At 34.1% G+C, this 144,179-nt stretch overlaps 4 protein-coding genes across 8 annotated transcripts in view; 1 reads left to right on the forward strand and 3 right to left on the reverse strand.

Moving 5' to 3' along the window:
• Window positions 1–7,076: 7,076 nt before the first annotated feature.
• LOC148949421 (putative ATP-dependent RNA helicase DDX10) lies at window positions 7,077–50,192 on the reverse strand. Of its 2 annotated transcripts, none has more exons than XM_089093447.1 (12): window positions 50,064–50,192; window positions 42,673–42,794; window positions 36,893–37,084; window positions 34,879–35,151; window positions 32,686–32,807; window positions 22,574–22,775; window positions 20,336–20,498; window positions 19,338–19,524; window positions 18,244–18,420; window positions 14,844–15,207; window positions 12,057–12,232; window positions 7,077–7,459 (listed from the first exon to the last, which is right to left on the reverse strand). In XM_089093447.1, the coding sequence occupies exons 2-12, from the start codon at window positions 42,781–42,783 to the stop codon at window positions 7,117–7,119; spliced, it is 2,310 nt and encodes a 769-aa protein (XP_088949573.1). In that variant the 5' UTR covers window positions 42,784–42,794; window positions 50,064–50,192; the 3' UTR covers window positions 7,077–7,116. The 2 variants fall into 2 exon arrangements, with proteins under 2 accessions (XP_088949573.1, XP_088949574.1); XM_089093448.1 differs by lacking the exon at window positions 50,064–50,192 and adding an exon at window positions 44,450–44,929.
• A 7,474-nt stretch (window positions 50,193–57,666) lies between these two features.
• On the reverse strand, window positions 57,667–66,171 carry LOC148949422 (mitochondrial inner membrane protein Mpv17-like). The gene is made up of 4 exons (XM_089092970.1): window positions 66,044–66,171; window positions 61,479–61,594; window positions 59,911–60,132; window positions 57,667–58,172 (listed from the first exon to the last, which is right to left on the reverse strand). Exons 1-4 carry the CDS (start codon window positions 66,147–66,149, stop codon window positions 57,888–57,890), a joined length of 729 nt encoding a protein of 242 aa, XP_088949096.1. The 5' UTR covers window positions 66,150–66,171; the 3' UTR covers window positions 57,667–57,887.
• Window positions 66,172–96,379: 30,208 nt separating this feature from the next.
• On the forward strand, window positions 96,380–109,826 carry LOC148949423 (mitochondrial inner membrane protein Mpv17-like). The gene is made up of 4 exons (XM_089093449.1): window positions 96,380–96,535; window positions 102,463–102,578; window positions 105,196–105,417; window positions 109,379–109,826. The coding sequence occupies exons 1-4, from the start codon at window positions 96,412–96,414 to the stop codon at window positions 109,670–109,672; spliced, it is 756 nt and encodes a 251-aa protein (XP_088949575.1). The 5' UTR covers window positions 96,380–96,411; the 3' UTR covers window positions 109,673–109,826.
• A 13,519-nt stretch (window positions 109,827–123,345) lies between these two features.
• The window catches only part of LOC148949424 (leucine-rich repeat flightless-interacting protein 2), an 80,816-nt gene continuing 59,982 nt past the window's right edge, over window positions 123,346–144,179 (reverse strand). For 2 of the 4 annotated variants that reach the window (XM_089093452.1, XM_089093453.1), the window contains 2 exons: window positions 130,848–130,952; window positions 123,352–123,689 (listed from right to left, as the gene is read on the reverse strand). In XM_089093452.1, the coding sequence (XP_088949578.1) occupies window positions 123,579–123,689; window positions 130,848–130,952 (216 nt within the window). In that variant the 3' untranslated portion in view covers window positions 123,352–123,578. Of the gene's footprint in view, window positions 123,690–127,057; window positions 127,151–130,847; window positions 130,953–144,179 lie in introns of all 4 variants that reach the window. The other 2 variants (XM_089093451.1, XM_089093450.1) reach the window with 2 other exon arrangements.

The following is a 144,179-nucleotide window of genomic DNA, read 5'->3' on the forward strand; positions in this document are numbered from 1 at the left end:
ACATCCCCCCCCCCCCCCGAGCGCGGGGGGATTATGGGTTGTAAGTTGTGCTCCGGTGTATATGAGGTTTTATGGAAGAGGTGGTCGGATACACTTCGGAGGGGAATCAAATGATTAGAAATTCAAAGTTCTTGGTCGCTTTTTTAGAGTCAAAAGTGATCCAATGACAACTAGCCCCCCCCCCCCCCTACCAACCCTCTTTTCCCCAAATGTGTCCGATCAATCTATTTATATAGCCATTTCGTTCAAAATTGACCAAAAAATCATATAATAAAAACTTCAGGGATAAAACGCAGCCCCCTCCCAGAACCCGGTGGAAAGTGTATATGCCCCCGGTACATATAAGGTCTTTATGGAAAGGATGGTAGTATAAACTTCAGAGGGCGCTTATTTGATTGTAAATTGGAATTTCTAGTGCCCTTTTTAAGAATCAAAAGTGATCGGGGGGCTATGTACCCCCCCCCCCCCAAGGCCCTTTTTCCCCAAATGCATCGGATACAAGATTTTGAGATAGTCATTTTGCTCAAAATAGTTTAAAGATAAAATAATATATAATGTTGTAATAGATTTTTTAATAATTACAAAAGAAAATATTTGTAGCATAATTCGTTTTCAGTAAAGCGCCAATGATACAGTAGTTTTAGTCTTTTACAGTGAGAAAAGGAGGCAAAACCCAAACTCTTGTTTGTAGTGATTTTTGTTCGTTTCAAGCTTGATTTGCATATTCAATTTAAGTTACACTCGTTTTCAGATGTATTTTCTCATTTTTATTAGTACCTATTGTAGTTTTGTTTGCTATGATTGTTTGTTTAATTTCTATTCGTCGTGGGTTTCATTTATACTTCAATAGTATAATATTTTTTTTCTTTTTAAGCTTGATTTGCATATTCAACTTAAGCTTTACTCGTTTTAAGATTTTTTTATTCATTTATATTACTACCTATTGTATGTTTTTTGCCATGGTTTGTTTAATTTTTGTTCGTGTTGGGTTTCGTTTATACTTAAATAGCAAAATATTTTTGCTATTGTTATTGAGGTTTCTATTTCTTCTGATCTTAACTTTAATATGGCCTTTACTTTTCTTTAGAAACTTCTTTTTCGGATAGTTTTTTTAAATTAATTCTTTAGAAACAGGTAATAAAGTAGTAACAGGTCTATAATTACTTGGATTATCTTCATCATCGATTATTATCTCAATCATGGCCCAACCATGACCAGGATTTTATCTTATACGGGGAGACAAAGGAGAGTTTCTAATTTTATGTTGTTATAGGAATCACGGCTGAAGCAGTAGCTACAACCTAGTAAAGAGTACAGCATTATTTAAAAAAAAGTGAATTCTAAAGATACTTTTTAGTGACAGATATTGTCTTAATCCTTATGTTCACTCTTCTGAAAATATAAAATCTGAATTTAGATAAAACTGAACAGCAATTGGTAATTGTGAAAAATTTGTTTTTGTGAATTTTGAAAAAGAGCCTGAAAACCCTCAAACAGGCGTTTATAGTCCCCCACCTTGAACAACAAGGAAAGTCAGATGTTGGCATCGGTAGCATTGATGTAACACCGCTATGCCTCCTTTTTTTCTTCCTCAGGGGGTGAGCGTATGGAACAAGTGGATGTAGTGAATGGGGAGATACTCATTCTTAACTGAATGTTTATTATCCACTATCTTGAAAACCTAGGAAAGTCGCATCTTAGCATGGGTTAACACGGCCGTTTTATCTCAAGTGGATTTAGAAGAGCTCTATAGAAACGTAATCCTGAAGCAGCCGATAATCAAAGAGGATCTGTTGCAGGTGGATCCAACCCAAAGGATCAAAAAAGAGCCAATAGCAAAAGAAATAAGGATTGATGACATCATAGAAAAGGGTGAATAACATACGTTATTATCACGATTGCAGTGCTATATAGTAAGTAATTAAGTATGATGGCGCTGGACCCTCAAGGTCCAAACCAGCGGCGCTGATCTCCATTTCGTGGCCATTCAGCCAAGAAGTACAATGGGGGGTTGGGGACCAGCCATCCTATGCTTTTGCAAACCCTTCCTGCTTACCTTCCCCAGATTTCTCCAGGTACACATTTAGAGTTGGGTCGACTCCGGCTGAGCATACAGAGTCACACCACTGAACCCTGTCCCAAACTAAATAACTGGCCACGCCAGGAATCGAACCCGTGCCCCTCGGACAAAGGATTCCCAACCCAGTAATATATAGCAAAGAAAAGAAATATAAATATAAATGTCACAGCTTGAGAAAAGCCCTTTGTTTGTTCCAATTGTTAAATTAAGTAAAGTTTTAAATTTGGCATATCAGACTATGCTAGTTTCATATTCATGTTTAACCTAAAGGATGATTTTTCTGGAGCCCAATGATGTTTGAATAGAAAACATTTTGAGTTCTTAACGAGAGTCAACTTTAAATTTAAGGATTCTAGGCAATTTCAAAGTAAAAGAAAGATGAAAATGGACGTAATTCAACCACTCGCAACGACCATCAATCGCTCCTGTTTTTACAGACGTAAACAATAAAGCTGTAAAAATGAATCGACATTTTACGGAGATACAAAATCAGCTCCGGTCTCAATTCATCCACACGTATAGCTACTTGCATTCTTAGATTATACCAGATGAAACCAAACGGATCTGTTTTCTCTAGAATCAGAATAAGTCCACGTAAACTCAGCTTTTGGTCGAAATGCAAATCTTCATAAACATAAATTTACACTCTTTTTACTTTTCAGCTCTGTCATGAATATACTAGCCTATCAATTTTACTTAAGAGAAAATTAAATAAAAAAAAAACAAGTTTTTTAAACTGAAAGTAAGGAGCGACATTAGAACTTAAAACGAACATAAATTATTCCGTATATGAAAGGGGCTGTCCGCTCCTCAACGCCTCGCTCTTTACGCTAAAGTTTTTTATTGTTTTAAAAAATAAAGTTGTGAGACAGAGTCAAACTTTAGCGTAAAGAGCGAGGCGTTGAGGAGGGGACAGCCCCTTTCATATACGGAATAATTTCTGTTCGTTTTAAGTTTTAATGTCGCTCCTTACTTTCAGTTTAACAAACTTGTTTTTTTTTATTTAATTTCTGATCGTTTTTTAGTTGCAGCTTTTATTTTAGCTCGCCGTCATAGAATAAGTAAACAAAATTTGCATAAAAATTTTAATTTTATTTTGCTAAATGGTTGTCTCTAAATTTGGTTCTGACATAATTTACAAATTAACTTACGTAACGAATTTCTATATTCGTATATTTTTCTTCTGGCAAAAAATACAAAGTTGCAGATTTTTGCAGATATGAGTTTAAAACCTATGTTATAGGGTTTTCTGATACGCTGAATCTGACGGTGTGATTTTCATTAAAAATTTTCCACTTTTAGGGGATGTATCCCCCCTCTTTAAAAAATCAGGTGAGTTTTCTGAGGCTCGTAGCCTTTGATGAGTAATACTAAACTTAATAAAATTTATATATTTAGAATCAGCATTATAAGCCCATTCTTTTGATACATTTATTAACATCAAAGTTCCGTTTTTAAAAGTTTCACTAACTGTTGAGCCGTATCGCTTGTTTTTTTTTATTGTTTTTTTTTATTACGTATATGATGGGGTTCTCCCCTTAGTCAATATCAGACTCTTTAAGTTAGAATTTAAACAAAATTTTAATTCAAAAACACCTGAATAACAAAGGCCGTTTAATTAGAATAGATAGCTCTTTTGAAAGCACTAAAAAAAACTGTAGCGTAAAGAGCGAAGTATAAACTTGGGGGAGACCCCCCTCATATACGTAATTATTTCTGTTCATTTTAAGTTCTAATGTTGCTTCTTACTTTCAGTTGAAAGTACTTGTTTTTTTTTTATTTAATTTTTAATCGTTTTTTAAATAATGATTGGAAATCCGGCACCCCCTTCATAGAAATATCCCTTACCCCAAAGAAACATCCTCCACGGAAATATTCTCCCGAGTAACCCCCTCCCCCACCACCAGAAAAAAAATCTTCCTGAAAACGTCTGTATACTTCCCAATAACCAATACAATATGTAAGCAATGGGCAAAGTTCATAACTTGCAGCCCTTCCCTTGGGAACTGTGGGGGACTAAGTCATTGTAAAAGACATATTTATTAGATTTTCGACTATGCTAAACACAATGGCTATCTCAAAATTTTAATTGGGTGATTTTGAGAAAAAAATGAGAGTGGGAGGGGGCCTAGTTGCCCTCCATTTTTTTTGGTCACTTAAAAAGGGCACTAAAACTTTTAGTTTCTATTCAAATGAGCCGTTCTATGATTTTCTAACATCATTGTTTAAATATGACCACCCCTGGAAAACAAACAACAAATAACCCTTCACCCGAGATCTTTTATATGGCAAAAAATGCAAAGTTCCGTATTGTTGTAAATATGAGATTGAAACCTCTGATGTTTGATTCTCTGATAAGCTGAATCTGATGGTGTGATTTCCATTGAAATTCAATAAATTTTAGGGGGTCTTTTTCCCTTTTTTCGAAAATCAGCCAAATTTTCTCAGGCGCGTAACTTTTGATGGGTCAAACTAAACTTGATGAAACTTATATTTTTGAAATCAGAATTAAAATCTTATTCTTTTGATGTACCTATTGGTACCAAAATTCCGTTTTTTAGAGTTTCAGTTACCATTGAGCCGGGTCGCTCCTTACTTACAGTTCGTTACCACGAACTGTTTGATGTATTCTATTTTTAAAACAGCCACCAAAGCAAGGCCGTACCCAGGGGGGTTTGACCCCCTCCCCCCGAAATGTTTATCTGACTCGTAAAAATGTAACAAAAATGGATATAAACAAATTTTGCATGCTTTTTTTTTTTAATTTTTTTGTGTAACCCCCTTCCCCCCCCCCCCAAAAAAAAAAATATTTGAGTACCCCCTCCCCCTCCGAAAAAAAGTCCTGGGTACGGCCTTGCACCAATGTAATAACTAGCTCGTATATTAAGATCCCCAAAGCGATATTATGGTACGAAATAACTTAAAAGATATTAACATAGGCACCGTAAGGATTTTCAAGTTTTTCGACTAATTTTGTTTCCAAAACTGGAATATTGATATCTGTACTTAAAACAGTGTTGATGATACCGCTGTAATGTCGCACCCTATTTCATATATGTCAACAGAAATGGTTTATGGTTCATTTAAACATTGGGGAAATCCGTCCGCATCTTTTCGAACGATGGCCCAGAAAACGCTACGTTTTAAGACAAAATTTTCAAATAAATGCATCAGCGTAACCCTCCTCTGAAAGCTGTTGAGCAATAGAGAGCCAAATAACACAATTTTTCTTGGTTTTCTTATAGCCTGGGTGAGCAGTATCATACAATCTGGGCTAGACTTGAACCACTGTTATAAGATCAGGAAATTTTTGATGATCCATAGTCATGGTTTTGTTCATTTAAAAACCTTGCCAAGAATCCGTCCTGATTTGACCAAATCGGCGCAGAAAGCTAGAGTTTTTCAAAAACAAAAACGGACGGAATCCCTGCACGGATTGCTAAATCTGGAAGGATTTCCGCAAACTACGCTTAAGAATGGTGTTCTCGGCTTTGTGATGTAAAGATTATGAATATTCTTTATTACCAACGCAGATACATAGAAGTAGATTCTTCATTTCCCCTTGGGGCAAGGGGGCAACCCTGCTGCCAAAACAATAGTGTCTCTTCCACTCAGTCTCTTCAAAATAGCAATGACTAAAGCTGGTTTTACGAGGGGACCTTACCGTTCACTTTTTAAGAAAAAAGGGTTCATTGCAGATACAATGTCAAGACTCGACAATAACCCTAATTATGCTTATCGGAAGCCAAAATTTACACATTTTTTCCGTTTACAAGGAAGAAAATATGTCTTTTTGCAGGGTTAGATAAGAAAGGGGATATAATCAGTTTCTATGAATGAAAATACAAGTAATGGTAATAAACTGAACATTTTAGAGCCGAAGCCTAACTTTCTAAGGGGGAGGGAGTTCACCTCTTAATTTGTTTTGCCAAGGAGGGGTCTTGCCCTCCCCCGTACTGTAATCCAATGGTAAGACATAAGCAAAAATTGATTGGAATAAAGAGCAACTGCCCTACTCACGCTTTCCTAGGATCTTTAGCCAATGATTTGTCTTTAGGTGGGAGGCGGGCACCCATCACAACGGGTTGCCACATTTTTAAGAAAATGTGGTGGACAGAGAGCTGATTTGAATATTGTGGCTTTTTGGGCCAGAATACGATTTATCCTCTGTAGGGGGTGGGAGTTCCAGTTTTTTCTTTTCGTCGGGACTTCAACCAGGAGATGCTGTTGAATCTCAAACCAACTCTACGGGAGGTAACAAACAGTGTTCTTTTTCGGGGGGTCTAGGACCAACCTGAACTATGGGTGAAGAGGTACCAATTTTTTACTTCTCAACGTATCAAACAAAAGATTGTGTCTGCTTTGAACCAAACTTAGAAGTAACAGTTAATGTCCTAGTTATGCCTTTTCAGGCCACAGAATCGATCCAGCCACTCTGGGAAGGAGGAAGGGAGGGTTTTCTCTAAATTTCAGGCGTAAGCACATTATCAGAAGGGGACGTCAGGTACCCAAAAAACCTGTCGGGAAGTAAGAGCCAGGCTCATAGTTATTCCTTTCGACCTCTGTGGAGGGGGGCGTCAAAACTCCTATTTATCTTTCTACGTTTGACAGGCTGGTGATATTTATTTAACAAAACTTAGCATACGACTATAGATATTATATTGGGTTTCCGTGTTTGATCGGACCTCTGTAAAGGAATGGCTACATCTTACGTTCCACATCTATAAGAGTGGTCTATGGGATCTGAATTGAATTTGGTATGAATTAACAACTTGTAAATTGGTTGTGCCTTTAGAGGGGGAAAATGGGAATCTTAGAGAATTTAGATAATATATGAATTCCTATCTGAAACTGATTTTCCTTTAAAATACGTTTGGCACATTGGTCAAGATTAAATTTCTGATACAATACTCTTGTCTGAGATAACACTGAAACTTAACTTCTGTCACTCTAACTCGACGTTCGTTGCTTGGGTGTGCTGGTTGATAAAAAAAAAAAGGTAAAACATTGACTTTATTTCAAATGAAATAAAACTGTCAGGATTCTAAGAGTTTCAATGCCAATTCTTCGTAATTTACCAACGAAATGTCCCCATTCTTTTTCTTTAATTTTTTACTGTCTTTCTTTTTCTGGTGTCCCATCAATTCATCGTCACTATCACTTGCTCGCCTTTTATTTATTTTTTTACTTTGAGACACATTCTCTTCATTGTCACTTTCTGACTCCGAATTTCTTCCATAAATTTTATCTGGGTCAGGTAAGGAATCGATAATTTCCGATGTGTAAATATCATCACTCTCTTCTTCGACCTCAGAGCTTTCATTTTTCTTAGCTCTGGCAATTCTTCTACGTTCTTCCTTGTCTTTTAACCGTTGTTCCCTAGAAACAAAACTATTATAAATACAACCAAAACTGAATATCTACCGGAGTATAAGGCTCAAACATACTCCAGGGGGATTGGGTTCGAGCACCCCATGACAAACAAAATAGAATGAAAATATACAAAAGAAAAAGCTCATTTGCAAACATACTAAAGGCATATTATTAGGCTACTAGAATTCTTTAATTATTCTTGTATCTACTTGGCAAGATTTGCTGTTCTGCAATCCAAAATGCACACTAAAAATTACTTGCATCTTTCTTTCTTTCTTTTTTACAGAAAAGTTGCTCAATCAGGAGATATTTTTCCACGCCTTCAAGACATGACAAACTAATTTTGTTGTCAAAATCCCCCTTCCCGGATACTTTTACAAGCAGAAGTATAAGATAAAAATATTTGAAAAGGCCAGTTAGTATCTTGAAAACCGAACGAGCTGCTGGAAAAAAGTTTCGACCGAATGTTCGACCCATGGTTAATTTAAAGCGTATTGGATATAGGGTACAAATGAAATCAAAATGTCACACAGCGTCTTTTATTAAAATATCACAGCGATTTGTAGATCGTATTTAAATTATTAAAAGTTGAACAAATTACCAATGATCGAGATAAAAGATGATTCAGTATATTTTGCTCACAGCCTACAAGACGAAATTCTATAAACGAGTACTCCCTGCCAGACAGGGGCGTATATACAGTATTTTTATTGCGGAGGGAGGGGGAGAGAGGGAGTGCTATTCGAGCGGTAGTGAACAAAAGTAATTATTTAACAAACACGCTACTTGGTGAATTTAAAAACATTACGCAATACATTATAAACAACGAACACACATTAGACAATCATAAATATAAGTGCTGGTGCTTGGCTTTTACTAAAATTGTCAGCAATGTGATGCTGCCGACGACAGTAGCATAGCGTAAACAAGCATTCGGGTGAGCGAAGGTAAATGTCACATGCACTCAGCTTTTGTCGCCCAGATTCACCATTAATGCTGCAGTTCATATTGCCAGGGGTGCCAATTGGAAGGAAAATTGAATCCTAGAGTTTGAAAATTGCCTTCCCCATTTGTATCTTTGTTAAAAAAACAATTCTATAAAAATTACGCAAAGGTTTTTCTTTTGTAAATCAGGAGATGGGGGTATACATTTCCAGAGGTGGGTTACACTGAGTATCATTTTTATATCAATAATTCTCTTTAAAAGCAAAGTTCGGTCTCTTAGTGCTGCATGTTAAAACTGATAACAATAGAAAAAGAGAATGGGTTGGTACCACTTATACGTACAGACAAAATTTCTAAATTGTGAGAAAAACACACAAAGCGAAAATAGCGAGAAGTCAGAATAGTATTGTACATAGAGGCAGTCCTACATTTGTAATTAGTATGTGAATCCAAAACGTAAGGAATAGGACGTTATCAGCACTTATTAGGCATTTCAATGACATATAAGAGAATTGGAGTTTCAATTAAATACTGGAAATAAAAATTAAAACAATTAAATGATTACTGGAGCGGATCCCCCTCTACCAAATGCCATGACCAAAACTAAAACCGATTTGACTTATTTAGTTATAGTACGAATATCATTATAAAAAGCACTAAGTCTCATTTTCTTTTTTAGAGATTTCTTTTTCATTCAGGAAATCACATTCACTGTATATCTACATTGTTATTCTTCAATGATTCCAATTCTGTCTTATTTGCAGATGTAGAGGGTGTATTTAATTCCATTGTTGAAAGTTTTAAAACAAGAGAATCTAATTCTGAACTGATAGATCTTAGGAAGTAAAAGCACCTTAAATATCAGGAAAAAATTGACAGGGGCAATTGTGGCGAAACGGGAAGCATAGAATATTTTTCAACTTTGCAATTAACTAGGCTCAGATTTTTACTTGAGGATAAGGTTTCAAAGGCAATATATTTGGAAAAATATTAATGTGGAACAAATTATGAAGTGCATTGGACCCCTATTTTTCTCATTTTACTTATGTTAAAAACGAGCAAGGATTAATTAAAAATTAAAAGGATTATTTGCCTCTAAGTATATAGTAAATTTGATACTTAAAACGAGTAACAGTTTTAAAGATACGTAAAAAATTATTAGTTTTTTTTCCAAATCATTGGGGGGGGGCAACTGTACCCCCTCCCCCTTGTCCCCCTTCAACAACGCCACTGCTGCCAGATGAAGCCATATTATTCATCTAAAAGTCAAGTTTTTTTTATTAAATGTAGAAAAGAACTATTCGCGCAAACAGCTTCACATAGCTTATTGCTGCTCTTTTGTGTACTTTTGGAAAATACCAAATATACCCATTTACACCCAGCACAACGTTTCTTGAAGACTCAGTAGGCTGTAACCGAACTACTGCACTTAGCACAAATGCTAACAACAAAACTTTCATTCGACTATTTTTGTCATCTTTTATCGATTCAGATGTCACATTTTGCTATCTAATAAAAAAGGCAATCCATTGACGATTCGAAATGAGTAAAAACTACCGGTATGATTAAATAAACAAAATTAGTTTCGAAAGTGGTAATCACCTAGCTCTACTAAGAAAGATAACTGGGTTAAATGAACAAGGGTATTCCAAAGTATGCTGTACGAACGGTGTCCGATTATTCATTTAAAATGAAAACGTTTGTCAACTTAAATTTGTAACTCAAAACAACGCTCAAATTTAAAACACTTCTAAAGATATTTATACATGTGCTATTTTAAAACAAAATCAACCAAAGACCCTCCTCCTCAAAATTAAGCTCCAGTCTTTTCAATCTGCCAATTGTATTTTGCCAAAAATCCCAAAGTTCAAAATCACATTCAACTATAAAATGGCTAAATTAAATAAATCTAGTTTTCTCTCCCTGGATATATCGAATAAGCACGAGAAATTAAAGTTTTATGGTACATATAAAAAAATTGTCTGCGATAAGAGGGGCGCTATAACCCCGCATGCACCTATTTCACAGGTGTAGTCCAAAAATTTTTCCCATGAATCAAGAGGAAATGTAGGTTAATTGATTGTACAGATTGATTTCTACCCTGTCCTCCTGCTTATCCCCCCCCCTCGCCCAACTCCTTCTATATTTTTCTAAAGCCTCACAAGGTAACAAAAAAATTGAACACAAAACACACTTTTCAAGTCTTTAAGCACACTCTCCCTGCACACAAAAAGATCCACCGACCCTCCTCCACAATAGCTGACGCGCAATTATACACCACTGTATACACTTTTGTCAAGCCTCAAGTGAATCAACTTAATCAAATGAACCTTTGAAATAAATACCTATATTAACCGTTTATTTAGTATGGACTAAGTGCGTCTTTAGGAATGAATGTGTATCCGTGCGTTATTGCTGCCTCTGGAAACGTAAAGCTCTTTTTATAGTTTTGGATAATTTTAAATCGATTGTCTATCTCAGAATTTTCATTTGACGGCAGCCTTTGGCCAAAATGGCCGTTTTGCACCACAAAATGACACAATACGCTACTTTGCTGCGGGGTAATCTTCTTTGTTACTTAATTAAAAAGCACTAGAAGTTTATAATGAGCCTTTCTAATGTTCTAGGACAATTAGTTCGCCACAACCATTCCTGGGGAAAAAAAATTTAGAAAAACATGCATCCGTGACCACTCTTTTCGGAAAAAAAAAAAAATCTCACATTTTGCAGATCCAGGCTATAAACCTCAACAATAGGGTTCTGTGATATACCTAATTTGATGCTGTAGTCTTCATCAAGATCACTCGCCGATTCTGGGGTGTACCCCTCTTTTTTAAAGAATAAGGAAAATTTTCTGAGGCTCATAATTTTTAGGAGGTAACTTTGAACTTAATAAAACATTAAACACTAATTCTTCTGAGATGCTTTTTAGAGATTCCGGTACTATTAGCACGACTCGATCGTCAGTAGAGTTTGCTGCCACGAAACAGTCCGAATAATCGAACAGTTCGTTGCTTCTGACTGTTTGATGAAGGGATGCAGCCACTTTACTAAGCACTTATGAACATTTTCTCTAACGTTCTCTTCACTTTCCTATAGAGCGTTCACCTCACTTGCGTATATTTTTCTAAAAATATATTTTTTCTCCAAAAAATTCACATCGTACGCTGGAAAAAGCCTTCATCTTCTTAGCTGTAACCAAGTAAAGAGCGAACTACTATTTTAATGCTGTCACTTTTTACCAGCATTTATCATAATAACATAATTTCATATAGATAACAATAATAAAGAAAAAACACCAAAAAACGTGGTTTTCATGAAAAATTGTATTTTACATACAAACAAATCTGCCGTTACAATGCAATTGGATTACAGCTATAAGACAACAATCTCAGAAGAAGGTGGAATCTGAAATGGGACTTTTTTTGCCTTCAAAACAGGGAAAAACAATTTTGACAAGGAAAGCTTCATTGTCAAACAATTTCTTCAAAAGCAAGAAGAGTTGTACCTAATTTTGGGAAAAGATAAAATGTAATCCACATCTTCAGACAGAGAAAAGTGGATTGTACTAACCGACTTTGGTTCATTTTGGGAGAGCGGAGAGATTAGAAATCCGGGTTTAAACAAGATCTGTCAAAGATGGAAGGGATTACATTACCTATGCCGAGCTTTGATCTTTTCTTTGAACATTTGTTTGTCCACTTTGTCTTCTTCAAGAAGCACTTGTCTTGCTTTTTCAATGTTAATGCCACCCGGTGTATCTGCAGCCAGTGCAGATTCTTCATACTCGCGAGCAGCATCTGTCATTTTTTGGCGAGTGGCATCGAATTTCGCCTATAAAAATCATAATATAGTCGTAAGTGTAAAAGCATAACTGGGCCTAGAGTACATACACAACATATTCCATTAAGCCTATAACTTTAAAAAGAATAATAAGAAATACATGGAAAATCGATTTTGAAAAATGCACCATCGATAGGACTCAAACCAGAATATCTGGTATATTGCTAGGTGTCAAAAAGCATAACATTTAGCCAAGCAATTAGAACCAACACCCTGCAGAGTCAGACTAAGCCAACACCCCACTGAGACAGAACAATCATAACAATTTATTTCTTTTTGGCTTTATGATATCACGAAAGGATGTTAATAGACTAAATATTTGAGCGACAAAGAAAATTTTACATCGGGAGTTCGGCACTGTATCTCGATTTTAAAAAAAAAAAAAGAAAAAAAAAAGATTAAACCGACTTATTTTGACTTGTGTCAATGTCTGTTTCACTAATGAAGCAAGGGCATCCTATGTGTTAGATGTATATTTACACACTTCAAAACACGTGTTGTATATGACGTAAAATATGTAAAAAGGGCTTTTTACATGGTAGCTAGAATTTTGTATCATCTGTTAGTTTTGGGGAGTTAATGCCCGACTACATATTGTACTCGTCTAGTTCCATTAAAATAAACCATGCTTAGGGTATATAATGAAATAACACACATAGAATAAGTGTTTTTTTTTTTTAATTGGATTAACGACTTTTAGGAAACTAGAAAAAGAAACAGTAATTCCAATAGAGTAGTAACCGTTTAGTTTTTCAAATCAATTTTTTTTCCGTTCTGGGAAATTGAAATGCCAATCCATCCTAGGTACTCCTTTTCAAGACAAAAGTTTGGTTGGTTCATTAGAAATACACCTTCTTCTAACTATCCTTGCAAAGTTTTCCAAATTTACAACACTCATCCAGCCCACGTGCCGAATGTCTCATTATCATTCAAACTCAAAGGGATTCAGTAGGGTTGTGTCCAAACGACCTTTTAGACATAGGGTAACATATCATACTTGGTACCTTATACATCAGATATTATTTATTCCGGTGGATATTAGAGCTGCATGCATTACTGTACAATACATTCTCAGAACATTTATTCATAAAAAAAGCGTTTTGTATGCTGTTTGTAGGGAGATTAAGTGATATGTTAATTATTCACAGAGCTTTCAGGGTTAACCAAAACAGAATTAAAGAAACAAATGTTCTTTACAAGATACAACAACTGAGACATAATTGCAGCACCAAGACATCAGACGCCATCAAAGCTCATGCACGCTCATCCTCTACCCAAATCGGTTCCAAGCTTCGCTCTTAATTTCCTCCTCCTGCCAATGAACTCCCTCCTTCCTTTTGATCCTTTCCGGATCTCCTTCCCACCGGTTCGAGGATGTCCTACTTTTTGCTTTGCCCCCGATGGATTGTCGAAAAACACGACCTAAACTACCCTAAGGTTTCTTTCGTTACAGCTCTAGAAAATGAGGCCAATCTACATTGTTTGTACAGCTTATTGTTTGATATATTAGCTTTCACATTAAAAGGATAGGATTCTTACGCTCACGACTTTAGATGGCTCAGCTTCCACATAAAACTACTTTCCCTTCAGAACAACCTGAGAAAATCTCCGTAGAAATTCTTTTCTTCTTGTTAAAAATACTACTTTCATCATTTGGCAGTTAATTCAAAATTTTAAACATGAAAAATTGAGATATTTTTGTTATTGCGGAGTTATTGCAGCAGCACTACTTGCTTTCTAGGGGTCTGATGATGACGGTGGTGCTAAGAAACGGAAAAAAGGAACAGTGGGTCCATCCACATTGGAAAGTGATAGAGAAGAAAAAGATACTTAGAGCTACGTAAAAGTATACTTCTCTAAGAGTTGATTTACTTATTTTCTTGGTAATGTGAAAGTAAAGAAAATACCACTCCTATTTCAAATGCCTTATTTCAGAATATAACACCCCACATCAAGAAACGAAATGCCAAATATTTATTATCTCGAAAATGGAGTATTACTTGTCAGAGAGAACAAGCGCTACCATGTTCCTTCAAGAGCAGCCACCAACTGGTGTAAACCTAACAATGTAACACCGTAAATCATACTGCCACAAAAAAATTTTTCCATATGCATAATAAACAGTGAAGGGCAAAAAAAAGAAAACAAGTGCAAGCAAATAGAATTAATAATCTAAAAAGTTCTTGCTAAAAAGAACTTTGTCCTGGAATTCCCATGCATTTTAGATTTACTTATATTTTTGTTGTTAGCCTGATCCTTTACTCTTTTCCCGTAAATACACACGTTCTCTTGGATAAATTGAAAGATTTTTTCTTGAATTTTCTTCATTTTTTATGTTTAGATTGCAGTAAAGTTGAACCAATTTCAACTCCTTTTATTTATAATTTTCTTGCGTTACGGAAGGCTACGTTCAAACTTAAGCTCCGTATTAATCCATAAGATTGCTAGCAGGAAGGGAAAATGTTGGTTCTGTTAAACCTAGAACTGGACCTATATTTTCAGCCTAGAATCGGAAAAGGTCCCCATATTAAAAAAAAAAAAAAAAAAAAAAAAAAAAAAACGTATCTAGAAAAGTTAAGAAACCAAATATTGAGTTAATTACATTGCCCTCGTCATCAAACGTCATTTTTACATTTGTCCTCAAATTCTTTTTCAGAATCTTTTTAGCGGCTGATTCTTTCGTTATAATCTTGTTCTTCTTTTTCTTTTCCAGATCTACTGGAATCTCTGGTACGTCCATTAGATCATGATTTCTTCTTTTTACAACCATTATATCATCAATCTCATCATCAGTATCGCCAACTCCAAAATCAAAAGTCTTCTTTGGTGCTTCAAAACTTGTTTTAATGGCGTAAACTGATTCAGCTATTGGTTGACCAACAGGTGTAGTAGCAGCAGGAAGACGAGACAGTAATTCTTTCCGTTTCAAAAATCGCACTCGAGGAGCCACAGCAAGTCCCATAGATCTAAATAAAAAATAGCATATATTAAGAACAATGAAAAAAAAAACAACGAAATACTATAAGAATAATTATTGTAATTTGATAGAATAATTTTTTCTTACTCCCAAATTCGAGTGACAAACATAATTCCAACAAGCCACTCAAGCAAACCCAAAACTTTTGGAACAGACACATTACAACCTATACTTGTAGAGTAAACATAAATTATAAAAAGAAAATAGATGTAAGAAAAATGTAAAAAATGAAACAGGTAAGGTAGAAATGTGAAATAGAACAATTTTGAAATTAGCTTAAGATTAGAAAAGTCATGAAGAATAAGGCGAGTCAGTAAATTTACCATAAATATGTTTCTAGATTCAATGTAAAAAGAAATGGCATTATTTTTTGACGTGTTATGTTCCAAATAAGAAAAGTCATCATAGAAAATGATGAAAATGAATTTCAACCTAGACGCGATTTTATGTCAAAGATTCCGGCGAACGATGACGCTATCGATATATGGTAATTTCTTTTCTTTAAGAGCTATTGCCGCATGGGTACGCTCAATTCTAGGAGGTTGTCCTAAATTTATCATATAAGTGGGCTATCTATAATACTTTTAGAGAACAGTTATCACTTCCAGATTTGAGTTGAAGTTGTTGTTTATGGTGTCGTTACAAGTGACATAGTCAAATATACATGAAGAATCCTCTGTCAGTTATTTTATCTTTTCAATTTGAAACAGAAAATTATAAACGCGGCTCGAGAACTCCTTGAACTTCATAAACATAAATGCAGGATTCATATGTATTTGAAGTTGTAAAGTCTTTACTCTTTAAACTAGCAGTTTTGCTTTTATTTGAAGAGTGATTACTCGAAACAAAATTTTTAAAGGGCCCCCGGGACTTATATAATAATAGGTATTTATCTTTGTAATCAATTTAAAGAATTTCAATTTAAAATTGCTATTAAATATTCTAATAAATAAGTTATTTTACATGAAGGTAAATAGCGGCGTTGAAATTCAAAACGATATAGATTCGCCCTCAATATATGAAAAGCTGCTATTCCGCTAAAGTACTCTCTTTTTAAGCTAGCTAGTACTTTGCCACAATGTGTTTGTTTTTTTTCTTTTCGAAAAAACTATGGGCAGTAACAGGTGAATAGTTCCTAGAGATCAGCAAACAGAACAAGAACAACACAGAATAAGAACAGAACAGAAACAGAATAAGAAAAGCAAAAAGAAAAGAAAGACAACACAAAATTGACTAACGAAGAAAACTAGAAAATTGACCCGATATGGGAGTGAAATTTTTATATTTGCGAACGAAATTGTTCCCCTGGAAAACTTGAAGCCTTATTTTGCCTCTTCCATAACAACATGAAAAAGTGGGATTACCATTGAGTTTAAGAAGGAAGATGTCGTCGCTACAATGTCCCATCAGTCCCATTCAGCGACCTGCTGTTGCAACTTTAGAGGTCTTACATACTGTTTACCCATTCAAAATGTCAATTTTACAATTCAAACTATAGTTATTTTATAAGATACAAGTACTTAAAAAATTGAAGTTGTCACGAAAATCGTAAAAAAAGGATACTAGAAGCATGTGATAATTTGAAATTTTGCAGGGGCTAAATTATCTCTACCTATTCCGTTGATACCAAATTTACAGAGAGAGCATGACGTCCAGCTCTTGGCAGCTTATGGCCAATGTAACTCTTTGAACCTTGAAATGTTAAGACCTAACCTATTCAAAGTTACTGACAGTAAATTTAAGAGGATTTGATACTTTAAACATCATTTTGTGAGCCTCAGCGTCAGCTGACTCTCTCAAAGGCAAAGGGCCCATTAGCGAATTCTCCCATGGGACTTCTTGTATCATTGAAAACAACTGAGAATTTTTGATTTGATAATGACATTTGATCGAAAAAAAAAAACAATGGAATTCTGTCGGCAAAATTTTAAATCAAAGTGAGTAGCACCACAGAAAATTTGAAGAGCTGTCAAACTGATCAAATGATATTTATTTTGAGGTGATTTTGGACATTTTCCTAGTAGGTATACTGGAACGTTTTTAGGGACAACCCTTTCCTGAATTTTAAAAAGAAAATCCTGCTCCGTTTGATCTAAAAAAACAAAATTTACACTTTCTAATGATATAAGTTTCTCTAAACTAAATATACCTTTCTCCAGCACAAAACAAGAGAAGTTACAAAGTTTTTCTAAGATTTCAGGGAAAGTAGATGTCGGCATTTAGTTTTCTGTCGTTTATTCGGATCGCTTATCCAAGCTCTACAAGTTATGGCAAGACCGCCCAATCAATTCTAAATAGTTTGGCCACACAAACTAAAAAGTTTATAATGGACGAGATATGCTGACTCTTAATGGTATCGAATCCCCTTAAGAGGCACAATGTCCAACGAATTAGACGTTTAATGTTTCCAAGCTTTCCTAAAACTGATTAAATTATTCCACAAATTTAGCTCAAAAACCTTAATGCATAGAAGACAGCCCCCAATTTCCGTTCGAAAGCATCTCATCTCAAAGGAAATAGAGAGTGGATTCTAAGAAAACTTAAGTACAATTTATAGATCTAGTTATTAGGTATTTGCTTTAGGTCTCTTGTAACAACCATGTTTAAGATAAAGGACAAAATAAAGAAAAAGCCACAAATAAAATAAAATACTTTGCAAAGGTCTTCAGATCCATTTTGTTAACATGAAATACTTCTTCGCCTTTAATAAGGAAACAAAAATAAAGACAAACTCAGCTAAAATGAAACTTACGAATTGGATAGAGAAAAAAAAATCTGTAAGCACGTAAAAGATAGCGGACAAAATAAGAAAACAATATAGACCAAAAAAAATTCTTTTCAAAGGCCTTCAGGTCTAGCTTGTCTGCGTTATGTACTTCTTTGTCTTTCATACGAAAAAAAAACGATCCGCAAGTAATTAAAACTAAGTTAACATGAAAATCACAAACAAGACAGGGAAAATCATTATCTTATTTTAGATAGAGGAGAAAATAATGGAAAAGAAGCCACAAATGGAACAATATACCTTGCAAAGGCCTCCAGGTCTATTTTATTCACATCAAATACTTCTTTGTCTTTCATAAGGTAAACTGATTTAATGTAAGTAACAAACGCACGCTGTGCCATCTGTTTCATCTCAACATCTTTGGCCAAAATGGCTTCTAGTTTGCGCTGCACAGACGTCAACTTTTTTGGATTCACCCTGTAGAAGTAGTAGAGCATTATAAACTAGATGGCACTTTAAATGACGGTTGTGACAGAAACAAAACCAAAGGTTTCCATTCTTTTCTGACTTGTCACCTCATTCGTGGCAAGTTAAGGGGCTCAGAGACATTTTTTGGGATGCATATAGCCTAACGTCGCCTGTTTCTTCTTTTTTTTGGGGGGGGGGAGAGAGGGAGGGTGATTTGGTAAATGGCAGAAATGTTTGTCACAACAATAATAAATTGGCGAAAAAACTGGGACATTTCGTGAGGGAGAGGGGCTAGACCAGATACCTAACTCCATATTTTCCTACTTTAAAGAGTATATCTTAAACGTGAAAAGTATATTCTTGGGGATATGTGTAAAACATGCTGACTTCCCAAAAATCGGAGGACGTAACTCAGGTTCTCAAATTAAAAATGATATATTTTAGCTGAACTTTCATTTCGATGTTTATTATGATTCGAATAAGAAGACATCGATGAATTGCGTAGTATAACTAAATAATTTTGTTTCATTAAGGTATATAGTACATAAACAGATACATGCATGTTTGATCCAGGGGATGTGGTCTATCAAAGACTTTTTATAGTAGGTTGGGGGGTGAGGAGACTTAAAATGTGCATTTAAGCCACAATCTTCCATTTTGTCAGGGAGTCTTGAGAGGGCGTGGACCCCTCCACAGTCTTCAGGTATGTAGTGTATATCAGCCAATTTTCCTTAGACTCCTATGAAGCTAGATGCCTTACAACTCCAAAAAGGCCTTTGCGAATATGACCAAGAGATATTGGCCCACTAGAGAACTTTCAGAAGCCCCATAGTTCTTTTCAAAAAAGTACAAAACAAGCCCTTTGTTTTGGATAACCCTATCAAATCCATATCTTAAGAACAAAATACTAGGGAAAATAGACTTGCTCGATTTTACTGATAGGAATCTTTTTATCCTCAAGTCTTTTCATCATGCCTTCTTCTTCTTCTGGAGTAATAATCAATAATGATTCTCCTGACTGAGTGTATCTAGCAGTACGTCCAGCACGATGTATGTACGCATTTGCATCTTCTGGACAATCCAGTTGTACTACCCAGTCAACAGCAGGGAAATCTAGAACAAAAGATGGTAAGAAAAATCAGCAACATATTCATTTGATAATCACACTTGTATGTGGGGGGCGGGGAGGATCTTCGGCGAGACAAAGCTTTACTTAATTCTTAACAAAAATAAAATTCTAATTACCTGAATTTCAAACTTGAACTTTCTATGATGTCTTTCCAGTTTAAAAATTCAAGCTTACTTTACAAAGTAACATTTGATTCTCAATCATTTGTTTTGACTTTGAAACTACTTTTTTCAGCAAAAAAAGCAATCGTACGCTGCTCCTATCTAGTAAGAGACATATTCCCAACAATAAATTAAGAACATTTTTAAACTTTCTTTCCAGGCTTTGTTTAATAAGTTTGACATAGGGTTACGGATTCAAGGAATTGCAGAATAGCGAATAAAGCTGATATAGCTGCAGAAAATATATTGAGCGATTTTTATTATTTTGACTTTTCAAGTTAGCAATAAATTAGCAGCTCTAGTTAAACATTTACGGTTACTGAAACGAACAAACTCCTTTCTTTTATTTCATATTTTTCTTTCCTTTCCTCTTTAATTCTGGAGAAGATTCACTTTTCGAATGTCTACACTGCATGAAACCTCAACCGTTCATGGGCCCACTCAAAGCTTGGGTCAGGGCGTTGGTACCGAGAGGGATGATATAACCTATTTTATGCCCTTTAAAAAAAAAAAATCACTTTGTTGAAACGACCCTTCAGTTTAAAAAATATGAAAGCTGTCCCAACTTCTGGCTAGACTTTTCAAGCGATCAGTTTTAGAAGTAAAGGATAAAATAAAATGAGTTTTAACTGACCTAGGCCTCTAGCAGCTACATCTGTTGCAAAGAGGACAGCATGCTCTTTCCTACAGTATTCGTCGTAGGCACTCATTCTTTTCAGTTGATGCATTCCACCATGCAGCTGCATTAAACTATTTCCTGGTCTCATCCGACAAAATATTGAATATACAAAACGAACCTATAAAGAGGAAAACGAATTTAGTAAGTTTATGGCATAAGAAGCATTCCAATGGGACTAAATATATATTCCAAATGGGTGAAAACCTATAATGGCCATGGCGATACTTCTTTCCTTTTCAATTTTCTCTTGAATAATGATCAAAGTCAGAAAGACTAAACTGGTATCTGAAGTGTTCATTTTTGCATGTGTATTTTTAAAGCGAAGAGCAGACCAATAAATAAAGAAGAAGGAAAAATAGCTGAAATCGTTTTCAAACGAGTATTACATTCAGCCTAGAGAATATAGCTCAGTCCACCATAACGAAAATTATTCACGTAACATCATTAATGTAAAAAAAAAATAGTTGTCCAATTTGAGTTTCAAATTTGAAAAATAACTCCAATTGTTAATCAAACGATCATAATTTTATAGGTTTCAGTTATTACGACTACCCAAGACGTGAGTAGCATCTCCACCAACGACAAAATATCTATCCAGAAGCCGATTTGCCAATAGAGCAGCAGCAGGGAAAATTCAAAAAGAAGACCGTTTTCTTATTTTGACTGTAATTTACAGACCATTAAATAGAAAAAAATGTCTAGAATTCATGTTATTTTCCAATTTTCCTGAACATGGAGATGGCAATGTTTTTGGGCTACAATGTTAGACCTTACGAACGTGTTAGCAGTTTATTAAAATTAATAATTAGTCGTTTGAATTTTCCTCGTCAAAAGGCTTGGGCACTAAATTATGAAAAGTATATCATCATAAAAAGGGCCTATGCCTGTCTTATAGCAGGGATTCTTAACGCCTTTGCTGAAATTATTACTAAATTTTATTCCAAGCCAAGAAAAATATAAATTCTTTCAGAACCACACACTTTATTCAGCAAATTGTTATCTTAAAAGTCTCTGACAGAGGACAAAACCAATCTTATGTCGCCCCTTACGGCATAAAGACACACTTTTGTCTAGAGCCTTAGAGCGTTATTTCAAAACAACTTATTTCTATAAGAAACATGCAACGTATTTTTTTTAAACTAAAACCTTTTATAATTCTTGTGTATGTTTCATATTTTTAGGGTACTGTAGTCCTCAGTCACCCCCTAACAGGCCCATGACATTGAAAGGCCGTATTGGCTTTGCAGACACCACTGACTATGTTGAACCACTGCAAAAAATCTCTTATCTGTTGTCTATCATTAATGCAACGGTTGAGATGATGTACAATAAAATAAACTATTTTCATCAGATAGATATTTAACGAAAAGTTAAGGTGCAAGCTTTGCTAACTGTAGTTTTTGTTTTTTGAAGAATACAATTGGTCAAATTCGACTCAGAAATATATTTGGTCTTTGATAACAAACTAATTTTGGTCTTCTTTTTATAAATCAATTGTTTTTTTCATAAAATTTTTTAGACTGTTATCTCAGAGTAACACTCACATGTTGATTGACTCTTATCTCATCTATAAATTCAAGGGTCGATGAACTGATTTGCCGCTAAAACACCAAACATTTAAAAATAGGACTTGCCAGAATAGTTTCTCAAAATCCAACTAATGCATCGTCCACACGATTTTTTTGGATTTACAAATTTTGGAGATTCTGTTTCGGAACGTAAAAAGCTCAAATAAAAGTACAAACGTTACTTAGCTGTCCTAGGAGGGAGTCAATCAAGAGCCTTTTCCCCGCAGAATGCGGGGAAAAGGCTCCCGCAGAATGCGAATGATTGGACTAGACATGCAGTTTTTGTGTTTTGACACCCTCCACCCTTAAAGGTGGAACCTGTGTATACCAACGATATAATAAGTGCCAATAGCGTTTACATAATTTCAACTATGCAAACGTAGGCGAACTATTATGTCTGGAAAATCAAATTATAGTTAACTTTCAGGTTTAAAATTAAGAATATATTGGTGCCCTCCCCCCAATAGCTACTGCTTCCCTCGCCTCAAATAATAAAGAATAGGGGCGTTCATTTTTTCTATTTTGCAACATTCTTATGAAAACGAATTTCCCGATCATTAACCATTTCTTTCAAATAATGTAAATAGAAAGTATTAAGGAATGAGAAAAATAAGAAGAAACATACCTGTTTACATGATGTGAGGAAGACAAGCACTTTGCTTTTTTTATGAGTTGTGACAAAGGACCAAAGCACATCTAATTTGTGATGCAGCTCGCAAATTATATAGCTTTGCTTCAGAGTTTCCGGTGTGCTATATTTGGCATTCTCATGAACCGATACGTACACTGGATCCTTAAGACTCAACCGGGCTAAATCTTTGACAGACCTAAAAGGAATATATCCATTATATTCAGCCTCGTAAATTAAAAGATTTGAAATTAAAAGTTTCATGAGGAGAAGGATATGATGAAATGTAGAAAAGTAGTATTTTTTTGGATGCAACAGCATCTTTGATTTTGACACAAATTATATTGGTCACTTTTAAATAGTCCCAAGATAAGCTTTTCTCGTTAACACTTATCCCCCTGAACGAGTATACTAAAAAGAATGTTCATTTCTATCGCTTTTTCTCTGTTTTTCAACACAATAAAACAAAATCTATTAAAAGAAAAAGGAAGTTCTATCTGCAGGGGACGTGGGAAAGAACAGCAGACTATACCAGAGAGGCTATATCCAATAAGTAAAAAGAGCAAATTTGAGATAAAAGAAAAATGTACATTTGAAGACGAATACCTTGAATCAGCATGGTTTGAGATATCGATTATGATCAGTAAAATGTTTAAGTGAAAAGACGAGAAAAATATTTCAATATATCCACACATTGGAAGAATCAAGAATCACATGAATTATCCTTAGAATCAAAGCCCCAGAAAACTTTGTCAAAATAAAATTTTAGAATAGTTAGACTCAGCGGTTTCTTATGAATAATGCTTGCGTTTTATAGTCATGAGACGTAGCCTATAAGTGAATTATAAATGAGAATATAAGCAAGTGAAAAGAGAATAACATAAGAAGAAAGCGAATAAGCGGGTTCTCGTGAGTCTTACAAGGGACTTGGGCAAATACGCAGTCACAGCCACAGCTGCAACTATGCAAACGACAGATTCCGTTCAGACGAGTTTCAGTTCCAGGCAGAGCAAAAGCTAAACTTCGATGATCTCGCTAACAGCAAAGACTGAGAAACTACCACATAGCTTTTTTGTAAAGACAGTTTATACCCTCTTCTCCGTGTTCTATCCCTAATTAATCAAGAAAGGTAAAGAAAATTTCAGCTAGTAAAATAAAACAAAAAGGAAATTTAAAAGTTCAACAAATTTTACAAAATTGAATACAGTTTTGTGGGTCATTATGCACTATGGAAGTATGCTTAAATTCAGTTTAATATAGGCTTATAGGCAGAAGGTAGGTATTTGTCTTTTTGATATAGAAAACTTAGCATCCATTCAATGAAAAAGTTACACCAATCGTTCCAGCTGCAATGTTGATTCCTGGCTTCACCCGAAATTACTTTGGTCTTGTTGAAAGGCGCTATCTAAGTTACGAGAACAAGAAATTTCCAGAATAAATATTATTATGTCGTACGTTATTGTAGCCCTAAGTCATTTTTCTGTCAATTCTTATAACCAGGGTCGCAAAAGAGAAGTTAAAAACATGCATATGTGACAAAAAATTACCTGACAGGTGTCTTTTAAAAACACTAGTTTGTTCTTTACTGATGTTTCCCATATAATGAACTTTGTATCGTATTTGTATATTTTGTTCATCAAATTTAACGTTTCTTTTTTACTAGGATGAGAGGTTATCATCAAAGTTGAGAAAGAAAGAAAAATAAATTGTCTTTGTAAAAAGTAGCAAAATCTTCTATTGTATCACTCAAAACATACTGGAGACTATTGTCTTCATTTTCGTCCACTTTAAATGGTTTCCTCGATAACGCTATAATATCACTAGTAAATCAATTAAACATAGCAGGCGGGGCATTAAAGTCCAAGTAGCACGTACTCTGCCAATTCAGCCAAAGTGGAATAGTCGCAACAAGGTCTAAGTCTTTTCAGCTGTATACAATTTTGAATTTTGTGATTGACAACATTCATTACCGAAAGTATCTCTTTCGACGAAGCTGACTGATCAGCAAACATGGAATTCAAAGAGCTGCTTGAGGAAGGTCAAACAAAAGCCTATGATTTGGCCTGTCTTTGTAATTGTTAACACTAAATCAGAATACTTTTGCAATGGAAGCACGCCTGGAAGCAAATTTTGCTGCTGAATTTCCAATGCGCTCTGGTCATGTTACTTCAGAAAGAAATATTGTATCTCTTGGAAGCATGGCCTCATAGATACATTCAGGCAAATTTGAGAAGAGCCGACATTGGTCTTCTTTACGAGCGTAAGATTTGGAGGCAGGTTTTTGAGCCCCTCAGAAGCCAATAACTTCAGAAAGCTATGGCAACGTCAAAGAACTTCCTTTCTCTCCTAGCTCAACTTTGATGTGTTGCGAAAGGCAGATTTCATACCCAAAGTCCACTTCAGTAATAGACAGAATCAAGATCAGCTTCGAGACTGGTATCAATTTAGACTACAATTTTCCTAAGAATTCGCTTCAATCAGATAAAGGATAAAATATTTGAAATCTAGTAGCAGATGAAAATGGTCAGCAAAAGCTTTTTTTTGAAAAAGAAGCTTGGTTTTCCAGAACTCACCCAAAATCGTCTTCAAAACAGCAAGAAAAACTTATTTACTTTGTGTTTTTACATCTCGATGTTTACTATTGGCTCCTAACATCGTTCAGTGACAACTGCTCGATTAAATGTGAAGATAATTATAGATAAGAATCTGGCATAGCTTCTACCATTCTAGATCATAAAAACCAACAAGTAGAGGCAACCTTTGCCGCAATCAGATCCTTCATTTTGTCACTTGGGGGAGTGGTATAACTTTCATAGTAAGTAGTTCGGCACATACACATCACAGAAAACCACGGGGAAATTTTGATACAGATGGCAGTAGCTCAAGCCAAGTGTTTAATGTGCAAAGATGAAGAGAATGGCATATACATTCGAATAGGCTAATGTATGGGTTTCTCAATTTCCATTTGTCGGGTTTACAGAGAATTATGAAGAGAGCGAGATAGTTTTGTAAATTAACGTTTCAAAATAATGTTGTTTGAACAAGAGTGAAGCATCGTTGTCAGGTAACTAGGACATTGACGGAGTAAATAACTTCACCTACCTAGGTTTTTTTATTTAGCAATTGGTTGGAATTACATTTAGTGTGCATAAATAACTACGTGTCAGTAGTGGGTTTGGAAATTTGTTGTAGATCAAGTCTGCAGGAATCCTCTCTAGTTAATAAAGGATAATAGCATAGTTTCTACTTTATGGAGCTGTACTGTACATGTTAGTGTAGACCTAGTAAGGGGTGACCCATGTTCTACGTTAAGCCAAATCTTAAAATCAAGTATTGAGAAAAAGTGTATTATCAGGTATATTGTAACTTTTAGGGTGATAAGAATATGTAACTTTCGTCAAGGTTAGGGTTCAACCTTCCAAAATTAAGTTGCACAAGAAAATCTGTTTGATATTTTGCTTTTTAAAGCAGGTTGTTCCTTGAACGCATGAACAGATTTTGGGAAAACCACATCAGTGAGTGATAAAACAACAAATAGTACTTAAATTGAACCACTGGAAGATTTAATGTTATTAATTAAAAAAACTCTTTTTAACAATTAATTAAAAAAAACTTTCCTAAAAATAAGTTTTTCAAAGAAAAGTAAAGGCCATTTTAAACTTAAGCTCAGGAGATACAAATACCTGTTAAAATTCAAACTCAAAACGACCAGAAATTACTATTAAAGAATAAATGAAACCCAAAACGAACAGAAATTAAATAAACAATCATAGCAAAAAACATACAACAATTAATAATACAAATGAATAAATAGATCTTAAAGCGAGTTATTCTTTGACTGCATATGAAAATCAAGCTTAAAACGGAAACAAATATTTTGCTATTAAAGTATAAATGAAGCTTATAACGAACATATATTAAATAAACAATAAATCCGAAAAAACATACAATATATATTAAAGTGAATGAACAAATAAATCTTAAGATGAGTGAAACTGAAATTAAATGTGCAAATCAAGTTTGAATCGAATTAAAATAATTACAAACAAGAGTTTGGGTATCGTCTCACTGCAGAAGCCTAAAACCTACTGCGTCATTGGCGCTTTACTGAAAACAATTCTTTGAAATATTTTCACTTTTCTAACATTAAGAAATCAAAAATTAATTAAGATTTTAGGGAATAAATATCAGCATATGTATATTAAATTGACAATGCGCATTATTTGTCAGTAAACTCATTTGAATTTTTTTTCAGTAAAATACAAATTATATCCTGGCTTTTAGAAAGCATAGGGGTTTTGAAACCTACTCACATTAATTTATGCTCGTTTCGAGTTTGACTCTAATATTTATTTTAATTTTTGTTCCTTTTGGGTTTCATTTATTTATTGATACTGATTTGGGGTATTTGCATGCTTGGTAGATTATATGATAGTCCAGACGCCAGGTGTTGAAAATGTGAACCATAGCACGACGGAATGGGACTGCTACGAGAATTAGTCTACCCTCCACCCCCTATACTGACCATGCGGATTCAAAAATACCAATGGCACTTGCTTGCGAGTGGTGGAACACTCCGAAACTTGACATTTTATTATATTTTGGTGTTTCATGCAAGAAAATGCATGCTCCACAAAGTTTGAGGTGTAGTTTTTCGCTCAAATAGAAATGCCTAGAAGCCAAAGAATGTTTCCATAACAAACCAACACGATTAGTTACAAAAAATGGTAGAGTTAAAAAAAATGGCAAAACAATACGAGTTTTGAACAGACTTGAATAGTTAGAAGCAATTCAAATTGAATATTAGATATATGATAATATGAATCGTTGAAAGATCCATCAGTTCAAGATTTTTTTTCAATGTAATTTTTATTTTTATTGTCAATACTGTAAGAACTGGAAAATAATAAATTTGTAATATACGAGTAATTCGTTTTCAGTGAAGCACCAATGACGCAGAAGGCTTTAGGTCTTTACAGTTAAAGAAGGGGGCAGTATCCAAATTCTGCTTGTAGTGAAACTATATTTGTCTTGCCCAATCTTGAAAAGAACTAATAAATTAAACTGAATATTTGATGCATAATGATATTAATTGCTAAAAGCTCATTAGTTCAAAATTTTACTGTAATTTTAATATTTATTTTCAATATTAAGTACAAAAAAAAATATTTGTAATATAATTCATTTTCAGTAAAGCGCCAATGACGCAGTAGGTTTTAGGCTTCTACAGTGAGACGATACCCAAACTCTTGTTTGTAGTTATTTTTATTCAATTCAAACTTGATTCGCATATTAAATTTACATATTAATAGTTTTAAGATTTATTTATTCGTTTACATTGATATATATTGTATGTTCGTTCGTAATGATTGTTATTTAATTTCTGTTCCTTTTATGTTTTGTTTATACTTAAATAAGAAACTATTTTTTTTCGTTTTAAGATTGATTTTCATATTCAATCCAAGAAATACTCGCTTTAAGATCTATTTATTCATTTATATTATTACTTGTTGTATGTTTTTTGCTATGATTGTTTATTTAATTTCTGTTCGTTTTGGGTTTCATTCATTCTTTAATAGTAATTTCTGGTTGTTTTGAGTTTGACTTTTAACAAGTATTTGTATCTGCTGAACTTAAGTTTAAAACGGCCTTTACTTTTCTTTGAAAAACTTATTCTTCGGAAAGTATTTTTTAATTAATTGTTGTTTGTTCTTGATTGAAAAAAGTTTCAAGTTTTTATGGCATGGGGGGGGGGGGGGTGCTTAATGACCGATTATTCTTGAATTAAAATAATGGATATAGAACTTTAAATTTAAATCGAATGAGGCTTTATTCAAAGTCTACGATTACCTCTTTCATAAAAACCTTATGTATGAACAATAGACAGCTTGCATAACTTATGGACAGCGATTGGCAACAATGAATGGATTGACAAAATAGCTCCAATAAGGGGGTTTAGACCATTTCACTTGCTGACATAAAGGGATCACGACTGTTTGGAATTGACCTCAATAGGAATTTGTGTGCCAAAGCAATTTTGCATCTATCACAGAGTATGTATTTTAACCTTATAATTGGATAATTATTATAGATTTCCTATGTGTTCTTCCCATACAAGCCCCTTCCCATAAGTTATAAACCCCCCTTAATAAGTTATGCCCCTGGGCATTACTTACAACGCCTACCCCTGGGCCCTGGTGGGCCGTGTCGACACCGGAGTTTTTTGTTATCAGAACTTTGAACTATTTTAACAAAATGTCCATCTCAAAAGTTTTATCTGATGCATTTAGGGCGTGGAAGACGGAGGGGGCCTAGCTCTCCAATCTTTTTTGACTCTTAAATCGTTAACAAGAACATTCAGTTTACAATCAAATGAGTCCTCTCTGAAGTTTATACCAGCATCCCTTCCATACGAAATAATATAAAGGATTCGGAGAATCCTTAAATTACAAACCTTGCCCTGAGGGCTTTGGGGGAGTTGTAATCCTCAAAGACCTAATTTCCAGAACTTAAAACTACGTTTACTAAAATGGCTGTCTTAAAATTTTGATTGGATGTGTTTGGGGAAAAGTTGGGCGTGAGAGGGGGGTTAGTTGCCCTCAAATCACTTTCGACTATTAAAAAGGAAACTAGCCCTCCGAAATTCCAATCTAATGAGCCTTTTTTGAAGTTTCTACGACACTGCCTTCTATAAAAACCTTATATGCCCCCAGGGCTTAGTTTAAAACCCTTTCCTTAAGGGTTGTGGGGAATTGTTCTCCTCAAAAATATATTTTCTATCTGGAAATGAACTAAACTAAACAAAATGGCTATCTCAAAAGTTTGATTGGATGTGTTTGAGGAAATGAGGGGGGTGGGGGGTGGGGCTAGTTGTCCTCCAATCCCTTTCGACTATTAAAAAGGGCACCAGCTCTTTAATTTTCCAGCGATTGCGCCTGTTTTGAAATTTCTACGACAACGCCTTCTATAAAAAACCTTATATGCCCCCAGGGCATAACTTAAAAGCTTTGCCCTGACAGTTGTGGGGGAGTGTCCTCCTCAAAAATATATTTTCAATCTGAAAATCAACTACGCTGAACGAAAATGGCTATCTCGAAATTTTGATTGGATGTGTTTGGGGGAGTGATGGGCGTAGGGGGGGGGCTAGTTGCCCTCCAATCACTTTTGACTATTAAAAAGGGCACTATCCCTTTGAAATTCCAATCGAATGAGCTTGAAGTTTCTACGACAAAGCCTTCTATAAAAACCTAATATGCCCAGAGGGCATAACTTAAAGCCCTTGCACTGAGGGTTGTGAGGGAGTATCCTCGTCAAAAACATATTTTCTATTGGGAAATCAAATATACTGAACAAAATGGCTATCTCAAAATTTGGCGGGGCGGGGTGGGATAGACTGCTGGATGTGGGGGGGGCTAGTTGCCCTCCAATCATTTTCTACTGTTAAAAAGGGCACTAGCCCTTTGAATTTCCAATCGAATGAGCCTGTTTTGAAGTTTCCGTGAAAACTGCTTCTATAAAAACATGATATGCCCCCAGGGCATAACTTAAAACCCTTGCCCTGAGGGTTGCGAGGGAGTGTCCTCCTCAAAAATATATTTTCTACTTAGAAATTAACTACGCTGAACAAAATGGCTATCTGAAAATTTTGATTGGATGTGTTTGGGGAAATGATGGGCGTGGGGGTGGGGGGCTAGTTACACTCCAATCACTGTCGACTATTAAAAAGGGCACTAGCTCTTTAATTTCCAATAGAATGAGCCAGTTTTGAAGTTTCTACGACAACTCCTTCTATAAAAACCTTATATGCCACCAGGGCAGAACTTATAACCCTTGCCCTGAGGGTTGTGGAGGAATATCCTCCTCAAAAACATATTTGCTGTAAGGAAATCAACTACACTGAACAAAATGGCTATCTCAAAATTTTGATTGGATGTGTGTGGGTAACTGATGGGAGGGGGGAGGGGGGGGCTAGTTGCAATACAAAAAATTTCGAATATGAAAAAGGGCAAAAGGCCTTTAATTTTCAATAGAATTACCCTGTTTTTAATTTTATGTAAGAGCGCCTTCGATAATAGCCCTTAATACCCCACGAGCATAACTTAAATCTCTTACCCTGAGGGTTGTGGGGGAGTGTTCTCGTCAAAAACGTATTTTTTGTTTGGAAATCAACTACGCTGGATAAAATGTCTATCTCAAAATTCTTATTGGTTGTTTTTGGGGGAATCCTGGGCGTGGGGGGGAGGGGGCTAGATGCCCTACAATCACTTTCGACTATTAAATAGGGCACTAGCTCTTTGAAATTTCAATTAAATCAGCTTTTTTTAAAGTTTCTACGGCTACGCCTTCTTTAAATACCTTATATCCCCCCAGGACATAACCTAAAACCCTTGCCCTGAGGGTTGTCGAGGAGTGTCCTCCTCGAAAATATATTTTCTATCACGAAATCAACTACGCTGAACAAAATGGTTATCTCAAAATTTTTATTGGATGTTTTTAGGGGAATGATGGGCATAGGGGGGGGGGGGCTAGTTGCCCTCCAATCATTTTCGACTATTAAAAAGGGCACTAGAACTCTCGATTTCCAATCGAATGAGCCCCTTTGAAGTTTCTACGGCGACCCCTTCCGTATGAAGTGCCTCTGGGAAAAAAAAATAATCAGAGGCAACGCTGTAGCGTTGCCTATAGTAAAGGCCATACGGCTCCAATATTTTATTATCTATTATTTTTTTTTTTTCCCAGAGGTAATGGAAAATAATAAATTTGTAATATACGAGTAATTCGTTTTCAGTGAAGCACCAATGACGCAGAAGGCTTTAGGATTTTACAGTTAAAGAAGGGGGCAGTATTCCAAATTTTGTTGTAGTGAAACTATATTTGTCTTGACCAATCTTGAAAAGAACTATCAAATTAAACTGAATATTTGATGCATAATGATATTAATTACTAAAAGCTCATCAGTTCAAAATTTTACTGTAATTTTAATATTTATATTCAATATTAAGTACCACAGAAAACATTTGTAATATAATTCGTTTTCAGTAAAGCGGCAATGACGCAGCAGGTTTTAGGCTTCAGCAGTGAGGCGATACCCAAACTCTTGTTTCTATTTACTTTTATTCGATTCAAACTTGATTTGCATATTCTTTTTAAGTTCCGCTCGTTTTAAGATTTATTTATTCATTTACATTAATATATATTTTATGTTTGTTCGCATTGATTGTATATTTAATTTCTGTTCGTTTTAAGTTTCATTTATACTTTAATAGCAAAACATTTGTTTTCATTTTAAGCTTGATTTTCATATTCAATCTAAGCACTACTCGTTTTAAGGTTTATTTATTCATTAATATTAGTACCTGTTGTATTTTTTTTGCTATGATTGTTTATTTTATTTTTGTCCATTTTGGGTTTCATATATTCTTTAATTGTAATTTCTGGGCGTTTTGAGTTTGAATTTTAACAGGTATTCGTATCAACTGAGGTTAAGTTTAAAATGGCCTTTACTTTTATTTGAAAAACTTATTTTTCGGAGTTTTTTTTTAATTAATAATAATAAAACATTGGAGCCGTATGGCCTTTACTATAGGCAACGCTACAGCGCTGCCTCTGATAAATGGGTGATTCGATAATTGTGGATATGTGGAATTTCAACCCTAGGTTTAAATAACCAACCCAACACATTGTCGATTTTTCGAATTCTTAAGCGGCGTTCACATGCATATCTAGCTAGAATCCCATGTCCAGACACATGTCTAGCCAGACTTCAATATCTAGGCAACGACCGTTCACAAGTAAAATTCGGTGCTTAGCTAGACAAGCTAGACAAGGTGCTTGGCTAGACTTTGAGTTCTAGACTTTAGTTACTGCCTGTAATAGGATTTCAGCCGGTGTCTTTTATGGTCAACAAGCAAACAATCTACAACGAGTTGTACCTTTTATTTGGTAAATTGTGTTTTACCTAGAAACATTTATTTACATATTAATGATAATCAAAGTTTTTGCAGAGTATTGGGATGCAAAAACTTGTATTGAATAAACTATGAAGAAAGATTTACTAGACAAAGTTTTACATGGTATAAAAAAAGAATAAACTAAAAAAGAATACTAACTTTGTTTGCGTAGCAGAAAATAGAAGTGTTTGTCTTTTTGGTGGCAGATTTTCAATAATACCATTCATAGTTTTTTGAAAACCAAGGTCCAAACATCTGTCTGCTTCGTCTATAACAAGGATCTAAAAAAAAAAGAGAAAGAGTACTTTTCATATGTAAGAGAAAACTTATGTTAAGAGAAAAAAAGAAAGGAAGAAAGAAATTTAAATTGATATTGCCAAGAAAGAAAACAAGAAACCTAACAAATGAAGATAATACAAAATTTCAAAGCATACCTTTATCCCAAATAATATCATTCAAACTTACCGAAAAAATTTTCAAGAGCCAAATCAACTCCAGTAAACTTCTTAAAAGTACAAATACAATTTTTTCATAGGGAACTGTAATATTTCGTATTTTTTTTTTTTTAACTACAGGGAACTTCTAATTTCGTACAAGTTGAGCATGTTTCATTTTTCCAATAAGCTTAACGCAAAACGTTATAGGAGTTTAGTTTATTAAGCTGATTTACAAAAGACAGAAATAATACTACTGTTTTAGTGGCAGAGCCACTTTTCTTACTCTTTCCCTTTATTTACAATGTCTTTGTTTTGCTCGCGCATTAAGGCCAGAGTTGTCAGCTGATTTTTTCTGCCAGATTAAGCCCTAGATTTTTCACGCAAGTGCACTGGATATTAGTTTTTAAAACCTTAAACGAGGATGTTCCAACTAAGAAAAATACTATCTTGCCATAAGTACACACGTTGAGAAAATAATTATGACTGTCTAATTAAAACTCACGATATTGCGATAAGGACCACCGTGTGAGTTTAATCTCCATTGACAAAATAAATATCTTTTTTTTTATTCCCGCTGGATGTTACGTAGGCAGCTTTAAAAACTGCAGCGTCCAATATAACTCGGTTTTGGAATAACAACAAGCAGTTCAAAATAATAATACAAAAAACTGACCAGAAAAAGAAAAACAGTTGTGATGAAGCAAAGTACTGAGGGTCGACGGAGGTAAAGATAATTTTTAATAAGGAATTGTTAAACTGAGACACTTGTCAAGATTAGTTTCATTAAGACAGGGTATGGGGAATACTTAAAATTATATTTTAATTATTTACGTTGCTCCGGTGAACATAAATCTGCTACTACAATCTGGGGCATGTCAGGACATTTACTAAATAACTGGAAACATACTTTAAACAAATAAGGGAGTACATTTTCCAAGGGCTAAAAATAAATCAAATTTCTTTTTGCGAAACCCCTATTTTGGCTGGCAAACAAAGAAAAAAAAAAAAAAAAAAAAGCTAAGCGCGCTCCTCCTCCATCCCAATCTATTGAAAAATTCCCTCTTTACACCCTCTCAGGCGTTCCATTTCCCTTAAATCTTTCCTTATGACCTCCTCCCACCTCTATTCGGGAACGACGTGCTTTTCGTTTTGGCCCTAGATGACAAAAATTATTTTTGGGAATCTGTCATGTCATCCTTCATTCTTTTATTAAGTACCCTCGTATATCCAAAAAGGAATTTGTTCTTCTTGGTTGAGCTGTGCAGAAAGAGGAACCAAACAAAAGGAGTAATTCAAAGTAAAATTGATCGTTTTTTTTTTAAGGAAAGCCATTATTTTTTTAGAAGAAGTAAAACAAATTAAGTAAAGTCGAATTGAGTAAAGTTGAAGTAAAGTCAACTAGCTGACAAAGATCCAACGAGAAGAATCTTTCTAATTTTTTAGCTCACTTCGGGGAAAATCTTCAGATTTTCATTTTTCATTTTGAGCACGACAACCTGACTTCTGTGACACGGGTGAATTTGAGAGTTTTATATAACAAGACATGACAGATTTATTGGCCTCAATTGGTTATAATGAAGGCTTTATCCAGAAAATTATCAGTTTCCCCAACCCTTACGAAATAGATACGTCTCTGCAAATGGAGCCAGTGAATATAGACTTACCTAAAAAATATTTCCCAAGTTATAAATTTCTTTTACAAAAAAGTTTAGATAGCCCCTTTAGTTTTTAGTCACAAAAATATCTTAAGAAAGAACTTTCCTAGAGACAAAGGGTCCTTGAAAATTATTTGGTAGGATGAGAACGAGGTCGCGTGCAAGAAATCAACTCGATCTATATTGCTTTTAAAAATTCCAATAAACAAAAAAGTGACAAGAGTAATAAAAAAAAACCATAAAAACTATAATAAAATAACCTGAAGGTTTGTTGTGTCCATCAACGGGTTTTCATTCATATGCTGTAGAAGTCTTCCAGGAGTACATACCATAACATTGCATCCCTGTAACCTTTTCTGTTCAAACTTTAAATCTTTACCCCCTATGATGAGGCCAGCTGAAAATCCGTGATGTCTCCCAACATTTCGTAAAGTATCGAAAATTTGATAAGCTAACTCTCGAGTTGGAGTTATAATTAATGCTCCCAAGCCATCCATTGGGTTCCAACGTTCGGTAAACAGTATTTCTAATACCTGGATGAAAAATATAAAATTAGCAAAAAAAGTCTGAGTGGTAGAACTAAAGTGTGAATTAAGGAGGTGTTTTTCCAAGGCCATGGAAAAAATTGTCGAGGGTCGGGAAGATCTAGACAGATGACACAATAGTAAAATATTGAATTGATATCTTGAGAAATTCACACAGAAAGTAGTCAGTCTGGTCTTCACCCAGTTAAAGATAAGAACGGTGCCTCAATTAGTGGTAGGTATAGTACACAGTTTATATAATTATCCAGTATGATCATTCCCTATCTCACCCATTATAAAAACCCGGACCAAAGTTTTAAGAATGTCTTAAACCGTGTAAAAGTTGTAACAGATGATATAGAAAAGAATGAATAAAATTCAGCAATTTGAAAATGAAGGAAGATTTGTTTTGTGAGGATTTAGAGAGAGAACTAAAAGGACAAAAACAATCATGAAGCCTCGAGGGTCGATAGTGCGGTTCGTGAGCTTTCGAAATATGGTGGTTATAGGAAAAACACTGAAGAATAGGAATGAAATTTTGGGAGAAGGGGAAGTACTTAGACATATTAGAAAAAAATCAATTAAACCTTTTTGTAAGAAAGGTGACAAGAGTGAGTATGCGTATTACAAGGGCATTGGTTTGATTTCAGTAAGAAGCAGACTACTCAGCATGATGATCTACTTTGCATGTAAGACTTTCGAAAAGCAAGAACTAAAACATCCAAAGCATAGATAAGCTAAAAAATACAGCTTAGAAACTGAAAAAAAAACAACTTTAGTTTTTTTATAATAGTTAAAATTATCAAAGCACAGTACATTATTTACTTTACAAAGGACGTTTAAAAAGGGTAATAAACTCTTAAACTCCAAGATTTGAAGACTTTTTTCTCTCTTTTTTACGCTTTAGAGATTCTATTAAAATCAATTGCTCCTTTTCAAAAATAGTAAAATTTAAGATTTACTTTTAATACAATCTTAAGCGTCATTCAAATCAGAAAATCGGTGATTTCTTCGGCATTCAGCTTGACAAAAAAAAAGCCAAAATAGAAAATTAAACTTATAAATAACAAACGTTGTCTATTATCTAGGATACATTCTTTCCGTGATGATGATTCAATCAAAGTGCAACAGAGTCAATGCCTTTTTATGGTTCTTCGTTTATATAACCTAAACATTTAAGGCATGTCTTCCGTCAAGTGCATTTTAGATGAGAACTCAACCCGTTCTCTTTGCCATGTCTTCCCTTGTATGTTCTTTTCTTTTCCATTTTCTAGATAATTTTCTTTTAGCGACAAAAATCTACCAACAACGAGTATAAACATTACCAAAACATGAGGTAACGTTTTTCAGACGATTATTAAACTTTTTCTACCTTATTTCCGAAAGTAGATTTTATAAAACTAATGCATCAGCTGGCATAAAATCAGATCACAACGGTACAACTGCAGCAATAAGAATGCAACTTTAGAGTAAAAAGAGACTAGTGTCATATCTCCATTAACTTTTCAAGAAATAAAATAATTAGCTTGCGATAATCCTACTTACACGTTCACTAATAGATCTGAAATTCTTTGACACTAATTTCATTGAAGGACTCCATTCAGAAATCGAGTTGAGAACAAGATTTTTAAGAAAACCACTCTTTTTATGTAGGAGCCTAGGCCATAAAAAAAAAAAAAAAAAAAAAAAAAAAAAAAAACCTGTTATTCAAAATTCGGCTTGACATTTTCTAATAACTAATATATCATACCGGAACAAGAAAAGCGATGGTTTTTCCACTTCCAGTCTTAGCAGCTCCAAGTATATCCAGTCTTTTCAATGCCAAACCAATGGACTCCTTCTGAATTTCCGTTGGCATTGAGTAGCCGCTTTCATCAAGACCAGATAAGGTTTTCTTACTTAACGGAAAATCTTTAAATGTTTTAATTGTAGTTGTATCAATCTAAAGAAAATAATGTGTTAATGATAATAAATAGGAAACTTCAAAAAAATATGATCTTCAGAGAGATAAATAGAGTATGCCGCTTTTAGCAATTTATTCTTATTCTTAAGAATTGTATTTGCTCCAAAATGATATTTCAGCCTCAGTTTCTTTTTTCTTCCTATCGAAATTTGGGTATTTAGAGCAGTATTAAAGGCCTTAAAAGAGAAGTATAAGTTCGTGAGTGGAAAGCATTATCTTTGAAATCATTCATAAATAATAAGAATAAAACCTTTCGAAGAGCTAAATATCACTCTGATTTTCTTTTACCCTAAAGACTAAATGCAGAAGCAATTTTAATAAATTTAGGTGTTTTGGTAGATTTTTTCCGCAATCTTAGTGATTTTTGAACGCTTTTCATGAGGAGATTTTCTCTGGCCAGTGGCAATTCTAGTTCTCAGAACACGATTCTTATTATCATAGTCACTACTACTTTGCTTATTACTTCTAAGCAGACCACCTCATTAAGCTCTTTAGATTATTGTTAGGAAGAACAGCTAATTTTTAAAATCCAAATATACCTATTTAATTATTTAAAACGCTTCATTTTAACAATAGTTTAGAATTAGTGGTGGGGCGATGCCAAAATTTATCCCGTTCTCGGTTCTAATCTCGATTCCACCAAATGTCTCGGATTCCAAGACTTCTCCCAATTTCAGGAATACTTACCATTCTTATGGTATCTATAGCAAAAATAAGGCTTTAGATTAGCAACATCGCCCAACCAACCGTTACCAATAATAAAGGCGTAGACCAGAAATATTTCCGGAAATCAAAAGGGATCAGATATCAATTTCAATCTTTCCCCCTCTCCTTCCCTATCAAATTTTATCAAGCTTAATGCTAAACATCAAAAGCTATGAACCCAAGAAAATTTGCCTGATTTTCAAAAAAAGGAGAAACAGTATAAAAAAAAACTCAAGCAATCTTAATGAAAATCATACCGTCAGATTCAGCATATCATAGAGCCCTACTGTAGAGGTTTCAATGTCCTATCCACAAAAACGTGGACTTTTCTATTTTTTGCCAGAAAAAAGATCCTAGATGCGTGTTTTATTTGTTGTTGTTTTGTCATGGGTGATCGTACAGAATCAATATTCCTAGAACATCGGGAGAGGGCTCGTTCAAACGGAAAATAAAAGTTCTTGTGTCCTTTTCAAGTAAACAAAAAGATCGGGGGGCAACTAGTCTTTTTTCCCCTAAGACAGCGGATCAAAATTTTGAGATAGCCATTTTGTTTAAAATGGTTGTAAGATCCAATTATGTCTATGTGAATGACACGAACCCCCCCCCCCTCCCCGACAGCTCCTTGGGAAAGAGTTGTAAGGTATGCAGTAGCAAATATACGGAAATTTTTCTGGAAGTGGGATATTCCACAGGATAATTTTGCGAGGGGAGGAAATTTTCTAGGGAGAATTTTTCAAGAAGAGGGGGTTTATGAATTCTACCTGTTTTAAGCGTTCTAAAATAGTCATGGAAAAACTTGCATATCTTTCTGGTCAGCAAAAAGACTAAGTTTTGAGCTATACAGTAAGTGACAATCAGAACATACGACACTCCTGAAACACAAATACTACTACAACTACTAATAACTAACTGCAGCAACAAGCCATTTGAGGCCAGGTGAGCCGGACGTGCTGCTCCACCATCCCAACCTGTTCAAAGCTTTCCTCATCACATCCTTCCAAGAAGTTCTGATTTCCTTTAAATCCTTTTCTATGACTTCTTGTCACCCCATTCGGAGGCGACCTACGTTTCGTTTGGCCCTATGGGTACTCAAACCTAAGCATAGACATATAACATATCGTCTTCCGTTTTCCCAAGCGCCCATGTTCTAGAACCGTACTTAACCACTGTCATCACTGCAACTTCCAATATTCTAATCTTGGTCCACAAACTTATCTTCCTATTCCACCCAATTTTTTTCAAAAGTGAAACAATTCCCTGGGCCTTGCCTATTCTACTTTTTACATCTCCACTGAAACACTTCACACTTGCATCTTGAAACATTGAGCCCAGTGTATCTTCATGGGGGACTTGGGTTTGCACCAGCGAAATGAATCACGTCTTTACTTTTAAAGATTATATGCATATTTATATGCAGAGAAAACGATCAAACCGCTTGATAAACCGTGGATGACCGACGAAATCTGAGATCACAAAGGGATGAACTATTCGAAACAAACCGTCTAGACAAAGCAACACGCTTATGAAACTTAGTAGTCAAAAGATTTCGTGATGCCCGCAAAGCCCACGGGTCAAAAACAGTGGAGAAGTTCATGAAAAGCGATCCCAAGCGTTTTCACAGCATTGTGCAAAAATTGTGGGTCGAAAAAAATAATCCTGAAATCTTGGACGAAAGTTTGAACAAACTTTGACAACAACCAAGTAAACTCCTTTCTTGCAAGCATCTGTAGCAAACACCACCCTCTCAAAGAACTCCCACCCAAAGAAGAAGAAATATCTAAGATCCCAGTCATTACGCTGGAAGAAGTTGAAAAAAACTAGCCAAACTTGATCCCCGTAAGGCGGCCTGTCCGAAAGAGGTACCCCCAGCTGTACTGGTCCATTGCGCCAAGGAACTCTGTGTACCCCTTGCGGCAATTTATAACCAGTGATTAGTTGAGGGTGCCTTCCCCAACTGCTTCAAAAAAGCGTATATAGTGCCAATCCCAAAGATAGCTGACGCGACTGAAATTAAAGACCTCCACCCAATATCAAAGACCTCTATATTTTCAAAAATTTTCGAGCGATTCATCTTGAACTGACTATACGAGGATATAAAGGAGTCCATAGATCCCCAGACAGTTCGGCTTCCAGCCCAAACGAAGCATCATACACTATCTAGTCACCCTACTGGATGGAATGCTTCGTCACCTAGAGTGCCCAGACTCCTTTGTGGACCTTTTGATTGCCGATATGGTGAAGGCATTTGATTATCTGGACCACCCACTTGTTGTCAGTGGAGCCAACAACATGGGAGCAAGACAATTCATTGTAAGGCTATTTGCTAGCTTCCTGAGTGGCAGACTTCAGTGTGTTCAACTCTCCCTTGATATCTTTTCTGAGTTCCTCAGGATTACCTGCGGTGCCCCACAGGGTACTATCCTGGGTCAGATTGCTTTCGTCATAGCAGTCAATAAGCTACTAAAGAAAAATCCGAACAGGGCCAAGTTTGCTGATGACCTCTCCTTGCCTCTCTTGCGTCAATTAGCCACAGCCAAAGACGAGCTTAAGCTAGCCTTTGATGAACTGACAATGGAGGCTCAGGAGGCTAGGATGGAAATCAGAAAGGAAAAGTGTTGTCTTGAGAGTGAACTTCCTCAAGAAACACACAGGCAACATTGAAACAGAAGTTGAGCTCAAATCAGTGGAACTGTTATTGACAAAAACCTGAAATGGGATTCCCAAGTTAACAAGATTGTAAGCAAAGTAGCAGGACTACTAAGATCGTTCGCGAACCTGAAACGCTTTGGTTTTACCACCCTGGCCTTTACAAACATCCTAAAAACATACATCTCACCCGCCCTGGAATACGGTTGTCAAGTCTGGCATCTTGACTTAACAAAAGAACAGGACAAGCGAATAGAGAATATGCAGAAACGGGTTTGCCGTATCATCCTCGGCCAAGCCAACAGTTCATACGAGGAGAGTTTCCAGAGGCTCGGTCTCAAAACCCTATTCCAACACAAACACAAAGCAGTCATGAGGTTCGGCCACCAATGCCTTCTTCCACAACGGCATAGAAGCATCTTACCGGATTTCTTAGAGCCAAGAATTGACGGTCCTGCGACAAGGAGCAAAGCTGCTCTTAAAGTTGTCCTGAAACAACCAGCACCGAATTCAAGTCCGCGCTACTTTCTTCATTTATACCATATTTTGTCGGATCATCTAATAATTGTACATAGTTAATTATTTTTAGTGCTTTAATTTGATGTTGATAATGTTGACAATGCTACTGTCATTTTTATAATATTACGGCGCAGTAAATGAATTGATTGATTGATTGATATTCTGACCTGCACAGGACCTTCTCTATGGGTAGGCATAGGAACGCAAAGTGCAGAAAACCCTATGAACGTAACTTTCTGTACAGGTAAGCATATGAATGTATAATCATTTCCAGGTGAGTGGATATCTCTCAAGCTAAAGGTTTTTCTGAAAAGCCTCTCTTGAAAATGAAAATGTGAAATTCATTACCCTAAATTCACTTTTAACGTTCCCCCCCCCCTAAAAAAATAAAAAGAAGAAATAGGCATATATATATATATATATATATATATATATATATATATATATATATATATATATATATATATATATATATATATATATAAGGTGTGCAGTTTTTAAGGGATAATTATCATTCTTAAAGTCTAGCTATACAAAAATTAAGACTGAATGAAAAGGTAGAGACTGAGAGGGGAACGTAATCACGTTCCCTTCACGTTAATGAGAGTTCCAAATATGATATTGAAAAACAAACAGAAACTAAATTTTTAAAAAGCAGTTTTCCCAAATAAAGAAACAACAAACAGACATGATCATACATATATGAGAAGGGGTGCCCACTCCCTTAAACTCCCCCATTCTTAGTGCTGAAGCGTGACCAATGTTTTCCTTAAAGCATGTTAGAATGTGAAAAATATAGTCAGTTGAAATTACAAGTATATCATCTGTCAATTGCATTCTACAACATTTTGACTAAAAATCTGATTGTCAGAAGCAAATACAACTAAATGACTTTCTTTCTCAAAACATTGTGATAAAAAGAAAATTAGAATTTTATTATACTGTTCTTGCTTTAGTCCTGCATTTTGTAGCATTGAGATGCAAGAATCAAACTTTTGCATCAAGATTACGGAAGTCCAGGGGGGTAGCCCCACTTATTTATAGGATAATGTTTGAAGCTAAAATGTTGTCCCTAAATTTCATTATAACCACTATAGTTTAGGATTTTTCAATTGGTGTAAATGGTGATGCTTGCAGAAACAGCTCCTTATTAATATATGCGTAATAGCTTTACCTTTTAACCTAGTTCTGCCTAACAAGATTCTACAAATTGCTACTACACAAAGACACTTCAACTTCAAGCATCAAAATTTCTATAAAAGATTTTTGAAGCACTCTACAGGATAAGATTTTACAGGAATCAATGTATGGCTTTGTAGGTTCAGTATTAAAGTAAACTAAAGTGAGAAGATTAGCAGAGACCAATTTCAATGAGAAGCATAAGTTTCTAACAATGATGGTAACTAAGAACCCAAACAACAACCTGGATTTTATTCATTGTTGTCTTGAAAAAAAAAAAATTTTTGTTCTACTACAGCAATTGCTACAATATCATGGCCAATGCATGAATTAAAATCTAGTACAATGTACTAACAATAATTTTTAGTACAAATATACTAAAAATGAATAATTTTAGCTATGTTGGGTATCATCACTCTGAAAAAGACAAGAGTTTACCTGATTGATTTAACATGAATTCCTCTGCATAGCCTACTAGTTCCACCATAAAAAAAAAAATTTCCTTGAAAAATCCTTACGTTTTCATATTGAGAGGTAAGTCTTGCAATTTCTGATGTTTCAATCTGTCCTACTTTGATTCTCTGCTTATATATCTTTATTTTCTTCTTTCCTGTCTTCTGTCCCTCCATTAGATAGATATCTGAAAAAAAAAAATACACACAAGTTAATATTCCAAAAATACACAGAATCCTCTTTCAAGCAAAAAGAGTATGAGGTATTCTTATAAGCGCATTTGGATATTTCTCAACACTAAAACATTTATTAAATATGCAATCATTCGTACCCTATTCATATAATTTTAGTACACTTTATTTTTATAAAACTCTATTATGTTAAATCACCATCTTTCCCCTTGTTTGCTTTTGAAAGAATAGATGTGTTAAAATTTCGATTTTTTTTTTGTTTTTAGTAAACAACCTATCTACTGCAAGATGCAATAAGACTTTTATCTGTGACTGTCCACTCTTTATTTTAGGTCATTTCTGTGCAATTTTCAGTTTGAATCTTACCCTTTACTTCAGCAATGAAAGTTACACCATCAAATTCAGCATATCTTAGATTGCATAGAGCAGAGATTTCAAGATGGTCAACAATGAATGTTGTGCAATTGCAACACTAAAATCAATTGTAAGAGTAGCAATTATTATGTTTGGAAAGACTGTTGAATGGGAACCAAATGGTATATTGATATATTGGGTGGCAAATGCATCACATCTCTGAGAAAGCTGCTGAAATCGTGAGCAACAGAAATCTTCCAAATGCTACAGAGCAAGAATTTTGATATTAATGTTGAGTTCAGAATAGGACCTAAACTGTATTATCACCCACACATCTTTCAAAACTATAGTTGGGGTTGTTGTTTGCTTCCACAAAACCCTAATAGAATATACTAGCACAACAACAGTTAGCCTTTCCTCTGAAGCCACGGGGCCTATTGTAGATTTTTACTGACCTATATTGTCTGAGAAGCAATTATTTACCCTAGAGAAGGAGTGGAGGCACAGGGTTGGACAGTGGCATACAAAAGGTGTTCTAATACTCAGGCGGAATTTAAACTTGCCCCCCCCCCCCCTATTTTTTCGATTTTTTACAAACTGTTAAAGATACAGTTAAAAAAACTAATTTGAAGTACAAACAAAATAAAACATTTTAAACTTAATAGTCCTATTAACATTAATGTTATAATAATTGAGATTATTATACATGGCAAAGTGTATAATCAGTTATTAAACAGTGTGTATTAGAAAGAAACAGCTAATTCAAGATACTACCACTGCAATCCATGTTAAAACAAATAGGAGATGGTAATGAAACTATTTTGAAAGCAACGTTTTGTAAAGATCAAATTTTGTCATTCCCTACCAGGATGGCACTCAAGGCAGTCCCCCCTCCTACATCACTGGGGATGGAAACGCTTTTCCAGATCTAGATTCGGGTTAAGTTATAGCACTATTTCTGAAGGATTTATTTTTCAAGAAAAAAAAAATCTGAATCAATTAAATCTTTTGACTTGAAGGGGAGGAGAGGATGTAGGTTAAACTTTAAATATCAGTAAATTTAGGGAAGTTGCAATTAATATGCTAGCTAATAGATAAGCATTACACTTGATATACCTTTCAATACTCTTTATAAATATACTGATCAATAGCATTATAAACTCCCTTTTGAGTCCTAAAATAGGCTTTTATTCCTTTTTTTCAACTTTTTTTTTATTTATTAGTTATATCCAATTTTGTCACAGTAAATTTAAGTCACAAGACAGAATCAGATAAAAAAAAAGAAACTAAGGCATACCTTTGGCCAACTGGGTCTCTGTCTACCAGGCACAATCTTATCAGCAACAAAGAAGAGGAAAATAGGTAATCCAATTAGCTGATCATTTGGCATTTTGCCCATAAAATGCCAAAGAGAAACAAGGCTAAATGAAAAAGTTCCACATGACTGCAAAAACGTTTGCACATAAAACTAGTTCTCATAAAGTCTACACATTAGACTTTGACTCTTTTCTAAAGAGTAAGGTAATGTATTACTGGCTGACCAAATCACTTTCTCTCCAGCACTATCTTATCAGCATTCTGCATATCCAAGCATCTTTTTCTTCCATTTTTCCAACTTATAAATGAGCTTTAATTGCATGTTTTTTTCTTTAATGTTAGGATTAAACAATCTTCTTTTATAGAATGATGTCAGTGCTGAATACTATTCATTACTAAACAAATAATGAAATGCAAGCTGACAGAAGTCCAAAAGCTGCTACAATGATGACACTTACTTTGGGAAAATTAAAAATCAAATTATGGTATTTTGAAAGTGAGTCATAAATTTTCAAGTTCCTTGATTGATTATTTTCATATAAAAGGTTTTTAAATTATCTAAAATACACGAAGCTTGCTTTAATCTAGTTTAGAAATCATTGATCAGCAGTCCAAATTTGATATCAATTTGTTGAAATTAAAGCAAAGTCAAATGGTTTCCCTCCATGGTTCAATGTTAAGTTTTTGTTCCTTTTTTAGGAACCCATAATTCTACTGAATTGAAAACCTCTATGTTAAAGCAATTAGAAACTACATGAAGAAATTTCAAATGAGAAATTTGTCAAGTTTAAAATGCCCCAATATCTGAACTTTAAAATTGTATATAGTGCCTGTAGGGGCATAATACATAAATCTTTTTTTTGGCAATATTAGGCCCAGTTTTAGATCCCAGCTGCCACAGGTCCAAGCACTCAATTTCTATCTGTTAAAAATTAACAATGACTCCCAATTTCTAAGACTCTATTCTCACAACCGCCCTACAGGTGAAAACAAAATTGGAATATAAACATTTGTAGGTAATTATCTTTTCCCCAAATTAATTAATATCCCCAACCTGTCAAATTATTATGGAATCGTTTGGGTAGGTATAAAACCTAAAGTTTTACCACATCTTTTTAATTTGACTGTGTTTTGCTGCTGTTATTATTCCCCAAACCAAACACTACACAGATACAGCAATTCTACCAGCAATTACACAGTAGTGCTTACTTTGTCCTCTGCAAATCCCCAAATGCTGGTATTTTTCTAGCAGTTGATGCTAACATCCTGAAGTTAAACCCCTTTTGTAATTCTCTTAATTTGAAATAGATAATAGAAATACTAACTACCAAATTCTACCCTTGATTGGATTTGCACAAATTTGTGTACTTCCTGTAGTCCATGAGTCAGTTTTCCTCTTTAGGCGGAATCTAACATTTTTGTTTATTAATGAAACCTCTATCCAGTTTTAACTTACTTTTTCTATTCCTGAATCCTCTAGCCAGTCAGTTTCTAGTGATGGCATTTTTTACTTTGGATCTGATTACAAATGAAAACCAGCTGGCTATCATTGAGAACAATGAATATAATGATAAAATCCACCAACTTTCAAGAACTGATCAAAACAAAACATATTGACTGCTTCCTTGATAAAAATTTTAAACTTTTTGCAATGACAAACTATTCATCACCAGTGAATTGAAAAAATTAATTAGAATTAAAATAAATCTACTTTAGCATGGCAAAATGTACAAAGCTAAATTGGCTCCATAAACATACAAAAAAAAAAGAAATACATAAGTCTGCTTCTTCATATTACAAGTATAAGTCAAGAATTTATATTCTACTAAGTCAAAACAATGGTATAGTAGAATAAAAAAATATTTGTGGGAAAAACAAAACAATATTGATTTCTATCTTGAAAAAAAAATCTTACATTCAGAAAACAATATGAACAAATTCCATTCCTCCATAGCATAATGCCTCCCTCCATTCTCTAGACAATCCTTACTATTTGATTTTTACCAACTTTCTATTCTTTTACTCTTAGACATAGAGATCTTCTATATAAGGGACTTGTGCATCCCAAGCTTTAATTTGGAATGTCTCTAGCCTTCCCTTATTTTAAAAGGACACAAAAGTTCTTGAAGATGTGCAGAGACATGCCACCAAATTAACATTTGGCATGCAGGAGCTTTCTAGACTATCAAAGCTGAATCTCCCTACACTTGTTTACAGGAGAAATAGAGGGGATGCTATTTTAGCCTTTAAATTAATGAGGGCTAATACTCTCCCAGTATTATTCCCTACTGTTGGTCCCAATTCAAGAACTAGAGGTCATCACATGAAACTTGTTAAGCAGCCTACCATATCCACAAAAATTGTCAACAGTCGGAGCAAACTATCTGAAGAAACAGTTACTGTTGTCTCTGTTGATGTTTTCAAACAAGGGCTGGAAGCTGAGTGGTCCTCCAGAGAGTGTAAACTCGACTGGGATGCTACTGATCATCCAACTGCACCTGGTCACTAATAAACTTTGAAAACAACCCATATCATCAGTCTGGAGCACTACAAGGAGAAATCCTTAGATTGCTCCAAGTTGCAATTTAAGGTAGTTTAATTAGACTAACTACAGTACCTCTTCCCTATCTAATACAACAAAAGTTGTCAAATACCTAAACAGATGTTCTAATCCTTTCCAATTTACAATGGTGCAACCCAGGGAAATCTGTTAGGCCCAATTTTATTCCTTGCCATGCTAAACAACATTGATGTTAATTTCTTGGATTGATGGAAATTTGTTGACCATCTAACTGTCTTACACATGTTACAAAAAATATCCTGGAACAGATATTAGATGAAAATGCTGACAATCAATCCTTTAAAGTCAATAATTAAAACTTTATGATCTTTCATTTATCATATTTCCCTCTGATGTCAGTTAGTAATAAGAAATTACTGGGTGTTGCTATCTCAAGCAATACAAAATGGGGCTAAAATATTGATGATATTATAAAACACACAAAGTACCACATTTTCCCTCAATAAACTCTTCAAAATAATTTACAGTCTAAAATTGTATTGTTTCAGAATGTCCCTCTTATTGGTACACTTCATTCTTGTGGGACACCTATTCTGTCATCTGTAAGAAACTATTGGACAGAATAAAGGCACATGGGCATAGGCAGCATATTGTCTAGGGGGGGGGGAGGGGGCAGTCAATAGTGTGATGGAGTTTTATCAACTGCTTTTTCAGCCATATCAAATGTAAATTTGAAGGTCTAGGGGGGGGGCAGCTGCCCCCCTCTCTATCTTGTCAAAAAGGGTGCTTGTTATCAGTAATGAAGTCAAAACTTCTCAATGGCATAACACCATTAACCACATCACAATGGTTATCCCTATTGATGTTAGAAAAGCTTATTAATGATGCAACACTGTTAAATACATCCCAATGGTCATTGGTAATGATGTAAAACAAAACATCTTAACCATGTTGATCAATCATTGCATTCATAATTTACCAAAGTTATCTTGTTGGCATTGCTATTCTCAATGACTTTCATGGCATCGTTGAATTCCTCCCTGAATACTCACATTCCATGGGGTCAAAGCTTGATCTGTACAATTTTCATATCATAAAAACATTTATCTTTAAGGAGGGTGAAGCTTTAATTGGCTCCCTTCTTTGGAGAGCCAATTTAGTCACCCTAAAGGAACAGAACAAAAAGTTAATTGAATTTTGCTGATACTCTCCTTCATAGCCCCTGAACAAATTCACTTCTCTACTGTCAATTGTCTTCCCCCCCCCCTTCCAATTCATGTTCCTTGTCCTGCTTCTACAAATATCTCTATTTTACCCTATTATAATTTTCTACAGGAAGATATAAGAGAACTTTTTCATGTATCTAGTTGGTATGTTACATAAATGAATCTATTATATTACCATTGATAATCCCAATGATCATCAGTAATGAGGTAAAAAAAAACCATCTTAACTGCATTGATCAATTGTCATGTTCATAATTTACCAAAGTTATCTCGTTGTCTATGCTATTCTCAATGACTATCAAAGGATTGTTGACTTCCTCTCTGAATACTCACATTCCTTGAGGTCAAAGGTTGATCTGTACAATTTTCATAATTGTACAGTTCATTTTGTGAAATCTCACAAAACAGGTTTTCTGCTTAAATAAAATACAAGAAAACTGGGTAAATATTTACCAAATCATATTATTGAGTAATGACTAATTTGAATATAGCCTACCACTTGATGCCTTTTTTTTATGCTCTTTCCACATATAGGCTAATAATAAATTTTTTCGGAAATGAATTCCAGTCCCAATCCCTATATGTACCAATTCTGGGTGTATATTTGCACTTTAGGGGGTGAGGGTAAAGTTTAAACTTACCTCCCATTTACATCAAAAATAAATTTGTCCTCCCCCCTAATGTGCAAATATATACCCTGAATTGGTATATATAGGGTGGGGGCTAAAATTTTTAAAGGTCATCAAAGGTCACTACCCTCTAGAGGAAGGAGTGGAGGTATGTAGACTGCTTCAGAATACTTTCCCAGGACATACTTTAGGCCTAGTTTGTAGACCAATCCCTGAAAGTTTCATTTTCCTAACCTAACCCCTTTCCAAGATATTGAAAAGTTTAAGTTTAAAGATATCAAAGAGTTTAGAAGAATAGGAAGACAGGCCTAAGTGTGCAAACCAAAATTAAGATAGCCTACTGGAAGCTACAATAGTCAAGTATAGTTCTAAAGCATGAGCACTCCAACACCAAAGGAGAATTTGCTACATGTTTTCAAGAGAAATTGCCCACAGGTTGTTTTGGGTACCTGACTTACGGGATACCACCAGGTGGCTACTTTGATAGTGTATATATATATATACAAATCTTTAAATTAGCCAACTGGCCAACCAGAATTTTGAAGCCTAGGAGTCCAGCTGGACATAAGGAAACATATTAAGAAAACAATTTTTAGTCCATAATATGCAGAATGATCCTAGTTAACACATTTTGCAAGGGGAGAACCTTTATCTTCACTTCTTTCCTTGTTTTTCCAATTTTTCTAAGAAATTCATGAATTTCTTAGGACCTATATATTCACAGAATATATACCCCCACCCCCCTAATGTGCAAATATATACCTAGAATTGCATCCTCAATCTATATATAACACCCATTTGCATCACAAATGAACTTTACTCTGATATTAGCCATATGGTGGATGTCCCCTGACTGACTAGGCTAACTAGCCTATCTTAAACAGTAAACTTCTCAAAAAATGTGATTTAATCCTGCTTTCTAGGGATATAATTAGAGAAAGGATGAGATGACTATGACATGTCTTGTGAATAAAGGATGAAAGATTGTCCTCATTGGCCAACCACCAAGGGTCAAACAAAAAGCAGGTCATCCACAAATGGGGGAGAGGATATCATAAGGAAAGATTGAAGGGCAGTTAAAACTTCTTTGGAAGGTATAAAAAGGAAGGCTTTGAACAGGTTCAGATGTAAGGGGAGCATGCTTAGCTTTGTGGGCCTCTGTGGCCTGGTGCTGCAGCAAGTTATTACTAGGCTAGTTAAAAAGTGTAACAAATTTACCTTAAATTGCAGCTAGGATCAATCTAAAAATTTACAGATCAGTTTAAGACCTTACAAATTTGTTACACACCATTCTGTGGATTTGAAATTACGACATGGTGAGGTCAACATCGCAGTTATAGGGTTCCCGCCAGACCAAAAAAGGTCGAACCGTCCAACTCTTAAAAACGTAACTTTTTCGTAGCTTTTGATAGGAAGGTCTCTCTTCAAGGCAGGGTGCCTTAATTTTGCTATCAAGAGCGGTACTAAAAGAGGGGAGGGGACATTTGTTGCCTCTATAATTTCAGAAATTTATTTTTACGTAATCTCATTAAAAATCCAACTTTTAAAAGGTGCCTAAAAAGTATACAATAGTTATAATTCATGCTTCTTCATCTTCAGGAAATTCCTATTTATTCATCTGTAAGTACTGCTTCTAGTTTACCTGCACAACAGAAAGAATTTTACCCTAAAGCTGTTTTGATGGGTCTCACAAGTCCAGGCACGTACAAAGAATTTTTAGGGGAGGAGGTAGAACAGTAAAAAAAAAAAAAAAATTAAACTCATTTTCAAAATGAACCAAAAAGTAGATAATAAATTTTTTTCTCTAGAATATATGAATATAATCGGACATGAGGGGCACAAAAAGCATTGGGTTTTATATAATATAAACACCAATTTATCTAGGTTTTAAATGCATAAACGGAAAAAGTCGATGAGTTGAGGAAAACAAATAAAAAAGATCAAATTATGTAAAAACGAATCGATTTTTTTCCCCAAATTTTCAGTTATATCTAATATTTTTAAATTTTTAATTTTTAAATTAAAAAAAAATATAATGTCTGATCCAAGATTACAACCTAAGTTAACACCTGCCTCGGGATGTGCTCTTACCGTTGCGCTATTCTGAAAAAAGTGGGAAGTAACTGAGCATTCGGAAGTGGTTGAAAAATAGTTCACAAATTAAAACAAAAATTGTGTGACAAAGAAATAAAAGGAATATGGAATACAAAGATCAGTGAGTTAATAAACATGAACTGGAAATGATTTAATTGAAACAATTAAGGGGGATAATAAAAAACCTATAATTTAATAAAGAAATGCTGAGAAATTTACGTTTTCAGGGGGTTCGGACCCCATTCTAGCCCGCGTGGTCCCTATGAATCATCTTTTAAGTAAACTGTAAGCCAGCCCTATACAGATACAAGAATGTTTATCTTCTTCGTAAAATTGGGCATTAGTCTAGTTGTCGTTTTCTAAAGCCAAATATTTGGTGATTGTCCTTTTCTGAAGAAAACATGCTAAACATACAAGCAGTACTATTAAATTAATTATTGTATACTATTTCCAAATATCATGGCCCCTTTTCTGAAAACATAACCCCCCACCCCCCCTAATGGTCCGGGATGTAGCCCTAGGAAAATATTAAAAAAAATCAACCAATAAAATTCTTACTTTGCTATATGAAATAACACGAAAGAATATAATAATAAAGAGTATCATCACAAGATTCGACACAACGATGAAATGTGTTTATGCGGTTATATATGGGACCGCAGATGGGGAGGGGGGTATAATATCAAAAAAGTGACCATAATATTTGGAAAAATTTTAGTATAAAATCGAAAATTCAGGCTCAGCTAACCCACCCTCCTCCTCAATGCTTAGATATAGCGAAAAAATGGCTCATTTTTACAGTTTCATATATTTTGTCAATACCAGCTGTTCATAATCCCGTATAAAAAGAACAACTTTTGTATATAACCTGATATTATGTCAAACCAATCAGAAGGGGGGTGGAGTTGTTGCGGAAAGAATAATACATATATCATCGGTACTTGTCAATTAGCTGATATACACGCAAGATAGATGCTAAAGGAAACTAGGCAAACGGGTATCAGTCAGTAGAGAACTGGATTGCAAAGCGTGGTTTGTCATTGCGTTTACAACATTTAAACTATTGTTTTTTGGAGTTTAGGGGGAAAATAGTACCTAGATTAGGTTACGTATTTAATATATACTATACTTTAAACCCCCCCCCCTACCCTAATGTGCAAATATATAGCCCAAATTTTGCTCTAAACTTTTATATTTTCATCATATTTTGTTTATTTCATTAGCATTAACTAATGAAACTAGCTCCTTCTCCATATAATTTTAGCATGACTGTTGACGGAACAAGATTCAAAGTCAACTGATAAAATTAAAAGTAGGTGAGGTGACTAACTGACTATTGTTACTTGTCGCTAACAAATGATAATCGTATGCTCATGAGAGAGAATGTTACCGTAACTTACTATGCGAGTAAGGGAAGTGGGTATTTTCTCATCCTAATAACTGAGTGATTGTTTGATGAGATTAAATGACCGCGATGTGAAAAAATGTCGATACTCATGTCAGTGTAATTAAAATTGGAACAGCGGATTTTGTTTCATTGGGGAAAAAAATAGATGACTCAGAACAAGCCCCTAGTAAGGCGGCTTTACCCTAGGCAACGCCAGTGACACTAAATAAAACATCGGCAAAAAAATTAAAAAAATGTATAAAATACCATAAAAAATTACAGAGTTCTATACAACTTAAACACCATGGGCATCCATACCCTTAGGTGGCAACGCTGTGCAGTGGCATTGTGGCAATGCGGATTGTCAAAGATCCACTAAAACCATAAGTTTCACCAATAGAATCCGCAGTCAAGCAAAGAAAAATTTCTGCTATTTTTTCACCATCAATTCCAAACTATTCTATAGTTATAACAAAACAAATGGAGGTCCCATGGCAATGATTACATTTGATCACCTTTGGCAATTGAAGAATTTAAATTAGAATCCGACGAATGAATGATTTTCGAAAAATGAAATTTCAGTTGCCGAGATTCCAGGAATTGAAGTCATTATACATTGAAAATGTAGTTAATCTTTATTATTTCTCTCCAGTTATATTACTTATAATTTTATTTGATATTATAGTTTGTGTTGGTATTTTGAAAAACTAAACTACAATGTTCAAAATGCATACAGTTTTCAATGAAGCGCATACCACGTATGGTTTTTAGAAGGTCTAGGGGCAGTAAGGAGTGCAATAGCCCTAGTCCCGTTTTTAGTAAGTTCTGTTCAATTTAAGCTTTAATGATTATTCATTTTAATTTCGACTTATTTAAGGATTTATTTATTCATCTATATCAGGATCTGATATTTTTATGTTTGATGCTATTATTTATTTTAGTTTCAGTTATTTTCGGGTTTGGCTCAAGGGGTCATCGACTTCTAGCAAGCTGAAACAAGTTCGATTTTATTTAGGGTTTAGAAGGAGAGGAGCTTACTGAATAAGCAGCTATTATACTAAACTGAACAAAATAAGAAATGAATGCTCTTTGAGCCTTAAGTTTATCGGAACAAGCAATTCATGAGCCACCAAACCGCAAGGAAAACAAGAACACGGAGAAAAAGGCTTAAGGGTAGAATTAATCACTTGCAAATTTTCCAGATTTCAAAAACTCTTGAAAGTAATAAAAGAATATAGTCTTCAGGATCAAAGAATTAGAAAATTTCTATAGATTTTTAAACACTGTAGGTGAGCAGCAGCAGCTGCAAACAATGATGACTTTGTTGACTTGTAAGTCCAAAAGTTACAAAGAAGGTCTGGGATCATTAATGAATAAATCTATCAAGACATAGAGCCACAAGTGAATATAGTAAGTACACCGACAATAGAATTTTTTAACAGAGTCTTGAAAAAATTAAACTGAGAGAGAACATTCGTATTTCTCTTAAAGATATCCCACGAAGTCATTGATAAGTCGGATTTAAGAGAGCTTTACCAATTGTAACCAAATTTCAGAAGTTTGTCTTCTGACTCATCATCATTTTAAAATTGAATTCAGGAAAGACAGGGAAATGGTCTAAGAGATCATCTGGTAGTACAGAATTCTGCATCAAATTAAAAGGAGAAATTATTGTCGAACAAGGACGCCATAGTCGCTGGAAAATTTTGATTACGTTTATTCTACCACCCATCAATGGAGCAGAAATATCTGAAACCAAAGCTAGAAAATGTAGGATACCATCCCCAATGGTGAATTGAATTTTCCCAAAACTTACCCAAGATTGTGTAGCGATAAACTTTTTATGGCTGTACTAATTGTGGTAATAAGATTGACCGCGTCAAATATAATACTATGCTTTAAGGGTGTGAACTTACACCTTATAAGCTCTCCGATAGCGCCGCTTATAGCACTAAGGACTGTGCCATATGTAATATTATGATTTAAAGCGGTATACCTATCGCGCCACTCGCTGAAAGCGAGAAAATAAAATGCAGAATTGTGGTAGGTTAGAAATCCTCCAACTATCAATCCGGGAGCGTGACCTCGCTTCATAGAGTTATCTTCTCGTCAATTACCTGTTATATTATATAGAAATTAGATCCCTGGGAATGCTACCTTGGAGGCATGCGAACTAATTATCTGTTATGCAACTAGGTACAGACATATAAAATAAGGTGAACAAAAGTCGAAAAATAATAGTTTTATTATGACTTACATATTTAGGTGTAAAGCAATGATTAACTTCGAACGATAACGACAATGCCAAGGTTAAATTGGCTCTCAAAGGTAACGTTTATGGCAACAGAGACAATCCGTTATTGAAACGAAAAACAGTTTTTTTCACTATATCACATAAATAAAACTCCTGCGCATTACAGGCTTTTTTCACGATTGACCCAAATCCTGTGGAGGGGGCCGCTACTTAGTAATTATGTTCACAAACTCACTACATTATGCGGGCTGTTCGTCCAATAATTTATTTTAAAATTTATCATATTCCAACGTTCCCACTCTCTAATAGGTTAGGTTTCCTGGGAAGCGTTCTATCTATCATCTCTTTTATTGCCAAAGCTCTCACCAAAATTCAAAACCGTCTAGCGTCATTGTTTCACTGAAGTTTAATTGCAATTTCTCTTTTTGCTGATTAAGAGTTTCGACTCTTGGAAACGGTATTTGAACTCAATTAGGGGAAGTTTAATTTCTGTCGGAATTATCTTTAGAAAAAAGGAATTTTATTTTTTGTATTTTAAATATATCACATTTTACTCACGGTACAATTGGCATCGTTGAAAAAAAAATACCAGATGAATAGCGATTTTGCCTTGCCCTAGCAGCAGCCTTTAAATTAAAATTATTAACAGTAAAAGAAAACTGCAAATTATTAACAGATCATCATCAAACATTTAAACGAGTTATATTTTGCTGATTAACTGGACACTTCGTATTGTCGCAACTGTGGCCTACTTTTTCACACATTATACAAAATATGTTCGCTCTCCTATTTCACTATTTTTAGACGTGGTCAGATGCTTTTCAACTGAAGCAGCAAGTAAAGTTGGGCTACTGGGCATCTAAATAAGCTTCGGTGTGGTACGAGTAATAACAACAGAGGAAGAATCAAAATTTCTCTGTAGAAAGTTTTACGTAATAGACATTCATAGAGCTATTAACAAACTCGTTCAGTTCCGATTGACATTTGAAAAATACTTCGAAAATATGAGAACTGTAAATTTTTCAGAAATCTTGGCATTGGGGATTAGCATAGTTAATTCTTCTTGTTTCACCGTCCTGACGATGCTAGGGTGCTATGAGGCCTCAGAAATCTGTGGATTTTCGGTCTTGATCAATTCAAAGCTTCAGCTCCGCCTTTAGATTGCACTAAAAGTTTCGATTCTGATTTACCTCTTCGTAATTCATGTATTTTACTAGTGTCCAGCCAAGCCTAATGTTTTGGAGAATAGCACTGTTTAGCCTATTTTAGGGTTTCCAAAATCAACAGAAGCAATTTTTTGCCCTATTTTAATTGTCACAAAACAATAATAATGTTTTCCCCCGCACATGTTATCTTCATTGAAGCTGCCTTGTCTCTGTCTTGTTATTGTCTAAGTTTGTCTGAGAAAAAAAAACTATTCGCCATTTTCCGATGTCACATATTGATACAACCAACCTTCAAAATACTTTGTCTACAGACAATAGAGGCCTATGTAACCCTGGGTTTATGTCCTTTTATTTACAAGCCTCTAAGGGAAGAAAAAAAGAAAGCCCAAATTGGGCCACGAAGAACTTGTAGGAAAAAAATTAGTCTCAAATTTGTTTTCAGCAGAGACGTATACCTGGCGAGGAAAGTTATGAATTTTATTTTCAAGTTTATTAGAAAGAAAAGATTTACTACCCCGCTTTTCTTTGTTTCAAAAAGTTTTGTCTTTTGGTCTCATACAAAACATCCTAAGTCACAAGACCAAAAAGCATTAGACGTCCTTACTGATAGAAAAAATAACGTTTAGGGCAATTTTCGGGCAAAATAAACCTTTTTAATTCCTTAGCCCCCTTGACTCAATAGCTTGTGAATAAAGTTTTGAAGCTCTTTGGAAAAAAGTTTTCGGTCAGTTTTTCAGACGGAATCAATATTTGGGAGTAAAAATGACATGGCACTCTTATCCATTTCCCTGAACGTAGAAATTGATGCTCTCTTGCCCTCAACAAGCACTCCCTGGAAGTTTTAACCTGACTGGCCCCAGTAATTCCCGAGCTATTATAGATAATATTTCAATAGCCTTGGTGAATATACTCTCTTTGATTTATCTCACTACTTCACGATGAATAGATTCAGAGTTCCACAGGAGCCAAAGAATCAAACACATTTAAGGGAACCAGATACACACATTTGGTAGCCCACACCCTCCTCTCCTCTAAAAATAGAATATAAATTCCCCACGTCTCCCCCCTCCTAAAACTCCGAAAGCTTCAACTCGACCTGCACAAATTAATCCTGAGACTTTGCGGATATGCCATTTTGGAATGATATAGAAATTCATTAAATAATTTAGAAAAGAATTGACAATTCTTTATGACAATTCGACTTTATGACAATTTGGAAGTGAAGGAAAGTTTATTTCGCGAGGAAGATATAGAGACTGTACTTAAATGATTAAAGAATAATAACGCATCGAGTGCTGATAGTATGGACTAATAAAGGTTGCATAAAAAAAATAAAAAAAAATCTTAGAACAAATAAAATTGTGACTTTTAGCTCAGTTTTACTGAAGTAAAAATAAACTTTAATTTTGCCAATGCGTTTTCTTTTTATTGAAATTTCCTTCAAAAGAATAGAAATTGACACCTATACAAAACTTTTAAGAAAGTTTTGGTAATCTTTGAACAATCTTTTTTTTAGTTCGTGGAAGCAATATTTTGATTGGCGAATCAATAAACGATTCACTAATTTATTTTCTATGAATTTGAAAGGAATTCCTGTTCTTCTCATTTTACATTTTAATATTGCTCTTTACTGTCTTTGAGAAAATAGTTTTTGCGAAAAAGATCTTTTCAATTAACTTAATATAAAAAACGAACCTCCGGAAAACTCAATACACGAAATTTTGCTAAGCCAAATTAAATCTGTCCAAAATTCATCGGCACAAAAGTTAAAGAATACCACATTAAGCTAGAAAAATATAGCTTTGGCTAAAACTCAATGTAAAACGAGTCGACCCAGGAAGACCTTCATTTGGGTCACCAGTCATCGACTACCCAAGAACACAAGCCTCATAGGACCGTCTGTTAATTACTCTTAGGAAATTGTATTATGAACATTTTATTCTATTAATCTTTTAACATAAAATTCACATTTCTTAAAAACGAGGTACACTAATTTTAATGGTGCCTCGTACCTCATGGTACGAGGAACTTGAGGTACTTTATAACATCTTATAATAACCATATTTACAGAGCATATCACGGAATGAATAAAGTTCTGAGAGGTAACGATTCACAAAATCGACCACTAGTATAAAACAATCTTAGAACAGATTGAACGAAATATGGTAGACATCTTGATAATATTTAGCTTTTCTAGTAAGGCAGTGCAAGCGATCGGGTAAGAATGAGAAAAAACTTTTTTCAACTTCCTTTCCACCAGACTCTTCCAGTTCTTCCTCTTGTCCTGCTGTTACGTCTCCAGATTTAGCGTCTCCAATAGCGAGGGCCAAAATGGTATTTCTGAAAACATTAATAAGCTGAACCATGACAACACGATGTGCTGTGGGAAGGAAGTAAAAGTTTACTAGTTGAAGTCCGGGTACAACCTGGAAAAGAACAGTTTGATAATAAGGGATCTGTCCTTTAATGAATTTGAAAACTACTACAATGCTCAAACTCAGATACAATCACAATAAAATCCTTATAATTATTAAGGATTTTATTACATGAGATGATTCGTAGGTTTTAATAGAACTAATAAAACAGAGGATAGTTTTGTTTCACTATTTGTCTTCGAATTTCAATTTACAAAACAAATTAATTCGGTAGAAGAGCCACTCCAAATAATCGCTTCGATTTTGAAAAAAGGTCTTCTTTCGCTTCCTGCAGGTTTTCTCATTGTTTGACAGTAAGCAAAAATGACTTATATTGTTACCCATGGGGATGATAAGAAATGGTATAGACTACTAATTAATGTCTTGACCCTTCAAAGGGACTAATTGAAAGGATTGATGGAAGTAAAAAGCAGCCACTTAAAAATACACTTTAATTAATCGCTTCTCGACATAGCTTGGTGGACACAAAATAAACGGCACATATGGAAACTGACTGCAGTTACTCGAAACTTGTTATGCGGCTTTACGCAAGATTGATTTCCGAAAATAAAACAAATGGGATCGATTAGTTCAATTGATTTTGAAATATTACCTTTAGTTTTCTATATAATTAGTGCTTCAAATAGCTGACAAGTGGAAATCCTCATGTTAAAAAAGTTTTTGCCATAAATTCGATTAAATAATGTCATGATAAGAAGCACATTTACATCCACACACAATTTCTTTGAAGAAATTAGACCCGCATATGAACAAATTTACAGCACTTCACAAATACTAGATCTGACCACCCCTTAAAGGTATTGGACCTTTCGAGTGAATAGGGTTTGAAATATTATTAACTGATTTCTCCCATAAACATTTAATTTTTGAGGAATTAAAATAACACTAATAATAACAACATCAACACCAGAGGCTTGTTGCTCTTCTAAGTGGGATTCTATTTTATTGTTATAGAGGCAAATTTAATCGATTCTCATCAAAATCTCTAGGGCAGCTTATATGACTTCCGGATTGCGAATTTGTACGTCAGTGAGTACAAAGAACACAAAAGAAAATAAACTCAAGCACGTTTCACAGAGAAAAATTCACAAATACTCGGTTACAATGCTGTCTTTATTTTTTGATTCCTTTGAAGTGAATTATATCACAAAAAAAAATAAAGCCAAAAGCACATTTTATGTGTCTTTTGAAATGAACAAGTTTATTAAATCGTTACATCTCCAAAATCCAAAGATCTACAAGAACATCAAGACGAAAAAGAAAAAAACCCAACCCACCAGAGAATTCATAACAAACTACATGCAAAATTAAGAAAAACATATCCTTTCGAACTGCTGTAATTTATGTCAGTGACAAAAGTGAATAAACTATTTTCTTTAGCATATATGCATCTATTCAAACTACATATTATATTGTGTTTTGGTGTTTTGGCACGTCTGTGTTACAAAAGTGCCACGATTCTTCCCTTCAGTTACTGGTAAATTTTCCTACCCCGGCAGCGCACAATTTAGGATTTGAACACACCTTCTGTATTTGAAGTTGAAGGGTTTATTTTGTTGAGTGACAGAAATTTGTTATTTGGCTTTTCAACTGGGAATGACTGGTGAAGTTAGTGCACTTTATGCTTTTTAAATTCAAAAAAGGTAATATACCATCATGGCTGTGTTAATTTGTGGAAGTTTTGGCTTGTTCTATTTTTCCTAAGGTAAAAAATTAGCAAAATACGTACACTCCAATTGATTAACTGAGTTTGCCAGTAGCTTTCCTTAAACCTTTGAACAACAGCTTCTGCTGGATGCCCCAACATAACCTCATTGTAAGTAAGGAAGCCACAAAGCAGGGATGGTGCAAAGATTGTCTGATCAAAGAATGTTTTCTTCAATGCAGCCTTAAATCCCTTAGCCGTTATCTTTGCATCCAAAAACCTGTACCACTTGAAAAAAGCAGGTCCCTGAAAAACAAAGCTTAGTTATATATATATATATATATATATATATATATATATATATATATATATATATATATATATATATATATATATATATATATATATATATATTTATTTATGTATATATATATACATATATATATACATTTATGTATATATATATATATATATATATATATATATATATATATATATATATATATATATATATGTATATATATATATATATAAATATATAATATATATATATATATATATATATATATATATATATATATATATATATATATATATATATATATATATATATATATATATATATATATATATATATATATATATATATATATATATATATATATATATATATATATATATATATATATATATATATATATATATATATATATATATATATGTATATATATATATATATATATATATATACTTATGTTTACCTTTGTCTTGTTTACTGTAGTGAGCTATGAAGACTTTTTAAAGAAGCACAATTGACACTTATAGAGCAGGAGCCAAATATGATGAAAAGGGATAGGGGGGACCCCTAGAGTCCAACTAAAAAAATGAAAACAGCACAAAACTTCTTTTTAATGTGTAAACTTGAAACGTGGAAACTTAAAATTTTTACAAATAGAATCTATGGAATCGAGAATTCTTTTATTTAAGCCTGTTTATTTTTCCAGAGGACGGATAATTTAGTATTGTTTAAATGAAACTTGTAAGATTTTACCTATACTTTCTTTTTATCGCCACATACTATGTAGCTCTTCATGTGTCCAAGATTAATCATTATCCAAGATAAGTTGGAATAAATTTGCAATTGTGAAATTTTGACAATTTATTTTACAATCCCTCAAAGGGTCTACAAACCCAGCAAAAAGTTCAAATGCACAGGCAGCTACACTTTGCTGCATTTTTAATATTAACAATTTTTTTGGTCTTTTTCCATTCCTCTTGGTCATTCCAAAGTCAAAGTCTCGGGCATTGGAAAAATAATGCAAAGCTGAACAATCCAGGTATAGGGAAGGGCTCGTCTATAGAGGCCTGCTAGAAGTTATGTTGGTAATAAAGTTTAGTACTTTTATATAATTCGTTTCATCATGAGGTTCTTATATTAAATATAATTTAACAAATCAAACTATTGGCTTATTTAGCAAAAACAAATTAAACAATATATACCATAAACTATCTCTATTTTTAGAAGAATATTGCTTAACTACGTTTGTTATCATTTTAGCCATTTTCTCGAGCTTTGTAGATCGGTTTGTATATTTTTTTCTATCTTTTATAGATAGATAAGAAATACTAAAAACAGAATCAAAATCACTTACTGCCAAGAAAAATCCAAATCCTGTCATTCTCAAATTTCTTTGGAGGTCAAATTCCTCAAATTCACGTTTTTCAATTCCGATTTGACAAACAACATCTCCGGCCCCCATCAGTAATCCTGGAAGAGATTTTTTACAACAATAAGAAAAAAGAAAGCAAGAAAACATAAGCGGAACGAGATAAGTTCAGGGCAAATAGTTTGTTTTTCTTTTTTGCAAACGAAAACATTGTGACGGTGAAATTTGGATAAAGCAGTCTTCGTACCAAGTCAGACGGATATGCACACTAAAAAATTGATCATGAATGAGCTATTTCAAAACCGCGAAGAAAACCTTTCACAAGAATGGGCTCATTTGACAGGGTCATGCCAAATAAGGGGAACTCAATTCTTATAAAAATATCGTGAAGTACTTTGTTTTTCTTTTCTAATGAACAACCTGAGCAGCTTTATATTCCTATTGCACAAATATACAATGCTATTTTGTGTTTTCAGTAAAGCGTTAGTTCTATATAAACTTATGAACGTTAGTAATAATAAACAGTCAATTTGTTTTTGATAATTTTATAGATTTGTATTGCATATGGTTTTGACCGGAAAAGTGTTCTATAATAGGGTTCTAATTTCTAACTAGAAAAATAATGTTAATTTTTATTACTTTTCCTAATTTTCTCATTCAGTGTTTTAATTATCTCCATTGTATTGAAATGTAGTTTATATGCTCAGAATTGATCTCTTGCGAAATTGGGAAAATTTTAGAGCTTTGCATACTTTTTTTGCATTGTGCCATGTTTCAACCCGCTTACCACTGCCAGTAAAGATAAAAATAATTTTGGCTAAAGGGTAGGAATGTTCCTGAAGTCTTTAAAGGGGAAGCAGACTCAGCAATTTTTTCAGAGGGAGGACGGGGTGAAGTCAGAAAAGCTTACTAGTTTCGCCACAACAGCATTAAATTTATTCCAGATATTACAAAAACTACCCCGCTTCATATTTTTGGCCATTCAGGAGATGGAAAGGCCGAAGTCTCCCTTTCTTCCCAGTGAGCCCCTTTGCTATTGGGTAATTTCATCACTTAGTGAATAGAAAAATAATCATGGAGCCCAGTAAAATAGATATAGTTTGGGAATGGAAAAGAAAAGAGCAAATTCTTTAAGCGAAAGAAAAAATCTGGAACTTCATTAAATAATCAATCCTTTCACCAATACTAAACTTTTTTTTCTTTTTTCTTTTTTTTACAAGCATCGTTAACGGTCATTCTTCAAGAGAAGCTTGGTTTCTTAGCATTTACTGGTTTTTGAAGCTTATCTTACTTTTTCAAGACGCATTAGTAGTTTATTTTTGCTTACTAAGCCATAAGGAAGGGGTAGCCACATACACTTCTCAGGGAATGGTTAATCAGCCTGGGCCATTTTGTAGGGAAGGGGACGTTTTAGAAAGCTATTTTGGCCAAAAAACATTAAGTTTTTTCCAGGTATTGCTTAAGTTAGCAATTTTTGTATAAGTTTCATCTTATAGCTGGTGAATCGACATAAATTCTTCCTCTCCCTCTAGTATAAGCATCATTGCTACCTAGTACAGAAATCTTTCATAGTTAGTTAGTAGGTGAGGTTTTTCGACGATGGTGATGACTTTTCATGTTCAATTAGTAGTTCCTAACCTATTTGACAAAATACCACCACCCCGCTCCCTAAAATAAATTTATACGTATTTATCATACTTGTTGTTCATTATAAGCTGGAGGAGGAAGTAGATATGACTGATTTTGATTCAACCATTTCCTATTTGAGAAAAAAACCGAAATGAGCGGTGTTGATTCTTGTGCGACTAACATCAAACGAGAAATCTTCCGGTCTTCTGACTGAGCTAATACTTCATTTGTAAAAAAACGTGGCCGGCGTTTACCCCCTGAAACATACCCTTCGGAAAATACCCCCTCGAAAATCCCCCCACGGAAAATCCGTCTTGAAAAATATCCCCCCGGAAAATACCACCCCCTCTTGGCTGGTTGGTCTCCAATCGGTCTGGACCTTAAAAAAGGACTAGAACTCTCAATTTCTTTTCTAATGAGATCGCTCCGTAGTTTCCACGACCATGAGGTGGAGGTATGGATGAGGAAGGGTCAGTCCCCTTCCTATATGATATAAATTCTGAAAATTTTGGGATTTAATGTGACTCTTTACTTTCATAATAACAGCGCAGACCAGAAATATTCCCATAAATCATAAAGCAGTAGATATCAAATTTCACATTTTGAGGCGTTTTTAAAGTTTCTTTTGTACCCCCCCCCCAAAAAAAAAATCTTTGCTGGAAAATACTCCTTTGCTGGATTTTTGCTGAAAAACTTTTCCAAGGAGGAGGGAATTACCGGTATAATTTTAAAAACAATCAGAAATTAAAATCTTTTACAAATGAAAGTAAACTACGCTAAGAGGAATTTTTCACCCGAGTTCATTCGCAAAAAATGTTCTGGGCGGAGTTTTCAGCTCGAATGAAATTATCTGGGGGGAATTTTCCCAGCGGGGGAGGGGGCGTGGTATTTTACGTGAAAAGAACTATCCACGACTAGGTTATCTATTATAATTTCTGTTCGTTTTGGGTTTGACTAGGTCATCTATTGTAATTTCTGTTCGTTTTGGGTTTCATTTATTTATTCATGGTGATTTGTGGTATTTTTAGACTTGGAAGATAAGAAAAACAAACTCGTAGAATTTGACACAAAAATTTGACAAAACCGTAAAAAAACGGTTTTAAGATACATTCAAGCTAGGCATGCACGACACACGCTTGTCCTGACATTGCTATCCAGACAGTTCCAATTCATATATAAAATTTGGGGATTAGATACAACAAGTTGCAACTAAGCAACCGGTTCTAGAGTCTAGAGCACTGTTTCTGCAAAATGTGTTTTTAAAAATCTAGGGGAATGGAACAATTTCATGTTGTTTCATATTTATTTTCAATTAAAGTATCAAAAAAGGTGTTTAACAACATCTAGAGCGGGGGGAGTATCTAGAGGGGAAATTGCCGCCAATTATGCTTTCAATTGGCTCTTTAGAACCTCTGATAAAGGGGTTTGGGCTATGGTAAATCGACTGATTATTTCAGAATTTTTACTTGTCAGATTTACTTGGTAGATTTTACTATTACATCTTTTATTACTTAAAAAGGACACTAGCAGTTCAAATATTCGCCCTGACAAGCTCTATCATGATATTTTTTCTATACCGTTTTGATGGAATCACCCTTGGAATGAAAAAAAGGAGACACAATAATACTTCTAAAGCTCAAATGAACGGGTAGCATTCCCTGATCTTAAAAGCGGGAGACTATTCCTGTGGTCAAGGGTTTCCGATCATAGTGATTTAAATAAAATACTCTTTATTTCAATTTGACGTTACCCTTGACGGGTTTCAGGCCTAATTTCAGAAGTTACAACATTTGTTTCCCCGATTAACAATTATTGTTGAACCACGTCAGGTAAAATTCACGATTTATAAACTACGCTTAATTGTGAAAAACAATTTTTAAGCTTTGTTTTCAATTTTCAATTACTACGGGCTGCGGTTCGCTTTTTAATGGGTTACAGCTACTACTGCAACAATGAAAGTAAACTATAGAAGATATTAGTAGCTCTTGGACATTTGCGTCAAACAAGGATCTTCACCTCGAAAATTTCCATGTTTTACAAAGCAGAAAAGAACATTCATGTTGGCCGTTTCAGTAAAAAATGTGTGTATTAGAGATAATAAAAAACAAATGACTATTTTTAGATTTAAGTTTTGTTTTGAATAAAATGAAGAAGATTATTATTGCTGAGCGTTCTGTTCAAATTTGGATATAATGTAAAAATGAACCTTAAAGATTTACAAGTTTAGTGGTGGTTTGACAACCTGCATAAAAAATCCCAAACAAAACTCGAAAATTTATCAAATTCAAAGTTTTGGTTTAAAAAAAGGCGAACCAGAATTAAACCATAAAGAACATTCAGTTATGTTCTATTTTCAGGCAGCAGCAACTCAGCTGTATATTTATTTCTCCTTTTCCAATTTTTGTCAAAATATACGAGAGAGAAAGCAAGAGTTCAAGCTTTTAAAATTTCTTAGAGGGTCTGGGGCTCGTGATATGGAGTTAACTCGATCTCGGAGAAAGAGAGAGAGAGAGAGAGAGAGAGAGTGAGAGAGAGAGAGAGAAATAGAAAGAGAGAGAGAGAGAGGGGGGTGAAAAGTATCCTCAAAGTTTTTAATTTAAGTTGGATATTCTTTTAAGTGGGACTTATAGATTTCTTTCTAGAAATTTTTTTACATAAATGACGGCTATCACAAAAGTGTTTTTTCTTTAGGTCAAGAACTATTTTGTAGCAAAATTTGTGAAGATTTTGGGATTTTTGATAAATAAAGGTAAATAATATTGTTACTTATAGTTACAAGGTAAGTAATATAGATTACTTGGGGATGTCATATTCAGTTTCTTTTGTTCAGTTTTATTTTTTATTTCTTATTCAGTGTTATTTCTTATTAATTTCTTATTCAGTTTATTTTGTTATCAAAGCAATTTTGTCAGATAACTCACCAGAGCGGAACGCCTCCTTCACAAGAGGAAAATGCTTAGACCCCTTGAGTGAGGTCTTAGTAAATGTAAAAGCTTTTAATAAATCCTTTGAAATTGCGATTGACATCTTTGTTAGCGTTGTGGCTTCCTTAAAACAACTGATTTGTTTTTCGAGTTTCACCTTATTTAAAGATGTGTGAGAAAAACTTTTTTTGGCAGGTAATTTTGAAATTGTGGCATAATCATTCGAAAATTGTACTAGAGAGGAATACATAATTTGTTAATGACGCATGTTTTAGAAAAAAGTTATAGAACTTTTGTAATAGGCTACCAATTATCCAGTTTAAGACGGCTTAAGAAATCAGCAGATTTAGCTGCGGAGAAAATTGCTTTAACTTTTATTCTCTAGTAATTCTAATTTAAGCCAGAAAAGTTTAAAAAACAAAATTTATGAAATTTCAACAACTTAAGAAGTTTGTGGATTTCACTTTTTACGAAATTTTACTTTTTCTCAGATTTGGTTCTAGTCCTAGTTGAAAAATAAGAAAAAACGATGTATGATTTGAAGAGTTCAGTTAATCGTGATCTACCAGCTTTCTAATGAACACTTTTTAATTCACAGTTATGAAATACTCTTTTTTAACAAAACAAAAATATTTTCAGAGTTGGAAAAGAGAGTTGAAAATTCTATAGATCCAATTTTGTAATTGGAAAAAAAAAAGAAAAAGAAAATTCAATTAATGCCAGATATTCAACATAATTTTGTGCATTTATGCTGCTTTAAAAAGGCCCTCAGCTTTTCTTATGAGATGCGATATAAGAGGCAAGGCTCTCGCAGCACTTATAGAAGTGACCATGTTCCTCCATACTTTTGGACCACTTAGTGTGGATGGGTAGTCGGAGAAGCTTATACATATATATATATATATATATATATATATATATATATATATATATATATATATATATATATATATATATATATATATATATATATATATATATATATATATATATATATATATATATATATATATATATATATATAGATATATATATATATATATATATATATATATATATATATATATATATATATATATATATATATATATATATATATATATATATATATATATATATATATATATATATATATATATATATATATATATATATATATATATATATATATATATATATATATATATATATATATATATATATATATATATATATATATATATATATATATATATATATATATATATATATATATATATATATATATATATATATATATATATATATATATATATATATATATATATATATATATATACATACACTACATACACACTACATACATACATACATACATACATACATACATCACATATATATATATATATATATATATATATATATATATATATATATATATATATATATATATATATATATATATATATATATATATATATATATATATATAGTTTAAAATTGGCGATTTACGTTGTTTTTGGCACCTACCTCATTGACTCTTGGAGTCATGTCATCTCCAAATGCATATTTATTAGACCATTTGCTTTTTTAATAGAAATAATGGCTATATTTTGATCGGATGTGTTGTAAGCTAGTTGTCCTTCAATTACTTTTGACTCTTAAAAAGGGTATAAACTTTCAATCTCCAGTCAATGAGCCCCCTCCGAAGTTGCTACGTTCATCTTTTCCATATGAAGTGGCCAGGGAGGGGGGGGGTAAAAAACAACAAGAAACATCGCAGTCATATTGGCCTTTACTCTGACTGGAAATCTCTTCTTCAAAATATTATTAACAGCTATTCAACAACCTCATTGTCATGGAAATGAATTGCGCAATTACCGTACGTGACACAAATAGGCCTCTTTATTAGCATAAAATAAACAATTGTAGTTGGAAAGGGCAACGACCTTAAAAGCAGAACTAAAATGATCTTTTAAGCTAGTAATTTTTGTTCTAAGCTATTTTTCAAGCGACGCTGCAGGTGAGGGCCGTATACCTGTTTAAGACATAAAACAAAATGGGATTTACGTAAGGATCAGATTAAAACATTGTTGCCAAAATAAAAAGAATAATCCAATCACACTTAAAACGAACAGAAATTGCAATAATGTATGAATGAAATCTAAACCGATTAGAAACTAAAAGGAATAATCAAGTCAAATTTGAAAGGAACAAAAATTACCTAGTGGGACTACCGCCCCCGTTGTACTATCTAAAGGTTAGAGTGTCATTTGCGCTTTATTGAAAACAAAATGTAATTGAACAGATTCTCTTTTTTCATTGCAACACAAAAAAGTTGAGTTCAGCTCAAACTTCTAAGAATTCTTTGTTTATCTATATCAATCATCTTTTCAAATGTATCAGTATATTTAAAACACTCAATTTAGTCTATCCAGTGTAATGTCCAAAAAAAGAAACAACATTTGAATCATTTTGAAACCATTCCTATGTCATTTATAGAAAAACAATCCGTGAATTGCCCCAAAAACTGCCATTTGTCGTTTTGAATAAAGTTTTACTTAGGTTAAAAAAATGTCTCTACTTTTCAATTGAACTGAATCAAAACGAATAAAAGTTACAAAAACTATCCTCTTTTATCATAACATTTTTGACAAATGACACTCTAGTCTTGGAGGGTTTGAGAGAGGCTAGTTCCACGCTTATTAGTGGCAATTTCTGTTCGATCTAAGTTTGAATTATGTATTAATTGAATTTATGTACGTTTCAGGTTTTATTTATTCGTTCATGGCAATATATATTATTTATAAGTTTGAAAGGTTTAGTCATTTTAATTTCTTTTCGTTTTAAGAATTTTAGGCGTTTATAAATGCATTTCATAGCTATTTTTGTCTTAAGTTAGACTTATTAGATTACTTTATTTCTGATAGTTTTAGCTTTTAAAACTATCCTCTTTTATCATAACATTTTTGACAAATGACACTCTAGTCTTGGAGGGTTTGAGAGAGGCTAGTTCCACGCTTATTAGTGGCAATTTCTGTTCGATCTAAGTTTGAATTATGTATTAATTGAATTTATGTACGTTTCAGGTTTTATTTATTCGTTCATGGCAATATATATTATTTATAAGTTTGAAAGGTTTAGTCATTTTAATTTCTTTTCGTTTTAAGAATTTTAGGCGTTTATAAATGCATTTCATAGCTATTTTTGTCTTAAGTTAGACTTATTAGATTACTTCATTTCTGATAGTTTTAGCTTTTAATATCAATCTTCACTTTTCTTTTGAAAACTTTTTTTGAAGATAATTGTTGTAATTAATTTATATTTATTTTTAACTGATATAATATAGTTTTCCTGTGTCCTATTTATTGGGAAACTGCTGTTAAGATTGTCTGTTTAAGAACTCAATGGAGGGTTGAACTTGAAATTTTTTAATCCCCCGTAGATTCGTGAAAGAACAAGTTTGCAATGATCAAATTATTTCAAATATCATGTGGTGTATTTTCAATCAATGATGATTCATGCAGATATCAATCAATGATATCTGCATGATTCTTTGCGACCAATGGGATAGAAGCCATCTTGATCCGCCATTCTTTGGGTACCACCTTACATAGACATATCCTATTCCATTCTTTTTATTAATATTCTTTTCATATTCTGTCACACTGTAACTGTTAATGAGCTTAAATAAATGGATATCTGGGTTATTTATAAAAGGATTTCTGTTTTTTTATATTTAAACAAAATTAAATTCACGCACCTTAATAAAACAAATTGTTTTTAAGAGTGCTTTCATTGAACGAAGTGCATTTAGAAAAAAGAAAACAAGAAAACATAAGCAGAACGAGATAAGTTCAGGGCGAATAGTTTGTTTTTCTTTTTTGCAAACGAAAATATTGTGACGGTGAAATTTGGATAAAGCAGTCTTCGTACCAAGTCAGACGGATATGCACACTAAAAAATTGATCATGAATGAGCTATTTCAAAACCGCGAAGAAAACCTTTCACAAGAATGGGCTCATTTGACAGGGTCATGCCAAATAAGGGGAACTCAATTCTTATAAAAATATCGTGAAGTACGTTGTTTTTCTTTTCTAAAGAACAACCTGAGCAGCTTTGTATTCCTATTGCACAAATATACAATGCTATTTTGTGTTTTCAGTAAAGCGTCAGTTCTATATAAAATTATGAACGTTAGTAATAATAAACAGTCAATTTGTTTTTGATAATTTTAAAGATTTGTATTGCATATGGTTTTGACCAAAAAACTGTTCTATAATAGGGTTTTAATTTCTAGCTAGAAAAATAATGTCAGGGGCCGGGCCAGGGGACAGGGGCCGTCTTAATGCCTCTTAATCCTAACAGTAACATCATAGGGATATTCTTATTGTGAGGATGAACACAAGCTATCCAGGGACATCTTTGGGCTAAGCTGCAAGTAGGCGAAGCTGCATTGAACATTCGAGCAATTGTCTGTAAGATAACCTGAGATTGGTGGTTTTTATGGCAGGCTGGTGCCGAAGTGATACAAATCAAGAATGCTCATATTGGCTTAACATTTGGTAATTACATTACATTAAATATTAATCATATGAAAAAAAGATAAAAAAATTAAAAAGAGCCATATAACATCCTAAACATTTTAGGGTGAACACCCTAAAATTGTGTCCATTACTTTTTACGCTTAAGTTTCAAAGTATGGATCCAATATTACTTTCAATCTAGCACAAATGTAGAGTCATACGTAGTAGGGAGCCATCATGAGTTACTGGACGTACATAATTTATTCAAGGATTATTGATCCATTAACGAGTCAATGACACCATTTTCAAGGTCGATTTATTTGTTGTTTCTAAGTGTAATGACTCCGGGACGAAGTTTGCACATGCGCATTGAATTCTAACGGTAAAAATGTATTGATCCACTCGAGGGGAACTGGATTTCTGAGAAATTGATTACATAATCGGGGGATATTATTTATGCACAACAGGGGAATTAAGAAACAGTATGGCTTCTTTGATCTTTAGGTCTGAAGGATAAATGGTCTTCAGTGACAGAGATAAACTAATATTCTATTTTTTAAATTTGGCTTCTAAGGTCTTTAGGCTTAGCGATAAATTACTATTCTATCGAAGCCTTAATCGAGTAACCAAGAACACCTTAGAGATGAAGAGATTAACGCGGGAAATGGTTTCATGGGAATTTCAAATGTGACTGTGCAGTGATGCCAAAACAAAGGAACTCGTAAAAATTACATTTAGGGGATTATTTGGGCGAAACCGTTTGAGACATTTTAGGGGATTATTTGTGCAAAACCGTTTGAGACGTTTTAGAAGATGATTTAGGCGAAACAGTTTGAGACATTTTTGAAGACATTTTAGAAGATGATTTAGAAGATGATTTGGGGTGAAACTATGTGGTCGTTATAATACACAAGTTCCATTTGAATAGTGTTGTGAGGTCCCCTACCCCAACCCCAAATGGCCGCAATCCCAACCCCAAAGGCCCGCCGGGCCCCCAAAAGCCCCCCCCCGGACCCCTAAAAGCCCCCTGAGCCCCCGAAGGGCTCCGGGCCCCAAAGACCCCCTGAGCCCCCGAAGAACCCCGGGCCCCAAAGAGCCCCACTACCCTCCCCCCTCCTCCTCCCCCTGTCTCCTTTGTTGTGGTTTACCATGTCACTAGTACATTCTCTTGATGTTTAAAAGTTCATTTTAGATCTTTTTCGTTGAAATGCAAGCGTTGGAATGTTTCTATAGCGTTTTCTCGCGCTTTACCATGTCACTGTAATATTCTCATGATATTTCACATTTTTTTTGAGACCTTTTTTGTTGAAATACAAGAGCTGAATTATTTCCGTAGTGTTTTCTCGTATTTTACAATTTAACTGTAACATTTTCGTCATGTTTCAAAGTTCATTTTTAATTTTATTTGTTGAAATGTAAGAGTTGGAATATTTAAGTAGTGTTTGTTGTGATTTACCTAGTCACTGTTACATTCTCATGATGTTTCAAAGTTAATTTTATATTTTTCATTCCTTGAAATGTAAGAGTTGGAATATTTCAGTAGTGTTTGTTGTGGTTTATCTAGTCACTGTTACATTCTCTTCATGTTTCAAAGTTAATTTTTTATTTTTTCGTTGAAATGCAAGAGTTGGATTATTTCACTAGTTTTTTGTCGTGGTTTACCATGTCACTGTTACATTCTCTTGATGTTTCAAAGTTCATTTTGGATTTTTTTCGTTGAAATGCAAGAGTTGGAATATTTCAGTAGCGTTTTTTTGTGGTTTACCTTGTCACTGTTACATTCTCTTGATGTTTCAAAGTTCATTATGGATCCTTTTCGTTGAATTGCAACACTTTGAATATTTCAGTAGAGTTTTCTCTTGGATTACCTTGACAATGTTCAAAGTTCATTCTCTTGATATTTCAAAGTTCATTTTGGATTTTTTTTTCGTTGAAATGCAAGAGTTAGATTATTTCAGTAGTGTTTGTTGTGGCTTATCTTGTCACTCTTGCATTCTCTTGATGTTTCAAAGTTCATGCATGAGTTGAACTATTTCAGTAGTGTTATCTCATGGTTTATATTGTCACTGTTACATTCTCTTGATGTTTCAAAGTTCATTTTTGATTTCTTTTGTTGAAATGTAAGAGTTGGAATATTTCAGTAGTGTTTGTTGTGGTTTACCTAGTCACTGTTACATTCACATGATGTTTCAAAGTTCATCTTATATTTTTCTTTCCTTGAAATGTAAGAGTTGGAATATTTCAGAAGTGTTTGTTGTTGTTTATCTAGTCACTGTTACATTTTCTTGATTTTTCAAAGTTCATTTTGGATTTTTTTTTTTCGTTGAAATGCAAGAGTTAGATTATTTCACTAGTGTTTTGTCGTGGTTTACCATGTCACTGTTACATTCTATTGATGTTTCAAAGTTCATTTTTTTTTTTTTTTGTTGAAATGCAAGAGTTGGAATATTTCAGTAGCATTTTGTTCTGGTTTACCTTGTCACTATTACATTCTCTTGATGTTTCAAAGTTCATTTGGATCCTTTTCGTAGAAATGCAAGAGTTGGATTATTTCAGTAGTGTTTTCTCATGGTTTACCTTGTCACTGTTACATTCTCATGATGTTTCAAAGTTCATTTTGGATCTTTTTCGTTGAAATGCAAGAGTTGGAATATTTCAGTAGTGTTTGTTGTGGTTTATCTAGTCACTGTTACATTCTCTTGATGTTTCAAAGTTCATGCAAGAGTTGAATTATTTCAGTAGTGTCTTCTCATGGTTTACCTAGTCACTGTTAAATTCTTTTTATGTTTCAAAGTTCATTTTGAATTTCTTCCTTGAAATACAAGAGTTGGATTATTTCAGTAGTGTTTTGTCGTGGTTTACAAAATCACTGTAACATTCTCTTGATGTTTCAAAGTTCATTTCGTTTTTTTTTTCGTTGAAAGTAAAAGTTGGAATATTTCAGTAGTGTTTGTTGTGGTTTACCATATCACAGTTACATTCTCTTGATGTTTCAAAGTTCATTTTGGATTTTTTTTTCGTTGAAATGCAAGAGTTGGAATATTTCAGTAGTGTTTGTTGTGGTTTACCTTGTTACTGTTACATTCTCTTGATGTTTCAAAGTTCATATTTGATTTTTTTTTGTTGAAATGCATGAGTTAGATTATTTCTGTAGTGTTTTGTCGTGACTTACCTTGTCATTGTTACATTCTCTTGATTTTTCAAAGTTTATTTTGGATTTCTTTCGTTGAAATGTAAGATTTGGAGTATTTCAGTACTGCTTGTTGTGGTTTTCCTAGTCACTGTTACATTCTCTTGCTGTTTCAAAGTTCATTTTAGATTTTTTTGTTGAAAAGTAAGAGTTGGATTATTTCAGTAGTGTTTTGTCATGGTTTACCTTGTCACTGTTATATTCTCTTGATGTTTCAAAGTTCATTTTTGGTTTTTTTTTTTCGTTGAAATGCAAGAGTTAGATTATTTCAGTAGTGCTTTGTCGTGGTTTACCTTGTCATTGTCACATTCTCTTGATGTTTCAAAGTTCATTGTAGATTTTTTTCGTTGAAATGTAAGAGTTGGAATATTTCAGTAGTGTTTTGTCGTGGTTTACCTTGTCACTATAACATTCTCTTGATTTTTCAAAGTTCATTTTGGATTTCTTTCGTTGAAATGTAAGAGTTGGAATATTTCAGTAGTGTTTGTTGTGGTTTATCTAGTCACTGTTACATTCTCTTGCTGTTTCAAAGTTCATTTTAGATTTTTTTGTTGAAATGTAAGAGTTGGAATATTTCAGTAGTGTTTTGTAGTGGTTTACCATGTCACTGTTACATTCTCTTAATGTTTCAAAGTTCATTTTACATTTTTTTTTTGTTGAAATGCAAGAGTTGCAATGTTTCAGTAGTGTTTATTGTGGTTTACCTTCTTACTGTTACATTCTCTTGATGTTTCAAAGTTAAATTTTGATATTATTCGTTGAAATGCAAAAGTTAGATTATTTCAGTAGTGTTTTGTCGTGGTTTACCTTGTCACTGTTACATTCTCTTGATGTTTCAAAAGTTCATTTTAGATTTTTTTGTTGAAATGTAAGAGTTAGATTATTTCGGTAGTGTTTTATAGTGGTTTACCTTGTCACTCTTACATTCTCTTGATGTTTCAAAGTTCATTTTGTTTTTTTTTCGTTGAAATGCAAGAGTTGGATTATTTCAGTAGTGTTTTGTCGGGGTTTATCATGTCACTGTTACATTTTCTGATTTTTCGGAGTTCATTTTAGATTTCTTTCGTTGAAATGCAAGAGTTAGCCTACGTACGCGCGCGTAAGTAGGCTAACCTATCCTAACCTAACCTAATCTAACCTAACCTAACCTAATATAACCTAACCTATGTAACAGTAACAAGGTAAATCACGACAAAATACAACTGAAATATTCCAACTCTTGCATTTCAACGAAAAAAAAAACAAAAAAAACTCTGAAACACGAAGAGAATGTAACAATGACAAGGCATACCACTACAAACACTACTTAAATATTCCAAATGTTAAATTTAAAGAAAAAAGAATCTAAAATGAATTTTAAAAAATTAAGAGAATGTAAAAAAGAAAAGAAAAACTATTAAATAATATTACTGAATTATTCGAATTCCTAAATTTCAACAAAAACAAATCCAAAATGAACTTTGAAAAATCAAGAAAATGTAATTGTGACAAGGTAAACCATGACAAAACAGTACTGAAATATTCCAATTCTTACATTTCAATGAAAAAAAGAATCTAAAATGAACTTTGAAACATCAAGAGAATGTAACAGTGAGAAGGTATACCATAACAAAACACTACTGAAATATTCCAACTCCTACATTTCAACGAAAAAAATCCAAAATAAACTTTGAAACATCATGAGAATTTAAAAAGGACCAGTTAAACCACGACAAAACGCTACTGAAATATTCCAACTCTTTCATTTCAACGAAAGAAAACTAAAATTAACCGCGAAAAATTAAGAAAACGTAATAGTAGAATGATAAACCATTACAAAACTCAATTGAAATAATCCAACTCTTACATTTCAAGGAAAAATATCCAAGATGTACTTTGAAGAATCAAGAGAATGTAATAGTGACTAGGTAAACCACATCAAACACTACTGAAATAATCTAACTCTTACATTTCAAAAAAAAAAAAATCTAAAATGAACTTTGAAACATCAAGAGAATGTAACAGTTACAAGGTAAACCACAAAAAAACGCTACTGAAATATTCCAACTCTTGCATTTCAACGAAACAAAATCCAAAATGAACTTTGAAACACAATGAGAATGTAACAGTGACTAGGTAAACCACATCAAACACTGCTGAAATAATCTAACCCTTACATTTCAACGAAAAAAACTAAAATGAACTTTGAAACATCAAGAGAATGTATCAGTGACAAGGTAAACCATGAGAAAACACTACTGAAATAATTCAACTCATGCATGAACTTTGAAATATCAAGAGAATGTAACAGTGACACGGTAAACCATGAGAAAACACTACTGAAATATTCCAACTCTTGTATTTCAACGAAAAAGATTCAAAATGAACTTTGAAACATCATGAGAATGTAACAGTGACATGGTAAACCACGAGAAAATACTACTGAAATATTCCAACTCTTACTTTTCAACGAAAAAGATCTAAAATGAACTTTGAAACAACAAGAGAATGTACCAGTGACAAGATAAACCACAACAAAACACTACTGAAATATTCCAACTCTTGCATTTAAATAAAAAAAATCAAAAAATGAACTTTGAAAAATCAAGCGAATGTAACAGTGACTAGATAAACCACGACAAAACACTACTGAAATAATCCAACTCTTGCATTTCAACGAAAATGATCCAAAATTAAGTTTGAAACATCAAGAGAATGTAACAGTGACTAGGTAAACCACATCAAACACTACTGAAATATTCCAACTCTTACATTTCAACAAAAGAAATCTAAAATGAACTTTGAAACATCAAGAGAATGTAACAGTGATATGGTAAACCATGAGAAAACACTATTGAAATAATCCAACTCTTGCATTTCAACAAAAAGGATCCAAATGAACTTTGAAACATCAAGAGAATGTAATAGTGACATGGTAAACCATGACAAAACACTACTAAAATGTTCCAACTCTTGCATTTCAACGAAAAAGGTTCAAAAATGAACTTTGAAACATCAAGAGAATGTAACAGTGACATGGTAAACCACTAGAAAACACTACTGAAATATTCCAACCCTTGCACTTCAACGAAAAATATCTAAAATGAACTGTGAAACATCAAGAGAATGTACCAGTGATAAGGTAAACCACAACAAAACATTACTGAATTATTCAAACTCTTACATTTCAACAAAAAAAAAGTCCAAAATGAACTTTAAAACATCAAGAGAATGTAACAGTGACTAGGTAAACCACAACAAACACTACTGAAATATTCCAACTCTTACATTTCAAGGAATGAAAAATCTAAAATGAACTTTGAAACATCATGAGAAAGTAGCAGTGACTAGGTAAACCACAATAAACACAACTGAAATATTCCAACTCTTACATTTCAACGAAAGAAATCCAACATGAACTTTGAAACATCAAGAGAATGTAGCAGTGACAAGGTAAACCATGAGAAAACACTACTGAAATAATCCAACTCTTGTATTTCAACGAAAAAGATCCAAAATGAACTTTGAAACATCAAGAGAATGTAACAGTGACATGGTAAACCATGACGAAACACTACTGAAATATTCAAACTCTTGTATTTCAATGGAAAAGATTCACAATGAACTTTGAAATAACAAGATAAAGTAGCAGTGACAATGTAAACCACGAGTAAATACAACTGATATCATCTAACACTTGCATTTCAACAAAAAAGATCCAAAATGAACTTTGAAACGACAAGAGAATTTACCAGTGACAAGGTAAACCACAACAAAACATTACTGAAATATTCCAATTCCTAAATTTCAACAAAAAAAAAATCCAAACTGAACTTTGAAACATCAAGAGAATGTAACAGTGACAAGGTAAACCACGACAAAACACTACTGAAATATTCCAACTCTTACATTTCAATGAAAGAAATCCAAAATGAACTTTGAAAAATCAAGAGAATGTAACTGTGACAAGGTAAACAATGACAAAACAGTACTGAAATAATTCAACTCTTACATTTCTACGAAAAAAAAAAATTAAAATGAACTTTGAAACATCAAGAGAATGTAACAGTGAGAAGGTAAACCATGACAAAACACTAATGAAATATTCCAACTCTTGCATTTAAACAAAAAAAATCGAAAATGAACTCTGACACATCAAGAAAATGTAACAGTGACATTGTAAACCATGATAAAACACTACTGAAATAATCCAAATCCTAAATTTCAAAGAAAAAAAAAATCCAAGATGAACTATGAAACATCAAAAGAATGTAAAAGTGACAAGGTAAACCACTATAAAACACTACTGAAATAATCTAACTCTTACATTTCAACAAAAAAAAAATCTAAAATGAACTTTTGAAACACCATAAAAATGTAACAGTGACAAGGTAAACCACGACCAAACACTACTGAAATAATCTAACTCTTGCATTTCCACGAAAAATATCAAAAATGAACTTTGTAACATCAAGAGAATGTAACAGTAAGAAGGTAAACCACAATAAACACTACTGAAATATTCCCACTCTTGCATTTCAACAAAAAAAAATCCAAAATGAACTTCGAAACATTAAGAAAATGTAACAGTGACATGGTAAACCACGACAAAATATTTCAGAAATATTCCAACTCTTACATTTCAACAAAAAAATCTAAAATAAACTTTGAAACAGCAAGAGAATGTAACAGTGACTAGGTAAACCACAACAAACACTAGTGAAATATTCCAACTCTTACATTTCAACGAAAGAAATCCAAAATGAACTTTGAAAAATCAAGGGAATGTAATAGTGACAAGGTAAACCACGACAAAACACTATTGAAATATTCCAACTCTTACATTTCAACGAAAAAAATCTAAAATGAACTTTGAAACATCAAGAAAATGTAACAGTGACAAGGTAAACCACTATAAAACACTACTGAAATAATCTAACTCTTGCATTTCAACAAAAAACAAAATCAAAAATGAACTTTGAAACATCAAGAGAATGTAACAGTGACAAGGTAAACCACGATAAAACACTACTGAAATATTCCAACTCTTGCATTTCAACGACAAAAAATTAACTTTGAAACATCAAGAGAATGTAACAGTAACAAGGTAAATCACGACAAAACACTACTGAAATATTCCAACTCTTGCATTATAACGAAAGAAGTCTAAAATGAACTCTGAAAAATCAAGAAAATGTATCAGTGACAAAGTAAACCACGACAAAACCCTACTGAAATAATCCAACTATTAAATTTCAACAAAAAAAAACTAAAATGAACTTTGAAACATCAAGAGAATGCAACAGTGACAAGGTAAACCACGACAAAACACTACAGGAATAATTTAAGACATGCATTTCAACAAAAAAAAAAAAATCAAATATGAACTTTTAAACATCAAGAGAATGTAACAGTAAAAATGTAAACCACAACAAACACTACTGAAATATTCCAACTCTTTCATTTCAACGAAAAAAAAAAATCCAAAATGAACTTTGAAACATCAAGAGAATGTAACTGTGAAATGGTAAACCACAACAAACACTACTGAAATATTCCAACTCTTGCATTTCAACGAAAAAAAAAATGAACTTTGAAACATCAAGAGAATGTAACAGTGATATGGTAAACCACAACAAAACACTAGTGAAATAATTTAACTCTTGCGTTTCAACAAAAAAAAAATCAAATATGAACTTTGAAACATCAAGAGAATGTAAAAGTAAAAAGGTAAACCACAACAAACACTACTTAAATATTCCAACTCTTGTATTTCAACGAAAAAAAAAAATCCAAAATGAACTTTGAAACATCAAGAGAATGTAACTGTGATATGGTAAACCACAACAAACACTACTGAAATATTCCAACTTTTACATTTCAACGACAAAAATCCGAAATTAAGTTTGAAACATCAAGAGAATGTAACAGTGACAAGGTAAACCATGAGAAAACACTACTGAAATAATTCAACTCTTGCATGAACTTTGAAACATCAAGAGAATGTAACAGTGACTAGATAAACCACAACAAACACTACTGAAATATTCCAACTCTTGCATTTCAACGAAAAAAAAATCCAAAATGAACTTTGAAACATCATGAGAATGTAACAGTGACAAGGTAAACCATGAGAAAACACTACTGAAATAATCCAACTCTTGCATTTCAAACAGTTCGTGGTAACGAACTGTAAGTAAGGAGCGACCCGGCTCAATGGTAGCCGAAACTCCAGAAAACGGGTTATTGATACCAATAGATATATCAAAAGAATCAGATTTCAATGCTGATTTCAAATATATAACTCATCAAGTTTCATCAAGTTTAGTGCTACCCATCAAAAGTTACACGCCTGAGAAAATTTGGCTGATTTTCAAAAAAAGGGGGAAAGAACCCCTAAAAGTTCTAGAACCTTAATAAAAATCACACCATCATTCAGTGTATCAGAGAACCCTACTATAGAGGTTTCAAGCTCCTATCTCCAAAAATGTGGAATTTTACATTTTTTGCCAGAAGAAAGATCACGGATGCGTGTTTATTTGTTTATTCGTTTTTTTGTTTGTTTTGTTTTTTTTCCCAGGGGTGATCGTATTGACCAAGTGGTCCTAGAATATCGTAGGAGAGCTCAATCGAACGGAAATTAAAAGTTTTAGTGCCCTTTTTAAGTGACCAAAAACAATGGAGGGCAACTAGGCCCCCTCCCACGCTCATTCTTTTCCGAAAGTCACCTAATCAAAATTTTGAGATAGCCATTTTGTTCAGCATGGTCAAAAATATGATAAATATGTCTTTTAGGATGACTTAATCCCCCAAAGCTCCCAGAGGGAGGGCTAAAAGTTATGAACTTTACCCAATGTTAACATATAGTATTGGTTCTTGGGAAGTATACAGAAGTTTTCAGGAGCTTTTTTTTCTGGTAGTGGGAGGGACGGGTGGGTTGGGGGTTATGTTGGAGGATCAGTTCATGAAGGAAGTTTTCATGGGGGAAGGGAAATTGCCATGAAGGGGGCGCCGGACTTACCAGCATTATTTATTGGTTATTGGGAAGTATACAACCATTTTCAGGAAGGATTTTTTCTGGAGGGGGGGGGGGCTAGAAGAGGGGTTACTCTGGAGAATATTTCCGTGGAGGATGTTTCTTTGGAGTAAGGGACAATTCTATGAAGGGGGCGCCGGATTTCCAAGCATTATTTAAGAAAAGATAAGAAATTAAATAAAAAAAAACAAGTTTTTTCAACTGAAATGTAAGAAGGAATATTAGAACTTAAAACGAACAGAAATTATAACGTATGTGAGGGGGTTCTCCCCCAAGTCAATACCTCGCTCTTTACGCTACATTTTTTTGTTAGTGCTTTCAAAAGAGCTATCTATTCTAATTAAACGGCCTTTGTGATTCAGGGGTTTGTTAATAAAATTTTTTTTTAACTTTTAACTTAAAGTATGTGTTATTTAATAAGGGGATAACCTATTAATATAATTAATAACATATACGTAATAAAAAAAAAAAATAAAAAAACAAGCGAAACGGCTAAAAAGTAATCGAAAATTTTAAAAACGAAAATTTGATGTCAATAAATGTATCAAAAGAATGTGTTTATAATGATGATCCTAAATATATAAATTTTATTAAGTTTAGTATTACTCGTCAAAGGCTACGAGCCTGAGAAAATTTACTCGATTTTTTAAAGAGGGGGAAACATCCCCTACAAGTGAAAGAATTTTAATGAAAATCACACCGTCAGATTCAGCGTATCAGAAAACCCTATTACATAGGTTTCAAGCTCATATCTGCAAAAATGTGTAACTTTGTATTTTTTGCCAGAAGAAAAATATACGAATATAGAAGTTCGTTACGTAAGTTAATTTGTAAAGACATCCATTTAGCAAAAGAAAAGTAAAATTTTTATACAAATAAAAGCTGCATTAACTAAAAAACGATCAGAAATTAAATAAAAAAAACAAGTTTTTTAAACTGAAAGTAAGGAGCGACATTAAAACTTAAAACGAACATAAATTATTCAGTATATGAAAGGGGCTGTCCCCTCCTCAACGCCTCGCTCTCTATGCTAAAGTTTGACTTTGTCTCAAAACTATATACTTTAAAACAATAAAAAACTTTAGCGTAAAGAGCGAGGCGTTGAGGAGGGGACAGCCGCTTTCATATACGGAATAATTTATGTTCGTTTTAAGTTTTAATGTCGCTCCTTACTTTCAGTTAAAAAAACTTGTTTTTTGTTTATTTAATCAACGAAAAGGATCCAAATGAACTTTGAAACATCAAGGGAATGTAACAGTGAGAAGGTGAACCACAACAAAAAGCTACTGAAATATTCCAACTCTTGCATTTCAACGAAAAAAAATGAACTTTGAAACATCAAGAGAATGTAACAGTGATATGGTGAACCACGACAAAACACTAGTGAAATAATTTAACTCTTGCATTTCAACGAAAAAAATCACAAATGAACTTTGAAAAATCAAGAGAATGTAATAGTGACTAGGTAAACCACAACAAACACTACTGAAATATACCAACTCTTACATTTCAAGGAAAGAAAAATCTAAAATGTACTTTTAAACGTCATGAGAATGTAACAGTGACTAGGTAAACCACATCAAACATTACTGAAATATTCCAACTCTTACATTTAAACGAAAGAAATCCAAAATGAACTTTGAAACATCAAGAGAATGTAACAGTGACAATGTAAACCATGAAAAAAAACCACTGCAATAATTCAACTCATGCATGAACTTTGAAACATCAAGAGAATGTAAGACTGACAAGATAAACCACAACAAACACTACTGAAATAATCTAACTCTTGCATTTCAACGAAAAGAAAAATCCAAAATAAACTTTGAAACATAAAGAGAATGTAACAGTGACACGGTAAACCATGAGAAAACACTACTGAAATAATCCAACTCTTGCATTTCAACGAAAAGGATCCAAAATGAACTTTGAAACATCAAGAGAATGTAACAGTGAGAAGGTAAACCACAACAAAACACTACTGAAATATTCCAACTCTTGCATTTCAACGAAAAAAATCCAAAATGAACTTTGAAACATCAAGAGAATGTAACAGTGACATGGTAAACCACGACAAAACACTAGTGAAATAATCTAACTCTTGCATTTCAACAAAAAAAAAATCAAAATGAACTTTGAAAAATCAAGAGAATGTAACAGTTACTAGGTAAACCACAACAAACGCTACTGAAATATTCCAACACTAACATTTCAAAGAATGAAAAATCTAAAATGAACTTTGAAACATCATGAGAATGTAACAGTGACTAGGTAAACCACATCAAACACCACTGAAATATTCCAACTCTTACATTTCAACGAAAAAAAATCAAAAATAAACTTTGAAACATCAAGAGAATGTAACAGTGACAAGGTGAACCATGAGAAAACACTACTGAAATATTCCAATTCTTGCATTTCAACGAAAAGGATTCAAAATAAACTTTGAAACATCATGAGAATGTAACAGTGACATGGTAAACCGCGAGAAAACACTACTGAAATATTACAACTCTTGCATTTCAACGAAAAAGATCTAAAATGAACTTTGAAACATCAAGAGAATGTACTAGTGACATGGCAAACCACAACAAAGGAAACAGGGGGAGGGGGATGGAGGAGGGTAATGGGGCTTTTTGGGGCCTGGGGCCCTTTGGGGGCCCGGGGGGTCTTTGGGGCCCCGGGGGGCCTTTGGTGGCCTGGGGGTATTTGGGGGCCCGATGCCCTTTGGGGAGCTCGGGGGGCCTTTGGGGGCCCGTATGGGGGGCTTTGTTGGCCTGGGGGGGGCCTTGGGGGTCTTTTGGGGCTCCGGGGGCCTTTGGGGGCCCGGGGGGCCTTTGGGGGGGCCGGGGGGCCCTTTTGGGTTGGGGTAGGGGGGCACTTTGGGGTTGGGGTAGGGGACCTAACAACACTATTCAAATGGAACTTGTGTATTATAACGACCACAGAGTTTCACCCCAAATCATCTTCTAAAATGTCTTCTAAAATGTCTCAAACTGTTTCGCCTAAATCATCTTCTAAAATGTCTCAAACGGTTCCGCCCAAATAATCCCCTAAAATGTCTCAAACGGTTTCGCCCAAATAATCTCCTAAACGTAATTTCTGCGTGTTCCTTTTGTTTTGGCATCCCTGCGCTGTCACATTTGAAATTCCCATGAAATCAATTCTCGCGTTAATCTCTTCATCTCGAGGGTGTTCTTGGTTACTCGATTAAGGCTTCGATAGAATAGTAATTTATCGCTAAGTCTAATGACCTGAGAAGCCATATTTAAAAAATAGAATATTAGTTTATCTCTCTCACTAAAGACTATTTATCTCTTAGACCTTAAGACCAAAAAAGCCACAATGCTTCTTAATTCCTGTTTCGTGGATCAATAATTCCCTGCCGATTATTCAATCAATTTCTTAGAAGTATAGTTCCCATCGAGTGGATCAATACATTCTTCCCATTAGAATTCAATGCGCATGTGCAAACTTCGTCCCGGAGTCATTACACTTAGAAACAACAAATAAATCGACCTTGAAAATGGTGTCATTGACTAGTTAGACTTGATCAATAATCCTTGAATAAATTATGTACGTCCAGTAACTCATGATAGCTCCCTACTATACGTAGGTGCAGTATGCATTAAATAATTGCAGTTGAACAGACATCTACTTTTACCGACACCGACACCTACGATCTAGGCACTAGCTGGCTTCAAAATCTACTACCTCGGGAGTTTCTTAGTTTATGACCTTTGAAGCCTGGTGGCACCTTGGCTGTTTTCGACCGAAAAAATCAAGCAGAATAAAATGTATTGAATGAACTCTTCTTTATAGTAACTATATTCCGATCAAATTTCAATTGAGTCTGGTTACTTTTGTACGAATGACAGGCGACGCTCGGAATTGGCATACATGTCTGGAAATTCGTTCCCTCTATTCCCTTGCCCCTAAGTTCTTGCTCAACAGTTTTCGAGGGGATCCAAGAGTTTGTTGTGCAAAGGTAGTAGAAGAGGATTATACCTCTGAAAATCCTCATAATCATGTTCTACTGACCCAATGTATTTGATACATTTGATGAAGTTTTAATCTGAAGAGAGAAAAAAGCAGCATTTTCTTAAGGCTGGATAGCCTATGGTGATGTTGGGGGGGGGGGGGGGGGCAATAAGTTGTTTATTCGCCTAACCAAAAAGATGGAATTGCCTCACACGGTTCCGGTCCAGATCTAGGTGCTACTTGCCCATACTGCTGATAGGAGGCAGGAATTGGCCGAGAGATTGATGTTGGAGGGCAGGTCAAGAGCTGACTTTGGTTCTCCATTGATACCGATTGAAAATAGTTGTTTGATTGTTTATCTCCTTTTCTGCAAGATGTACACAAGTGGAAATTGGAGGCACTAGAGGGACCCCAAACCCATTTTAGTTCATTACTGAAAGAGATTAAATTTTCTTGCATTATGAAAAACAAAAAAGATACAACCGTGCACATGTTTCAGTCACAAGGCTGATGGTGAGCAATTGGGGCAGGAGTTGTTGCGTATTTGGGCCCACCCCATGCCTCAAGACATTTTTAAATTGTTGCAGGCCTCTCATTTAAACAATGTACCACTGTCCTGTCTTTCTATTATAGAAGTTACCACTTGGAACAGACAAAAGGCACTTTAGCCCAAACTCGTTTTTGCACCAAGTTTAAACTTACCATAGTATTTGCACCAAGTCAAGACTTATTTGCATCGAGTGAGACATTAACTCGTGTTTGCACCAAGTGCTGAATTGGCAAGCTTTTTGTGTCCAGTCAATACCCAGCTCGTATTTTGTATTACGTCAAGACTTTGCACGTTTTTGTACTCAGTCAGAATTTAACAATTTTTCGAATTACGTCACCGAAATTCTGCAGCTTTGCCTTAGACCCTAGCCAATAGCATCCCTTAAAGCAACCTATGCACGATTGATACAGCCCTTCGGTTATCCGTAACGATATAATCATCTATTTTTCTGTACGGTTCGAATTATGATGCAATTTCAAAAGCATTTAAGTACCAAATTAATAAAAATGAGGCATCAGTAGCTTGGCCCTAATAACTCGTGAACAAAGTTCACTAGCATAACGGTTCCCGGCCTTTGGCCTCCTTTTTGTACTTATTTTCTTAAGTTTAATTTTTTTAACTTAGAAATTGTCAATTTTTTCATGTCTTAAAATGAAATAAAACATACTTAAACAAAAAAAATCACTTGTGATATTTTCGAAATACGAAATGAAGATGATATAGATATGTTAGTCGTAATTTTTAAAATTATGAAACTAATGTTTGTAGTGACACTTTTTTTTTACTTAGAATTTTTTGGACTGATTTTTTTGGACGTAAAATTTTTTCGAACTTCGAATTTTTTGGACTTTAAATTTTTGGACTATATTTCTAATACATCTGATATATCTTAACCGTGTGTGTTCTTATTGGCCAAAACTAAAACCCGTTTATTAAATGACAAAATATTTTTAATAAATAAGATTTTAAAAGTGTGTCTTATTATTTGTCAAAACTAAAACCCGAGTTTGTTAAATGATCAAATATTTTTCACAAATCAGATGAATCTTAACCGTGTGTACTAATATTTGTAATAAGTAAAACCCAAGATTGTTAAATGATCAAATATTTTTAATAAATCAGATGTATCTTAACCGTGTGTGTTCTTTTTTGTAAAAACTAAAACCCAAGTTTCTTAATTGATCAAATATTTTTAATAAATCAATTGTATTTTAACCATGTGTGTTCTTATTTGTCAAAACTAAAGCCCAAGTTTAGTAAATGACATTTTTTTTTAATAAATCAGATGTATCGTAACCGTGTGTGCTAATATTTGTCAAAAGTAAAACCCAAGTTTCTTAAATGATCAAATATTTTTATTAAATCAGATGTATCTTAACTGTGTCTGTTCTTATTTGTCGAAACTAAAACCGGAATTTCTCAAATAATCAAATGTTTTTAATAAATCCGATTATCTTAACCGTGTATATTCTTCTTTGTCAAAACTAAAACCCAAGTTTCTTAAATGGGCAACTATTTTAATAAATCAGATGTATCTTAACCGTGTGTATTCTTATTTATCAAAACCAAAACCCAAGTTTCTTAAATGATAATATATAGTTTTTTTTTTAATAAATCAGATGTATCCTAACAGTCTGTGTTCTTATTTATAAAAACTAAAACCCAAGTTTCTTAAATGATCAAATATTTTTAATAAATGTGATGTATCTTAACCGTATGTATGTTTATTACTCAAAATAAAACCCAAGTTTCTTAAGTGATCAAATATTTTTAATAAATCAGATGTATCTTAATTGGTTGTGTTCTTATTTGTCAAAACTAAAACCCAGGTTTCTTAAATGATCAAACATTTATAATAAATTAGATGCATCTTAACCGTGTGTATTCTTATTTGACAAAACTAAAATCCAAGTTACTTAAATGATCAAATATTTTTAATAAATGAAAAGTATATTAAACGTGTGTTCTTATATGTCAAAACTAAAAACTGCGTTTCTTAAATGATCAAATATTTTCAATAAATTAGATCTATCGTAACCATGTGTGGCATTATTCGTCAAAACTAACGCCCAAGTTTCTTTAATAATCAAATATTATTACTAAAATCAGATTTATTTTAAACATGTGTCTTCTTATTTGTCAAAACTAAAACCCAAATTTCTTAAACGAATAAATATTTTTAATAAATCAGATGTATCTTCATCATGTGTGTTCTTATTTGTCTAAACTATAACCCAAGTTTCTAAAATGATCAAACATTTTTAATAAATCAGATATATCTTAATCATGTGTGTTCTTATTTATCAAAACTAAAACCTAAGTTTCTTAAATGATCATAAATTTTTAATAAATCAGATGTATCTTAATTCTTAACCATGTGTATTCTTATTAGTAAAAATATCCAAGTTTCTTAAATGATAACTTTTTTATAAATCAGAAATATCTTAACCGTGTGTATTCTTATTTGTCAAAACTAAAACCCGAGTTTCTTAAATGATCACACGTTTTCGATAAATCAGATGTATCTTAACATTGTGTGTTCTTAATTGTCAAAGTTAAGACACAAGTTTTTTAAATGATCAAATATTTTTAATGAATCAGATGTATCTTAACCGTGTTTGCTATTATTTATCAAAAGTAAAACCCAAGTTTCTTAAATGATCAAATATTCTTAATGAATCAGATGTATCTTAACCGTATGTGCTGTTACTTGTCAAAACTAAAACCCGAATTTCTTAAATGATCATATTTTATTTTAATAAATCAGATGTAACTTAACAGTGTGTATTCTTATTTTTCAGAACTAAAATCCAAGTTTCTTAAAGTTAACTGCTTTCAAGTTAGGTTGGTTTAAGTTAGGTTAGCGTGGCTGGCCACGGTAACCTAACGAATACACAAGGTTAAGATACATCTGATCTATTAAAAATATTTGATCATTTAATATAATTGGGTTTTAGTTTTAACAAATAAGAATACACACGGTTAAAATACATGTGATTTATTAAAAAATATTTGATCATTTAATAAACTTGGGTTTTAATTTTGACAAATATGAATGCACACATTTAAGATAAATCTGATTTATTAATAATATTGATCATTTAAGAAACTTGCGTTTTAGTTTCGATAAATAATAAAAGATATTTGATCATTTAATGAACTTGGGTTTCAGTGATGACAAACAAGAATACAAACGGTAAAGATACATCTGAAATATTAAAAATTTTTGATCATATAAGAAACTTGTGTTTTAGTTTTGACAAATAAGAACACACATTGTTAAGATACATCTGATTATTAAAAAAAAAATATGATCATTTAAGAAACTTGGGTTTTAGTTTTGATAAATAAGAATGGACACGGTTAAGATAAACCTGATTTATTAAAAATATTTCATCATTAAAGAAACTTGGGTTTTAGTTTCGACGAATAAGAACACACACGGTTAAGATACACCTGATTTTGTGGTGACGCTTTCTAATTAAGTCGATTTGGAATTTAGTAAAAATATTAAGACGCAAATACAAAAGTTTAGAAATACCACTTTTTAGTAAGATAAGGAACGTATCCTGGCAAGTGTATACTTAACAGGAAGTTGAGAAATTACCACTTCCTAGCTATGTGCGTCAGTGGGTCCCGATAAGGTTGTTTAAGGTGTGGTTGATAAAATGTATAAAAGATACATTTTAAGGGATGGGGAAGCGAGATACTAATCTTATGCCGGACTGACCTCTGGTCCGTTGATTTATAAATACCTTGGAATATCGTCGGATTATTGTAAGTGTCTAAGTATCTTATTGTATTGTATATTATTGTAGATTTATGATGCCTGTGGTCTACCTGGGAAACCTAGTCCTAGCAGAATACATATCTATTATTAAAGCTTGTACTAGTGTATGTTAACTGAATAAAAATATTGTGTTATAGCCAACCTCTCTACAATCTACATTTAGTCTCTTGAATATACCCAGCTGGCCAAAACAGGGCGGGCCAAAACTTGGGAACCGGTTATGCTAATGAACTTAGTTTAGAAATTATTAGGGCCTCACTACTGGCATCTTCATAGCATTGACCTAATCTGGTTTGAGTGAATATATTGATATTAAATTCTCTCACCAGACAGACAGTCCTGCAGAAAAATGCTGCACTTTTTGCATTACTAGACTTTTTTTTTAGCTCCAATCTATGTGTTCTTATACATTTTTCCAAAACCTTATAGTTTTCCCACATCCTACTGTTAACAACAGAACAGATAATACGTATACAACTGTACAACTTGAGCTTCAACCTTTTATACCACAATTTTGCTTGATGTCGGAAAAGTCAGTCGAGTGGTTAACATGTTAGACTTCCTAGATTGTCCCTGAGGACGTCCCGTTTATCCCTGAGGACGGGGGTTTAAGTCCTAGTGTCGCTGGTTATTTGGTTTGGAATGGGGGTCAGTGGTATGACTGTAAGCTGAGTCAGAGTCGACCCAACTCTAAATACCAGAAAAATTTGGAGAAGGCAAATATGAAGATTGTAAAACGTGCAGGATAACTGTGCCAAACCCCCCATTGCCCTTCCTTGCTGAAGGTCCGTGAAACGGAGATTAGCACCACAGATAGGGACTGCAAAGCCCAATGCCGTATTTTTTTACCTTTACCTTTATTATCGTCCTCAATTTCGAAAATCTAAATGCTACCTTGGGTACAGAAATCACGAAGTATTCGCTGGACTAGATGATAAATAAACTATAGATTTTGCCTACATTTTATATAATTTATGCCTAAATTTTTTCCCAAACACATCGTGTGGACAGGGTGGCTTAAGAAGCTTCAGAGGGAGCTTATTCACATTAGAACTATAAGTTTTATTTCCCTTTTTAAGGGTTAAAACATGATCATGGGTTAGCATCATCCCCACAGTCCCAGGGGCAAGGGCCTTTAGTTATAAAAACTACCAATTATTCACAGATAGGTTTAAATAGAGAGAGAGTGGCAATGTTTGGTCTTGGTTGTCCTATCAGCTAGGAGCTCTATGGGATTGTTTGCTAAGTCAGGATTCTCAGAGTTTCCGAAGGGTATATTATGGAAACGGCACGCGAACCTGAGTAAATCAAAAGATGTTATGTGTGTCCAAGTTTTGAGATTATCTGCAATATCTCAGGACTGATTTGAGGGGACCGAGTTTGAATTGATGCGAGTGCTGGAGGGGGAGGGGGTCAATTGTAAGTCTTAAGAGAGGGGGATGAGGTAGATTGAACAATACTTGCATAATCATGTTACGGAAATGTCATATCTGCAATAACTCGAGGACGGATTGGATGAGGAAGTTAAAATTTTCAGGTATTGTTGGAGAAAGGATGGGGATGGTGAGGCATATATATATATATATATATATATATATATATATATATATATATATATATATATATATATATATATATACATATATATATATATATCTGTAAATTCATATATAAATTCAGTTTTCCCCTCCCCCACGCCTTTAATATATTTCTACCCTCTGAATAATTTTAACAGGACCAGAATAGACTGTCAAACCAAAATTGAACAGAGAGAAAACTGCGAGTAAATATTAATCACCTCAGTAGTCTACTATTTTTAAAGATTCGATTTTGCAATATTTTGTTTCATAACTTTACGATTGCTTAATTAGTTAGCCGCTTAACAAAATCCCTAGCTGCCTAACCAGACAACCAAGGCAAAGAAGAGAGTAAGCTATTATTACCAAAATAATAGCTAATCCATTATATTACATGTATCTTGGGACTCTATATTTTTATATGGATCTTTGTACGGACGTGGAAATTTTGCTTATAGGTTTAGTTCAATTTTGTCTTCTGTAAAATCCCATGCCATTTATTATAAGTAACCCAGAATTAGACTAACTAAGATCTTCCAGCCTCTGCACTTACTGGAGATGCTGATTGGAGGGTAAGAATAGACCCCTAGAGTTGGAAAATACCTTCCCATTTGTGTAAAAAACAGCTAAATCTCGAAAGTTCTATTTTATCGCTTGTAAAGGACATCCTAGACGGTCAATTATTTTGATAGAAAGCTTCCGTCAATCAATTGATTAAAGCATGATTGACCGTCTAGGGACCGATTGAGTCATTCGAACTTCATATCAATCACCATCAACGCTTGACTCTAGTGTCAAACAGGTTCCTAGACGGTCAATCATGCTTTAATCAATTGATTGACGGAAGATTTCGATTAAAATAATTGACCGTCTAGGGCACAGTTTATATAATTATCCAGCATGATCTTTTCCTATCTCACCCATTATAAAAACCCAGACCGAGGTGCGAGTGCTCCAGAGAACGTTTCTGCAGATATAAACATAAGCGGCATTAGATCTTTTCACGGTTAGACAAAGAATAATCAGCGACGGAACAAGTACTCGCAAAACCACTTGGCCGGCCCAACCAATAAGTGCAGAAATAAGTGGGAGGAGCTTTTTGTTCGCACCGAGAATGAAGAGCCAGAAATCATCTGCGGTAAACTTACTGATATTTTATATAAACTGTGGTCTAGGGTGTCCTTAAAAACCCCTTGCCATTTATAATAATAAAATAAAAGAATTAGAATAAGATCTTCTAGCCTCTGTACTTGCTAAGTATGCCAATTGGAGGGGAAGAATTAACCCCTAGATAGGAAAAATACCATCCCTTTGAATATTTGCTTAAAAAAACTTAATCTGGAAAAAATACAGAGAAATTTTTTCTCTTTTGTCAATCAGAGCATACAGGGTACGCATTTCCCCGAGGGATTTTCTGCAGTGGGATACACCGGACGCCGTTTTTATGTCAAAAGTCGGCTCACCAAGCGAAGCTCGGTCCCCTGGTGTTAAAACGTAAGACGAGCAGAAAGACGACTTAAGTCATGTTTTTACTGACAAACTAGGCAAAGAAGAGAGTAAGCGAGTATTGGCGAAACTATAATTTTTGTATGCAAGAGAAACTATTCCATAATATATCTTGGAACTCCTTGTTTTCATATTTGTTTTTTTACAGACATGCACATTTGTTTTGGGTTTGGTTCTATTTTGTCGTTTGTAAAACTCCATAGAATTTATTTTAAGCAGCCCAGAATTAGAACGAGAAGATCTTCCACCCTCTGCAGTTGCCAAGGGCGCCAATTGGGGAGATATAATATTTTCTTGTACAGAACGTACGAGAAATTTTTGTAAAAGAAATTTTTTAGATTAGATAAGGGTAGCTCAAAAACAAGCTAAGTCGTCGTTGCGAAACGCAATCTGGAGGCACAAGGTCAACCTTTGGCAAATTCCCCCCCCCCCAGTCCGCCCATTCCACCCCTATTTTTTAGCAGGAAATAGCCAATGTTAATTTTTTTTTTACCATATTTATGCAAGGATTTTCAATTTGGATGATTGAAGAGCCAGAGTGGGTCAGTGGCCTCTCTATCCCCCATCTTTCCTTCTGTTAACTCTTTAGAAGAAATGAATGTAGCACCCTGTTTGAAGCGTAATCGGCAAGGATTTTAATCTATGATACCGAAGCGCGAACAGCGGCTATTACCCCAACTCCAAACACACATGCATACATAGGCCGTAGACACACCTTGCGTTTTTACCAAGCGTTTGTTTTACCGAGCGTTATTCTTTGTCGTTGCTACTCTAGCGCCTACATACTGGGCGGTAAACATTCTACCTTCGCAAAATCAGTTGCTCATAATAAATCTGATATATCCTTAAATAAAAAACTAGTTTTTTCTATTGAAAGTAAGGAGCAACATTACAACTTAAAACGAACAGAAATCATCCCGTGTATGAGGGGGACTGCCTTCTCTTCAATACCCCACTCTTCACGCTAAAGTTTTTGAGATACTTTTAAAAAAGGTTCTCTTTTTAATTACATGGCCCCTATGTTTCAGGAATCATTCTTAAAGAATTGAGACAAAAAGTTAGACTTTAGCGTAAAGAAATTGTTCCCTTTATATACGGAACAATTTCTGTTCGTTTTAAGTTTTGATGTTGCTCCTTACTCTCAGTAGAAAACGTTTTTACATTTAGTTTCTAATCGTTTTTCAAATAATCCCAAAAAGTACACACCCTATGTGGAAAATCCCCACCCACGAGAAACTCCTCCATAGAAGGCTCCTCCCACATAAAATTCTTCCCCCATGAAGTTATCCACGGACAATGCCATCCTCGCTGCGAATTTCCCCCAGAAAATTTCTTGCTTGCGAATCCGCCTTACGATTACGATTTCTTGCTTAAAATTTATGATTATCGAAAATTTCCATACTCCTTAGCGTACTTTCATTTGAAGAAAGACTTGTTTTTTACTTAATTTCTGATCGTTTTTCAGGTCAAGGCAGAATTATCCTTATGTGAATAATATTTCCAGACCCCCCCCCCACATCCCAATTGAAAGTTTCCCCCAGGGAAAATTTCTCCATGGAAAATTTCTCCTGGTGATAATACCCCCATGGAGAATTTCTTTCATGGGAAATCCCTCCCCCACATAAAAATCCCCCAGAGAATTCCAACTCCGTGGAAAACTTCCTCCTGACAATTCCCCCAGGGCATCTCCACAAGTAAAATTGGGTCACCAACGAGAAAGTAATACAATTAAAACGAACTTCGTATATGAATTCTGGCAAATTCCCCTCGTATAAAATTTCTCCTGAAAATTTCAACCCCCGGGAACTTTCATCCCACTGGAGAATTCTCCCCGTTGGAAATCCAGCCCCAGGGCCCCCCTCAAAAATATCGGTATACATTTCAATAACAAATACTATATGTAAGCAACGGGTAAATTTCACAGCTTTTGGCTTTTCCTCCGGGGGCTCTGGGGGGTCATGTCACCGCCAAAGATACAGTTATTGGACTTTTTTCAACTATACCGAACAAAATCGCTATTTAAATAAATTCCCTCCAATTTTTTGGGTAACTTAAAAAGGGCAGTAGAACTTTTAATTTCTGTTCAAATGGCCCTCTCTCCATCACACGCATCCGTGTTATTTCTCCCGGCAACAAAATACAAAATCCTCATTGTTTAAAATAGGAGCTGGAAAACTCAACAGTAGGGTCCCCTGAAACACTGAATATGATGTTGCAGTTTTTGATGAGATTCCTTGACTTTTGGGGGATGGTTCCCTCTTTTTGTAAATTAGGCAAATTTTCCTAACCTCGTAACTTTTGATGAGTAACATTAAGCTTAATGAATTTTATTTATTTGGAATCAGCATAAAAATCCAATTGTTCTGATGTATCTATTGTTCTAAAAATTCTGTTTTTAGAGCTTCGGTTACTATTGGACCGTGTCGCTCCCTACTTACAGCTCGTTACCACAAACTGTTTGATAATAGATCATAAATAGATCTGACAACAAGAGCTTATTTCATTAATTCATATTATGTCAAAGTTGTCCCTCCCCCTACACACTGAAAACATATTGTGTGCCCCCTCTTGTCTTCGTATGAAATTATTACACATACAGGCATGGGGAGGGGAGCAGTTAAACTAGAAGCTATTCTGAAAACAAATAGGTAGAAATGTTCCTAATGTTAATGAATTTAAATTTTGTTAAAATAGTAATTAGTTTAGGGCACATAAATCGGATTAGGACTTACTTTTTTCTTGATGATAAACCGGCTTTGATTTTGTTTAGGGTCGAAGGCAGGGGCTAGTTTTGGCCCAGCCTCCTGATACTTCAAACCTCCTTGAATTTCTGGGCACTTCCTAATCAATTTATATAGTATTTTTTTTTACAATGTTACCCTCTCCCTTCCAAAGAAAGAAGTTCATTTATGACTTCCAATTTATTTATTTTATTTTTCTTTATTTTAGCTTTTCATTATGATAACTCTCTGCAAACACTCTCGTCAAAAGTTGTCGGCGGTAAAAAAAAAAAAAAAAAAAAAAAAAAAAAAAAAAAAAAAAACGCCGAATGTGTACGCTTCCATTTAGTTCTCGCGTACTCGCACACCTCGCGTACTTACACCTCGGCGTAGGCGTTAAAACGAAAGATCGATTATTTTATGGTTCGTTTATTGTAGTGACAATGGACAGCTGCATTACTGCCATCGACATTTGCTTTAGCGAGCGATTTTTTACCGCCCAATGTGTACGTAGAAAATAAAAATTTATTTTGCGACCACTTTTTAACTTTAAGGGATTATTCTCCGAGCCAAAGAGTCTTCAAATTTTGTGAAGTAGGAAGATGGCGGTAGAGGGGCTCAAAATAGACCAAGGAAATTTTTCCTTATTGGTTTGAAACTTGTATCTACAAGTCTGTGGAAGAGAACAACCCTAATTGACCACAAAAAATTGATGTTGAGACACGATCCCCCCCCCCATCCCACAAAAAAAAATCACTCGAAAAAAATACCAAGAAAATGTTTTTTTTTGCAAACGACTTCAAACTTGTATCCTCGAGTTCTTGGATAAAATAACGTTTTAGACTGGGGATTTGAGTCCCCCCCCCCCCCAAAAGAAAGGCCCAAATGTTTTTGATAGGCCTGAAACGTTGACCCAAGTAAAACCTAATGCTCCAAAAATAACACTAACCCTTGGAAGCTTTAAAGGGGCGGCATTACCACTTTTATTTTTGATAAACTCTTATCGCTTATTTCTACCTGCTTTACGTTTTAATATCGCTTTTTAATTTCCTTTAAAAAAAACTGTTTTGGAAAACATTATTTTTGATTAATAGTTATAGATATGAAGAATCTCCACGTCTATCTGTAAATAAATCCTGAAATATTCCCTGCATAAATCCAAACAATCCTATCTAAATCAAATGCATTTCTGGCCCATCATCACGCACATCAGGAGTGACAATAGACCACTCCTTTCAACAGTAATCTGGCTATTCAGGACATCTAAAGCTTACAAAATAAGGAAGTAAACACATTGTCACTATTAGAAATGCCAAAAATCGAGTTTTATTCGAAATGTTTAATGATTATCAATATAAAAGTCGATCGTCATACACCAAATTAGGTATTCAGTCTTAACTACCCCTGTTTTTAATACGTGACAAGACTAATAGCTGGAAATAAAAGACGCAATCGTTTTGAAAAACGTAGGCTAGAAATATATTTAAATAACTGGAAAAATTCGGATTAACTCAGTCTTGTAAAGAGAGCCATGTCGTACTTAAAAATGTCTATTTTTGTTTCTAGTGAATTAGCTAGGGCTGCTGTATCAGCAGTCAAAGAGTCAGTTGTTACTGCCTCTAAAGTGCCTGTTATTAAAGAAGCGTTTCGTTCTGGTAAGTTTTCTTCCGTTTTTATAATTAAAGGAACTGTAACTAAAATTTACCCATATTAAGCTGTATAAAATTTTAACTAGCGACCGCTATAAACTTATCATCTTAATGCATTTTCCCAGTTTAAATGCCACAAAATTGTGTTGAATTGAAAATTAAATTTTTTTCCTAAATTCAATCAGCGTTTTTTTATGGATTTTTTTTTGTCAAATTCGTTTCTATGAAAAAGTAATGATGCAGATAAAAAAAAGCGGCCTCTTTCACAAAGACTTTTACTAATTCCATGAATGCTACCATTTAATAAGAACCAAATCCAAAACAGATAAAGTAAATACAAAGCGATAGCGATATATGTCACTTCGTATAATAGCAATAATTGTAATTTGGCTAATGTTGTACTAAATTTAGCACATATTTCTTTTTCAAGCTTTGTGTTTACAGTGTCTAAATTTTAATTCAATCATCAACACGATATATTAATAAAGGATGCAAATATGACTTAAAAACACCCAGAGTTTTGAAAATAAAACCTTATCTGCCTAATTTTTAACTTCAAACAAAAGTAAAACTCGTATTACATGTCATGATTTGAAATTGCATATTAAACAGTCCAACATTCAATACTTGATTAACTTCTTATAGTTTCAAAATATTAACAGCAGCGGCAATGTAGCAGGGCTAATAATTCGATCTCGTCATGAATTGCTTACTTTTTTAAAAAAATTCATTTTGTACCAAAGACTACTTATACCTCAGATTGGGATACGAGTCCAAGCCTTCTAAAATTTAATTATTTGAAAAAAACTACGTTTTCTAAAGAGTTAAAGAGGCTGAGTCACAAGTTCGAACCTTAAAACATACAGGGATTAGGAGGTACAGTTGGGGGGCTGCCGCCCCCCAAACCACCCGCTTTTGCAGCCTCTTTTGTTAAGATTTTTTAAGTCCTGTAGCCTGCAATCAGTTGGTCGTACCAACACGAATGAAACTGTTTCAATGGCATTTTTTTTAAATCTTCTGAGAATTTGGCAATGACAACTCGGTTTGTCACAGTTATAACTACAAGCTTGTCTCTGTGCCAGGTATAGTTATGTATTCAGTGTGATTATGTATGATGGAAAAATAGATGAACCTGAACCTAAACTGCTTGTTTATGCTGATCCCTTCTTCTCTTCCTTGTTTTTTCTGTTCAAAAGTGCTAAGTTCATCACATTATAGCTTGTTATCGGTTAGTGAAAAATCTCATGTAAAAAATCTAGCAAACAGGCTCAGTACTGTTTCTAATCAAAAAGATGCAATAGGATGTTCTTACGGTAAAAAATTCAAGCAGACTTCGTTCGTGTTGCAAAGCATTTCTTTGCAAGGGAAAAAGCGGGGGTTGAGGGGGGCGGTAGACCCCCAAAATAAAAATCTTAACAAGAGGCTGCAAAAGCGGGGGGTTTGGGGGGTGGCAGCCCCCAACTGTACCTCCTAATCCCTGTACGTTTGCTAAAATAGCCCTTTGCTAGTGCTAAAATAGCCCTTTCATGCTACAGGTGGCAACCCTGAGCACGTGCTACACATATGAAATAGTGCTAAAATAACACTTTTGTGCTAGAAGTGGCAACCCTGAGGATGAACCCCATTAATTTGAAAATTGAACAACCGACGGGCTAGCTTTGAAAAGACCTAACTGAAAGCCTTAATTTCTTGAATATCTTTTTCAAACCTTTTTATTATCATTCAAAGCCCCTTTTCAGATACACAGCTTGATTGTTTCTAACACTTTGAACTAGTTTTTCAGAATACTACTAATGTTCTTTTTTTGTTTGTCGGAACTAATCTTTTTGAAGTAAAGTTTAAACTCAGGTTCAACGAAGGAAAATGCAATCACTCGGCATTAAAATCGTTCAGAATTGTGATTTTTCAAAGATATCAAATAAATGTACCTTTTCTTCTCGGAAAGTTTCTTTATAAGAATTTGCTTTATCTTAGTATGTCTCAATCACCGAGTCTTATGTCACGTTAATTTTTTTTTTCCTGTTTATTGCATACAAAATAAGAAGTAAAGGCATAAAGTTCTTTTTTTAGCATATCATCTCCAGTTTATTGCATCAATGTATTCATTAGGGAAAATGATTCAATGGAAATCCATATTTCTTTTTATACAACAACCGACTCAAAAAGAAGTAATATTTTCTTTTGAAGCAAATCTTACAGAACTGAATGCCCACACATGATAAAATCTTCTAATTTTTATAAGGCATATTTCATTTTTTTTTTTTTAATTTTTAGAATGACTAACGGTTTCATCGACCCTTGGTTCCCATTGATGCGATTTTTTTTTTGTACCGCAAAACGGTTCACGGATAGCGAATGGAGGAAAATCGCAGATTTTAGCACAGGAACGGTTCACTGCAGCCGTTGAAGTGCAAAAAAGTATTATGAGATATTTAAAAGCATATGCATAGGTTGTAGAAAGCATAGAAATCAAATTCTATCTAGAAAGGATAGAAATCAAGTTCTAGAAATCAAATTCTAGAAGCAAAGAAAAATATTCAAAGTGCTAAACTGTATTAGCCTAGACTGGCTGTACCGAATGAAAAATGTAATTCTTACCTTCCATCCTCATTTCCCTCGAAATATCCCTAATACCTCGAGGATTAAAATCTTGCATTAAAAAGACACGATGCTCATGTTGTTTGTCAAATATTAATGGAAAATTTCTGATAAACATGATTAGTTTCTCAGTTACTTGCAATTCATGTTTCTATTTAGCTTTCAATTCACAATAACGGATGCAATTTTCCACAGTTCAGTAGAAATATTTCAACGCAGCCGTTGAACTGTTGTGACGCATAAATTTGCAGAAAAAAAACGGAGAAAAGGTCCATGCAAAAACGGCCATTTTTACGTGAAATCGCAACAGTGGGAACCCAGGATATCTCGATATCAAATAAAAAAAAAACAAAAAAAAACTGAAAATGTTTTTTTTAATTGAAAGTAAGGTGCAACATCAAAATTTAAAACGAACAGATATTATTTCGTATATGAGGGGGCTGGCCCTTCCTCAACCCTTGCTTTTTACACTAAGGTCTTAAAGCCCTTTAAAAAATTCTTCTCATTCAAATTCAACGAACCTTGTGTTTTAGCAGTCTTACTTAAAGACTAGTGATAAAATGTCAAACTTAAAGAACGAGGGTTGAGGAAGGGGTAGCCCCCTCATAGACGGAATAATTCCTGTATGTTTTAAGTTTCAATTTTGCCCCTTACTTTCAGTTGAATTGTTTTTATTATTATTTAGTTTCTGGCCGTTTTTAAGACATACCAGGAAATTCCCTTCCCTTCCCCCGTGTAAAACTGCTCCTGAAATACCCCCCCCCCCCAAAAAAAAGCTTTTCTCCCCACGGAGATTTTCCCGGTTGAAAATCTCCTCCCTGCCCCGCACCCCCCCCCTTTTAAAAAAAAGGTGAGGAATGATGGGAATAAAATGTTTTAGTAACTAAGGTTACGTTTTTTAATAGATACGACAAAGAATACCTGGGATCATATTTGAATACTTCTACTAGCAACTCATTACAGAATTAAGCCGCCTAAGATCAAAAGAGCGCAAAGCCGTGTCATTTTCTTGGCTATATTTATATCATGGGTCTTCACTATTATAAGCTATATTCCGACATGAAAGCCATGTTATGTTACCAAACAGTGCAGATTTCAAAGACTAATCTTTGAAAAGGAACTTTTGCTTCAAAACTTCTGAATCTTGTATTTTCGCTACCCTGTAGATTTTAAAATGTCTGGCCTTTATATAATGAGAATATATATATTTATAGTTTATATAGTATATATAAATATATTATATACAGTATATAATATATATAATATACATAATATATATATATATATATATATATATATATATATATATATATATATATATATATATATATATATATATATATATATATATATATATATATATATATATATATATATATATATATATATATATATATATATATATATATATATATATATATATATATATATATATATATATATATATATATATATATATATATATATATATCAAACAGTTCGTGGTAACGAAGTGTAAGTAAGGAGCGAGCCGGCTCAAAAGTAACCGAAACTCTAAAAAAGAAATTTTGATACCAATAGATACAGCAAAAGAATCAGATTTTAATGCTGATTTCAAATATATAAGTTTCATCAAGTTTAGTCTTACCCATCAAAAGTTACGCGCCTGAGAAAATTTGTCTGATTTTCGAAAAAAGGGGGAAACATCCCCTAAAAGCTATAGAACCTTAATGAAAATCACACCATCAGATTCAGCGTATCAGAGAATTCTACTGTAGAGATCTCAAGCTCCTATCTGTAAAAATGTGGAATTTTGCATTTTTTGCCAGAAGAGAGATCACGGATGCGTGTTTATTTGTTTTTTGTTTTTCCCAGGGGTGATCATATCGACGCAGTGGTCCTAGAGTATCGTGGGAGGGCTCACTTAAACGGAAATTAAAAGTTCTAGTGCCCTTTTTAAGTGACCAAAAAAAATGGAGAGCAGCTAGGCCCCCTCCCACGCTCATTTTTTCCCAAAGTCACCCGATCAAAGTTTTGAGACAGCCATTTTGTTCAGCATGGTCTAAAATATAATAAATATGTCTTTTAGGATGACTTAATTCCTCAAAGTCCCCGGGGGGAGGGCTGAAAGTTAGGAACGTTACCCAATGTTTACATATAGTATTAATTATTGGGATGTATACAGACATTTTCAGGGGGATTTTTCTGGTAGTGGGGGGGGGGGGGTCGGGGGTTATTTGGGAGGATCTTTCCATGAAGGGAGTTTTCATGGGGAAAGGGTATTTGCTATGAAGGGGGAGCCGGATTTCCCAGCATTATTTAAAAAACGATCAGAAATTAAATAAAAAAAAATAAGTTTTTCAACTGAAAGTAAGGAGCAACACCAAAACTTAAAACGAACAGAAATCATTATGTATATGATTGGGTTCGCCCCTAGTCAATACCTCGCTCTTTACGCTAAAGTTTTTTTAGTACCTTCATAAGAGCTATTTATTCTAATTAACGGCCTTTGTTATTAAGGGGTCATTTTTAATGAATTGGAACAAAATTCGAACTTAAGCGTAAAGAGCAAGGTATTGACTAGGGAGCGAACCCCTTAATATACGTATTAAAAATACATGAATATAGAAGTTCGTTACGTAAGTTAATTTGTAAATTACGTATGTTTATTACTAATAAAAACGTTCGTAAATAAAATAAAAAACTTTCGAGAAAGCCATTTAACCAAATAAAAGTAAAATTAATATGCAAATTTTGTTTTAATTATTCATGTACGGTGAGCCAAAATCAAAACCTGCATTAATTCAAAAACATTTAAAAATTAAATAAAAATTTTTTTTTTTAACTGAAAGTAAGGAGCAACATCAAAACTTAAAACGAACAGAAATTATTCCGTATTTGAAAGGGGCTGTCCCCTCCTGAACGCCTCGCTCTTTACGCTAAAGTTAGACTGTTTCTCTCAACGCTATTTTTAAAACAATAAAAAAATTTAGCGTAAAAAGCGAAACATTGAGGAGGGACAGCCACTTTCATATATGGAACAATTTCTATTCGTTTTAAGTTTTGATGTCGCTCCTTACTTTCAGTTAAAATATATAATATATATATATATATATATATATATATATATATATATATATATATATATATATATATATATATATATTATATATATATATATATATATATATATATATATATATATATATATATATATATATATATATATATATATATATATATATATATATATATATATATATATATATATATATATAATATTTTATATATAGAATATACATAAAATATTATATAGTTTATATATTGAGAATCACGATTGTATCCTCTTCTTCCAGGTCTTTTAATGTCAGCTGGAGATGTAGTTTGCCAGCTGGGTATAGAAAAGCGTGAAGTTGCTGATTTTGATGTCGCCAGGAACCTAAGAATGACTGGGTTCGGATTTTTCCTCGCGGTAAGTTTAAAAATCGTATACATGCTCAATAATGGCGGTTCAAAATGTTTAAAGTAAGTTTAATTAAAAGAAAAAAAAAAAAACTTTATGCAGTTAAAAATTGTTGAAATTGACATCAGCGAAAGGATCACGGGGTGATATAGAAGATGACCATTTAACCACATATCTAATAGAATAAAGAGTTTTTAACAAAAGTTCATGCAAACGACCTGACATAATAATCAGTGATTATACTATAATTCACAAACAAAGGTTGAGAAAATCTACCTTTCACCCATAGCAATCTTTAAGTTTGGCAATCCTTCAAAAATTACCATCCCTGAAGTAAATCCCATCATGAACTACTAAATATGCTTAACATTGTTTGAGGTGTTAGTCATAGCGTGAGATAAATTTAGTTTTCTGAAATTTCCTATTCATTTCTGAATCAAATCAATTTTTTTCTTTCTTCAGTAACCGTCTCGGCATCAAAGATTTTAAACTAATATATTTAAGACATATAACTTTAATATAATTTTTTTAATATGTATAACTTTAAATATTTTAGACTAAGATGAGAACAGCAACAAATATTTGATGCTTTAAAATACAATTTACTCAAAACAGAAAAATAGTGACTTGAAACAGTTATTATGTCAAACATAATTTGATTCAAGTTTTTGTGTGTTTGCCACCACTTTTCTATTTGGCAGCTTACAGTGTTGTGGCGACACTGCCAATGGAACAGATGGGTTTGCTAAAAGAAACTCTTCAGGATGCAGCCTTCTTGTGTATGTCGCAGTAAGAAAAAAAAAACAGCAGTTGGATCAAATATGGTTATATACCAAGGTTGGTATATGGCTAACCAATTGGTAATACCCTTGGTATATGGTAAAACCAAGTGGATAACTAAATAATCCAATCGATTCTAGGGATAATCAAACCTTACTAAATCATACACCATTGGGAAAGGGGTTGAACACGGATCGCATGCATTGACACATGTGAGTGTCCGGAATAGAGCGTCCGCACTTTTTACGAAAGGGGAGAAGCAGTATACGCAAAGTTGAACAAAGGTTTAGTTTAAATACAACTTAGTAATTTTGAAAGCATCAAAATGAGCGTTTGCGATATTCAAAATTTTCTGTCTACTACAACTAAAAGCTCACTGCACCACAAGCTCACTTAGGGCCAGCACAGCTCCTCAACTTTAATCTATTAAGAGCTTAACTGTTAGCTCCCCCCAATGAAATTCCCACTTCCAACAATTACTATTCTTTAAAGAAGACTTTGGTTTCTTCTGCCATAGACCTATATCTACGGTTGAAATGCATTTAAAACTATTAGAATTGTCGAGTTACATTATAGCAAGAATACATAACTTGAGGTAATTTCTAGATAAGCTGAAAATCTATGAAACTGAACAACGAGAGAAGAACATTCAAGTAGGGTTTTCAATGGATTTCAATTTCTCAGAACAACTAACACTATGGCACCACAATAAATTACCCTTAGTCTAACAAAAAAGACACCTTCACAAGCAGTTTCAGCGTTAACAGAAACTTTCAAAGGCTCTTACAAACAATCGTTAAAGTGATTCTAAGCGTTTACACATTATATTTTTTTTTCTTAGAAATCATTCATAGCGATTGCAAACGCCCTATTTTTTATTAAAACAAAACAAAATGACGACAGCCAGTTAGTTAGACTAGCCAGCAACTAATTCAGTTTACATAAAAAGCAGTGAACACTAATTTAGCACTTGAAGCATGTGTTGAAACTGATGAAATAGCTGCAGGACGGGTTGCGAATTGAACATCGTCTGTGCGCAGTCTTCTCTAAACTTTGCAGTATGTGAAATGGTCTCCTTAATTTTTGGCAAGGCATGTTGGCCATCAGACATCCAAGAAGCCCACTCACGATTTCGAATACAGTATTTAATATATTATACGTACAGTAAATACAGTATTTAATAGCCTTGTTGTATCGACTGATGATTCTTGAGTAACTATTGAATGTCATTTTTTTTTTTAGTTTTGCTGATCACAGCTATAATAGTTGTATTTGACCTAGACAGGCACTTGGTTTCAGATCTAGGCCCGTGCTTGACTTAACTAACGAGTCCTTCTCTCCAATGCATTTTGATCTGGCAGACGGTTGATTGCTAACTGCTCCGTCTTGTTTCTGGCACAGCAATCTCTGACCAATGTCAATCCTGTGTTCGCTCGTGGCTGCAAAAAGCATCAAACGGCTCTAGGTCTCTCCTGACCCTGACTGTATTGAGTCTTGTCACAAGTGACGACTATGTTGCTTGATCTTCCTATGACTACTTCTTCGAATAAACAAATGATTTGCAGCTCAATACCCGTTTGTGAGGGTGTTACCTGGCTTCCTGCAAGTGTGCAGGCACTGACGAACTTATTTCGGGGTGATGCTAATGTTTGTTCAAAAGGCAAGTTATATCAAATTGAAGCGTGCTTTAAAGAGATCAGAACCTGAGCTTCCCCATGCTTACATCCCCGATAAAGCTTTGTTTCTAATATAGACTAGTTACTTCACAGTGGAATCGCTCAACATTTTTTGTTTGTGAAAAATTTTTTTCTGGTGTGAGCATCTATACCAAACAATTTTTTTTCAGGGACCCGCCTTTTTCAAGTGGTACAAGTTCCTCGATGGTAAGGTCAAGGCCCAGGGATTCAAAGCTGCACTCAAAAAAACATTTCTTGATCAAACAGTGTTTGCCCCAGGTATGCTAGTTGGCTTCCTAGCATATAACGAAATAATGCTTGGACATTCAATGGAAGCTGTCAAGAAGAGAATCGAAAATAGCTATTGGGAAACACAAATGATCAACTGGAGTGTAAGTGTGAATTTTACGGGATTTTTTTTTCTGGTAGGGGGAGGGGGAGACTTCAAAGCAAGCATTTCAAAATACATTTTGTCAATATACGGCCAGATGCCAAGGTCGCCTGCACTCACATATATATTTTGTTTATGAATATATATATATATATATATATATATATATATATATATATATATATATATATATATATATATATGTATTATATATATATATATATATATATATATATATATATATATATATATATATATATATATATATATATATATATATATATATATATATATATATATATATATATGTATACTATATATATATATATATATATATATATATATATATATATATATATATATATATATATATATATATATATATATATATATATATATCTTTTCACATGCATTGCAACGATTTTAGTCTAGACAAAGTCAAAATACAATCGACCGACAGTTCTAAGATCGTCAATCAGCTTTAAAACTGTTGAAAAGCCCGTAAACAAAAGAACCACTTTTATGTGCATAGAGAAGTAATATTTTCAATTAGGTGAATCTACTTTAATGTGCTCAGTATGCTCTCGATAAGACAGAAAACAGGAAATTTTCAGGTCAAATAGTTTGAACAGAAACAGGTAAATAGAGATACATTATAATAAGCTACGAGCAAAGCTAAAATTAAAGTTTAGCGCAAAGAATGAGGGATTGGGAGGGCAGAAGAGCCTTTCATATTTAGTATAATTTCTGTTTTAGGGTTTAAAGTCGTTCATTACTTTCACAAGACTTTGTTTTCATACTTAATCAGTCCATTTCAAATTTGTTTATAAGACATAAACTAAAGATTGTGACCACTCATCATTCCAAACCAAATTTTTTCTTCATTTGGCACATACATTTAAGATTAATTTTATTTACCATACGGCTTAGTGGAAAGAAAAAAACTTTGGGCGAAATACCTGAAAAAGCAATCTAGAATTCCTTTTAGGTTCAGAAAAGCAGGAACTATTTTTTTAAATCAGCATGTTCTTATTTACTAATGCTGTAAACAAATGCTGTTGGTAAACAAATGCTGTTGGTTATAAAAAATAGAAACACAGAAGGACAAAATGAGAACATATTTAAACTGCTTTATAAACAGTCAAGTCCATTAGAATCGTTCTGAGACCAATTTGGCCTAGTCCGCAAACAGCAAGTAGAAAAAATGTCAGCAATTTTCGAAATTTACTGATGTGCTTGAGCATGCAGGATATTCTTTTGAAGCATTAACTTAGTCTAAGTTAACTTTTCAAACTTTTAAATGAAGTAGTTAGTGTTTGAAAGCAAAATATGTTTTGTAATTTCTTTTTGTATTAGTCCTAATTTTTAGGGAATATCCACTTAGACGTAGAAAGTTGGGCAAATAGAATGAACTGACATAAAAATAAAAAAAAGTGGACATGGCTAAATTAGCTTCTGAACGGCTAATATTGAATGCTAAAAGACTAATATAGGGGCAATTATGTTCAAAAACACTAAAGTATTTATAAAATTAGTATTTATAATCCCAGCAGAAGGTATGAAAGCGTTTTTTTTTCTGTAAATGCCTAAGAATCTATGAAGCATTCTTTAACCAAATTAATTAACTCCACTGTAAAACTTTAGAATTCCTAGAATCTGCACTTGAAAAGTTTATATTTAGTCAAACAGCTTGATTCTTTAATACCCAATATTGGTTAGTGCTCAAAATTGAAAAATGATCCTAAAAAGAAGTCAATTTGCCAATGGCCAAAAAAACGTTCTCAAAGACAAAATCACGCAAGAGAAAATCCTAAATGTTATTTACACCAACAAGGTGCCAAATTTTCAATTGTTTCTGCTGTTCCATCGACCTAACCCATTTGATATTTAACTACTTTGACGAAAACAAGGACAGTCTTCGGGAATATCAAATTAACAAAGTGATCCCATGCATAAGACTCACATTTGAAGTTGTCCAATTTACCTAAATTCACCTAGATTCAGCCACATATGTATGGAATTTGCTGTCTTAAAAGTTATCTATTTTTTAACAAATCTTTTTTTTAGGGCAAACATACTCAACAAAGAATATCTTGTTACGCTTACAATAGTTCTTAAAAAAAGACATTAAATCAGAGAGTAAGGCCAATGAAATTTAATCTCTAAAAACTCAATAGTATCAACATTGGCATCAGTTTGTTTCATTGTCAACAAAAAGAGAAAGGAAAAAACAAAAGAAATTGTACTATGTATCTACAGTGGTAACCAGCCTCTGGACTTACACTTCCAGAGCAACTTAGTAAACGGTATATGACTGGATGAATGATGGCTCTAAAGACAATAATTATTTGACATTTTTATTTAGAAATTATAAGTAAATAATATGTAGATGTTTTTTGGCTACAAAGTACAGATGGATAAATAATAAAAAAAAAATTTTTATCACCAAAAGTTATGTAGAGTCGGGGTTACTCCTCTGCATAATCACCTTAACTACTAAGGCATTCTTCGTTTCCTATGAACAAGGTTTGCAACAACCTCTAAATAAAATGTCATATAAATTATTTGAATGGAATTGTGATGATTTCTTTGATCTCCTTTCTTTGATCTTGCAGTTGGGAAGTGCTACCTCTCAAATCCCTTTTTTCAATTCGGGGAGAAGATAGAAGGCATTGGGGCAAAATCTGGGCTAGATGGTGGATTTTCGACAATTCTACGTTTATATTGCTCAAGAAGCCATTGGGTAACAAGAGCAATGTGAGGTCGAGGATCAGGATAACTCAAGTCAGCGTGCCTCTTTTTCTGTTTTGAATAACTCTGCAGGCGTCTCAAGGTTTCACAGCAAGAATATGCAGGAATTGTTGTTCCCAGCTGCATAAACTCCACAGGCAATACAAAGGCCGTTGCAAAGCTTGTTCACAGATATGAAAAATGCCTCAATCGTCAAGATGATTATATACAGAAGTAATCTTGATTGTAAAGAACTTTTGTACAAAACCCGTCTCTCCTTTAGTGGGCGTTCAGACGCTGGATTCTGTTTCAGACTCTATCCAAGTTTCCCGCTCAGAATGGTTGGAGGTCCAAGGTATTTTCAGAAATAGGAAACTCACAATCATAATTGTTACCTAAATAGGTGTTTTCAGTTCTGAAAATGTTGCTCGAAAGTTCCTATTTTCAGCTTTAAACCATTCTGAGCAGGAAACTTGGACAGAGTCTGAGACCTAAACAGGTGTTTTCAGTTCTGAAAATGTTGCCAACCATTCTGAGCGGGAAACTTGGACAGAGTCTGAGACAGAATCCAGCGTCTGAACGTCTACTTAAAGCCCAACGGAGGCTGAAAAAAACAACAACATTCGTATATATGCATATATATATATGTATATATATATATATATATATATATATATATATATATATATATATATATATATATATATATATATATATATATATATATATATATATATATATATACATATTACAAAAAATTAAAATAATCATTTTGTTGTATGTCCAAGTACATGAAAAACAAGAAAAAAAAGGAAACACGGCCAGAATATTTGGTGGGGAAGCAGATGCAGTAAAACGGGTTTTCACCAAACCACCATCAAGTGAACTCGTGTTCTTTTTTTTTAATATTCTATTCCCTCTATTTCCCTAGTGTTCCTTACATATAAGAAAATGATAAAAACTAAGGTTTTGTCCTCGAAGGTTGCGCAGAGGGAAAACAAAGATGGCTCTAGCATTGGAAGACACAACAAAAAGCTGTTTTTCTTCCAGATAATTTTCAAAGTTTGCGCACCAGGAAAACAAAGATGTCTCTGGCATCAAGCGAAATGAATTCTGTGCGGTACCTAAGGCGTCCCAAAAATGAGATAAAACCACAAATATTATTCAGTAATAAAAATGCTCAAGGGAAAATATCTTACATTAGAAAAATTATAACCTAAATTTTTTTCTAGGTCGTACCAGGTCTTCAATTAGCAAACTTTTACTTCTTACCAGCCGCTTATCGTGTAGTAGTAGTTCAACTAATCGCCGTATTCCGAAACACAGTATTGGCGCTTGCAGTCGGGAATAAGAAGCCACAGGAAGTCATCGCAGAAGCACAGGAAGAAAAGAAAGAAATTGTAAAAGTATCTGGAGGGAAGGAAGGCTTCAATATCCTTAACCTCTTCCCAAATGCCCTTTTTTCTTTCAGCCAAAGGGCTGATTACTACCAGCGAGTTTATCGTATTTCTTTCAATCTGTTTTAAGATTGCGCCAATTTATTCCCTATGTGGGATAACGAAAGTGTTTCGAAAATTTTACGAATGTATATTTTAATGTTTGTTTATCGAACGACGACCCTATCGAACGATTATTTTTTCTTTTTCGTCTTCTAATACAAATTTATTTAGATAGCAGCAACCTATTGTATTTCATATTTTATCAAGCAATAGGAATTTCGATTAATTTATCTTTTAGCAGGAAGTGACTATGCTTTTAAAGAAAAGCTGAACAAGGCACAACTTTTGTGCTCAGAAGCCAAATGGGTTGAATTCAAATATTCTATTTTCGAGGCGCATGATTGGCTCTGAATCTGTACGCTCTAATCCATACCATTAGAAACTCAATGACGAAAAGAAAAAAGGCCACTGAAATTTCTCTTCTTCTTCTAATTTGAGCAAATCCAGACTAAGATGTGCTCAGCACACTGCCATATAAAAAAAAGAAAAAGGATTCCATATTTTACCCAAAAGAGAACAAAATATTTTCAAAAATAGGATAGGAAGAGACTTTAAGAGTAGTTTGGTAGGATTTTTAGCCACCAAAAGCCAACTGTGTGTCCTAGTAAATGTCACCATGAAAATCTGGATCCCTAGTCTAATTCGTCACATATATTTAAAGACAAATTGATTATTGTTCCAATTAAAATTTAGAGAGGCAATACAAACAGGAACTCTGAAATACCGAACAGATGCTTACTTTCTATATATTTGATAGTTTCAAATATAAACATGTTGAAATATTGTTAAAAAAGTTTCCATAGAATACAACTTACAATATCAAATTACATATTTTTGTTTCTAGACAGTAGAACTATTTACGTTTGAAAGGGTTTATGCCCAAGTTTCTCAACATAAACAAGAAAAAAAGAAGAAAAAGAAGGAAAGAGAAGACTTAAGAATGACTTTATAAAATTTCGATTGTTCTACTATTGATTGCGGATAAAAGAGTATTTTCAGCACATAGTCCGGTTCACTGAATCAATCCTAGGATTTTATTTTTATTTTCTGCTTTCTAACACTTGATAGATTATTTTTCAACGCAATCAAAGCAAAAAAAAAAAAAAAAGAAAAAAAGTGTGCCTTAAAACAGAACGAGATTCTATAGACTTAATCACGGTATTAGTTTGAATCAGCGAAGCAAGAAAGGGCAGACTCAAAGGCACGCCTAAAATGGACGAAAATAGACTAAGAACAAGAATCAATAGGAAGAGTCAATAGAGCAAATTGGCTAAAATAGGCCTGTTACACAGGTTTGCGAGTTTGCAAGACTTTAAACTTGATTCTGATTGGTAGATTATCTTTAGATGACCAATCATAAACCATTTTACGTTCTGATATTAAGTTACATAAGTTATGGAGCGTCAGCGTAAAACCACTATCAATCAAAAGGAGACCGTAAAATAAGTGATACACTGCTATTTCAGCATTCCAAGAAATCATGGCATTATGAAAGCAAGCGTTCAGCATGCGCATATCCAACAAGAATGCTGGTTGATAATTCTTTTACATTAATAGAGGTTTTTGCAAAACAAAAACCGCATTGTATTAATACATACAATTCATACATGCTGGCACTGACACAGAACAAAGTGGGCAGGAAGGGCTAGCCTTTAGACCCGTGATTCCCAATTTGGGGCACAGGGCGCACTGGTAGAGCATGGAAATATTTTGGTGGGTCATGGGCAGGACGTCCACTTCTGCTGACTGTTCTTTAGAGCCTTAATTAAAGAAAAAAAAAGCATTTCTCATATGAATGACACCACATTCAAATTCATTTACAGAGCAAAAGATACATGATATTATTGCAATGAAGTTATATATTATATAAAAGGCATTGTATTCAGACAATATTTTTCATTGGTAGAAAGTATGCCTAGAGGACAACCCGAAAAAAGACACCAAGTTAATGGCATTTTAACCTTCCTTCAGGTGAATACACATAAAATTTTGAATAAAAAAATTTAAACACCACAAGGGGGTATCAGGATTTTAGAAATGCCTCGGGGGGGGGGGGAGGGGCATGGCCCAAAATCAGTTAGAACCATTGCTTTAGACCTATAAGCCTAAGAAATCAAGATTTTGCTATTTTAGTCGAATTTTTATATACCGCGCAAAGTTTTTGCATTTTCAAATTGTCCCTCCCCAAATTAGATTCCTGCATAAATATCTAGGCTTTTTCTTCCGTTTTCTTGTTGCTTTTATGGCTATTGTATCAATCTTTTGGGCGAAGTCCCTCTCTTTTCGGTTATCCCGATTCAATCCACAATACACAGTCATCCAGTATTGCTGTCATAATGTCAATCTAGGAAAGAACTAAGGAGGGAAACCTGCTTAGATAAAAGAGGCGCAACCTCCACGCTTTTGTCTCAACTCTGATACTTTTGGCGAAGAGGAACCGAATGACTAGTCAAAAGGCCATTTCTGCAGGTGTCCACATAAAAGACATAACAACTTTTTGTCTGGACTATTATAATGAGTTCCAGGTCTTTTAAACATAAAAATATCCAATTATACAATAAACTGTACTGCTTTATAAAGGAAGTGTTCACAAATAAAATAAGGAGAAACAAGATATGTTTATAGGCTTTTAAACGAAGTAACAGAAATTTTTACTAAAAAGTCATAACTCGACAGTCAGCTACACAGGACATTAATTTACTTGGAGATATAATCAAATAGGTTATAGGATAGCATAGTACAAAGAGTAAAAGTTTTAATATTTCAGGAAAGTACTTTGTCCGTAACCCCCAACTCTTTATAAGTACCCTGGAACAATTAAATTACTAACATATATCTTCAGTGAAAACATTGACATCGGATGAACCTTCAACACTGATTTAAAAAAAAATGCAAATACAGAACAATCAAGTAAATATTATCAATTTATTGTTTTTGGTTTTAGTAATATCTTTGAGCAATTAAATAAATACTCTCAAATAAAATATTAACAACCAATTTAGTCAATAAAAATATATGTTTGTATGCATACAAACTGACCACAAAAACAGAAGAACAAAATCATTCGCACAAGAAACGTCGCGAAAATTCAAAATAAACTTCAACATTCCTAATCATGCAGACGAACAAAAATATACATTTAATGAATAAAGGCTATCAACAACAGTAGATCCGTATTGTTTGTCTACATCGTATATATTGAAAAAACTTAAATAGCCGGACTAATTAAATAACTAACGCCAGACCTTTCAAAATAACACAAATCAAAGTAATCCATATTTAGGCCTAACTATGAAGTTTTTGTTACTTTTCGACAGTTTTTTTTTCTTCAAAGCATTTCTTCGGAGTTGAGAGTCAAGGTTATTCTTTATTAAAAAGAATTTGCCACAGTCCATTGAAATACACAAAAAGAAAAGGCGATAATAAATAAGGACTGTTCGAAACCAAAGAAGAGCACTCTCGGTTTCTATTTTCGCAAGGCTGGGCTCAGAACATTAGCACAAATAAGCATAAGCTGACATTCAAAACACACGAGAACAAGAAGATATATATATTTTTTTTTTTTATGATTGCCATCTTCCTTGTATTTTCGTCGAAATAAGATTAACAAGAAACTCTAGCTAGCATAGGAGGCCCAAATTTAGAAGCAAGGCTATTAAACGTGATTGGACACGTAAAGCTTTTTGACGCTACTTTTATTAAAAGTGTCTCAGTTAAAACTATGGTATGCAAAAGTGGGGGATTCGAACCCACGACCTTATGTATATCCAGAAACTATTATTGTCAGTTTCCATTCAAGAGATGAGCCTATCGTATTTGCAATAAACAATCGGAACTCCTGCTCTTTTATAATCACTTTAAGCTTCTTGTAGAGTATAATATGTCTTGATTTTGAATAATAAGGCTAAAAACTTAAGATCGTTAATTTCTTATCCTAGACAGATGGTTTTACAAAAACCGTTGAGGTTATTGAAGTTACAACATATATTGTTCAAGTTTCCCCCCTTCCACTAGGCTTTTGATTTTTTTTTTTTTTGAAAACTTGACTATTATTTAGTTTATTCCAAAACATGCAAATATCAGAGCCACTAATAAAAACGAGAATAAAAGCTTCACCAGTAGTTTTTTCTTACCATATCCTCATGTCTAAAATTAAAAGGTAAAGTATCTAATACTTTTTTTCTAAAATAAACTACAGCCCTCCTGAGAGTACTACCACGAGCCTTTAGACCCCTGAGTAAAATTCATGATGTTCAATTCTTTTAAAAAAGTTAGGGAAGGGTAGCAAAAGTTGGAACAAGAAATGTATATTTTATATATTATTCACAATATTATATGTACATAATATAAATATATTATTTTAGTTTTCTTTTTCTCTCCCTGAACGATATTGTTGATATGCTCATACCTGACCAAAATGGTAGCCCTCTGGGATTTGTACCAAGATGCAACAAAAAAAATTAGTAACCAGCAAATACGATTTCTTCGTGTTTTACGCCACCTATATGACCCCCCCCCCCAGCCAATAGTGCGGAATCTATACTTATGCTGGCTAAACGTTCCCGTCGGGAGCTGGCCTTAATTTTAGTGCGTCCATCTCCTCTTTTTACATTTTTATTTTCAGCATAAAGGACGCATAACCAAATATATTATATTTAAGATATTAAAGTATCATTTAAATTGAATCCATTAATAAATAAATTATTTTCAACTATTGAGGTTTAATTGAAGCTGTTCCCTTCCTTATTTACTGGGGTTAAGCACATAACAGAATTCTTGATAAAAATTATTATGAGGTTTATGATTCCCGTGAAACATGCAATTTTCAGACAAGACTACGGCTACAACCTACAAGCTGTACAGAAAGGGCGAGATACTTTTACTACTAAGTTTAATAGTCCCAGATTTATCTATTCCTTGAAACAGAATTGTTGCTTATATTGTTTAGACTTATATAGTTTACATATACTTTTATAGTTCAGATAAGGAAATTAACTAAACTTCTCAAAAACAAACAAAAATTTCTCCTATTTTCACAAGTGCCAACGTACTCAAACAGAAAAAAAAGAAAAAAAAAGAAAAAAAGAGAAACAGGTTTCAAAAATTGTAATTATGTCAATGGATAAATCTGAATTTTAGCTATCGTAGCATAAAAAAAACTGTTGTCTTGTGTTGAAACTTTAAAATCCTAGGACTACAGAAAAATGACATACGGTACATAAACTTGCAAAAGGGAGCATAAGTCTTAATGATATTTTAGTCTGCACATTTATATAGAATTTTGGAATAATTTGACACTTTTTCTAAATTCTCTCACCCGTTTCCAATCCAATTTTGCAATCAAATATTACCACATTATTGAGCAATAATCTAAAATAAAAATTCATAATCTGAAACCTCTTTACGTCATTTTATGTGGTAATACCTTACGCAAAACGTAACCGATTAAACACACACTGGTTTACATTCTATCCCATATTTGGTTTTTGTAAATAGCCTCAACACAGTTTTTAAAAAATAGGCAGTATCTAGGCACGTTCGTAAGAATGAAACTTTAAGGCGGGGAAATTCAAAAACCTAAAAGCACAGTCAAATCTTATTGAGCACTCAAGTTAGAGAAATATCATAAACCTCAAGTTTGGAAAGGGGAGGGGGGAGGGTGCAATTTTTCCTTCCCTGAGTACTTTCGTGGGATTAACGTACTAATTTCTTCTAATTGTGTTATCTAGACAACACGACGAGCATATTACCAGAAAAAAGAATAATAATCTCCTTTTCAGTGATGCTTAACATTTTTTACATCTTACAAAACTTAGCAAAAGCGTGATAAATCCGCTTAAAGTTCGTATTGGTTTTGCTACCCTGTATCAGAAACATTTAACTTCATGTCTTATATTTGGTATATAGCCTTTAGCCGCTTTAAATATACATAAAGCCTATTTTGGTCGATTCTTTCAGACTAAAATGAGAAGTCTTCTGATATCAATATTGACCAAGAAACATTTTTTTTATAATATTAGGCAAGAATTTACTTATTTTCTTCTTGTTCGGGGGGGGGGGCAATTGTAGCCTTTAAATTATCATCCCAACATCTGCACTTTTCAGTGAGATGAGCTTTTAAGATAGTTACTAATCATATGTTCGTTTTACTTTGAATTTATTTCTCGATTTAACAGGATTGACTTCCAAATACTGTTCAAGTCAGCAAATTATACCAATCAAAGCCTGAAGTTGTATGTATATTTAAATTCAGAAAATTTTATGAAAAACCGATGGATTATTTTAAATTTTCTAGCTGCTTAAGCCACAGTTTTTAACGTTTTGTCACTAAAAAAGCTTATTTTCATCTGCCCTGATTAGGCATTTCATCTAAACCTGATTTGGTGGCATCGTTCATATCGTATAGCAACAGAGAACAGATAAACATTAGGCACACATTCGTGCAAAAACACAAGAGAAGGACGAGAAGAAAGCCTAAAACCGAAACATACTAAATACAAGCATCCATGGGACTACCATGTGTGCTTTGATGGAAGTACAAGAGTAAAATTCTACTCATAAACATATCCTAAGTAGGACTCACTGAAAGCAGCTGTTCTCAACCCTTTACCTTCATATCACAGCAAACAGTCATGAATTCCATTTTGTGAAATATATAAAGGCAGAACCGCACCCAGGAGGCCCCATAGGATTGACTGCTACAAGATCTTAGTATTGTCCGCGATTTACAATTAAACTCGCAGAATTCACCTGTTTTTGTTGTTTAAAAAAAAAACTATAACCTTCCCTCGAGAAACAACTCGAGGACAAACGAGAAAATGATGTTTAGTGACTTTAAAAATCTAACACCTTTACGATGGTTTCTACATTAAAACCCTACTTTAATGAAAATATTTATAAGAAAATTGAATCACAATTCACAAAAAATTGTGGAAGTTGGAATAAGGTAAAAATTGTGGAAGTTAAATAAAATCCAAAAAGTGCTTTAAAACACTTCTCTGAAATAGAGAAGGCAAGCCTCATATTGGACGAGTCAATGTCTATTGTCCCAAATAACAAAATTCCATGAAAGTTTGTTATGCAGTCTCTTCCCCCATTGCTTAGTCTATTAGAAACCTGAAATGATTCAAAAATAACTATTATGTGGAAAACAAGCATTTTATTATCGAAGAAAACGATAAAATAAGTAATTTGATTCCCTTTAAAAATCAATGAGTCATTCTGAGAATTACAAAAAATTACCCACTATGGTTTGGATTATCGAATCATAAAGGGCTTAGTAAAGTACGAGTAGGCTACATGGCTTCTGTAGACTTGAAATCAGTCCTAAAAAAAGAAAGTAACATTCTCGTTTCAACTTAACTCTTAATTAATCCGATAGGTTGGTTTTCTTCTATATGCTATTCATAAATTTAAGACTCGTTTTTGGTAACCATACAACAAAAATCTTGTAACTCAAATGCAAATTTATGGAACCCTTTTATTTCTTTGATCAGAGATACATGTTTGATGATTGCCCCCCCCCCCCAAAAAATATGTAACTGCAAGGTAAAGTCCTAGCAGTCTAGTTGGAACAAAACAGAGGTATATCATTTAGACCATAAAATGTTTCAAGAGAGTAAAACCCTTTCTCATTAGGATTGTTCCTCTAATAAAATACTGAAATGCAGAATGTACTCTGTTATTGGACTTGAAGTTATGAGAATTTAAAGACAGAGATACATGGATGTTAAAGATCTATAAATCTGACCGGCAAAATAGAGAGGTGTAATAAGCGTGCGTGGACTTTCAGAAACAAGATGAGCCCTTCTCCTGTTTGTTCGTTTACAGTCTTAATTAACACTTAAGTTCAAACCGTTCATGGGAATGAACGGTAAGTTAAAAGAAGCCTATCTTGTCAATAGAAATCAGAACCACAAGACACAATTTTGGCAGCAATATGTGCATCGAAAGAATTTTGTTTTAGACTGATTCCAGATATACAAAAATCTATAATCTATTCTGTCGACAGTTATTAGCAATAGTAACATTCGCATAATTTAGAAAGGGAGAAGAAACACTTCTAAAAAGGATATAATATTTACACATTTATAGATCATTAAATTCAGTATGTACGAGAACCCGAGAAGAGAGGTTTCAAACCATTACCTACAAAATACAAATTACCGCATTTGCCCGAGACCGATAGCGAAGGGTGCGTTTACACTTGTCTTTTCTAAGTAGTGTTCGTACCGAACCAGAGGTCGTCAAAAAATCGCGAGAAGGACCACTGGAGCAGAAATTTCAAGTTGTTCATACTTTTTAAGGAACAAAGAAAATAGCACTGGATATCAATTTATGCTGATAAACACTAATTTTGTCTCGAATCGGGCAAACATACTATAAAGGGGAAATTCTGGGATTCCGAATCAGTTTAGAACTTTCAAAAATTCCTAACTTGGCCAGGACTGTCGTTGGGTAGTATTTTCGTCCATATACATACATGCAGTCCGTACAAACGGACAATTGCATAATGTTTGTACAACAATAATAACAGTTTCCCTACAACTATTAGGAGGGAGATCTTCGGGTCTTTTACCTATTGGAAGCGCCCAAAACCTCAACAAGTACATTTCCAGGCTAAAAGTTTTAAACTTTCTGTGGGAAGTCCTTATATGGTGGGAGAAACATACTACCTTGCCTCTCTTCATTTGGAAGAATACATTCCAAATAAACGTGCAATATGGATGCCAGTCGGTTCCAACCCCCTCCTTATTGCGAGAATGGTAGTTTTTTTTTTAAATTTAAGCATTGCCACACGAAAGTTAATAGAAATCAAATATAAACCAAACAATTTTTTTTTTCAAATAAAAACAAAAGTGACGTTGAAACTTGGAAAGAACAGAACAGATTTCTGTTGATTTTTGAACTAAAATCAAGCTGCCATCAAGCCATGGCTAATTGCAGATAAAGACAAGACATAAAGTCCGAGCGAGAAGCAAAGTTGACATAAGCCTTTTTCAGGATTGTATAAAAATGATGTCATTTTCACTTATTGATAGATAGTCTATCATCCATCCATCCATCGTAGGGCAGAACTAGGGTACACAATCGTAGAACTAAGAGACGATCTACATTTTTGGGTTGACCAATGAAAGACAATGTCTACTGGACTTGTATGCAAACCATGGACTGAATTTGCTTGGACTCCAAGGCGAACAAGTGACCTAAACCTAATAAACTTGCCCACTTAAAGTCTCAGGCAGACTACCGTGTTTTAGGATTCCCACATGATCGACAAGTCCCCTGGACTCGCAGGCAAACGAGGAGACCTATAGTTTTCCAAGTGTTCTGGTAAACGGCACGGATAAACGGCGTGAGTAGCTATGACTCTTATTCGACAAATACGTGTGTTAGGCTATTTTATAAGTCCCTCCATGCAGGAATCTTTGGTATACATGCAATACAATGTTCAATGGATATATTACTTTCTCGATTAACTGGGAATTTGACAGGAAGGGACCCATTTCGTATAAATTTGACTGTAAATACAAATAAAAAAATAAAATCAGCAGTTTTATTTATCTACAGCCTTGGCAGCACTAAAGTTTAATAATTAAGTTTTCTAGCTATTAGCTAGAAAATTTCAGAATTTAATAAACGATTAAAATTTTATTCATTTGTCACTATTTTAATTTGGTACATTCTTTTCGGTTAATCTTTTAGGCCAATTGTGTTGTTGTTGTTTTTTATTTCTGTAAATTGCAGTTTTGTCTGATTTGCTGGAGTCTCTTAATAATTTCACTTGCTTCTCTTTTATGCTCCTCGATTCTGAGGCAAATAAATAAAAATTATTATCACTAACAGTAGGTACTAACGGTGGCGACATCACTTTATGCATCAGCACAAATACGACGGTCATTCATATAAAGAATACATTAGGAAAAGGACGCATAAAGCTGGTCAGCAAGGCAATCCTAATAAAATAAACTGTTACTTTATCGTCATGCTCAGAAGGAAACAACTTCTTCTCATTCTCATAATTTTACAGGGGAGCGACTAATTGAATTTGGATAAAAAGAAGCAAAATAACAGACCGTAACTAAAAATTACAGCGTCAATTCGGTACATAGTGACTAAAATTCAGCTCCGTAGTTTCTGAACCAGATGTGTCAAAATGTAAAAAAAAAAAAAACAGTAAAAAAAAAGGATGGATGACCTTCCCTCCCCCCATTCTTGGAAATAAATAAGCCTGTGCATACGGCGATTTTGTAGATTCGCCAGAAGAATTTTGATCACTTTTCATTTCATCTAATTAAAAAGAAAGGAGACACACTATTTCACTTCAAATACAACGATATGATTTTCTATCTAAGCTATTTTCTGAATTTGAAAATATTTTCAGATTAGTTGCTACACCTCAGATTAAAGTTTATTTCGATAATTTTCGTGCGAGTTCAAGCTGAATCAGCTCAAATGTTGACTTACTGTTTCTAATGATGCTCATTTGAACTTGGTCTTACGCCCTCGATGAAATATTTTATTAGACGCCGTTCTAAAGTTACAATCACAACCAGTTAAGCGTGTATCTTAGCTGCAGTAAATCAGATCAATTTCTTTTCCAACATTGTTCTTATTAAATAGAATTTTTTTTTTTTGAACGTAAAGAGCAACAAAAAACTTAAAACGAACAAAAATTATTCTGCATATGACGAACAAAATTGTCTTTATACCCCTCTTCTCTCCCCCCCCCCCCCACCGCTCTTTACAGTAATGTTTTAGTGCATTGCTGAAAGCATCTAACACAAAGACACCGGACACTTAGGACTTGCCTTAGAACTAAAATCTGAGTATCAGCATCTTACTTACCCAGCTAATACTTATGAAGGTGCTTTACTTATCATACCCTCTTGTTAAAATACGTCAGGGCAAAATATACCATTATTTGCTTCCAAATTTCGTGATTCACTTTAAGTTTTAATTCCGTTCTTAACTTCCATTTGACGAAGATGTTTCTTTTTTTAAAATCTATTTTCCGTCTGTTTTTAATACTATATCCAGGATTACTAGTTTTTGGTACTATATCCAGGAGAGCTATTGCCCCTTCAAACCCGACTATTTAGTCAAACTTCAACCTTTGCAAAACAATGCTCTAAGAAAAAAAAAGCTCGTGTAGTATATCTGCTTTTCGAAATAAACTATATTTATCTAAAATGGACTTGTCTCCGCAAAGATAGGGAAGGTTTCTCCCCGCTCAGTACTCATACTCAGTTCATATAAAATATGTTCCATAGAAAGTTTGAAAACGTGCGCCTAAAACACTACTTGGGGGGTTTCATTGGCCAACACACTAATTGATAATTTGAAACTATGCCATACTCTAAAACAACTTAGTTTTATTAAATAAAATAATCTATAGTGACGGTTCATCTTTATGAACTGTATTTATATATATAGTGAAGGATGGTATGCTACACGCCAGTATTGCTTCGAGAATTATAATCATCTTCGAAAGAGTATACCCCCCTAAATGTTTATATGGACGGGCTTGGGTCTAAAATATTAAGTATAAATCATAGGGTCATCATTTCTGTCTTTTTCAAATTAAGTTACTCCAGAAAAAATTTATAGGGATATCTTTCGTGGACGCAAGCAGGAAGGGGGGGGGGGGGTCAGTGGACAACAATGACCCTGCACAATAAGAAGACAATTGAAAATGGAAAACGTCAAATATTCCCATTTAAATTTCGATAAGAAACAAAACTTTTGATAGCAATTACTCCCCTCCCCGCCTAGGGACATCATCTGCTCCTGCCGGAGCAGATGATGCCCACCCCACATCTCCACCATTTCCGTCAGTAGGCATAAGAACGTGCTCTTTTGATACACAAAAAAATATTCCCGGGAATGTAGATAGATTAGAGATTACCATTTACCCCCTCCCACCAAAGACTTCTTTTATATTTATTTGAGGGGTCACGGAGAGTTAGAAAATTCGGGCATAAGAACACGTTTTTGAGGCTTCAGGCACACCCCTTCCCCCTCCCTACCAACACTAAGATCCACTGACCCTCCTTCATCATAGATTAGGCGCAATTATTAATCGCTGTACATAATTTTACCAATCCTCAAATGGATCATCTTAGTTATATGAAATAAGTATCTATATCAACCATTTATTTTGTATGGACTAAGTGCAACTTTAGGAATTACTGCCATTACTAGCCTATATACTGGGAAACTTAATATATAATGTTTTGACAATTTTACATCGATTATCTATCTCAAAATTTTCAATCAATAGCCCTTTCTCCCTCTTTTGGGCAAATTTGCTATTTTGGGCCGCAAAATGGCAGAAAACCTCAATTTGCTATGGCACAATATGCTTTGCACCTTATAAAGGGCACTAGCCATCTCCCAATTATTTAGGGCCAACGGCTCGGTACGATCACCCCTGGGGAAAGACTATAAACCAACAAACAAATAAATGCGAATTCGTGATCATTCTTCTAGGAAAAAATGTAAAACTTCTCATTTTTACAGATAGGGGGTAGAAACTTAAATATGGTTCAGGAATCAGCTGAATTTGACGTGATTTTTATCAAGATCACACTCGCCCTTTTAGGGGTGTTTCGCCCCTTTTCCGAAAATTTAGGAATTTTTTTTTATCCAGGCTCACTTTTGGTGGGTAATCACAAAGTTAATGAATTTTGCACACTAAAGTCACCATGAAAATCCGATTCTCCTTGTCCAAATATTGTTATTAAAATTCTTTTTTTTTTACAGTTTTGGTTTCTATTAGCAAAAGTCACTCCTTACTTACGATTGGCTACCACGAACTAATTCATTTGTTGAAATCCTCAAAACTGACATTCAAGCTTGAGGCCTTGCAACTGGGATTTTAGCTTAGGGCGCATTAAAATGATTAGATTCTCTCATCCCATTATCCTTCAAAAAAAAAAAAAAAAAAAAAAAAAAAAAAAAAAAAAAAAAAAAGCTTCTTATACAAAAATATGTTTATACTTAATATTAACTCTCATCTAAGTGTAGGTTAAGATTGTAAGCGTAAGGCTAAGATTAATTGTTGCAATGACAGAAGAAGAAAAATAACTGAGTCACAAGTCAGTTGAGAACCTTTGCTTTGCAGACATCCTATTCAGCTGTAGCAACTCGAAAAGGGTTATGTTGCAACTCTTTTATCAGCATGAGATATACAGCTAGTGATTTCACTATCCCGGAATGTTTCAGGGTTTCTCTGAATATTCCAAAAAATAAATTGGGTTCTCCAAATTCTCCCCGAAAATTGACGTTTGTAAATACATGAATGTTAGCCTAAAATACGAATTGTTAATTCCGTTAACGCTAAATTCTGGAGAACCCAATGGTCTTCCAGGAGATTCGGTGAAACCCTGAAAAATTAGGGGACAGTGGAAGCCCTATGAACAGCCAACAGACATAGACTAAGCAAGCTCATTAAACCGATCGAATTAATTTTTCAATTTCACAAGATATGTAGACGTACCTAGAAACAGAGTTTGTAAAAACAGACAGTAAAGCTGTTTTTCCTATGGCTTAATAGAATAATCCGCCTTCAGAAAAGGGGCTTATCAAACAGCCAAATAATCCTATGTTTTTTTCTCAGTTTTTGGCTCTCCTACAAAATTGATGTCTTGTAACTTTTTATCTTTAGAACAATAGCAGCGGTACTATCAGATACTATAAGCTTTGAGGCATGTTAAGCAATATTTAAAAACAGATAAGTATTAAAATTGTCTTTCTTTGATCAGGTCAAACGAAAACATTGAACATAACACAATTACATGATTCAGAAATATTTCTGCGAGTCTTAAAAACAATTTCTATTTCTATGTCCGACGAGTTCATTCACGAAATCACTCACATTTGGTCCAAGTACTTCGCACCATAAATCTGTACAAAAGTAACAAAATAGTGATCAAATGTCTTTAAGTAAAGCAGATTTGGCAGATTTTAATTTGTCCAATCGTTTCTGAAGGTGTGACTGTGATGTCTCCAGTTCTTCTAGACGGGTTTGGGCTTCTCTTAACTAAGCGGGAAAAAAAGATTGTATGAAGAATAAGCATGAACATCAACGATATAGAACATCGATTATTTTTAAAGTAAAGTTAAATTAAATTAAATCAATTCTCTCTAGAAGCATTATTAAAAAATATTTTCAAATGGTTTTCTAACAATAATAAAAATAATAATAACGAAAACATCTACTTCAAGCTAGTAGAGGTGGTGATTTGGTCTCCATTTTTTTTCTTTGCCTCTACTTTATGAGTCTTTGACAATGCCATCATTGTTTGAACATTTCTAAATGGCGGCTTTCATTATTATTATTATTTTTTTTTTATCAAAGGCGCGATCGTCTTTGCTATTGTAAACGTCACATTAGCTGGTTTCATACTGTGAGTCGATACGAAAACTATAGTACTTAGATCATTGTTAACTTTGGCTAGTTTTCAAGGTGGCTAAATTCGCAGAAACATATCTGAGAAGCACCCCTAAATAGGAATGCCTATAATGTACAACTGAAGGCGTAAATTACGAAACTGTCATTTTTTCTTAGTTTTTTTTTTTTTTTTTTTTCATTTCAGAATTTTCATCCGCACCGTTAGAAATAATCGAGGAACAAAGGCACAATGACACCATTATTAAGGAGGGGACAGCGACTGAATATTCTAAATTTGACTACAGCCCATAATAGAAAGTTAAGTATGTATAGTACATGTAGGAAATTTCATGAAATTCTAGAGGGAATTGGCTAACCAAAAAAACATTTCTGGTGGTTTCAGCCTCCCCTAAATTGGCAAACTTGGTAATACTAACATACACCCATGTTAACTACATGGTCAACTCAGAAGCCAAACTATTAACTATACTTTCAGAATGTTTCATGATTTTGGCGTTAAAGCACCGAATGGACTATTTTTCCGTACATTCACAAGAGATTTCACGAGGATACCTCAAAATAAGATTAGGATAAATATCCCATTTATTTTTTAATTGGATGTCGATTGCTAAACAGTATTTAAAAGTCACTTTAAAGTATTTCCATATTAAGACGGGGTTGAACATATTCTGTACACACAAACCCAAAAACAAACTACAAAGACAAAGAAAATACAAAGATAATCAATTTGACAACTGTTTCATTTACATCACTACACGTATAGCCAAAGATGAACACAAGATTTCTCTTATTATCTCATAGTCTCACAGTTGATAGGTAATACATATCAAATCCTTGCTTTTTATAAGTGATCTAATCAAGCATAAAAATAATTTCCCGTGCTTGAATTCAGGCATTTTCCCTTAGTGTTCGATGAATTGGATTTCAAATTTTCTATATTATTTGTGTTTAGAGAGTGCTGTTTTTTTTTCTAAGGCGAGAAAACTCATCTAAAATTGATTCTTCTATTATAGAAACAATCACGGATTTTAAGTCAGCTTAAACTTTTTCTTCTTCATGTTTGTATATTTTACATTTACAAGATCTTTTTCCAGCCCTGTTTTCATTGATTAATACCTAACCAGGGGTCAAAAATCAAAACTCAATTTGAGAAGTATGCACTTTTCTCTCTACCACCAAGCCGACCATTCAGTTTGGAAGTCTTGGCACCAAAGTTCATTTAATTTACCCTTTTAATAATTTTAAGAGAAATTTCCGCGATTCAGTAGTGAAAAAGGGGAAACAGAGTCCATTACTTTAGTAGCATCAGCTTATAAAGTCTTGTCAGTACAAATTTTCCCCTCCAAAGTTTTTGTGTTTTTAAGTTGTTTTTTTTCCCGTGTGTTCTAATGATTCCAAATGAATAGTATTCTCTTACAGTTATCATTAAACATGAAGTTCATCCTTCGTGTGAGGAGTTTCAAGTAGGGAGTTTGTACTTGTGAATCATATTTATTTTATGATTATGAGTTTCATAAGGGTTCCTAAAACTTTTAAATTTATCCTCTTTTCTCATTTTTCTTAAAGAAAAGTGGAGGAATACTTGGTAGTTCTGCTCTAAAATTCAAATAAGGGGAACAAAAATGTGCATTCAGTTAATAATCTACTTCCCCTCTCCAATGAGCTACAATCATGGCATGATCGATCGCAAGCACATCAGAATGACTAGAGTGACTACTACACATGGTATATGTATATATATATATATATATATATATATATATATATATATATATATATATATATATATATATATATATATATATATACATATATACCTCTTATATATACCTTGTTTCATTCGTGTGACTAAATTTGCTTTCTTGTCTTCTCACAAAAAAAAGAAAGGAAAAAAAGAAGAAGAAAACAAAGGAAAAAAATATAAATAAATAAATCAGGAGCCTCGTATAAGTATGTTAGATAATCTCTCATTTCCATACAGTTAACGTAAAATACATAATACAAAAAAAAACTACAAGCTTAAGAATCATGCTAAAATTTAACATCATAATCCAAACAATATATTGGTATACAAAAAATAACACCCACAATATTTCGAGGAAGGGCTTAAAAAATAATCGTACTATAAACAATATTCAATAACTATTAGAATACTATAAATATTCCTATAAAAATTTAAAATAAATTTAGTTTTTGGTGCGATTAAGTAAAAAGTAAACTGTGGAATATTTAAGAGGTTAAGGAATGAACCAAGTCATCCAATTTAAAATTCACAGGAAATTTCACTGAATTTTTATTCAGTATTATCACTTACCCAAAAGTTTTGGCAACTTTAGGTCTGAAGGCATCTGACAATAGTCCTAGGCTATTATCTATTCGATGACTTCGGTGGTCCTTCATTAAATGCAAATCTCAGTTTTTAAGTGCAGTTTTTAAAATCAGATAACGTAATAGCAAGGATAACATTATTTCAAATTGTTTGTTTGTTTTTTCATCTATCCAAGTTTCGGAAAAGCTGAATAGCATGGTTGAACTTAGCTGAATAGCACACAGATAAAAAAACGGCTAAAACGGCTGGTTGAACATGATAATGTTTTGATAGTTTTCGAAGTCAAAACAAAATCATTAAAACTGATGGACAGCAAATAAGTTCAAGCAAATAATAAAAATATAAAATGAAGAAATAGAGAGAAACAGAGAGAGAGTGAGGGAGATAGAGAGAGAGTGAGAGAGAGCGAGAGAGAGAGAGAGAGAGAGAGAGAGAGAGAGAGAGAGAGAGAGGAGAGAGAGAGGGTGAACTACATTTAACATAATATTTTGTCGAAACTTGAACCGTCGGAAAACTTTGAAGGATTTAGCTCTTTTCCCTAACATATCCTGAGATATAATTTTAGTGCTATCCATGGTTAGCAGACATGCAACACAAACCAACCAAAACACATGCATACATATACGAAAAAAAAGAAAAGAAACAAAGCAAGCATCGTTTTGCTGACCAATTAGCGATAGTGAGTCAGTTTGTCATATTGACGCTGTAGCACTCGGCGTGCCGCATCGGCATCGTCGAATTGTTGACGCACGTCTCGAAGCTAAACAGAAAATAGCAGAGTTAAGAATAATTGGAGAAAAAGTGGATTAACTGTAATAATGACAAAATAATTCGGTTTTTAATATTAGTTTTGAACATAACGATAATATCACGATAACTTAGTTCCATTAATTTCAAGTTTTATTGTGTGATGTTTTTTGTAAAGTGCAGGCTCCTCCCCCCTCCTTCCTTGTGAAAACACTGTGTCGGTTTGTTTCCTCCACTTTATAGTTCTTGATTCTGTAAGTTTTATTGAATCATATAAATAAATCCAAGTTGTCTTCTTTAATACCTGTTTAGTTTTGGACGATATCTGTATTTGAATATATTGATTTCGATATTGAAATTGAAATATTGAAATCGGTACTTCGGAGCCATTTTCATGTCCGATAGTCTTGTTTTAGGAAAACTAAACAACGTGTATATTACAATATAAACTATTTCAAGTAGTATAAATAAATGACAAAATCAGCTTTCAATTATATATATACATATATATATATATATATATAAGATATCAACAGCCCCCAGAGACGGGCTGAAAAAAAAAGAAGACAAATTAAAGAAAAAAGAATTAGTGATTTTTTACTGGCACCCAAAATTAGCAACATGTCCATATTTTGCTAAAGAGGCGGTTCCAACTTTCAGTCACAGACTGATCTTACCATACCTAATCTTGGACAAATCTTCCTCCGATGTAATCGATTTAGCACACAATGTCACAAATTTTATGCATGCTTCTAAAGATATCTCTAAGAGCCAGTGTTATGAGCTTTACAACACTTACAGGGATCAGTCTTCCTAAGAACTAACTGTTCCCTATTCAGTACCTTATAAAAGACAAGAGAGATTCGATAGCTGCCAAAACGTTCCCTACTTTGACAGGAAATACTTTGTCATGTGAGAGCCACGAACTCCCTTGAGACTGCTAAGACTGTTTAGCAGAGACTTTGAAGGTGCTTACATGTAATCCAGGAGGATTTACTAGCTTCCATACTAATTCGTTTACTATTTGTATCTAATTTTTTGTTTCTCCGCTTTTTATTTTGTTTTACTGGATGAAAGTGAGGCTGAATATTAAGTTATTTTCGAAAAGATGTGCAGGCTACGGGGATGAAACGATGTCAAAATGTTTCGCAACTCTAAGTATAATCCAATTCCCACCAAAAAAAAAAAAAAAAAAAAAAAAAAAAAAAAAAACATCGGTAACAGTTACAAGGCTTTATGTACCTAATTAAGATTCGTATTAGACATATACCTGATGCAACATCTAACTGTTAAAAGTCATGGTTATTGATTTTGAAAAAGAAATCCGTTTTTGCGTAGGATCATTTTTGTGTAGGGTACCCTTTATCTATGAAAAAGAATCGAAAAATTTACATATTGGTTACTTTGCTACTGCTTAAATAATTTGCTTTTATTATTATTATTTTTTTTTTTTAATTGTAATTGTTCGTAAACAATCGAAGTACATAAAGAACCTCGCTCCTTATCCTCAACTCTAACATTCACTGGCATAATATTAAGGAGGCCGATGAATTATGCTCACATTGTACCAAGCCGCGAATATGTTTGCTGCGTCACTTTGAATAATGAAAGAGCCCCAACCTCGTGGAAGGCTGTATGATGGTAAAATTTGTGCTTTGTGGAATTTTACAGGAAGAAGTGTCTTGTATTTGCATAAATAACCCTTTTTCTTTCTTTTACATCTGTGGAGAGCTAACTCTCAAGTCACAAAAATGAAAACTTATTCATACTCACTTAGTCATTCTCACACCTCTTGGAAAATATACCATACACCTCACACCTCTTTGAAAAATATACAATTAAATTGCATTTAGGGGTGCAAGGTTGGCGATGAAGGTAAAAAGGGCATTACACTCCTTGCAGGCTCGTTGAGAGGGCCAGGACCAATTTTGCTAGGTGTCCCCATGATTTTGGAAGAAACAAAGGATTACATAACTGACTGTTACTTCTATGACAGATGTAGCTAGAATCACCTCTAAAACAAAGAAAACTGTGCAATATCCTAATTTACCATCTCCTTTAAAGCTGCCCATACCAGGAGCTCTCGAAAATATGACACTGAGTGATAAAGAATATGGAGTTAAACACCTAAAAGACAGAGAAAAGGATATGGATGCCGGTCCAGCAGTTCCTATCCCTTATGAATCAGATGAACCACATTTTTTCTTTTCAGGGGAATCCCAACGATTTGATTCGGATTCAAGATTTTCGAAATAACCGGCTGAGCTTCCAGCTTCACGGTTAAAACTACCTGTTTACCGTGGTCGCTATCTCCCCAAAGAAGGTGACATGGTTTCAGGCAATGACGTCGAATCCATAACGGGGCCCTCATTTCAGTGTAAAACCCAGTCTTCATTATGACTGGCATTATTATTTCATGATTTCATTATTTCAGGCAAAGTCGGTCGAATGAAAAAGCTTTTTGTTCACCAGGTTTGGATTTTTTTTTTTACCGCCAATTCAAATGTGCATTATTTGCTTTTGGCGGCACAGAGAGCATCAATGAAGACTGAACCTACCAGAATGAATAAAAGAGCACAATCAAGATACGGCCAAGGTGATTGATATTGTTCCATAAATTCCATCAAACACAGTCTGAGAGCAGTGCTTTTCCGCAATGAGAACAAATTTCCTTCTCTTCAGATAACTTATACAGTTGACAAGAAGGAAGCATATGAAAACTTTAAACTGTTATTTACTCTCATTCAACAGGAGAAGTAAAAATGGCACGCATATGACGATATCAAGGTTTATGCAATTTTGCTAGGTTTACAGCTCAGTTAAACAAAGTACTGCTACTTTATATGCAAGTTTGGCGACAAAGACAGGTAAAATTACTATCAGGTAAACAATGGCCTGCTTGGAGAGAACCACTACCTGAAGAGAAGAATAAAGCGAATCCTCTTGCTGATACAAAAACGTGTATCTACCTCCGACACATTAAATTGGTTCTTAAGACAAAATTTTGTACAAGACATGGATAAAACGTCACTCAAATTCGTGTGTTCGCGAAATAAATTCCCAAGGACCAGTGAAGTAATTAAAGAGGGAATACATGCAGGGCTACAAATAAAAGAACTAATGGCTGACACCTTTTCCATGATTTATTGAATGATGTTAAAAAAAACAACACGTCTGTCGTTCATAATTGTTTGTAGAGATTTTTTAGGCAGCCATGAGGCAGAAAACTGTTGCCATACATACCACCATACAGAATGAAGTATTTCATTTAAGATAACCGTTTGGACTTTTCCAAGAAAACCCTGATGCCGCTAGTGACAAACATGGAGAGCAGTTCCCCCAAAACACTTTTCAAATGGAAAAGCATTGTCGAAAGAATTTGACCACTGCAGTGTTGTCCAACAACTGCTATTACGAAGAGCTGTTCCAGAGGCAAAATGTTGTAGGAAATCCGGACAAAAACACTATTAGGTTTACTCACTTTCCTTTACTCTAATGTTGCTCATTTGAGACAGATTTCTTTGTTCTCCTTTTCCCAAAAACATAAAACAACATAACACACAGGATGATACAAATATTTAAGTTAACCAGCCTCGCTTAGACACTTTGGCTGATGCAGAAGCTCTGAAATTAAAACTGGATTTTTTTTTCTCCAGAAATATTTTGAATAATTTGGGCTTTGAAATAATATTCTTAGAAAACAAGAGTACCTCTCTTTGGAGTCTTCTTTTCTCAGCTTTTAGATCATCTTCCACCTTTTCTGCAGCTTCCGCAGCGGTTTTATACCTCTGTACCTGAGATTCCAACCTGGATACCTAAAAAAATAATAATAAAAAAGCAAAAAAAAAAAAAAAACAGATCAGAATATCAAAGCTAAGCAAACCAAAAAGCAAAGCAAACCGTTGCGATGCCATACCTTAAAGACCGCAGAGTCCAGATTTAAAATTTAAGACAAACGCATTTCTCTAACGAACAAAAATAATTGTATTTTGATGTAATTAAAATTTTTTATTTTTAAATATATAGCATGTGAAATATGTCTATGAAAATATGTCGCCTGAAACTCGACTTCCTGATAAAGTTTTAATATTTTATTTTGCTCTTACTCATCCTTCACACCAGTTTTAATTAATCCTTCACAATCTTGTCAACGGAAAATGAATTTAGAGCTAGAGTTATTTCTTAATAAAAAAAACCCTAGACTTACTTCTATATATATATATATATATATATATATATATATATATATATATATATATATATATATATATATATATATATATATATATATAAAATCAAAATGGTCAAAATGGTTGACCCCATTCTAAATGCCCATATCTCGGAAACTACTCGATGGATCTTAATGAAACTAAATACACTTTATGTTGAAGGTCATATGTTTTATTGGTTAAATTTACAAAGATAAGTACAAATATTTGTTGGTTCTAAGACAGATTTTTATAATGTTCAATATGAGCGCCACCTGTGACTCTGCAAACGTCGAGTCGGTATTCGAGCTCTTGCCAAACTCGCTTTAGCATGTCTTTGGTAACAGTCTCCAGTGCAGCTGTAATTCTCTGTTTCAGTTCTTCAATGTTAGCTGGAAGAGGAGGTACGAAGACTAGTCCTTTCACATAACCCCAGAGGAAAAAATCACACGGCGAAAGGTCGGGTGATCGTGGTGGCCATTTCAGAAGCAAATCGTCTTCTTCACTACCTCGACCGATCCATCTCTCTGGCAGAACCTCATTGAGGTAGGCTCGTACAGTGAGCTTCCAGTGAGGTAGAGCCCCATCCTGCTGAAAAATGAAACTTTCGTCTTCATTTTCTATGAGTTGATCAATTAGCCAATTCTGAAGCATTTGAAGATAAACACCTCTGTTCATATTTCTTCGAAGACAAATGCCCTAAAAACTTTTTTCTTGGATATTGCACAAAACACATTAACTTTTGGTGAGTCCCTCTCGTGTTCAACTTTGTCTTGAGGATTTTCTTCGCCCCAAATGCGAACATTATGTTTATTAACTTTGCCACTCGTGTGAAACGTGGATTCATCACTAAAGACTAGCCGATCATCGAAATCGTCTTCTTTGAGTTTATCTAGCATTTCAATACAAAATTCTTTACGTTTTCTCTTATCACCTTCCCTCCAGGCCTGAACGAGCTGAAGCTTGTAAGGTTCAAATCGCAATCGTTTTCTCAGAATTCGCCAAACTGTTGTTTGTGAAATGTGGGTTTCCACACTTGCTCTTCTAACACTCTTCCGAGGACTACGCAGGAAGGCTTCACGAACCTGCTCCACTGTCTCTGCTGATGTTGATGGCCGTCCTGGCGATTTAGGTATGCATAAGCAGCCGTTTTCTTGAAATTTTTGGTGCCAAGTCCTAATTTGTTTTGTAGTTGGTTTCTTCTTTGCAAATTTTGTGAAGAAGGCACGCTGCACTGTCTTAGGTGACTTAGTCCGAGCGTACTCTAAGACGCAAAACGCCTTTTCTTTTGAATTGAACGGCATTTCTTAATCTGAGGAGATAGAAATGCCAAACATTACACACAAAAACGTGAAACGTTTCTATACAAGCTGTGAGAATTTTAGGTCATTCCAGCATAGATTGCCAAAGTTATGGTACTACAAAATGGAGTAAGCCATTTTGGAACACCCTATATATATATATATATATATATTTATATACATGTATATATATATATATATATATATATATATATATATATATATATATATATATATATATATATATATATATATATATATATATATATATATATATATATATATATATATATAAATCCAGAACCATTTACTCCTAAAATAATTCATTTATGAATAAATAGTTTTTACCGTCTTTATTCTCTATCCTAATCACAACTTTGCGGGGCTGAGACAAGCACTCGTTTTCAGTAAATTTATGGACGAGAAATAATATTCAGAAACTACATGTTTAAAGGTAGCTAGGGAAAAAACATGTCCAAAAAATTGTCAAAAATACTGTGACAACAAAACATTAGGGAAATAACTTTTCCCTGAAAATCCGGTCATCAAAATGTACACATTAAAAAATAATATTGCCTTCCTGAATTTTCTATGCACTAGCTATTTAATAAACACTGTTTCTAAGCAGATAAGCTTAATCGATGATAAATAAAACGAATCGAAGAGGGTTGGTTGCTATATATTCCTCTCTATTGGGGTGTATGCGCGGGGTCACCACTTTTAAAGGCAAAAATGGCACAAAAAAGGTTGCTATGCCACTTACTCGAAGGGGAGAACCCCTTGTCGGCCCAAATGTTAGTGAGATTCCCGCTCTTAACCCAACAGTTCTGCAAATATCGGGTGTGGTACTACCCTATTTACAGTATACCCTGTCCCAGGGTATGATAACGCGATCGAGTGGTCAAATGGCCACTTTCTAAAGCCAAATGTACCCGCCTTGGGTTACGGCTAGAAAATCTCTACTCTCTCCTTGGAGGTAACAACCCTCCCTGTCAATATAATGATGACGGTACCTTGTAGCTCTATTTCTTCCCTGCCTAGGCTAAGGAACATAGTACACAGTTTGTAGAAAGTACCTTACTTGTTTTCTTCCAAATGGGTCACAAATACCACAAAAATATATATATCCCCGACTGGGGTCAGAACGCGGAATACAATGTAATAATAATTTTTACTGCACTGTTTGCATGGGCGGACAGTCACTTGGCCCAGCCAATCACGTAACTCCTCATTCAAACCCAATTTTACCTCTTAGATTTATATTTCAATGAATCCCAAACCAGGAAGTAAAAAAAAACTTGCTTCACAGCTTACCCATTGCAAAACCACTATCGCTTAGTAACGGGAATTTAACCTGTCTTTTGAAATTATACTATAAGCAAATGTAATTAAAGAAACGAAAATAGGTCATTTATCTGAAAGGAAAAGAAACAGGGGTGGAACCCCAACACCTCCCCCCGTAAGATAAATGACCGCCCACGCGCTACCGTGGTCCCCCCTTACAAACATAAACACTTAACTTCAACTTTACAAAATCCGTTTGCCTTGTCTCTTCCACCGCTTGGCTCTGGAATCTGGATCGGTCGTCCTCGACACATCCCTACTGTAGGACCACCATGGTCTACATCGTATAGTATCCGCCTTAAATATTGCAAGTTGAAGTCTTCAAGATTCATAGATAGTGATTGTACGCAGCACAATCAAAACAAAAAAATTTTCTTGCTCTCACGAATTTACATTTGAGAGGAGCAGAGAATCAGTTTCTGGCACATGTGATGATGCCAGCCATCATGAAAAATTGGCTGCACTAGCCTCTTAATTTCCATCTGTGGAAATAACCCCACATCTCAATCAAAAATTAAATTGGTCCTTGGCATAACTTCAAATAATCTAAGGCCAAAAATGCAAAGGCCTGTGAAAACGATAAGGGTACTGGAAATGAAGTAAAATTTTTCGCGAACCATGAACCGCCTTTTTTCTGGGTTCCCTCCCCTGGGATAATTAATATGCGTTGATGTGTTGAAGCTAATTGAAGATGGAATTTGGGTACATCTGCCACTGAACACAATTTGCCGGGAATAATTGTCGATTCCCATGAAGAATAACAGCTATAAATAGGGTTACTGGACAAACTTTTGGGTGAAGTATGAAGTGACTGGGAGAGAGTATCCCCCAAGGACTCAAGATCAGAAAGGCAAAATCTCGGTAAAGGGATCACAACTTGTCCACCAGTTGTGCATTGGGGAAAAGGGCTATCTTTCGCGACGTCCCGCAGGGGATCTTCCCCAAGGGATTCCTCCCCCTCATAAAAGAACAAACACTCTTTTGAGTTGATCAAACCAATATCAGATTCCTTTCAAAATTTTTCCAATCCGACTCGACATTCCATATCTCCCAACTTTCCCCCAACCCGTTGTAGGTCATTCATCTCTGTTTTGTAACCATCATGTTTTATTCCCCATGGGTCTTTGACCTCTTTTTCCCCCTTATTATCCATGTTTTCAAGGCACAGCTCCTCCAACATTTTATTTTTGTCCCTATTATTTATGTTTTCAAGGCCAAGCCCATCCAACATTTTTTTACTTTTCGCCACTGCAGGCTGAATCTCCAAATTTTGTCTCTTCTTTGCATTCCTCTTTGCGTCTTTATTTTTCTCAGTTCTGTCATTCGCACAAAATAATAAATCATCGTTAAATCTGACTTGGACTCCAGTGTCCACTATCTTTGACTGTATTACTTCATTGTAGCTCCGTTTAATATCTCTTTTCTCTCTTCAAATCTTCATTATTTTTACCGCAGAAACAAATATTTTGTTATCAAATGGGAATTGAACTCCGACATTTGGTTTTTCATATTCTACCAAAATTTCTCGAACTTTCCGAGGAAAGGCGCGTACAATAAATTTCGTTTCCTTATTCTCTGGTACAATCAGCGTTTCATTTTGGCCTGCACTTGTTATCGTCTCATATTCATCAAAAGTGTTCTCAAGTTTTCTATTATTTGTAAATTTTCCTGAAAAATCAATTTCGCGCGTCTTTTTTTCAATATTTTGTGGTCTTTTTACTTCCGCATCCTTTTTTTGTGGATTATCAACATTTTGAACCCGAGTATCCAGTATTTCGTTTTTCCGACAGGGTGGCACAGCTACCCCATTTGTTTTATGGGCCGGTCCTCCTTCCCCCCTAGTTAGCGAAGTTGTATATTTTCTCGTAAAAGTGTTTAATGTTTGGTCATTTTCATTTTCTTGCGATTGATTCTTAGACAAATTATTATGGCTATCTGACAGCCTAGAAGTTAGTTGTGATAAAATCTCACTTTCTGGAATTCCCCAGCGGGTTTCTACTAGACCTATCATGGTTCTTTTAAACTCTTGGTGATATCTTTCTTCTTTATCTCTAGCTATTTTATCATTCTCCTTTTTTCGTTCTCTGGCTATTCTATCAGCCTCTTCCTTTCGTTCTCTATCTATCCTAATATTCTCTTCTCTCTGCTTTCTAGCTATCCTCTCTTTCTTGTCTATCTCTCTCTCTTTGTTCCCTTTCTTTTCTATCTCTTTCGTCTTCTCGTTCTCTGGCTATCCTCTCTTCCTCCATGAAATTTAATATACGTTGTTTCATATCTTTCTCCCTTTCTTTTCTATCTCTCTGTCTTTTTATTCTATCGGCTTCACTCTCCCTTTTCGGTCTTGAATTAATCTCATCTCTGTCCGACATAATTTCAAAATTCCGTTAACTTCAAATTACCTCTTCAGTCTAAATGAAAATTCTTTTATCCAGTTAACTTCCGGTTCTCTCGCGGAAAATTGTTTTGACACGCAGCAATTTTAACCTTATATAATTGAATACTAATTAGTTGCGTGATATATTGATTCGTAAATTTTCCAATTATGATCTCACAAGGCATAGCCCATAATAGATCTTCATAATTGTATTAATTGATTCAGAATTTTTTTTTTTTTTTATTCTTTCGTGAAAAATTATTTCCTTTTAATTTGCCGATTCTACTTGGGTCCTACGTGGGGGGTGCAGCCTCCTTTGTCTCACAAGTTAATTATTTGCGTGATTTATTGATTATTAAATTTTATTACTTATTATTATCTATCAAAGCATAACTCAGATAAAAATTTCTCATTGCGATTTTTTATATATAGCCTCTGTAACCACAATAGGCTACTTTTGTAGGCTAAATTACTTGTCTCTTCGAAAGCACGGTATTCTTTTATTATCAGATTTACTGATAGGACCTTAACTCGCTGCCACCACTTATTGGGGTGTGCGTGCGGGGTCACCACTTTTAAAGGCAAAAATGGCGCAAAAACGGTTGCTATGCCACTTACTTGAAGGGGAGAACCCCTTGTCAGTCCAAATGTTAGTGACATTCCCACTCTTACCCCAACGGTTCTACAAATATCGGGTTCGGTACTACCCTATTTACAGTATACCCTGTTCCAGGGTATGATAACAAGATCGAGTGGTCAAATGGCCACTTTCTAAAGCCAAATGTACCCGCCTTGGGTTACGGCTAGAAAATCTCTACTCTCTCCTTGGAGGTAACAACCCTCCCTGTCAATATAATAATGACGGTACCTTGTAGCTCTATTTCTTCCCTGCCTGGGTTACGGAAAATAGTACACAGTTTGTAGAAAATACCTTACTTGTATTCTTCCAAAAGGGTCACAAATACCAGAAATATATATATATCCCTGACTTGGGTCAGAACGCAGACTAAAAACATAATAATAATTTGTACTGCACTGTTTTCATGGGCGGACCGTCACTTGGCCCAGCCAATCAGGTACCTCCTCATTCAAACCCAATTTTACCTCTTAGATTTATCTTTCAATGACTCCCAAACCAGGAAGTAAAAATAAACTTGCTTCACAGCTTATTTATTGCAAAACCACTATCGCTTAGTAACGGGAGTTTAACCTGTCTTTTGAAATTATACTATAAGCAAATGTAATTAAAGAAACGAAAATGGGTCATTTATCTAAAAGGAAAAGAAACAGGGGTGGAACCCCAACACTCTCGATTTAAGAAGTCCCCATTAAAATTGAGAATAAAGGATAGTCCTCATCAAAATTTTGGAAAAACATAGGAAGGACACGGGAAACCTATACTCTGATCTAAAGATAAACTCTTCGAGAATAAGAGCTACTCTATTCAAACAGATTTTCCTATCTCTCAAAGGACATGGACTGCCGGCATGTATGATGTAACTATTTTATAATAATCAGCAGAAAAACAATGGACAGCAGTTGAGACAAGACAAAGCATCACAGGAGATCTATATTTTTCTGTCCAATAAGTGAGGATTCTTAGCATTTGGTCTTCTATGCCACTTGCAAAAACATACAAGCTATTCAAATGCCCAATTCATCTTTCTACTAAATTAAACTAACTAACAACAACTCCCTGCAGCACCAAGCCACCTGAAGCCAGCACAGCTACGCACGCTCCTCCTCTATCCCTATCTATTCAAAGCCTTCCTCTTTACAACCTCCCAAAAAGTTGCCATTTCCCTCAAAACTTTCTTTACATCTTCCCACGCCATTTGGGGACGACCTGCTTTTCGTTTGGCCCTAAACAGTTGGCCAACAAAGACAATATTTGGGAATCTGTCATCCTTCATCCACAGAACGTGTCCTACCCATCTCAACCTTTCCCAAATTTTAGCCCTAGAAAGCGGGATAGAACAACATTTTTGTACAACCTACTGTTTGAAATATAGTCAGTCTGTCGGGTACCCAAAACAATACATCGGCAGTTTCTCTGGAAAACATCTAGCAAATCTTCCTCTGTTCTTTGGAGCGCCCAAGCTTCAGAACCACACTTGATCACTGCCATCACTGTAGCTTTCAATATTCTAATCTTAGTTCGCAGACTTATCTTCCTATTCCTCCCAACTTTTTTCAACTGTGAAAAAAACTCTAGAAGTTCTTTCATTTTGCTAACATTTTCATACAGAATACTTAAATCATCAGCATAATCAAATCTAGGTATTTTACTTCCCAATTTGATTCCCTGTTCTCCCATTGCCCTTGCTGTGCTCTTTAGGGCAAAGTTCATAAAAATAATCCATATAAATGGGGATAGAACGGAATCCAGCTTAACTCCTGATTTTGTAGGAAACCAGCTATTAACCTCATTTCCTAGCTTAACCGCAGCAACGTTATTCTCCAACAAAGCACTAATCAACTTAATGCATCTATCTGGTATACCATAAAAGGACAGGACCTTCGCTAAATCATCTCTTCTATCAGCTGAATCAAACGCTGGCTCAAAATCTACGAACTGAGGACTAAAGGGGTGTTTGACAGCTCGGGCAGTTTTCATTTATTAATCTAAAGGTGAAAATTTGGTCGACACATCATCTACACTTCCTATTACCGCATTGTTCTTCTCTTAACACTTTATCTACAGCATCTCTAAGAATGAAAAGTATCATCATACTAAGTAATTTGCTTCCTAGAGAAACCAGTCTAATGCCTCTATAATTACCACACTCATTCCTATTACTTTTCTTATGGAGGATTTAATTGTAGTTTTTTCTTCTTTTTTTAATCGCTACGTACTTCCACTATTTCAAAAATCACATTCATAATCTTCAGTAACTTATCTCTAGCCTCGTAACCACCAAATTTAAGAAACTCATTAACCGCACTACGAGCACCTGGGGCCTTATTATTTGTTTTATTCCTTTCAGTACTGTCATTAAATATTCCTCACAAAATAAAGCTTCCTTCACATCCAAAGTGTCACAAAGTTATTCATTCTTTTCTATATCTTTTCCTGTAACTCTATCCCTGTTTAGCACATTCTCAAGAAGTTCTGTCCATATCTCCTTAACTCTTTTCGTATCACTAATTATGGTCCGTTTCTATATTTAACTGGGACAAGTCCATATTGACTATTCCCTCTCAATTTATACAAAGATCAGTACAATATTTTAGTGTCACGCCGTCTGGCTGCATCTTCCAGATCTTTGGCAATTTTATCTATGGGTTCCATGTCACACCTCCTTAATTCATATTTTAATGCTTTCTCCGCTTTCTTTACATTCCTCTTATTTTCATATGATCTATTACTCAATTTTTTTTTTTACAATCCCCTACTCTTCTTCATTAAACATAAAATATTTTCACTAATATTCCTAGCTGTGTTTCTAACTTTCCTCCCTAAGAAACCATCGGCGACTTCACAAACTATTTACCTAAAATTATTCCATCCATCCTCTACATTGTCAAATTTCAAACTCTCCAGTTTAGCATTAAACTGTTCCTGGAAAGTTTCTCTCAAATTTTATCCTTGAGTCTTTTTAGTCACAAAATGAGCAACTAGAATTCTAATATTAATACCTTTCCAACCTAACTAAGACTGGCCTTAAAAGGGACATTTTCAAGGACTGTCAGATACCCGCTTATTGTCATTTTGTCGAATATTGGGATGATAATGTTGAACTAGAATAGTGGAGCAAACCAACCTTTGTGTTGTGCAGAAAAAGACAAGGCTGATTGCAAAGCGCATGAGTAGATATATATTTCTGAGCATTCCAAAATTTCTTCACATCAACAATAACGTTGGTATGCCAGAAAAGTGCCCGGATAAACTTTCTTAAGATAAGGACACTGATGGAAAATTTGAACGTCTCTTTGTCGGCGTACTGGGATGAATCAGAAACCGTTTCAATGGAAAATCAACAATGAAGCAGTACAATCCTATGAAGCCAATAAAAACGATCATAAATGTGATATTGGGCATGCGTGAGTAGCTATATTTATATGTTTGAAGTCTGTCAAGGCAAGAAATATGACACAATGGAAAATCAGCCTAACTTTGGACCTGATGAATGTGAGGTAATCTATCTGACTGCACTTCTGACCCCAAAGCCAAATTCTGTATACTTCAGCAATTATTTTATTACTAATTAACCAAGAAATGAAAGTGATAAAAGCCTGTGGCACAATTCAACCAAATTACACCACTTTCCAGAGTTCTGCGAAAACACTTCTTTGAAAAGAGGAAAACTTAACCGCAAAGTCTCTGTATCTGATACACCTATTGCCAACTGCATGAGAATAAATATGTACATCTTTCATTGAAATGACACTTCACAGAGGTAACTAGTATTCGCAGAAGGGAAAAAGGACGGTACTAAGATCAGAATTGCTCCCCCAATTGTTCAAGACTATAATACCAATATGGCGGGGGTTCTAATTTTGCAGATTTGCTACAAGGAGTCTACGCATGACAGGCAATGGTACAAAATGCAGGCCCTGAAACCAACAGAAAAAGGATTATTGAAACACAAAAACCAGGGACTAAAGAAAATTTTGTCACCGTATGAAAACCACTGTTAATACACGATTTATTTTGTTCAAGTCGGAATGTGCAGGGTTCATTGCTGAACTTAAAAAATAAAAGCAAACGTTGCAAAATATCTGAATTTTTAAACCGAAATGAATGATACTTACTCAAAGAGTATATTCTTGTGAAACTGCTGAATTTAGAATGGACTGAATTACATTCAACAGCATTACCAAATTAGTTTGAAATAGTCATTTCGCCATCGACAATCGTAAAATCTCTAGAGTAACAATTTACAGAAAATAATGGTAAAAAATAGTGTTTTTTTTGGTAAAAAAAAAAAAGATAAACAGTTAAGTTTCACGAACAAAGCTTGTTTTTAGAACTAGATTTTAAGTAAAACTATTTTATCGTATATTTTTTTTCAATTACACAGGCCTGCCAAACTAAAGTTTTTTGAAAAATACAAAAGAAGTCTGCAGAGTTTTATGTTATTTGGTGTGTTGATTTCAAACATGATGTTTTTCCCAACATCTCATGGTTTTGGGTAATCTATATCGAAATCTTTTGCAAAAACCCATTTGAAAAGCATTTCCTTGAAATTTTTTACGTTTACTACCTGACAACAGTGTTTTGAACACATTTTGAATACATTTGAATGCATGCAAAATCATCACTTCCAGGTCAGATAAGTTTGATTTTTCAACGATTGATTGTTTTTTTTTATTGATATAAAATAATGAAAACTACTCTTGTCAGATGGCATGAACTGCCTCTGATCGAAAGAAAAACACGGTGCTCGTTTAAGTTGAAACATATTGCATCATATTGTGGTACAAACTCTGGGAGAAAACCACTCTTATACTTTTTTAATTTTTTACATTAAAGTAGCTTATACAAAACAGACAATTACTAGGATACTAACTCTTACTTCCTATCAAGTTTGGTTGTGATCTGACAGCAGTCCCTGAATTCAAAAAAAGTATAAATAGCACAAGTGCTACTTCTGACTAAGCTTGGTTGAGATACAACAAATTCATCTCACAATTGTTCTGATGAAATGCATATAGCCCCCCCCCCCCACCGCAACAGAATTTATGTTTGGTCCTGATTTCCAAAAGAACTAACCAAGACATGAGCTCTTACTTCCTACCACGTTCCATATGGATCCGACAATCACTTCTGGAGAATGTCGCATTAACTACCTCATGATCGAAAGAAAAACATGGTGCTCGTTTGAGTTGAAACATATTGGGATTTTTTTTGGCTCCCTATGATAAAGCAGTCGTCTTTCCTTTGAGCCACTTTACTGAATGAGACTAAGATTTTGGCAGAAAGGTATTTCAGCAGAGGATTTCTGTGGATGTCATGCCAGTATTTTCATCATCTTTCATTAGTCATATCATTTTATTTACTTTATCCATCTCATATATGAATTTTAAAAATCGAACCAGTTGAAGCGATGCGCTTGTGCTGCAAGGTTACCAATATTTTTTTTTGTTGAGTCATAAAAATGTTCAGAAGATATCCCTCTTCCCCATACGTGACGCTCCTGTTGCCACATAGGCTCACTCAGCAAGTGTTCTCAAGAGGTTAGTAAATCAAGATAAGGACCTGAGATAAGGATTCATGCATTGTATTGGTAGCGTGGTGGGGATGGAGGACTTGACGGAGGGATGGGATAGAGGAAAGACGGGGGCGTCACAGAGGGGTATTTTGTAGGTTTCACCAGAGTAGAATGATGATCGGGAAAGGAAGAGAATAAGTTCAACCCAAAAAATCTATTTTGTATGGTAAATGTTTTTTTAACTTTTCAAAAAAAAACATGATATGATACAAAAAATTAAGGTTGTGTTTGAAATCAGCAGCAAAAACACAAAATTGAGCTTTCATTTCCCCCTTCTTTTTCTTTTGTCAGCCTGCGTTATTATGAAAGATATGTAGCCAGTAACGAGGGTAAAAACAACAACATTAGAAACAAATCAACATTGTGGCACTTTGACTGGAATATCGTTAATATCAAATTCATCTAATCCGCGCATTTAAGATATAATTTTTATTGGTGGGCTTAAACAAGAGGAGACTTGCAATTGCTTATGCCTCTTGTCATTTATCAAATTAAAAAAAAAGTTTTTTCAGCGGAAAGTAAGGAGCAACATTGAAACTTAAAACAAACAGAAATTATTACGTACATGAGGGGGTTCGGCCCCTAGTCAATACCTCATCCTTTACGCTAAAGTTTGTGTAGTACTTTAAAAAGAGCTATCTATTCTAATTAACCTTTGTGATTCAAGGGTTTGTGATCCGAACAAAATTCAAATTTTAGCGCAAAGAGCGAGGTATTGAATAGAGGTAAACTCCCTAATATACGTAATAAAAACATACAAATATAGAAGTTTGTTACGTAAGTTAATTCGTAAGTTACGTCAGAGCAAAATTTCGAGAAAGCCATTTAGCCAAAACAAGGAAAATTAAAATGCAAGTTTCATTCTAATTATTTATGTCCGGTGAGCCAAAATCAAAGCTCAATTAATTCAAAAATGTCCAGAAATTAAATAAAAAAAAACAAGTTTTTTTTAACTGAAAGTAAGGAGCGACATTAAAACTTAAAACGAACAGAAATTATTCTGTATATGAAAGGGGCTGTCCCCTCTTCAACGCCTCGTTCTTTACGCTAAAGTATTTTATCGTTTTAAAAAATAGAGTTGTGAGAAATAGTCTAACTTTAGCGTAAAGAGCGAGGCGTGGAGGAGGGGACAGCCCCATTCATATACAGAATAATTTCTGTTCGTTTTAAGTTTTAATGTCGCTCCTTACTTTCACGTTTACTTTCACTGGACGTTTTTGAGTTAATTGAGGTTTGATTTTGGCTCACCGCACATGAATAATTAGAATGATATTTGCATGTTAATTTTACTTGTTTTGGCTAAATGGCTTTCTCGAAATTTTGCTCTGACGTAACTTACGAATTAAGTTACGTACCGTGGAACAGGGTAACTTTGAACTAAAAATCGTGAAAAATTGAGGTTTTTTTGTGATATTTTTCTTCAAACTAGTATTTACTCAAAACTATTTTTGGTGTTTGGGGAATACGTCATTTTACACCGAATGGCAACTTTCCCAAACTGCTATTCTTCATGTTGTTAGAGCCTATCTAAAAATGGTGTTCAAAGTTACCTCAAGGGGTGTTTAACTTTGAACACTCAAACACTTCAACAGGTAACTTT

This window comes from Artemia sp. Qi Xiang Cuo, chromosome 8, assembly GCF_049724085.1.
Source record: "Artemia sp. Qi Xiang Cuo chromosome 8, ASM4972408v1, whole genome shotgun sequence".
Classification (NCBI taxonomy): Eukaryota; Metazoa; Arthropoda; class Branchiopoda; order Anostraca; family Artemiidae; genus Artemia; species Artemia sp. Qi Xiang Cuo.

Coding starts and splice junctions, on each gene's coding strand:
- LOC148949421 (XM_089093447.1), bottom strand. CDS start 42,783: ATGGAGGGACAGAAGACAGGAAAGAAGAAAATAAAGATATATAAGCAG. Junction 35,152..36,892: donor CCATCGCTTTTCTTGTTCCG/GTATGATATATT, acceptor TTTTTCATCCAG/GTATTAGAAATACTGTTTAC. Junction 20,499..22,573: donor TCCTCACATCATGTAAACAG/GTATGTTTCTTC, acceptor TCCTCTTTATAG/GTTCGTTTTGTATATTCAAT.
- LOC148949422 (XM_089092970.1), bottom strand. CDS start 66,149: ATGTCAATCGCAATTTCAAAGGATTTATTAAAAGCTTTTACATTTACT. Junction 60,133..61,478: donor GATTTGGATTTTTCTTGGCA/GTAAGTGATTTT, acceptor TTTGTTTTTCAG/GGACCTGCTTTTTTCAAGTG. Junction 58,173..59,910: donor CTCAGTTAATCAATTGGAGT/GTACGTATTTTG, acceptor GTTCTTTTCCAG/GTTGTACCCGGACTTCAACT.
- LOC148949423 (XM_089093449.1), top strand. CDS start 96,412: ATGTCGTACTTAAAAATGTCTATTTTTGTTTCTAGTGAATTAGCTAGG. Junction 96,536..102,462: donor TAAAGAAGCGTTTCGTTCTG/GTAAGTTTTCTT, acceptor CTCTTCTTCCAG/GTCTTTTAATGTCAGCTGGA. Junction 105,418..109,378: donor CACAAATGATCAACTGGAGT/GTAAGTGTGAAT, acceptor ATTTTTTTCTAG/GTCGTACCAGGTCTTCAATT.